We start from the raw sequence: 144179 nt of genomic DNA on the forward strand, positions 1-144179 counted from the left end.
CCTCTTCGATTAGATTGCTCCATTAATTGCACACAAACTAACAAAAAAACTAAATTAGATATAAGGCTTCTTGTAGGCACAGGAGATGTCTCAGCCTCACGTGTCAAAGCTATAAAAAGACTCTGATGAGGATAGAAATTAGAAGAAAACCGATTAAACCGGAAACTGCATAGAGGGTTCTTTACGGTAAGAGCGGTAAGAATATGGAATTCTCTTCCGCAAGCAGTGGTTTCAGCAGGGAGCCTAGATAATTTCAAAAAACTATTAGATAGGCACCTAAACGTCCATACCATACAGTGATATACAATGTAATGTTGACATAACACACAAGTTGGACTTGATGGACTAGTGTCTTTTTTCAAACTTACAAACTGTGTAACCCTTTGCTAATAGGGATCCCATGATCTAGGTTACAAGTGTCTGTTTCTTCTGAAAATCTTGAGAAATCTTGTCTAGAAGCAATAGTGAAATAGGAGCTGCGGTCACCCATTGTGGTCATTCTTTCTTTAAAAAGACATTTTGCACTGCATAGCAGAAAACTACCCACAATCAGGAAAGTAGTAAAAGTTTCAATGCTATAAAAAAAAAAAATTAAATAAAATGGTGGGAAGATAAATATGGAACACACGCAATACTCCACCTGGCACCAGCACTCATTTCCTTTAATTGCTAATGGTTAAAAAGGTGGTGGTGGGAATTTCAAAATGGTGCCCAGGGATATCAATTGTTCTCAGGCTCCTAGTCATTTAATACAGCTGGCCCTACTCACTATGTGAGTCCTGAAGATCACAGTCCAGGCTAGCGCCACAATCTTCAGTCAAGTGGTGGTCTGGGTACAAGATTAAGCCAATCCAGACTGCTGCTGTACAAAGAAGAACTTAAGCAGCATAATTAAAGTCTTGATTGAAGACACCAAGAAATAAAAGTACAGAGTAAGTTAAACATAACATTGCTATAGATTTTTTCTAGAGCTGAGGAAAAGACATCCAAACTCCTAGGACAGTATCAAAAAACTGAGGCATGATGATTGAAGGCAGCAGAACAATTACTGTACTTATCTTCAAATTCCTCTTTTGCAGCAGAGTCTTTTTTGGTTCCCAAAGTTGGCCTTCCCTTTCCCAATTTGGGCATTGCTATGTAGTGTATTACTGGAAACTGATGTCAAATTAGACTAAGGTACCCACACTATTTGCATTTAAAACAAACACTAAAGCCTCATTCACACTTGAGTGTTTTTCACCTTGTTTCCCTACGTCTGACTATGCTCAGCATGCAGAATCCCAATCTATCTGTCCCTGTTCACACTTGTAAGCTCAGTTGCTCTTTGCTCAAAAAAAGGACATGAACTTTTTAGTTTTTGTAATCGGGCATTATTAAGCCTGAAAAACTCTCATTACTTGGAACTGCTCTTTTTCTTTGCCCAGCCTAGGAAACCAACATCTGAAGCTTGATACACGATCAAAAACAACTTGCATAAGCCTCGTAAAGCCCTTATGCACCCTGCTTAAGTTAAGTGTTTGAAATTAATGCATAAGTTCATCCATTGTTGATTTTTTTGTAACACTGCTGAGAGCCAAGCAGCAATGTTTTGTAATATATACTGCAGTACTAATATTCCAAGCCAGGCCAGACGAAGTGTAAACTCTGACTGAATAGTATAGAATTCATCTCTTTTTCAGAGGAAAAATGTCCTTCATTAGGGCTTCTACACATATAAAGCCTGTGGTGTTCCCCAATGGAGGTTATAGATAACCTTATTTTTGTATATAGATTGTAATTATTTTATGTACATGGGGTCAGCTATATATTTTTCTTTTTACACCTCAAAGTCTTTTGCAGGTTCAGTATTTTGCAGTTTACTCCCATTTCCTCTAATCCTAAATCAGAACTATACAAAATATAAAAATAATGCTCCTTCAGAGTAATTGGGGGCTGTACGTGAAGATGATAAATTCTAACAGCTGCCATTAGAATCTGTGTTTATTGCTTCACAAGGGAATGCATGTCCACTAAGCTGACAAAAATATAGACCTCTAGTAAGTCATTCTTATGGCATTAAATTATATGAGTATCAGATACTAACATTGATTTTACATGGAGCTCACCATTTTATGGACAGATGGGGCACTTCTATCTAAAAAAAATGACATCAGGCAAGACTCAGGGTCTTCACATTAGGTGTTGTGTCAAATGCAATATAGTCATGTGCTACTTCTTTATTCACCTTGCATGTGAATATATGAACATACAGCTCTTTACAAACCATTCCCAATGCAACACTAAGGTGCTAAGCTATATATACCTCCTGTGATTCCTCCCAATGTATAAATGTATAACAAAAATCTGCACCGGTCAAATTATTTTCTTATAACAGACAGCTGTCTCATGTCTTTGGATAATAATAATATTATCCAAATAATAAGTCAAAATGTATGTAGGGACAAACATGGACAACTTGAGCCAGTGTTTAGCTGAAAATGGTTGGTTCGATAGGAACTGTCCAATTTTTGGTCAGTTTGTACAGCTGTCTGTTCTATGGCCATGCTGGAAAACTAGCATCTAGTCAGCACTGGCAGCTAATGGCTACCAGCGCTGATTAAGGGGGTTCTGGCAGGGGCTCAGTCCCTGTCAGAAAACAAAGGCACAACAGGGCAGATTACTGCACTAAAAATGCTTGTATTAGTATGGTGATCTCAGGGTTTTTTTCGTTCAGCACGCTGGGTTAAATGAAAAAAAGACTTATAGTGTGTACCCAGCTTAAAGAGGAAGTAAACTCTCCCACTCTAATGCTTATTTTCATTTAGTCCATTATAATAAGTAATTATCAAACTATAGCCACTGTAATCCAGCCCAAATCGCATATTACTTACTGTTTAAAGTAACTTTAAAAAACTTGTTTCCAGGGGTAAGGCAGTGCCATCTTATGTATTGACTGTTGTTGAGTCCACAGTAGAGTGTATTTTTGCCCTTACATTGAGCACTTCCTGTACTGTTAACCAAGCCTCCTTCTCAATCCAACGTTTCTATGGCAACCCTGCTTCCCTGCTCATAGCTGGCTTGTTTTATTTCATAGTATTTACTTGTGCCGATTATCTAGTGTTTGCCTTTGTTAGTCTTATCAGCTTCAGCTGATGAGACTGCAAAAATGCTGTCCCATGCCCAGGACATGGTCACATGGGGTGTAGTAGGAAGCTCTGAGTGATTATGCAGTCTCCTGGGATTTTAGTGTTGTGCTGTAGGAAGTCCTGATAATAGACAGACAGGTACACAGAGTGTGTTGTAAATCAGGGGAGATATGGGCATGCTCAGTGACATCATTAAAAAGAACAAAAAGGATTACAACAATACAAAGCAAGTAAAGAGATATCTACAAGCAATGTTCAGTAGGGTTTTTGTATGCTGATTGACATGGGACAAAATTGTGGGGGAGAGTTTACAACCACTTTAAGGCTTGTTTGTTACTTTATGTATCTCTATTAACAGCCTGTGGAAGAAAGCTTTTTGTTAAAAGGCACTGTAGCTCAATCTGCAATTTACATACATAAGTGGATAACTCATCAGCAACGATTCATCCCAAAACCTAGGGATCATTCTGAATGGAAGGATCAGCCAGACAAATGGAGACAAATGCAAATGGAAATGACCAATGTAACATCCATGGGACTGTTTATTATTAACAACGGCTCTTGATAACCAGGCAATATATCTCAAATATTTTGGAAACTTGCGACACTACTTACATCTATTTACATACATACAAAAATACTTTGGATATTTGGTTGGGAAAAGGGAGGGGCAAAATGAACTTACTGCTACATTCTTATATGTACAGAAACAAAATAACAAAAAAAAAAAAAAGGAATGTCAACATCCAGTCACATTGAATGCAACAACTACATCACAAAAAGGAAAAAAAGTACAAAAATATAGCATCTTGAAACCATTAAAATAAAAGTGTCTGACTAAGTGGCCCCAAAGTACCTTATTATTAATGGTCTGATTGCAAAGAAATGTTGCGTTAGTTTGCCCAAGGGCCAAACCATTCAGTCATCTAACAGCAAGAGGTCAAAGCATTTTTTTTTTTTTTTTAATAATTTTCAAAAAAGGCCAACATTTCAAAAGGTGCAAAAACAGCAAAGATAAAAGCAGTGCAAACAGGGGATGGTGCCTTGTGCACCTTTCTTATAGGGAACTGTATGCTTTCTAATAAAGGGTTAACAATAGAACTCATAAAACCATCTATTTTTTGCCTTTAAGTTTGTTTGATAAAGATCCTTATCTGTAATGATTTAAAAATGTATGAGGGTCTTTATCTTTAGTACCTGCTCTAATCTTAAAAGACTAAAAACAGCAAAGTTATTATTTTGTTAGTACACCACAATAGTGCATTTTTATGCCACTGATGATGAGTCCATGAGCTCACAGCTTAGCATAATAGAAACAGGGCCAGTGTATATGCAACTTCATTTCAGCTATAACATTGGCATTACATCCCACCAGTACTAAAGAAGGCAAATTACCCAAATAAGTTAACTCTAATAACTAAAACATTTGCCAAATCTCTCATAAAGGAATAAGTGCACAAAAAAAACCCTTAATAAGAATATGCAGAAACAAATTTGTATGTAACCAACTCAGTAGGAAGAAATGTGATAAGTATTCCAACCGCTGGATTCCATAGGCGTATTAACTGACAGCTTTTTAGCAGCAGTGCAATGGCTAGCTGATTGGGTAACTGTTACCGCAGCAGGGGCAATCCTGCATTGTGCCTCCTTACCAGCATTTGTAAAGTGTTAAGAATCTGATAGGAACACTTCAACTCTTCATGAAGATTTTCTGAATATAGCTGAAAGTGTGTAAAAGTATTCAGTAGGATTCTGCTTTTGCATTATTTTTGCAATTGCAAGACATCACAACATTGGCATGCTTTCTTATGTTACAAGCAATGTCACATTTTACAGTTCCGAACAACAGTCAGATAATCAGTGAGTTTGAAGCATGGATCTTAGAATTTACATCCGATATTGTCACAGGACATTATGAAAGGCTGACCTTTCATCTGATGTGTTCATACAAAGCCATCTCCATAAAGGAAGAACACATGAAAGTAAGTGATTATAGCAGAGGTCACTGTGTCTTCAGATATCACATTTCCTGCAAGGGATGTTGCTGATAGCTTGTCATTCTGTAACATGTTTGGGCCCCCCTGGCAGTGGCTGTTCTTTCTTCAGACTCAACAGCTACATTGTTTCTCTTCTTCTACCCTCTCTGTGTTGCACAGTGGTAAGTCTGTATATGGAAGAGTGTGTGATGATGGAACATAAGGGGTCCTCAAGCAGCTTGAGGTGACATGAGTTGTCATTTAGCAATCCCTGTGTGCTAGTAGAGGCTGAGTGGATGAGGTGCTGCTCCCTACGGAATTGATCCTCACGGAGTGATCCACCGGAGTGTGATTCGGACATACAGGAGACGTGTTTGAATATGTTTGTTTCTGAGAAAAGAAGAGGAATTGAGATTATTTCTTAGCTCCAAGAATCATATTTAATGCATTCTCTATAATAAACTATGGATTCCAGTGTGTCCTCTAGACATATTTCTTAATTAGAGTTGATGGTGCATGAAGACAAATAACACTAAGAAGGCTTGTTTGATTATAACGTGCGAGATGACAAGTCCAGAATTCAGAAACTATTCAGCTTTCTATAAGTATATCTAAAGGCAATTTTTTTTTTTTTTTAGTTTTATACGTAGTGGAGAAGGATTAGAACACCTGGTAAGGTCCTTTTGCTATCTATGTCCTCAATAGGGAGATTTACCACCTCTGATTGACCTGTTTACCATTATCACAGAGAATTTAAGTGAAACAAAACCCCAAATTCTTGTTTTTCAGAACAGGAACAAATTTCCATGGGAGACACTTGTTCTACTGACACCGGAGACAACCAGGGACTCCCTCACTTTGGAGGGATTTCCTCTTTTGGGACAGGAAGAGAAAAGAAACCTCCCCAATGAAACACAGATCACTATCCAAAAAAATATGAAATAAGTGCTGCTTTTAGTTCTAGTTTACATAAATAATATAGCCAAATTTAGGTGGATTTATTAAGGCAGTATAAACATGAAGGAAGATGTGCAAAAAGCAGTGACCAATAACAGCCTGGTTGCCCCAATTTAGAAAAGTCAGGACAATAAAAAAAGGATTGCTGACTGTTTGCTATGGGTTACTCCAAATTGCTGATAACTGGACAAAAATATGAAAATTTCCATTTGCTGCACTACTTTATATCATTTGTTGGTTTTCAGTTCTCCTTTGTATCACTCTGCTAAAAACAAGTGTGGGCCAAATGATGCTTACAATCCATATAATTATTAAAGGTAAATATACAGTATATACCTGCTTATAAATTACTATAACCTAAAGAGCTTCTCATTTACCTGCAGATTTTCACAATTAAAAAACAAGTGTGGACCAAATTATGCTTAGAATCTATATTGTGGATTGATATAGGCTTGATTTTCTACAGGCAAATAGGCCGGTCACTTTGCAAAGAAAAACAGCCTTAGGTTAGTGAATGTGGTGAAGCCATTCAATTGTGTTTTTATTTTCCTTGCATGTGATTGTTTTTTTTTTTTTTGCCAAGCAAATTTTTACCACATTCACTAACCTAAGTTAAAATTCCCCTTGCAAAGTGAACAATCCTATTTGCTTTTAGTAAATCAACCCCAAACACCTTAAACTGTAGTAAGTTGTTCCTTGACAATTTATTTACTGATACCTGATGCCTTTATTTTATGGGTTGTCACCACAACAGGAACAGAGGGGAAATCTTCCATTGGAGACACTCATTCTGGTGACCCTGGGGAATGTTTGCCTTTATTAATGGGCCATTTAGGGAGCTAAAACAGCCAAATGGAATACAGTAACACAAAAAAGGGTTTTATAAAGTGTTGAGCTTAAAAATTATAATTAAGATACAGCTTTCAACTATTTAAAAATGAATGATCTAATTACAACAATTTTTCTATTATGCAATCTAAAGCAATTTTGAAGAATTTCCTGTAACACTAAGCCTTAAATATGTTCTAGGAGCACTGTGTCTTTTAAAGGTAAATTGAACTTACATGTCCTTTGCTGTCTGACATCTGTTGTTCTACCATCTGTACAATCTGTTTAAAGGTTGGTCTCTTCACTGGGTCTGCATTCCAGCAGCTCTTCATTATTTCATAGCTGGAAAAAAATATATATTTTCAATTGACAATGCAACAGAACCAATTTTTAAATAAAGAACGTTGAACGATTCGAAGCACATTAAAAGAGTTGAAGATCACATTCCCTAAAGTTGACTCAAAGAATATCTCACTGATTCCAACAGCACTAAAAGACCAATTATTGTCCATGCAGTGTAAATACTGTAGATTACAATCAATACACCAGAATGATTCTATACATTGACAGCTTTTCTCGCTATATACACATCTCTGCATGTCACTGTAAAGCTGACTAGTCCTTTGAACATCTACTAATTCTTTCACTTTTAGGTTGGCCATACATGGATTGAAATTCGGCTGGTTCAGCAGGAACTGACTGAATTTCGATCTGTGTGTAGCCCTCTCTCATTAGACCAGCTTGTGTCAAATGGTCCTGCTGGAAAACCAGCACTGGATCACCGAGCACATGCAGCCAATAGGCTGCAGCACTGATCAGTGTATTCTGATAGTGGGGGAGTCCCGCTGTCAGAATACAAAGACACACCAGGAAGGATTTCCCCGTCCACCTCGAATGTGTGGGGAAATCAGCTCAGTTTTTCTTTCAGCCAGCTGACTGAGACTGCCTTCACACCTGAGCGTTTTAAGCTTGCAAAACGCTCATCTCAAAAGTTCAAAAACGCCCAAACAAGCAAAATCCCCATTCATTTAAATGGCCCCTGTTCACATATGAGTGTCACCTGAAGCTCAAAAAAGTACATGAGTTTCTTTTTGGGCAGATTACAGGCGTTTTTCTGCTTTTTACATTGGTGACCTTTTGACCTGTACAAAATTGCGGCAAAAACGCGTGACTTTCTGCCTGAAAATGATACGTTCAGGTGTGAATGCAGCCAAAATGAAAAAAAAAAAAACTGAGCCATGTATGGCCAGCTTTATTCATTAAGAAAGCACAGAATTCAATGCCAGTGTGCATAAATGTGCTATAGCCCATTGCAGGAGCTTAGTGTTACGTGATTTCAAAAGCCCAGCTCTCTCTGAAGGCACAAAGATGTTTCCTTTTTTCATTTTTTGTACCATATACATTTTTTAGTGGACTTTTTAAGCCATGTGTATTTTGGGTATAGGGACTGTGAGTAAAACCAGACTTTTATACATGCCTAATATTTTTGGAGATCTAAAAATGATGGGACTTCTTTTTCCCTGCAGAAGATATCACTTTTGAAATTTGCGTGGCTTTGTCTGCAAAGCTGCAACATTTATTCACAGAGATCTGTAAGTGAATGCACTACAAGTCCCATATTCCACTGCAGCAGACAAACTTGTAGTTCACAAAGGACAGGTAACTGGAGGAAGAGTCTGCAGGAGCCTAAAATTATACTCCATGATCGTGGTTGCACTGCAGGCAGATTTGAAAGCAGTAAGAAAAGAACAGAAATGAACATTTTTTTGCTGTAAATATATGAACTTTTTTTTTTTTCTTTTTTGTAAAGGTGGACTTAGTCTTTAAGTTTTGTCTACATTATGTACATAAAAAAAAAAAAAAAAACAGTTACAAAGTTCACATTTCTTGTTCACATGTTGTAGAAAATAAAATGTTTTCTGTGGTTACTTACAGTTCAGATGGTGCACACTCTGGGCTTAACATGCGGTAACCATCCTTTATCATTTTGTAGAACTTGGAGTCCACCGGCATGTGAGGGTAAGGGCTGCTTCCTGTACATTAATCAAACAGTGAAAAGTTACAACACGGGCAGAGCAAAATGAAAGAAACCAATTACCTATCTGGACAGGAAATATATAAACAGAACACGTTTCAAACAGAGCATTACCTTAAAAACGCATTGATAAAAAAATTGTATAAACTTTAAAAAACTTAAAGTCTAAAGTTTGAATTAAGTGAGTGATAAAGCTAACAAAATGAAAATTAAGTATCTGAAGCAGAAAATTAATATTACTGTAAAATGTATGGTAGTACATTAAAGTAATATAAAAATAAAGTATACAAAATCCCTATTTATAAAAAATGCCATATATATATACATATATATATATATACATATATATATATATACACAACTGTTTAGCTGCTTGGAGTTTAGCTTTAGGGAGATTATATATATATATATACATACATATATATATATATATATATATATATATATATATATATAAAAATAGCATTAAAAACATGGATGTGCAACAAAAAACCGGATGTGCTGACAGTGACCATTATGACAAGAAGAGGAGCAGCAAAGGATGAGCTCATCAGTCCACTGTTGCCCAATCATAGACTGGAGGCAGAGACATGACCTAGCTAACTTATTTAACTGCAGAAGATAAAAGACAGGTCAGTAACTGTCTGCACTGTGTGGCAGAGCTGTGTATTATCTGAACAGCCAGAAGGATACATTTTTTGCATGGTTTACTGCTCCCATTTCAACTGCTTATTTAGCTGTCTGCCTGGCATTCAGCTCTCAGATAAACTTGTTTACACCGATATGATTTATGCTCAAAGGCCTCAGTTAAAATATCTTCTTAAACATTTTGGAATTCATAAACATTTTTTTTTTGAGAAAATATAACTAAGGATGAATGTTATTCAATTTAAAAACCCCACTGGCTAAGGAATCCAACCACATGATATAATTGACCTTCTGGAGGTTCTTCCCAAAATATTATGGAGTCTTCCTCCTACTGTTGCAAAAAGTGGGGTTTCACTCCTCCTGCTTATTTTTCACAATATAAAGAAATGAAAGATCCACCAAGAATGAGACCTCTAGTAATGGCCAAGGCATGTGGGTGTATCTAGGATCTCAAGATCAGAGATCCTGACACTGGAATGCCTGAATGCTATAACAAGCCAACGGGTAATTCAGTTTGCCTGCATCTACCTAAAATGTCAAATCATTTTTGCTGTAGTTACCTCTTTTCCCTGGATTTAATATATAGTACACACAATAACAGTAATGTATAACATACCTAAAGAAAAGATCTCCCAAAGAAGTATTCCATAGGACCAGACGTCACTTTCAAAAGTATACACACAATGAAATATGCTTTCAGGAGCCATCCACTTGACTGGGAGCCGAGCCTGGGAAAATGGTATTGAGAGCTCTAGTTAATCAGTAGTGAAGATGATAATGCCTTTATACTGAGATAAATGACAAAAGGAATGTTGCTTTAAGGTAGCTAGGTAAATATTTTCTGACCTAGAAAACCTCTTATACCACAGTTATACTAACCCAGATAAAAGAGAGGCTAGGCCACAATTGTTGCTCTCCTTATACAAATCGCGTTATAACGGCACTTTCCAATTCTGAAATGTCTGTAGTGACAGATTGTACTTCAGATACTCTGAGCAATTTACTTCAATATTTGCTGATATTACAAGTCAGATCAAACCACTTTGTTGATCACACATAAATAAGCATTTCTGTCACTATTACAATTTCGGTTTCATCTGCTACATCTCTGCTTAACGCCGGCGGCGTTTAATGACATTTTTATACAGTCTCTGCCTGTATTGTGTTTTGCATCTTAACTCAATCTATTTCAGGAGATAAAACAGAGGAATTGTTCTGCTTTTTGTAAATAGACTTGTTCTGGGAAGAAAGTAACATTCAAACAGAGTTAAACTAATATAAATCTGACTTTCTAAGACATGTTGTAAAGTTTCCTTTTAGCAGTTAGGGAACCTTTTTCTACAAAATCCACCTACAGAACCTCCAAGATGATAAGCCAGCAGGTTGAACAAAACAAAAAAAACCTGTCAGTTCTGGAGCCGCTGTACTAATGATCCGATGTTAGTACAGCAATCTCCCTCACTGAGCTGTGTGTTCAGGCAAGGGGATGCCATTGTCTGAGAGAGCTGATCTGGAGCCGGTTGTCTGCTGGTTTTCCAGCATGCACGTCCGACAGAAGCCGGGCAAATGGCTGGCTTCTGTCAGACCAACTGACATACACAAGGGTCGAATGTCGGCCATTTTTTATTGAACTGTGATCCGGCATTCGGCACGTGTGTACAGGGCTTTACACAATATAGTCAATTTAATGATATTTAATCTAACAATATAATAATATACAAATACAGTTGGTTTTGTACATGACAATATCTAGTAAAAGTCAAAAGTCATGATACTTTGCTTCCTGTCTGCACCAAAAATGAAAGCTCTTGTTGCATTTGTCCGGCACCGCTGATCCAGTAAAATTAATTGGGCCGCACCTCAATCGTATGCAACACGGTGCTTTTAAACAACAAGAAAAAATACTTTAATATCACTTTAAGTACAAATCAGATTACATATGTTATCTGAAATTACTAAGTCAAGTACTGACTTAAATTAGGGAGCTGTTGGCTCAAAAGTATCTGTAATTTCTATTTCTAATTTCTCACAACTTTGCTCATTTTACACAGTAAAAGATATTGATGTTAACTTAATTTAAGCTATTAAAGGATCACAGTGGTATAAGACTTGCTTCCATCATACATCTACTAATGAATATTAAGGCTTTCTTTTATCAGTAAGGGATATCAAAGGAAAAGAATATACACTCACCTATATTGCTATAGTTTATGGCAGATGTACTACCTTTTCTGTCAACAATAAATCAGTTTAAGACGATCAATAGATTTTATATTTTTCACTCAAAAGTACATTATGTACAATCCTTCCATTAAGAACATCAAAAATGTGTCTCACAGGTCTACTAAAGTGTCATTTTTACATGAAATGCTAAATTATATCACCAAATCATTAAGCAGTCTACAAGCGAGAGAGTGCCCTGATGCGATTTGCTATCTTCTCTGTGTTTTCTAAGTCAATTTGAGAACGCTGAGTGACGCTAACTGAATTACACCTGCTTTGACTTACATTTCCTTTAACCACATAATTTGAGTCATTCTTGATGTCTCGGGCAAGGCCAAAGTCACAGATTTTCGTTATTCGACCATGAGTGAGGAGAATATTTCTTGCTGCAAGATCTCGGTGAATGCACTGTGGAAAAAAAAAAAAGTTTTTAGAACGCCCACTAGGAAAGACCTACTTTACAGAAGAATAGCAGACGTTAGCAGAGGAGAGAGTTGATTTACTAAAGATGACGAATATCCAGTCATGTTCAGGAGAATTATAGAAACAGAAATCTGGCAATCTGAAGTGAAACCAGACCAGTATAAAATTAGTCTTTACTAAATCGTCCTCTTGTGTGGTTATAATGAAACACCCAAAAACACTTCTCAAAGGAATAGAATAATAATTTTTACCTAAAGGAATTGCTCAGGATCACACACTGAAATATTCCAGTTTGCTGGAAAAAAACACTGTGTGATGGGTGCATTGCTTGCTTTGTCTACAGAGAGAGGGTAAGAAAGATAACTGAATGAGCCAATACATAACATTGGCCAATGAACATCTCCAATCTATAATGTCTGCATTGACCATCTTTTTCTATTACAACAAGCCAAGCTTCAGGCAGATAAAAAAAAAATTAATCCAGTTATATATGTATGCTTTTATAACAGGTTATCAAAATGCATCTGAAAATTTTGGTTATTGGTCAAAAATTTCTTTAATTCATAGACATTTTTATTCAAACCATGTACAGGCAGTCCCTGGGTTATGAACAAGATTTGTAGGTTTGTTCTTAAGTTGAATTTGTATGTAGGTTGGAACAGGTACATTTTTTAAGTGTGACTCCAGCCAAAAAAAAAATATTTTTAAGTTTTATGGATAGCATAGGGAAGGGTTCACACTCCTGTCGTGTTAATTTTGCTGTCTATGCCCCTGCTCAGAAGATTTCACCTCACTTCCTGTGACATTTGGATTTTGATAGGATTGGTGATAAACCTTCAGTGGAGACACCTTTTTCCCAAAATAACTCTTACAGGAGTGAATTTCCCTTCCTAGGGGTAGATTTCCTCTCACCTCCTTTTTTAGGAACTGCCGGTAGAGTTTAATGTAAGAATACTAGGACTAAGACACTTATGGGGTCTATTTAAGGGTCAGTTGTCATGAATGGCCCAGGTAAGTTTTCTACAAAAAAATATGAATGGGGGTGATTCTTAACAGCTGTGCACACGTTCAGACATTCCCACAGAAAATTTTAAATAAGCAGACCCCTATATCTGGTGTGATAATTGGATCAAATGTATGCTTATATAAATGCATAGTTAGAGAAAACATGCTCTGAATAATGAAGGCAGCAATTCCTGACCTAGTTGCCAGGCTTTCACAATGATCTCCTGCTCTAATACTTTATGGTCTCTTCTGGTCTCTTATCTGGGGCCATCATGCAGCAAGTGAAGTTAGAGACAAGTTGGAACACCTGGTGTACATACTTGGTACCAGGACAGTGAACAGAAAGTAGTGAAGTCAAAGAAAAAAATATGACAGCCAGGGCATGAACGGCAGGGCCCATATTTCTATCAGTACCTGTAAAATTGCTCCAACAAAAGGTAATTACCCCACACAGTTTAAATAACTAATTTTGAAGTATGGCAATTTGTATAGGACACAACATGGAGCAAAGCAACTGCATAAACTACTTTCTTTGTGCTAAGTGAAACATTTAGTTCACAGAATGGATTTTTAATGGAATTTTTTGAGAGATTCCCAGTAATAGTCTCTCCAGAAGGGATTGACTGTTCTTAAATGACCATGTATGAGGACCTTTACATGTTATTAAAGAGGGTTTTTCTGGTCCTAGTATTATGGTAATGATATCCCGACGACAAGTACAAATGTGGGCATTGTCTCAGTGTATTAACTCACATTTTTAGACGCCAGGAAGTTCATGCCCTGTGCAACTTGATATGAAAAGCTAATCAGATCATCTGTATCTAGAGCTAAATCATCCTCTTCAGGCATTGCAATATCTTGATCCACATAGGATCCTGTTCAAAATAAACCATAAAAACAGTTATATAAAAATTTCAAACAAAACAACTCTGATCTAAGCAATCATCACTTAATCTACCATACAAGCAAACAAGGACTTTGCTACTGAGAAGTCTGCCTAGTGAAACTATGTGAAACATAAACCAAAAAATGTTCAGTCTGAATACAACATTACTCATAAATGTAATTTTTTTAGCCTTAATGTTGGTATAAATGGTGTTGCTTTCAAACAGTGTTATGTTTAAATGCCAGCCAAAGCTTACTTAAAAGGAAACTGACATTTATTTGGGTAACAAAATAGCTAAAGGGTTAGCACATCCAGTTTGCTGTTTTTGGTTCTTGCTTATGTTGCCCAAGGACACTATCTGCATGGAGTATGTATGATCTCCCAGTACTGAGAAGTCCTATTTCCCCCCAGCAATCCATAAACATACTGTCAATTTACCTTAAAGTATATGTAAATCCAATGGATGTATTTACAAAAATATTGTAAATACATTTAAATATGTAGCATTGACTAAAATAATTGCTGATGACCTGTCATGAAGGTCCTTGTACAGACACTTGTCCCTGTCTCCCAGTTGTACTCCTGCATTGTCACCCTGCCACATGGGCATTCAGCTATAGACTATAAGTGGCCATTTTAACACATATTACTCAGGCATGTTGTCACCATCAAGATACCCGCTTTGAGAAATGCCTCGCAGTCATCACTGGAGTGCATGTAGGCAGGAAGTGGTTGGAAAGAGGTTTCAGGAGACTATCAGAACTGAGATTAACAAAAAAATGGGGAAAAATATGATATGCAATGTTTAAGAAAAATTAAATGCCATTTAGTTAAGCTGGCCATAGATGAATCATTTTTTTTCTTTGATCAGCCAGCAGGAGCCCCCCATCCACACAAAGGTAATCCTCCACTGTCAGAATACACTGATCAAAGCTGCAGCCCACTGGCTGCATACTGTAAGCTGATTGAGTGAAAGATTTCCAATATTCCCATTTGAGAGAAGCCAATCAGTAAATCAACTTCCCTCAAGCAGGAATGGCTCGAAAGTCCTTGCTGAATAGGCCAATTTTCAATGCCTCTAAGGCCGGCATTAGGGTCTACATCTACTTTAAATTCACACTGGATTGCTCCCACGATGGTAGGACTGTAATTGTTTGGAAATATTAATGAAAGGCTGATAATGTTAGATAAATTGATTGGATCTTAAAAAAAAAAAAAAAAAAAGACCATCACACTTAAGTGAATACACATTGCAGGGACAAAGCATAAAGAATGTTGGCCTATACATTATGTAATGAGAAACCATCATTTGATGATAGATGTGTTTGAAGTTAACTGTTGTTTCATTCTATAGGCTACTTGAGGATGGTGACTGTTGTGTTGGTAGAAATTCCAATTTCCACATGGACCGATCGCTTATTTTATTGAACATGACTTATTATTGATCACATGGTCCATTTAGTGTAACACATTCCAGACCTCATTCTTTTAACAGAACAATCAGATATTAGTCTTTTTAGATACTTAAAAAGATCAAAGCTGATTGGGTGTTATCATGATCAATAACTCTCACACATTCTTAGCTATAAAACTTTTGATACATACAGATTCCATTACAGCTGGAATAGGACTCACCTGACTTCCGCTTGTCGGTTTTAGTTGGCACTACATAAGGTACTCCTGGCTTCATGTCCATGTATTCACTCATCCCTTCACTGTAAAACAAGAGGAGGAATATGATTGAAAACAATGTCCTTTTCTACAACTGTGTAAATGAATATTCTAAGAACAAAGACAAGGATATGTGCTGTTTGATTTGGCAGAAGAACAAGCATAACAAAAGCCTTACATCCATATTCTTCAGCTCTAGCAGCACAGGATGAATGTCTAATTACTGATTGCTGAAGCTAAGCGCGATACCAGCACTGCTATCGATAATGAGCCCATGCATGCAGTTATTCTTTCATATGTGACGTCCTATCACACCTGCGCTTTCTACACTCTTATGTACCATATGGTATTTATATAATGTTGTGGCATTAGAGCTGCCGTCTTATAAAGTCTGCAGATGGCAGGAGCAGAAGTTTTAACAATTAGTATCAGGAGGAGAAGACAGCAAGTGATGAACAATAGATCAGTCCCTAGGGAAATGTTACACCAATGTGGCTGACGCGAAACCTGACCTACTACATAAGCCTTCATAGGTCAAAGAGAAGGCAATGCTTTCCTTTTATTCTTCTGACTGTTGATATGGCTGTAAGAGTACAACTATTACTGGATACTGTGCAAAGAGCAAGAGTGTACAATATCCTGGACCACCTTTATTTGCTGTGACCATATTAAATTCCTGAAATCAGACTAACTGCAAATAGAACATTCTTCTTCATAGTTTGTCGTCTTAAGAAAAAAAAAAAAGCATTAAGTTATTTTTTCATCTAAGCTGACCATATATTGTAATATTAAAAGGTTAGTGTGTATGGTTTTTCCATGGTTCAAGCAGTCACTCACAGTCATGCATAGCCAATCTTAGCAGACATTTTCAAGTGTATGTATAGTCAAATGTTTTGGATAGAGTAGGGAATAGTTAAAAACCCCTTGTCAGTTTTTATATTGTTGTCTGTGTCTTTTTGGAAACTTTTCCCTTCCCTCCCTGTCCCAAAGATTCAAGGAAGTAAGAAGAAAAAAACTCCAAAGTTAGGAGAAACCCGCTCCTAGACAGGTTCACCGGAGCAGGAGTCCTCCTTTGGGAGATGTCTCCTCATTTCCTGTTTCCTTGACCATTGTTAAGGACCTAGATCTGGTCTAGAACCTAGACCAGAACATGTATCCCTGGGGCACAATCAGTACAAAAACCCGACATGGGATCCTACCTGTCCCCAATGTACAAATACAGTTTACATTTTTGTCTGTCTGAGAGATTTCTCCTCACTTTCTGCCCCCCCGTAACAGGAAAAATCTCAAGGTACAGACCCGGAAATGGTTGTAAGCCATTCCTTGTCTATTCAAAAGAAAAAAAAAAAACTTTGGGCTGGAGAGTTAAGACTTTGATTTTAATTAAAAATTGTAAGGCTGAACTCCAGGCACATATGTCAGGCAATACAGCTCCCATATATGTGTGTCATCTGTGTATATGTAGCTGTTTGTCAGGAGTTTAGCTTTCAACGCATTTTCTTGCTCACCAGACATTGTTCCGTGAATTGAGAAGATTCTTATACAGTGCTGTTTCAGAATGATCCTCAAATTTCGGGCAAATGAAAGAATCACGCTTTCTTCTCAAGTAATTCAGAAGGTCTCCATAGCAGCAATATTCAGTGATGACAAGAGTTGGGCCTGGTAAATAAATAATGGTGCATACACATTATAAATGTGAACAAATAATGCACACAGAAGTAAGTGTGACACTTTGAACATTGCCATATCGAATCTGGTAACAGAAACACAAATGGATTTTCACAGCTCAGACTCTAGAACTATGAGCAGGCAGGGGATAAACCATGAGAGGGTCACAAGATCTGTGTGGTATATGTTACATATAAAAATACAAGCCTAAGACGAATTAATATTCCCGCTGAATGCTCAGCTCATATGTAGGCCAGTCTTCCTGAATTTCACAGTTTTATAAATGTAAGTTCTACATGCTTACATCATAAACATGCCTTTTATAATGATTTCAAGTAGTTTGAAGGAATGGTCAGTAGGAGCAGCCAATCAAATTCCAGCTCAGTTTTTCAATAGAAGGTTTTACAGTTTCAAACAGGAAGCCAATATATGATTGGTTGCTAGAGACATACAGACTGGTTTACTAAAAGAGCTGAGACTCAGTAAATCGTGTGCAGATAAAAAAAAAAAAAATTGAATTTGGTTCTCACATGATTGGATAACTAAAAGAATCTTCATTGATTGTCTTGAGTAAAGATTCTTACCACTGTAAATCAGCCTCTGTATCTCCAGTTTTCATTTGCCCTTACTTTTACACGCTTGTCACTAAAACCTGGTATACACTAGTAGTTTTTTTTTCGTTTAACCCAGCGGGCTGAACGAAAAGAAAAAAACTGAAGAGCTCAGTTAGTACAGCGGCTCCCTTTGAGCACCTCAAATAACTACTAATGTGTACCAGGCTTTAGATCTCCCCTGCTAAGCTATTGTGTTCTGACTGAGGACAATCCCCCCCCCATCCCAGAACACACCGGTCAGCGTTCTCAGCCAGATCGGCAGACCTTTTTCAGTCATGCCCCTTTAAAGAAGGCGGCCGAATGGCTGCCGTATACAAAGGCAGAATGTTGTCTAGTTTCTATTGAACCACCTGATGCCGCCCGATGTTAGACCCATGTGTATGGCCCTTTAGTATACATTGTGAACCTTACAAGACTTACTTATTAAGTTGCAAACAGCAAGGAGCAAACAGTGATCCATGCCTATAAATTTTAACATCAATTTTAATTAATAATCAAATTTAGCAGTCAATTTCTTTATTCATTTTCTTTGTATCAAATATATAAAAAATAATTGTCAACACAATAACATTTTACATTTGTTTAAATCAACAATCCTCACCCCAATCCTCTCTCTTCCACCTTTTATAACTTACCATCTCCCGTTTCGCCCTGTCTCTCCCCTTCCTCGGCTCCCAACACTTCTGCATATCTCCTTGTCTGCTTGAATTCTATCCAGGCTTTCCACTTATTTTCAAATCCTTCCATCCCTTCTTCTCCACTACATCTTAGATATTCCATATTATATATATATTTTAGTTTTTTACACCAACTTCCCATCGTGGGGCTTTCCAATTCTTGCCACTGTCAAGGTATTAAACTTTTGGCTGTGTTCATCAGATAGGGCACCAATGTTCTTTTATATTGTTTTATTGACATTTTAGCCCCATGAAATAAACACCTCCAAGGTTCTCCTGGTATCTCTATGTTAGTGATCTCCTTTATCACCTGCAACACCTCTTTCCAGTATTTTTTAATTTTTGGGCATGTCCACCATATGTGGGCCATTGTTCCTACAGCATTGCACCCCCCGCCAATAAAACCACGATACCCCACTTTGGTATTTGTGGGCTACATCTGGTGTTATATACCAATGTGATATACATTTGTAGTTCATTTCTATGGTATTGCTGTACTATCAATTAATTTCAACCAATATTAGATCAAGTCAGCCAAATAAGATATATCTGTTTTAGATGTGCTGTTACTGTAACTTCGATTACATTTTTAATGATATTCAAGTACTAAAAAGTCAAGGCAGAACAAATATTTTATTATATTATTTTGTAAAACTTTGTTTGGCTCCCTGACATTTATTCTGTTTCTACATGGTTCACAACCTGAACCAGTCATAGACTTTCAATACAAGTCATTGATGTTAAGTGGTTTGGGTTCAGATGCATTGAGCCTGGAGAATCCAAGATAAAAAGGACACAGAAAGGTCAATAGATAAGACTCTTGGAAAAAAAAACTATTTATACCGGAAAGACATAGGTACTACAGAGGAATCTAATGATTAATGCGTAAAGAATGCAAATGACAGTGTGTTCTGTTCCAGCCCATCAGTAGGAAACCAGAACATGTTCAAGCCGGATTCCTAATAAAAAGTGGCAAAACAGATAAAGACGCTGACAGAACATCGTTATGGCATTACTTTTCTAATTTGCCTGATATGTAACTTTAGGGTTAGAGCTACACAAGCAACTAGTGAATGTGCAACTACAAAACAAATAGCGTGAGAATATGTGACCCACGGTACTGTACGTGTTATCAAGTGGTTGTAAAAAGGGGAAAGAGAAGTGGGGAATGATTAGAACAGAAAACCCCTCAGGTTTATTTGTAGCCTTAGTTCACATTGGGGAGATTACAAATTCATATTCTGAGGAATCAGAGGGACAGGAAATGATGTGAAATCTCTCTAAAAAAGGACAGGCACACCAGAAATAAATAAAAAAATAAACTGCAAAAGTTAGAATATTATGTTTTCCTTTTTTTGTGGCTCTTGTCCTGGTGACTTCTGTTCCCTACATTTCTTGACTGGTGTCAATGAAACACACACAGAGAGGAAATCTCCCCAACAGAGTCACATACAACTAATAAAACCTGTTAGAATGCCTAACCCTTCTGCATGCCATTCAAAAGTAAATAAAGCAAATCTAGCTAGACTTTATTATATTAAAAAACTCATAACATCCATATTTGTATATACAATAAAACCTTGGATTGCAAGCATAATTCATTAAACATGCTTGTAATCCAAAGCACTCTTATATCAATTTCCCCAAAGATATAATGGAATCTCAGATGATTAGTTCCACAACCATTTATTCATAAGTCCTTCAGTTTATAGTCCATATAAAAAGATTATAGCAATGTGATAGGCTGTGTAACCATAAAATGTCCATCCACAAATGGAAGCCTCCACAAGGGGATTAGAAGCAAAATCCAGAAGGAGCTACAGAGTATAAAAGAGAAGAGAGGCGCCTCTAAGTGTAGCAATATTGTTACATTTAATGAAGGTACAACATTTAGCAACTCATATGGTTGATGATTAAAAGAGGCACATCTAAGTATGCAGGCATCCGGGGTAAAGCTGTTCACATAGACTGTCCACTGGCTCTCACCGCTGTCAATCGTGACCGGGAAGACTACCCTGCAGTAGAGCGATCTGAAAGCGAGGCTTGAAGAGCTTGTGGAGCGCAGCGTGGAAGGTATGACATCGATGGCGGTGAGGAGGATGATCTATGTGGACAACTTTACCCCGGATGCCTGCATACTTAGATGTGCCTATTTTAATCATCAACCATGTGAGTTGCTAAATGTTGTACCTTCATTAAATGTAACCATATTGCCACACTTAGAGACACTCTTCCCTTTTATACTGAATTGTGACATGACGCTACTTGTATATCAAGACATTGCTTGTATATTATTATTATTATTTTATTTAGTCAATAAAATGCTAATATGATCATCAAAAGTTTTGCCGTACAAACAAAAAAAAATATCAAAAAAGTAAAATCATTTTTCAATTACTCAAAATAACAGACAGCAACCCGTACAAAATAAAGTCCTGTCCCTTCCCCCGCCTAAACTAATAGTTTCGGCATCAGCTACAATTCTGAGGTAAATAGCATGTGACTGAGACACTTGTCTGGAGAGCAAATAAACAAAGGTGACAGGTAAAGTGCTGAGCGCAGTCAATGCTGTGATCATAACTCTCTTCAGTCACAATACAATGCTAACTGCTTGGCAGAAGCGCACTGACCCTGTATCTACCGCATAAAGAAAAGCACAGAAAGTCCAAGGATGGAGATGTCGTGTTATCTCCCCTGGTGCATGTTTTCTGGCTAAAGATACCAATGAAAGATGATCACTTCTATAGCTTTGCTAAATAGGTCATGTGTCTCCATCTAAATATGAATGAAGACGCATTTATTATGCTCCACACTGAACAGCACAAGCCCACATAACAACGTTTTACTTGCTGCTGGCTCCACGCAGGCTTAGTCACATATTAAGGCTTAAGCCATTCTTGCAATTAAGTGATTATCATTAACCCCTTAGGCATCCAGGTGGCTAATGTACTATATGTTTGCGTAAGTCTGTGACAGCATTGTTTAATCCTATTTACGAGCCCCATAAACGAAACACAACCAACTTATTTAAATATACCGAATATGCAGGCTGGCTTATATAGTAGAGGCAGAAGCAACAACAAAGATTTCTGAATGTTTAGTAAGCTAATTAGATGCTATATGGTGTATGGTGGATAGATAAGATAATTGTAAACCTAAATCTTTGTACACACAGCCCAATTATCGGAAAACAACTGCTGCTGGTTCCAAAAAACCTGGCCAACATTCGGCCCGTGTGTATGTCAGTCGTGCTTCTGTCGGACGTGCATGTTGGAAAATCGGCAGCTGACCGACTCCCGATCAGCGTTCTTAGCCAATCGCTGATCAGAGTGTTCTGGCGGGGGGCTGTCCCCCTGTCAGAACACAATAGCTCAGCAGGGGAGATCCCTGAACTAACCTTGCTTGGTTAGTACAGCGGTTCCGGTCGAAGCTGTCAGTTTTTTTTTTTGTGTGCAACCAGAAAAAAAACTGTTATGCCGCGTACACACGTTTGGATTTTCCAATGTGAAATGTTCGATAGGAGCTTTTTGTCGGAAATTCCGACTGTGTGTAGGCTCCATCGGAATTTCCGACAAACAAAATTTGAGATCTGGATCTCAAATTTTTCCAACAACAATCGTAAATTCCGATCGTGTGTACACAATTTCAACGCACAAAGTTCCACACATGCTCGGAATCAAGCAGAAGAGCTGCACTGGCTATTGAACTTCATTTTTCTCTGATGTTGTACGTCTCCGCGTTCTTGACGTTCGGAATTTCCTACAAGATTTGTGTGACCGTGTGTATGCAAGACAAGTTTGAGCCAACATCAGTCGGAAAAAAAACATGGATTTTGTTGTCGGAATGTGCGATCGTGTGTATGCGGCATTAGTGTGTACCCAGCTTAAGGCCATACATGGCTCTATTTTCAGCCGATTCCCACTAAATGGGCTGAAATTTGAGTCGTGGGGGACCTTGTCGGCACCACATGACTCAAGCTAACATAAATTTGTTAAAAATCTAAGGAGAGGAGCTGAAAATTCCTGGCTGAACAGCGATTGCAGCTAGTCAGATGCTGAATGCTCAGAGACTCTGACAGCCATGGCAGCAGAAGCTGTCAGAATACAATAGGAGGCAGAGAGATTCCTCCAACCATGTTGCTTAGCATTGATGGGTGAATTGAGTGATTTCTCTCGTTCAGCCAGTGGGAATATACTAGAGAAATCTTTTTGTGTATTACTATCCAAAAAGAACCATCTGTACAGTGAATGGTCTTTTCTACTCTTGATGCTCATCAACATACGCATGATTCTTTTCTATAGAAAGGCATGTAATGTGATACAAGTCATTGGCATTTATCAACTGTCAAAATGGCACAGGGCATTTCTTGTCTATGAGTACTCAAAATGTGGAAAGAGATAGCTATCTGGGGTGTAGACAACGTGCAATTCTTGAGCTAGGATTGTTCTTTAAATACTAAAGCAAATAGTAAAACAATGAAAGGCTACCTGTTGACATCAACTAAAAGGCCAACACATTTCCTAAACTTTCACCAGTGTGATGGTCAGGCATTTATGTTTATGGGGAAGGACTGCTGGATAGCCTTGGCATTAATCTTTCAAAACCAACTGGCCAGGTTATATTTTCATCCTAAGAAAGAAGGAATATCTAGAAAGGTTGGGAGTTTGTAGGGACATACATCTCTCATGTCTGCATGCCCCCTAGAGTAATATAATGAAGCAACTTCTTTGTAAGAGTTTAACCTTAGATAGTGTTGTTTGTGTCCAGCTTCCTCCATTGTTACCATGAGGAAAGCCAAGTTTATAGCTGATGTAATATAAATATAATGACACAACGCTTTGCCTCATACAGGAAGTTCGTACAGTGTTTCATGGAACTCAGTAGTGCTGATATCTTTATCTTGTTGTTTACTAAAATAGGGAAGTCCCATCAGCCAATATATGCTGACCACAGCTTCCCACTGAAAAAGTAGCAAGTATGGCTCGAACTCTGATAACATTGGTGTGAAGATAAGTAAACATTTTGCAAGGTATAGCAATGCCTTAGTATCTGATGGAAAATATTATTTGTGTCTATATCACTAGCTTTACTGTGTTCTATTTTAGAATACTATAATATAAAATCTATAAGAAAAAAAAATGATGCAAGGTTAGATAGAAGTTCACTGTAACATACTGTTATTTATTAGATACTGAAAGCATATATTAATTTACCTCCCACAGTGCATGCACCAAGTAGGTTCACAATGTTTTTGTGGTGACCAAGATAGCTCAGAACTTTCAGCTCCGACATGAGAGCTTCCCTCTCTGTGGCATGGGCACTTGCTGCAATGACAGTGAGAGATTTTTATACACCATTAGACATAAAAAAAAAACAACTAAAAAAAAAACAAATCAAATGAATATCAAAAAAACAAAAGACCTACGTTTTAGCATTTTAACAGCAACAGTCAGTGCATTGTCAGTCTTAAGGAGTCCATAGGCAGTTGCTTCAACCACTTTACCAAAAGCACCAGCACCCAGAATCTTCCCTATTAAAAAAGTAAAAAAATAATAAATCTAAATACCTATTAACACTGTAATATTTAATACAATATTAAATAGCATTTTATTACATAAATAAAGTATAGCAAAGGCAAAACAACATAAAACATTGAATACACAATGGGGGGTTATTTACTAAAGTAAAATCCACTTTGCACTGCAAATGCACTTGAAAGTGCACTACTTGAAGGTAAAGTTGCTGTAGATCCGAGGGGGACATGCAAGGAAAATAAAAAACAGCATTTTAGCTTGCATATGATTGGATGATAAAATCAGCAGAGCTTCCACTAATTTCAGATCTAACCCTTAGATTTAGAGCGACTGCACTTCCAAGTGCACTTGCAATGCAAAGTCGATTTGCCTTTCATAAATAACCCCCACTGCACATGGATTATGTCTAGATACTTTTGTAAGTTCACCCAATAGAAATGCTTACATTTAAAAGATAAGGCATAACAGGCACAAGGAAGAAATTTCACCATAGTGAGGTGAAATCCCCCCTTTGTCACTTCAATAGGTGTCCTTCTTGGAAGATTTCTACTCTATCCCTGTCCCAGTGACAACTGTAAAATTTGTAAAATTCTGACACACTGGGGTTGATTTACTAAAGGCAAATAGACTGTGCACTTTGCGAGGGCAGTTGTAGCTGCTAGGGCATTTGCTCCAGTGCTTAGTAAATGAGGGGAAGCTCTGTTGATTGCCATCATCCAATCACGTGCAAGCAAAAATGCAGTTTTTAAATTTTCCTTGCATATGATTGAGTATTCTTTGCAAAGCAAAGCTTCACCTCATTTACTAAGCTCTGGAGCAAATGCTTTTGCAAAGTGCACAGTCTATCTACCTTTAGTAAATCTACCCCTGTCTGTCCAAATGCAAATGGTGATCAGGAGAAAGGTAAACATTTCCAATGGGTACACAGCCTGACAGAAGTTCTAACCTTCCTTCCCTATCCAAAAAAAATTTGACTGGAGAAATGTTTTTCTGGCTTTATCATAAAACTGGATCCATTAATTCTGGTAATGTAAACAGAACAATGGGGATACAGCTGTAGACAATATGGTATTTTTTTCCATGAAATGTTTTTGTCCTGAAATGGAGGAAAATGAAATCTAGTCATAACATACAGTAACTTTGTAGTGTAACACACTTACCAAAGCACAGTCTGTCCCTCGGGAATTCCCATTTGTTGTCATAGGGAAGTTGTGTTGGGTCAATATAAACATAATTATTGCCATTGATTTCTTCCACTACTTTCCACTGTATCTCATACTTTGGTTTCTTTAATAAAGAGGAAGAACAATTGTTGATTTTTTTTCACACTAACAGACAGACATAGGATGATCATGATTAGGAACTTACTAAATATGCTGTACCTGCATGTATTTGTACATGAGAATCACCATCCCGAGGCACATCACTGCCGCAGCCACTATAAAGCCAATCAACAGCGGCGTGAACAATTTGTGGGAAATACGTTCTTCTGAAAAAGGAAATGAAAGCACAATTTAGTATTTTAATGTATATAAAAATATAAACACACTGTTTTAAAATATTGCCCCCTCATCACAAATATATATATATCTAAGTGTTCTAATAATCTTGCAAGCTTTCAGGCACATGCAATCACAAATACTTCAGACTCTAAAACTGAACTCCAGTTGTAATAAAAAAAAAAAATTCCCTGTATATTAAGAATCTAATGCTCACTCAACCTAAAGGGTATGTAATAGAAGGAAATTGACCCTCAAGGCTTCCCCTCCTTTGGTTCCAGGAAGGATGACCAGTCCCATGAAGCTGCTCCTCCTCTCTGGTTGTTTTGCCACCCTTCTCGCCAATGTCATCACCCACAATGCATTTCAACAACCAGCACTGGTCCTGCATTGTATATGATGTGATTTATTGCCTGCCCACACTCCAGGGCTGCAACGAGATCCAGAAAGTGTTCCAGCTGCAACAGGACTGAGGAATAAGGTATTTCTTTGTATCATGGGCTATTAGACTAAAGAAGCATAGATGAACTTGGAGAGAGGACTCTCTTTATTTCTCTCTTTATTTCTCTCAAGACAATGTAAGGCAGTGCGGACAAAAGAACACCAAAAGATCTGAGTAAACCTGGTATAAAACAAGAAATACCATTAATCGCAAAGCTGAAGATGGATGAGATGCTCTCCACATCATTGGATGCGATACACTGGATGGTACCATTCTTCCTGATGGAGCTTACATCTATGATACTTTCTACCACCATACGACCCAGAGTTGAATTTTCCTGGCTGAATTTTACATCATAGGGGGGGATTCTTGGAGAATCTGTACACCTGCAATAACAATTCGTGGTCAAATTTTCCTTCACAGGGTCCTAACGTCACAGACTACATGGAAACATTTCCAGGTATGGAAAATAAAACACCAACCCGGTGACACTGTGCCTTCATTTATATAGTCAGTTAGGTCACAGATGAGACAATACCATTTGAACTGAGAACAGCTTATTGTGTCTCCATCAAGACAGGATGACACATTCGTAATTGTGCTAATGAACACAGTATCTCAATGCAGTACTTAAAAGATCCTTTGTCAATAATGCATGGACACGTAGGCATAGACAAAGCCTGTCTGTCAATCAAAAAGCAGCCAGGACACCTGACTGTCTGCTCCTATAAATATAGCATTTAATTTGATACGTCTGCAGGCATTTAGCCTTAAAATGAAACTCGCTTATACTGTGTATGACAACTTTAGTTTAAAGACTGCACTTTTTTTTTCTACATATTGCTATACTAATTTTGCATCAGCTGTTATATATTCATTATTGCATACCGCTGCTCAGATCCTGGACAGAAAACCCATTCAATGGAGGGCACAGGGAACCCAGCCGCCACACACTGGAGCATACCATTGCTAAGCTTATCAGAAATTAGGATTTCAGGTCTTGCTGTGAAAATAAAGGAAAACCTGAGATTAAAATCTGTCAGTTAAAACTACACCATGAATGGACACTGTGAGAGAGTTAAAAGAAACTTACTTTTGACAAATATGTTGAAACTGACTGAAGCGTTGGCATCGGAATTGGAAGCATAAAAAGTATAAACTCCTTTCTCATTGCCTTTCATTCGAATCAGGTGCAGCTCACTAACATACCTAAAGTGAACAGAGATGGGACATTCACTAATCAGAGATAGAATTAGTGGAACACATCCAGTTAGGGCAACTCTCAGTCAGACAATGGGGTATATTTACTAGAGGAATATAGATTGTTCACCAAATTCAAAATTGGGCAAAATGTGAAATGAGCTGTAGTCAGTTTTTGCAAAAATCCGTAGTCACAATAATAAAAGCTGATATATGATTGTCTACTATGCTTTTCCCCATGATACTGTGGGGGTAGTTTACTAATACTCAACAGTGCAAAATCTGGTGCAACTGTGTATAAAACATTCAGCTTCCAGGTTTTATTGTCAAAGCTTAATTGAAGAAGCTGAAGTTAGAAGCCGATTGGTTACTATGCACAGCTGCACCAGATTCTGAGTGCACCAGTTTTAGTAAATCTCCTCCTGTTTTTTTATGTTATCAAACAAAGTTTTAGCGGGAGGGCCTCCCAGGGGAGCGAGGACACATTTTTCAAGTGTTTGCAAGCATTTGATACAGAATGCAATGATTTTGCAACTTTTTCAAAAAGGTCTGTGTGACAGAGCCAATAAAGTTCTTTTTCTCAATTAGAAAAGTGAAAGGAGTGTTCAACCACTCAAATTACCACTTAAGTGCCAAGATGCAAGCTGCACTGCAATGGTTACCAGTGGGCAGAAGAACATTTAGACATTTCACTAGCCATCTAAGATCACTAGAGGACCTATGTCAGCTTTGGGCTTGTGTCCTTGGACATATGCAGCTTTATTTCAGGCACATTCTCCTTTTATTTAACATCAGTTTGAGAAGCTACAATAAATGTTCAGAGTTAATTGGCTGGTGAATTTGACCTTCAGTTGACTTCTTTCGGATCTGCATCTGACCTGCTTCATGTCCCTATTATATGAGGGAAGAAAAGTTCATCGACAAAAGCCTTAAGGTTCTGCCCTACTCAATATGGATGTCAGACTGGAGGACCTTGGTTCTCCAACCCAGAAACGTACTATGATAGATTATCCTATTGTTCATGCAAGATAAGAATGTTTAATGACTATTATTATTTTACCTGTTATTGCCCTCATCTCGTGGCTGTACAAAGTGGTCTGAGGTGTTCAGAAGGGTTTCGTTCATGTAAGTCCAGTACTCTTCATCAGGGCGGGGGTAGGCATCAATATAAACCTGCAATTTCATGTTCTCTCCATCATTTAAATTAATTGTAGTGTTCTCAGTGATGGTCAAGTTAAGGTAGCCAAATTCTATAAAAGTAACAAAATTAGATATCATTATAATAACAGCTTAGAACAAAGACAGTTCATAAAAAAGCAAGGCAAAATGATATAGAAAAATAGAGGGGCCTTATTCGATACAGAGTTATTTTTTAATGCAGGAAGCCATGACAACAAACAAGAATCCACCATATAGTAATCTGGTGACCTCTGATTTGCTGCTATTTTTTCTGTACAAATACATTTTATTTTAAACCCAAAACCAAACATGTAATATATTGCAGCTTACCAATCATGTAATATATTGCAGCTTACCTTAGATGTGGTGGCTACATACATATTTCTTTTTTTTTTTTCTTTTTTTTCGCCTCTGTTTTCACCTGGTGATCTGACCAGTAACACACCTCCTGTATTAGAGTGCCTCAATTCTGGATGAAGGAGCACAGGGGCCACCTTTGGACATTTGCATGGTCAGACTGGGGGGGGGGGGGAGAGCCTATTTAAATTTAAATGCACTATTAACCTGAAGCAAAGCTCCAGCTAATACTTCATAAGCAGTTACAGCAAACAGTTATTTTGTCCTACTGGGATAGAGGTTTTACATAATTAATAAAAGCTGATCATTGCTGACCATTGTTAAATGGTTTGTCTCATCCTTGTAACTGATTCCTCTGCAAGAGAGCTTGTTCTTTTGAAAAACAGCAGACTTACTGGCCAGATCACCAGATGAAAATAAAGCAAAGAAAGGCCAAAAGAGAAAACAAATGCAGCCAACACATCTAGGAAGGCTCCCCAAAGTCCATCCGCATTAGACCGATATGCTCTTCCTGCCTCCACTAAGAAGCTGTACTGATGTGCACACCTGTATTTGTCTGTTTTGCCAAGTGCACATTAAAGCATCTGTGAAGGAACATATCTCAGCAATACAGGAAAGCATGACCTGGAGGGACACAGCTCACAGTGTTCAATAAACCCTATAAGAAGGCACGAAGGGTCACTTTATTGAAGCTCCACTCTGCCTGATAAAGACTTGATTCAGGCAGCCCCTAAAATGGACATCTGCCCAAACCCTAAGGAGGCACATTGTTGCAGGCTGGTCTTATGACTAACAATGTGTAAAGTAAAAGGTTCTTTCTTAACTAACAAGCTGGAGAACGTAAAGGAATACAATGAATGGTTGCCATGAGCTACAAGATAAAATGCTTCAGACAGCAAAACTGTCCATAAACCGTGAACAGCTATAAGCATACAGCAACCAGACATGTGACTGATGGTCACATCAGGCAATAGAAATCAATACAAAGAGATAAAAAAAAAGTGGAAATCGGTGGTAAACGGAGGTCTTCAATTTAGATACAGATAAATGAAGCTTGGTAAATGACGTCAGTGATTCCACTAATACATTGCAAATATTTAACTGTTACCTACCGAGAACTTCCAATGTGAACGTAACGTTCACCACGTCAATGCTGTTCTTGGCTTCACAGATGTATGTACCAGACTCATTATACTGAACGGCTTGGCTGCTCAGAGTGCGGTTGCGAACAAAATTAGAAGTGGAAATAAACTGGCTCTTTTCAGTGTCTTTCTGCAATGAAATCACAAAATTAGCCATTATAATGAAAAAAAAAAAAAGATTTATTATGTCAAATCAGAAGTCTCGGAAGAAAGGCCTTGACAAGCTGTCTGCTGCAAGTAGCTTTTCATACAATTGGATAATGACAGATGAAACGATAATGACAACAATGCAGGTGCTTGTGTGATCGAGAAGAGTTTATTACTGAGATATGGCTGATTATTAAATCACCTTTGCAGCTTCATTAAAATATGCTAATTACAAATGACTGGGCCACCATATCTTTACATACGGACAAAAGGAAAGGAACAACATAAAAAATAGGAAATGGGGGATGATCGTGCTGCAGGGAATATGGAGAGGGAGGAAGGAAGGAAAAGGGGGGCTAAGAATATTGTGAAGGTTCTCCAAGATGTCAATGCTAATTATGGCAGGGAATGTGAAAAGCACAGTTATAGACAGTATACCATGCAAGGTATGGCAGACGGAAATAAAAATATCCTCGTCATTTAGAGAGTGACAGTCATTGGAGAGGGGGATTTACTAAAACTTTAGCACCCAGAACAGTACAGCTGTGCATAGTAACCAATCAGCTTCTAACTTCAGCTGGTTCAATTAAACTTTGACAATTAGCCCCCGTTCACATCAACGTGATTTGACATGTCAAATCACATGCCAAATCGCAGCCTTTTGACTTTGCAGTGCCACACTGATTTCCAAAAGTAGTTCCTGCACTACTTTTGGCAACTTCGGGGGCGATTTCAATAGACATCAGTGCATGAACCCGCACACGTCTTCCAATACGCCCCGCGAACTCGCACTGAAATGCGGGTTTGAAATTGTGCGAGTTCGGCTGAATTCGCACGATTTCAAACCCGCATTCAGTGTGAACGAGGGCTAAAACCTAGAAGCTGATTGGTTACTATGCACAGCTGCACCAGATTCTGTGTGCTCAAGTAAATCCACTTCCCCCTACTGTCTCAGTATCAGCAATAAAAATTACTATCTGACTGGGAATCAGCTGTTAGCTGTATTATATATATATATATATATATATATATATATATATATATATATATATATATATATATATATATATATTACACATATAAACTGTTAATCCTATTAACCTTTATACACTAACCACAATCTGGATGGTTCTTTCCGTTGAACTTTTCTTTGTTATCAATTTTGAATATATACAATATAAAGGCAGATTGCGGAAGAAAACTGTGAAAACATTTTAGTTGTTTATATTTGCTATTATATTTTGTGTGTTTACTTAATGGGCCTCATGTAAACCAATCAGCTTCTAACCTCAGCTTGTTCAATTAAGCTTTGACAATAAAACCTGGAAGCTGATTGGTTACTATGCAGAAGTGAGACTCTCCAGCTTTAGTAAATAAACCCCTATGAGTATGTATACTGTCTATAGCTAATCTGTTTGCAGATGTTATTTCTCCAGTATCAGTTTAAACAAATTAAACAAAAGATTTGACTGGCTACTATGAATAACAAACATTTAAATCTCTGCTCCATTTTACATATATATATATATATAATATGTTCCAATTACATTTTCAGTCAGCTAAAAGTTTTTTTTGTGTTTAGCATCTGTTGCATGCTTAAGGAAATCCTGTACTTTGCTGGACTAGAAAAACCGTGAGAAGACTCCAAAACTCCTCTACTACTTCAAGGGTTCCTTTTACGTATCTATATCCCTGAAGACAAATTAAGCCCTGAACAGACAAGGGCAAAATACTTGTCAAACTATTTACAAACACATAAGTAGCTGACCTTCAGGCAATATAGGTTAGGGCGGCCATACATGTTGTAATAATTCCTTTGTTATTGAGGGAACAAGTGTAGCAATTTGCATGCACCCGTAACCTCCGTCAGCCAAGACGGAGATATGTTTGTGGCAGGTAGTGCAGCAATGAGATTGAGGGCAGGCAGATGCCCCACCATCCATCATTCTCTGTCTTCAGCCAGTTTTGGATGAATTCTGGACAGATTGGTAGAACAATAGAATCATGAGCTCTGCATTTAAGAGCACAGCCTTTCAACTCTGTTACCATGATGCTGTAAACGGAGATGGCCATAGTAACCGGCATATGAGAACACAAAACATGCTTGCAGGCTTTTCCTGAAATACAGTACCTATGTCACGTGTAACAACAGCAAGTTCCCTAGACAGCTGGGCTTGGGTCACTGTGGTAAAGCCAACTTACAAGAACTTTTTAATTAATCCTGTTGCGTAATTTTTGCATACATTATTTGTTAGCACAAATGTAAAGTATAACTAAAGGCAAAACTTATTTGTTTTGGATAGAGTGGAGAGGGATTGGAGCCCCTGTCAATTTTTATTGCTGTCTGTACCCCCTTTAAAGGAGATTCATCCTCTCTATTTGCCCTTTTTACCATTATCATTGAAAGTGAAAGTAAAAAGAAAACCTCAAATTTTGGGTTGTCCCCAGAAAAGTAACAGATGTTCACTAGTTCTGGTGAGCTGGGGGTCCCCAAGAAATTCCTTGAATTTGCACAGATCTCCTCTAACTTCCTGTTTGGCTAGGGAACAGGAAGTGAAGGGAAATCTCCACAATGAAACAGAAATGGCGGAAAAAAATCTGACAGGGGTTATAATCCTCCCTTACTCTATCCAAAATGAAAAAAAAAAAAAGTTTTGCCCATAGTTCTACTTGAATCCCAAGTGTGTGGTGTGTGAGTATATATCTATATAATATCTATCTTTCTGCAACATTGGTGTTACATAATTGTCTCCCTATTGCTTATTAGGAATAGGTAGCAAACCCCCATAACGGGGCTCCTAAAAAAAAAAAAAATGTAAAAAAAAAAAAAAAAATACATAAAAACTACTGACGTTGTCCACTGCCCTACTGACACCAATCTCTGTCCTAATGACACTGTCCATTGCTCTGCTGACACCGTCAGTATATACACACACACATATGCAAATGTATTTGAGCTTTGGGGTGCACACCCTAATGCAATACACACCTATGAAGCAAACACAGCTTCGCACTTCAGATGAGACTTTAATGTCAATATTAGTAGGCAAAAAACAACCCATTAAGCTTAGCTCAGCAGAGACCAATGTAAAAAAAAAAAAGTCAGTCAACTGCTTTGTAAGTGATTTTAAACATGTAAACATAAAGTCAAACCTCAAAACAAAAATCTAAAAGAACAAAACAACACCCTCAACCCCACAGAAAAGTACCACTGAGTCTTTTTTTCCCCATCACAATTCTTTGCAGATAGTTTCGTAACAACTCATACAGTCTGTATTTAGAGAATTAGTCCAGGTCTAGATTTCTCGCTCAGAATATATTACCCGCGCCTGGATCAATTGCATATTACTGTAAAATGATTTGTGTACATTCTTGTATTTCTTCTGAAAAATCCTTTTCTCCCAAGTTTAGCTGACAATATGCAGACCTGACAAAAATGAGTGTTGTTTTCACATGTAAATACACTCCGGGGCGCCCGGCTCTAAATCTACAGACTTGTGTTTATAGTGCACTGAGAATTTGAGACACCCACCAGCTGTTACCACACTGCCGTCCTTCCCTCCATTACAGGAGCCTTTCAAATCACAAAAGCTTTTATGTGGCCAAAACAGCAAATTAATACGTAAGCGGCACAACCACGTTTTAATAATTTAGCGCTATTTGCAGGCCATTATTCAAAGAAGTGTTTTCATTTGAGACAGAGTACGAGATGTTGTTGAAAATACAATGTGACTGATATGTTGTGTGAAAATGTCATCTTCAATTGGATGCAAGGTGCTGTAGGTTTTAAGCCAAGCTATGACTTACCAAGGATGCTGCATTGATCCAACGGACCTCTACGACGTTAACATCCCTCGCCGTGCAAGTAACCTCAAACGGCTCCCCAGTCTTGACAACTAGCTTGGATTTTGTTAAAGTAAGTCTGGGTAACATTTTTTGAACTGTAAAAAAAAATAATAAAAACATTAGCCATTACCGACATTAGCTGGGTAGGACATTCTATCAAAGTGAAAAAATGTGACTGGAAATGTATATTTCTTTTTTTTTTTTTTTTGGAATGTATATTTCCTACAGATCACAGCTTACCCTTTTCACTCCAAAATCAGCTAAAAAGAATTTTTTTTTGTAGTCTGTACCATTTTCTTCCACAATATAAATAGTAACTACAGGGATTGCCGCTGCTGACCTCCTAAGAAAGCTAGCTGCTTGAGTTACTGACCGGGAACAAAAAACGTAGATTAGAAAGTCAAAACTCTGGCTCCAGGTCAGTAAACGTTTAAACAGCATGACAACTAGAGAATTTACATTTTCAGAAGGAAATGTCAGTGATGCCAGCCTGAACATTCTTTCACTATGGGTCTCCTTTAAAAGTCTCCAACCACAAATACAAGGATGTTCACCCTCCCTGAGAAAGTGGTAATAATCCTTCAATAGAGGAGTGATTAAAGAGTAACTCCACTTTTGTTGAGAAAAAACATTCCCCTCTGGGTGATCTGTGTACGTTGCCGGAAAACTTTGTTGCAGATTCCTACCTTGTGTTATTCTGAAGGAATCCCTGTGTGTTTGTCTGTGTCCATGTGGAAAGTGAATCTGTATTGGAGTGGTTTCATAATTATAAGTCAGCTGCTGCACCTGCAGGGCTCTAATAAAGAAAACTGCAGGGTCTGCATCCCTTTAGATGTTATTTCCTATTGGGAGTATCTCACCAAAAATGATATTTTTGCTGCAGGGGATGCCGAAATCTGACTTGTATCTTAGTGCAGACTTCTGGGAAAATCAGTAAACCAATCACACAAGCAGGAAATTATGTTTCTGGGGGGGCGTTCTATACTGTGTACAGAACACCACCAGGTAGCCAAATGGCATAGCATTTTACAGAAAATTACAGAGCTGCAGATTGAAAAGGAAAGGTAATTTGTATTAACATTCAATTACAATATGATTTGTGTCGCACTTGTATATACTATATAATTTTTTTTTTATATTTTTTTCCCTCTCAAAAGTGGAATTACTCTTTAAAGGGGTTGTAAAGTTCCATTTTTTTTTTTTTTTTTAAATAACAGACATGTTATACTTACCTCCACTGTGCAGTTCGTTTTGCAGAGAGTGGCCCTGATCCTGCTGCTCTGGGGTCCCACGGTGGCTGTCTGTGCTCCTCCCTGCTAAAGCTAACCCCCTCTGGGAAGCTCTTTCCTGAGGGGGTTAGCTTGCGGGCACGCTCCCATGTCATACACTTGGCATCTATAGACACCAAGTGTATAACTCGGTCCCGCCCTCCTGGCGGCCGCATCATTGGATGTGACTGACAGCAGCGTGAGCCAATGGCTGCGTTGCTATCAATCTATCCAATGAACTGCCACTCAGTGGAGAAGAGGACGACAGGAGACACGCACAGCAGGTGAACGGGCTCAGGTTAGTAAAATGGGGGAGCTGGGGTGCCCATAACAGCGAGGTGTTTTTTCACCTTAATGCATAGGATGCATTAAGGTGAAAAAACACGAATCTTTACAACCCCTTTAAGTTCACCCAGACAGCCAAAATGAACTTACAGGACTGATTTAATTGAGACTGAACCATGTACATCAAGGATATGCAATTAGCGGACCTCCAGCTGTTGCAAAACTACAAGTCCCATCATGCCTCTGCCTCTGGATGTCATGCTTGTGGCTGTCAGAGTCTTGCTATGCCTCATGGGACTTGTAGTTCTGCAACAGGTGGAGGTCCGCTAATTGCATATCCCTGTTGTACATGAACCAGCACTGGACTGTGCCAACAAGCTGTGTACAGAAGACCAGCTTAATATTTGAAAACCATTACAATAGTATTATATCTTGGACCTCCTGATGGTATAATGGGAACAAAGTCAATGCAGAGGATTTTATTATTTACATTACATAATACTATATATTAGATATACTGTAGATATAGTAATATATACTTAACATACCATAACTTGAGACTGCCAGCACTCTAGCAAACATTTTGTAAAACCAGACTTTCTAGTACATAGCGTTTTTTCTAAAGCACATGCTTACAGAGTTCAATCAGGTTTGTCCTTATTATTGTCATTGGCGTTTATTTACTAAAAAAGTATAGAATGTTAACTTAGCAAGGTGAATGTTCACTTTAAACACAAAATCATTTGAAAAGGACAAAAAGGAAAAAAAAAAAAAGCACAGGAGATTTTTGTGATTTGATGATTGTACTAAACGCCGCTTCCTACACTTTCCAAGGTGAGCAGTCTCTATCAATCCCATGGCATTTTCAGCGATATTTCTAAGGACAAGCCTGTCCAAAACCTGCATGCTCGTCGGTTACTGCTATCAATAAAGTTGGCTTTTACAGGATCTAGGCAGGTGTGTTGGTGATTTGCTATAATGAAAAAGCATTTGGGTCACACAAGCTGTATATCTCATGCCAGGGTCCTGGGTGTACTCCTTGACTCTGACCTCTCCTTCAGTCCCCATATCCAATCACTGGCTAAATCCTGCCACCTTAACCTCCGCAACATCTCCAGAATTCGACCCTTCCTGACTAATGACACCACAAAGCAACTTATTCACTCCTTGATTATTTCCCGCCCTGACTACTGCAGCTCTCTCCTTAATGACCTACACTTAAGCAGGCTATCCCCCCTTCAGTCTATTATGAATGCTGGTGCTAGACTAATACACCTCACTAATCGATCCGTGACTGCTGCCCCTCTCTGCCAATCCCTTCACTGGCTTCCCCTACCCCACTGTATAAAATTCAAAATGCTAACCATAACATACAAGGCCATTCACAACATCGCCCCCATCTACATCACCAACCTCATCTGCAGATATCGCCCAAATCGTCCCCTCCGCTCCTCCCAGGACGTCCTGCTCTCTAGCTCCCTTGTTACCTCCTCCCATGCTCACCTTCAGGACTTCTCCAGAGCCTCTCCCATCCTCTGGAACTCCCTGCCCCAGTATGTCCGATCAGCCCCTACCTTGTCCACCTTTAGGAGATCCCTGAAAACTCATTTATTCATGGAAGCCTATCCCACACCTCCCTAACAACTGTCCCCGAGCCACCCCCATCAAATCATTCTCTGCAGCTATTACCTTTTGTACCACCACCCCCTCCCTTTAGAATGTAAGCTCTACGAGCAGGGCCCTCCTGTACCTTTTGGTATTGAACTGTATTGTAATTGTGTTGTCCCCCCCTCTACATTGTAAAGCGCTGCGTAAACTGTTGGCAGTATATAAATTGTGTATAATAATAATAATAATAATAATAATCTCCCATTCCATAATCTGTAAAGGAGGATTCAAGGTTTAGCAGTCTGTAATAGGTCAGCACACCTTACAAATGCCTTCAACTATTTACGCCAGAGCTGCCAGCTTCTCCAGTTTGAAGGCTGCCACAGTGAACCAACTTTAATTAACATACCCTGGCTGGATCTGCGTTGGCTGTATATTCAAATCACAAAATTACCAATTGTCAAAATCTTACAGATTACTATTTGCATTCTACCGTATTTCAGATAACTGCTTTAAAACTAAAAGAAAAAGGTAAAAAGAGACATGTTTTTTTCACATGAGTGCCTGGAAAGATAACTTGGTCTCCATATGCCTATTACTAGAGAGAAGAGACTGCGCTATACTCTTGGGAAAAATTTAGGATCATTAGTAGAGGGGGGTCACGTGTTAATGGATAAGACAGTGCTACAGCTCGAGCACAGCATCATGACTTCATTTAGTCAATTGTAAGAAAAGTCATTTTTGCTGGCGGCTTGGGAGTAGAGACAATTATTATATTTAGAAATGTGCACAGATATCTACTGAATAACATTACAATTAAACTGAAAAGAAGCCCAATGAAGTAGGGAAATAATATGTAACATTCACAACATTTCTATTTCTAAGATCTGACTGTGATTTAAAAGTTAAAATTTGCTAACTTTTCTGAAGAGTTGCAGCTTTTCAAGTTAGGGATAACCTCATAGGCTGCTATGAGTGAAATTGACAAATACAACCATAAAATAACTAGCATGGGAGGTCATTCCAGTTTCCAGAGCTTTATGGTACAAATATTGTATTGGAAATATAAAAATATTTCTGTAAAAAAATGAGGCTTTACAGTGCCTTGAAAAAGTATTCATACCCGTTGAAATTTTCCACAATTTGTCATGTTATAACCAAAAATGTACATGTATTTTATTGGGATTTTATGTGATAGACCAACACAACGTGGCACATACTTGTGAAGTGGAAGGAAAATGATAAATGGTTTTCAACATTTTTTACAAATAAATATCTGAAAAGTGTGGAATGCATTTGTATTGAGCCCCCTTTACTCTGATACCCCTAACTAAAATCTCCTGGAACAAATTGCCTTCAGAAGTCACCTAATTAGTAAATAGAGTCCACCTGTGTGTAATTTAATCTCAGTATAAAAGCAGCTGTTCTGTGAAGCCCTCAGAGATTTGTTAGAGAACCTTAGTGAACAAACAGCATCATGAAGGCCAAGGAACACACCAGACAGGTCAGGGATAAAGTTGTGAAGAAGTTTGAAGCAGGGTTAGGTTATAAACAAATATCCCAAGCTTTGAACATCTCAGGGAGCACTGTTCAGTCCACTATCCGGAAATTGAAAGGGTATGGCACAACTGCAACTGCAAACCTACCAAGACATGGCCGTCCACCTAAACTGACAGGGTGGGCAAGGAGAGCATTGATCAGAGAAGCAGCCAAGAGGTCCATGATAACTCTGGAGGAACTGCAGAGATCCACAGCTCAGATGAGAGAATCTGTCCACAGGACAACTATTAGTCGTGCACTCCACAAATCTGGCCTTTATGGAAGAGTAGCAAGAAGAAAGCCATTGTTGAAAAAAAGCCAAAATAAGTCCTGTTTGCAGTTTGTGAGAAGCCATGTGGGGGACACAGCAAAGATCTGGAACAAGGTGCCCTGGTCAGATGAGACCAAAAGTGAACATTTTGTCCTAAAAGCAAAACGCTATGTGTGACGGAAAAACAACAATGCACATCACCCTGAACACACCAACCCCATGGTGAAAATGGTCGTGGCAGGATCATGTTGTGGGGATGCTTTTCTTCTGCAGGGACAGTGAAGCTGGTCAGAGTTGATGGGAAGATGGATGGAGACAAATACAGGGCAATCTTAGAAGAAAAAATGCAAAAGACTTGAGACTGGGGCAGAGTTTCACCTTCCAGCAGGACAACAACCCTAAACATACAGCCAGAGCTACAATGGAATGGTTTAGATCAAAGCATATTCATGTGTTAGAATGGCCCAGTCAAAGTCCAGACCTAAATCCGACTGAGAATCTGTGGCAAGACTTGAAAATTGCTGTTCACAGACGCTCTCCATCCAATCTGACAGAACTTGAGATATTTTGCAAAGAAGAATGAGCAAAAATGTCACTCTCTAGATGTGCAAAGCTGGTACAGACATCCCCAAAAAGACTTGCAGCTGTAATTGCAGTGAAAGGTGGTTCTACAAAGTATTGACTCAGGGGGGCTGAATACAAATGCACGCCACACTTTTCACATATTTATTTGTAAAACATTTTGAAAATCATTTATCATTTTCCTTCCACTTCACAATTATGTGCCACTTTGTGTTGGTCATCACATAAAATCCCAATAAAATACATTTATGTTTTTGGTTGTAGCATGACAAAATGTGGAAAATTTTTCAAGAGGTATACTTTTTCAAGGCACTGTAGCACGACTTGAAGCACAAGTCTTGCAACTGGAAGCAACCAAGTTGCCAAACGCAACCATTAAATGTATCCCTTTCATTTTCTACCCTTCACTAAAATCTAAAAGGGTGAATATGTTTGACTCCTATAGGAAACACAGAAGACTCTTCTTTTAGACACTTTGGGGTTGATTTACTAAAAGTAGAGACTGCAAAATCTGGTGCAGCTCTACATAGAAACCAGTTGCCAGGTTTTATTGTCAAAGCTTAAAGTGATATTAAAGTCTTGTTTTTTATTGTTTAAGAATAACAAATATGTTATACATACCTGCTCCATGCAGTGGTTTTGCACAGAGCAGCCCACATCCTCCTCTTCTCGGGTCCCTCTTCTGTGCTCCTGGCCCCTCTCTCCTGCCGAGTGCCCCCACAGCAAGCAGCTTACTATGGAGACACCCGCCCCCTCTCTCTCCTCATTGGCTCACTGACTTTGATGGACAGCAGCTAAAGCCAATGGCGCCTGCTGATGTGTTTTAGCCAATGAGGCGGGAGAGTCCTGCACAGCCAAGGCTCTTGGGCAACAACGCTAGATCGAGATGGGGCTCGGGTAAGTATTGGGGAGGCTGCTGCACACTAAAGGTTTTTTATCTCAATGCAATGAATAAAAATCTTCTACATTTAGAACCACTTTAACTGAACAAGCTGAAGTTAGAAGTTGATTGGCTACCATTCACAGCTGCACCAGATCTCGCACTCTCCAGTTTTAGTAAATAAACCCCTGAGTCTTAATTTGATATAGGCCTGATGTACCATCTTTCATCCTTATTGTTGGCTATATCAGGAGATAGCTTTTTTCTCAAGAGGCTGACATATTTTTGCGAAGGTCTAAATACATTAATTATCTGCAGATTAATCTAATCTGCATATGTATGGATAACCTTAACAAACATAACAGATCTTTTCTACTCACCAGGCCTGACCATCAGTTTCTTGCTTTTAGAATGCTTCAACGCTCCATTATGCATTACCGTGCAGACATAGCAATCATCAAATTTAGTCTGCACATTTTTTATGGTGATGCCATTCCTAATATCCTTCTCATAGACAAAACCTTCAGGTAGGTTAGAATCATCACACTTCTTAATACCATAGTTGGTGACATCCGAATCAACCAGGGGACATATGCCAGGTACATCCTGGCCTTCTGTTGCATCAACAAAAGGTGCACTTTCATAGAATGGGTTGTCCATAACTAAAAAACAAACACATTATATTTCTTATAGTACAGTCTATATTCTTTATAGCAGATTCAGATTCAGTAGTTTCTTTTTCAAGTGGAATGGTAGGTACATTTATAAATGCTTACTTTGTTGATAAACAATTAGGATAGTCCAGATGACATCCTATGATGTCCTTATTCATTTCTCCATCTGTTCATAAAATGACTACAGATGGAACATGTAGGTTGAACATACATAAAAGACCCACCATTTGGGCAGTACAAGATATCTGATAGCACATCAGCAACAGCACATATCTGTGGAAGTTCAGCACGGGTACCAAACAACTGCATTTGGCCATAGGCCTGTATAGACATGTCTGTTTAAGGATATCTTAGCTTACTTAGCTTACGAGCAAAAATGTAATATCTTGCACCTTACCAGAACTTAGATGCACAGGCTGCATTCGTTTTCATTTTTCAAGAACATTTTTGGCTCAATCAATGTTATCTTCCTTCTGTAAACTACTACTTGCCCCCACCCAGTGCAACTGAGATGAAGAGAAGAAGATATACATTTGAAGTGCAGCCCAAGGTGACAACCATGGCTCCCTCCATAGATACAGTAGAGTGAGTAAGCGTAGCCAACCAGGGAGAAACTGCTATTTGCAGGAAGGTAAAAATACAGTATAAAATCCTGAAAAAAAGAAAATGAATGCAGCCACCTCACCAAGGACTGTTAGTTTCCAATGCATTACATTTTTTTGTTTTAGATATGCTTTAGGATTTTTTTGTATAAAATATTGTTTTTAGTTCAGGGAATGCTGGTATTGACTCACTGTTAACTAAAGATGGCTATACACTGCTTGAAATTTGGCCAATTCCCGTTGGCTCTGCTATAATTTGATCAGTGTTTGGTCCTGCCAGCATTGCCCAATTTGACAAAAGTTGATTGTTCAAATGGCTTTTGTCAAAGGAGCCTGTTAGAATTGTCAGCCCAACAGCACCTGCATCCAATCAGATGTAGGCACTCTTTGGGTATTCTGATATACAGCGGTGCTGGTTGCCAGAATACAATAGCTTGACAAGAGGGATGTGGCAATCCCACTATTAGAGTAGAAGGATGAATCCACCAGATTTCTTTTGTTCAGCTTGCAGACTCAATGAAAGCAATCTGTAAGTGTATGGCCAGCTTAAGGAGGAACTAAACTGCCGAATGAACCCTTCTTCCATGTCACCATCCTAAAAACCTATAGCACGTGCGCATATGGGCTGCTGGTGTCTTCCAGGTATGTAGGACCTGGCAGAGACTGGCCATGCATATACACACTTGGGACGGGATTTCTGCTTGTGTGCACAAATGCCACCAGGTTCTGGCAGACTACCACTATGTGTAAGGGAAGGGGAGGAATAAAATAAAAAAGAGTTTGTTGCAGTGAGTTTAGCTCATCTTTAAATCTAAGGCTGTATTGACACCTGAGTGTTTTCAGCTCGTAAAACGCCCGAAAAAAGACCCAACAAGCAAAATCCCATTCATTTAAATGGTCCCTGTTCACATCTGAGCGTTTTGTAGCCTGAAGCAAAACATCTGAAGCTCAAAAAGGTACATGAGTTTCTTTTTGGTCAGATTACAGGTGTTTTTCTGCTTTTTACATTGGTGACCTTTTGACCTGTGCAAAATCATGGCAAAAAAGTGTCAAAAAGCGCAGCAAAATCGCGGTAAAAACATGCGACTTCACAGGTGTTTTTTCGGGCATTTTTTGCAGAGTTTTTGCAGCGTTTTTGTACAAGCGTTTTGCAGTTCAAACGCTCACCAATGTAAAAGAATTAAAATGTCTGTAATCTGCCAAAAAAGAAGCTCATGTACTTTTTTGGGCTATGGACGTTTTGCTTTAGGTGATAGAACGCTCAGGTGTGAACAAGGGCCATTGAAATGAATGGGATTTGTCTTGTTTGGGGTTTTTAGAGCTGAGGCTTAGAGCAGAAAAATGCCCAAAAACGCCTAGGTGGGAACGGAGCCTAAAATTCTATATGGATCTTTGTGCGTTAGCAGAGCGAGAGAGAGGGGTAGCGTCTCCTTACTCTGACTCCAAGTGCAGATGATCACATTTCATAGGTTAACAATAGCTTAGTTGAGTATTGCCACTGAAAGCCATGAGTCAGCAGCCATGACAAATAAAGAAAATATGTACAAAAACACACTTCTCTACATAATGCCCCACAACATATTGCAAAGGTTTGCCACAGTCACTGCATCTAATCAAAGTAATTAGCCTTCTAAGCCTAGTAAAATGGCAAGATGTGACATTCTGATTGATTGTTGGTAGGGTTGTCCCGATACCACTTTTTTAGGACCGAGTACAAGTACCGATACTTTTTTTCAAGTACTCGCCGATACCGATTACCGATACTTTTTTTTTAATGTCACGTGACAGGTTTTTTTTTGCTATTTTTTTTGGGGGGGGGGGGGGTGAACGTTGTATGTGTGTGTGTTTTGTTTTTTTTTACAATTTTTATTTTTTACAATAATATTTTTTTATTCTTTATTGTTTTTTTTTTTTTTTTTTTTTAATCAGCCCTTTTGGGGGGCTTTGGTGAGATATCAGGGGTCTTAACAGACCTCTGATATCTCCCCCTTGAGACAGAGAAAGAGAGAGAGGATAGAGATTCCCCAGTCCCTTTCTCTGCAGCCTCAGCTGCACTGAGAATGAATGGAGAGAAGACAGCGGCTTCTCTCCAGTCATAAACTGACACATAGTAATCACAGGAGATTACAATGTTTCAGTTATGTGAATGGACAGAGTCAGCTGACTCTCTCCATACACAAAGGAAGGAGGGGGAGGACGGAGGAACGGAGGGGGAGAACGGAGGGGACAGATAAGGAGAGAAGAACAAAGGGGGAGTACGGAGGGGGACAGATAAGGAGAGAAGAATGCAGGGGACAGCAGAGAGGCACAGAGGAACGGAGGGGGCATGGAGGAGGATGCAGTGACATACAGCGGTGAGCGATCACTGCTGTATGTCACTAAAGCTGGTGAAAGCCGCTGGGGGAGAAGCTTGTAACTCCCCCACACGCCGATCACAGCTGACAGTCCAGGTATCGGCGGAAGCATCGGGAGCATTTGCCCGAGTACAAGTACTTGGGCAAATGCTCGGTATCGGTGCCGATACCGATACTAGTATCGGTATCGGGACAACCCTAATTGTTGGTATTCTTTTTTGCTTGTACCCAATATTTTTAAAATCCACAGCAAAGCCACAGGATCATCATACTTTGACAAAAATTAAGACAAACAAAACAGGGGTATATCTTGCACGTTTGTTTGGATTTTGTACGAATATTATCTATAATGTCTTAGTTTACAAGCCCTGCCTATCTGGTGGTTACAGTACCTACATAAATAGAAATGATAAGTAGCTTACCTTTAATGAACAGGTAAAAAGAAGAGTAGATGTTGCCCGTCTCTTTGTCCGCACATGTGTACAGTCCAACATGTTTCATTTCCACATTGTTAAGAGTGAGAACCAACTGATTGTTCTTCCCTTGAACCGGACTACGGCTCACCGTTTTTGACCTTTTACTTAGTGGTCTTTGGTGATTCCACACCATCTGTGTAGAACCGGTGCAAGTTTCCTCATAGGATTCTCCCGGTCTCAGCAATATGTTTGTCCCATCACCAGATATAATTGGAAATGAAGCCACTGCAAAAGTAAAAAAGGAAATCAGTACCTTTCCTTTAAGACTGAAACTTAGATACTGGCACATCACCTAACAATCTATTTATATAACACCTTAAAACCACTTGTTATTTTCACAATGCACAGCCAAGGCACCAAGACTATCGCTACAAGGTCACTTCCAAGGCACTATTCATTAAGTTCTGAACACCTAACAAACCTTTTTGTAAGTGTTAAAATTGACTATTCTGTAAGTTTTTCTTCACAGCTAAGTCCCTTGAAAAGTTTTAATTTATGCAAAAAGCCATATGACTTTTTAGGTTACAACAGTTCATATTCAGTCGTTGGTCCTACTTCAACAGTTCCCTGAAGGAGAGCGGTGGCTGGAGCAAAACTTGCCTGAAAACAGCCCAGTTTGTGTGATGTTTCCAACTGACTACTTCATACTTGTGGTTTTGTAAAAAAAATGATTTTTTTTTATCATCTTTTTGGTTATCAAAATAAAAAAAAGACTACATGGCAGATAGCAATAAAATCTAGAGAAGCTTGTAAAATCTTAAATTACAATATATGTACTATATTTATGTGTAACTGTTATGTAGACTGGCCTGTTAGTCTGAATAAAAATGCAATAATGTCTGAAAACTAGAGTTTCAGTATCAGGCAGTGGCGGCTGTTCCATAAGGGGCGCCACCCCCCCTAATCTCCATGCAGGGCACTGGATGCATGGATTTCAATGGGGTTTGTTTATTTATATTTATTCATTACTTTTTAAAGCACATGATTAGAGCCAGAGGCTCTAAAAATGGGTAGGCTCGGGGTGTAAAGCACTCCACCCTGAGCCCACCTACTTGTGTGACATTAGCGAATTAATATTCCTATTGTTACATAGTTACATGGTTAGTAAGGTTGAATAAAGACACCAGCTCAACCTCAGTGAGTGTCTACAGTTGTCCCTATCCCTGTACATTGTGTCTCATTAAGATGCTCATCTATTATATATTATTTATTTAAGGTACCCATATAGTGCCGTCAAGTTATGCAGCACTCCACACATACATCGCACACTCACATTGGTTCCTACCCTCAAGGAGCCCACAATCCAAGGTCCCCAACTCACATTCATATACTAGGGGTGGCACAGTGGTGTAGTGGTAGCACTCTCACCTAGCAGTAAGAAGGGTCACTGGTTCAAATCCCAACCACAACACTACCTGCTTGTAGTTTGCATGTTCTCCCTGTGCCTGCGTGGGTTTCCTCCGGGTACTCTGGTTTCCTTCCACACTCCAAAGACATGCTGGTAGGTTAATTGGATCCTGTCTAAATTGTCCCTAGTATGTATGAATGTGAGTTAGGGACCTTAGATTGTAAGCCCCTTGAGGGTAGGGACTGATGTGAATGTACAATGTAAAGCGCTGCGTAAATTGACGGCGCTATACAAGTACCTGAAATAAATAAAAATAAATTAAATACTAGGGCCAATTTTGGACAGAAGCCAAATAACCTACCAGCATGTCTTTGCAGTGTGGGAGGAAACCGGAGTACCCGGAGGAAACCCACGCAGGCACAGGGAGAACATACAAACTCCAGGCAGGTAGTGTCGTGGTTGGGATTTGAACCAACTACCCTTTTTACTGCTAGGCAAGAGTGCTACCCACTACACCACTGTGCCACCCTATTGTCTTCCTGCTTCTCCTCCCGACCAATCAGGAAGCGGGTTTTAAGACCTGATTGGCCGAGAGGAGAAGCGACCATATTGGCCGGTAGGAGAAGCAGGGTGGAAGCCGCCATGGAGAAGCAGGGTGGAAGCCACCGAGGAGGAGAAGCGGGGGGAAGCCAGCCGCGGGCCAGATGGGGTACGTAGTGCAGGATGATCGACCGAGTTGCAGGGGGGGTTGTTGCAGATGGGGGGGTAAGGGCGCGGCTGGGAGGTTTGTTTGCCGCCCCACCCCCAAAAAAAATGGAGCACCAGCCACACTTGGTATCAGATCTGTAATAAACAGACGCTTAGCAATGAACTAGACAATACATTGTGTAAAAATGCCTTAAACTATATATTTTTTCCAAATTCTCATACACCTCAACAAAGGCCATACCTAGACAATTTTGAGTATCAGCATTTAAAATGGCTTTCTAAACAATAGAAAAAATGACAAAGTAAAACAAAGAAAACAGCTATAACTTGCTGATTAAATTGTTTGGATCAGTCCAAAATACTTATATATTCATCACACCATTTCATAATGGCATTAACACATTACTAACAAGAAACATGGCTGAACAAGAAGAAAAGGCAGACCATTTACCAAAACAGCTCCATACAATGAACTATCACATAACAATCATATCTCAGTTTACATGACAGTACTATACCTGCACTACTAAACTGCCCTTTGTGCGGTTACTTAAAAAAGGAATTTTCAGTCTGAAAACTAAATAAAATAAGATCTATTGGCAAAAAGGACCCCATTGTCTGTGGTTGTAAACTTAATCTGCAATTCATTTGACTTCCCCATATATTCGTCATGAAATATGATGCACTAAATGATATGAAATAAAGAAGAGGCCCAGCCCCGCACTAACATGCGTTCAATTCAGTAGCAATAAACGTATACTGTTAAGTACCCTAAACAGTTCTCTCTAGGTGAGAAATGTGAGTCTCAGAATTGTAGAAGTAATTCTCTCTTACAATAAACACAATAAACTTCTTATCAAAGGCAGACATCTCTAGTGATTTACGTATAACAAAACAAATGAGCAAATTTTTTTATCCCTATATTACCCTAATTAAAACATAAACAATATGTTTATAGCACTAACAATATAATAAATCCATATATTGGCCTAACTGTTGGAAAGGAAGAAGCCCTTTTCAATTTACTGTATATCCGATTACTACAGCGAACCCCACTGATGGACCTGGATGATGAAGGTCTATGTAAGAAGACTGAGAACTAGTTTAAGCGGAAAGTTTAATTTGGCTTTTGCTTGTTTGTAATTAGTATGTAAAAACAGGTTCTGATCCAGAGTACTCTAATATATACATTCAAATACCATTACATTCCAAAGCAAGAGGTATTTCATCCCTATCTGCAAAGAACAAGGAAACAACGTTATTCTTTGCATACAATGACTAAGATTAATGTAAAAACTCTTCTACCTGTCACTTGCTTGGTTTTTAAGTGTGAATTCTCATTCAGGATTGTTCACAATGGCCTTAAAAACCTGGAAAGACCTGAAAAGCCCAAAACGTTGATCTGGCATTCAGCCCGCTCATCAAACATTCAAACAATGGAACAAGGATGGGTAGAAAGCCAGCAAGCGAGAGGGTTGTTGCTAAAATTACAACAGGAACTGTATTTGCCTTTTAAATGAATATATTTTCAGTTCCGGGACGTTATAATGGTACCAGGCGTCTGAAACAACCATTTATAACTGTAAGCAAACAAATGATATTGCAAGTTAAATAAATTAATATTGTACATGTACCTAATTCCTGAATGTAAAAGACACAAATAATATATTTTTAAAAAAAAGTAACAAATATATAGAATTGCTAAGTGCTAGGAACTATGAGCCACTTTAACTTACAAATTGCACCCACCTAACTTGCTCCACCTTCCATGGATTCCTAAAGCCGGTCATAGATGGTTTGAATCTTGGCTGATTCAGAGATTAGAACCATCCATGGGCAGGCTGACCCTACCCAAGTCAATCCATTGATCGACTTGGTTACAACCTGCCTGGAGCACCACGTTCCCATGGTTGCTGGAAAGAAAATTGCATCATCTGTGGCCTGCATAAGCTGAAAGTCCAGGTCTGAGTAACTATAAGATTATGCTAATGCTGTCTGTACACGGCTCAATTTTGTCTGATTCTTGCTGAACTGGAGCTGTGAGGGCTTTGTTGGCAATACCCAGCTTAAAAAACTGTGGTTTGAAAGCCCAAGGAGCCAGGTGGAAAATTCTCAGCCAAACGTTGACTGCAACCAATCAGAAGCAGTCGCTGTTCTGCAGTCTGACAGAAATGGAAGCATCAGCTAACAGAATAAAATAGCCAGTAGTGGCAACGGAAGAAGAGCATCGATGGAGGAATTGGGTGATTTCTCTTGTCCAGCCGCTGGACTGAATGAGAGAAATCTATGTGTGTATGGCTAGCCTATCTGCATCTTCCATTACAAGGTGTCAAGTCCATAGAAATCAATGAGAAATACTCTGGCAGATGGGAAAATGAAAAGATACGAGAGAGGTTGAAACATAGTTGATGGGCTTTTCTTTGCTTCAGATGGATTTTGCATTCCAATGCAAGTCTGTGGGAATGCAAATTGATGTTGAACTGATGCCATCAACACAAGTCTAAAGCCTGTCAATACAGGCCCTTACTCTGTCTGCTACCAGGTATAAAGTTTAGGCACCTAGAACTGTCTACAGATATATGCAGCAGATACTCCTGCCCCTGATATCCGAATGAGAAGTTCTGAATTGACAAAGCTTCGACACGCCACAACATATCTTTTGGATAATAGGGCAGCCTTCACATAGTGATGGGGGGGTTGGCAGGAGGCAGTGGACAAGTGGACAAGCTTTGACACTATCCAGAAGTGTCAGAGCTTTGCCTATTCAAAATGGGCTGATATTCTGGCATATCAGAAACAAGAGGAGATCCTGGTGTATAGGCATACCTACAGTTTATACCTGCTAGAAGCTTTTTTTTTTTAAGACAGTTAAGCCTAGTACACGTGGGCAGAATGTTTCTATTGAACCGGAAATTCGGCCCATGTGTATGGCTGCCCGTCCGACAGAAGTTCACCTGTCTTCTGTCGAAGGCTCATGAGCAAAAAAGGTGTGCAGACTGGCTACGGATCAGCGCTCTCAGCCAACGGCTGAGAGCGCTGACCGGAGTGTTCTGGCAGGGGGGGGCACCCCCGTCAGAACACAAAAGCACAGCAGGGGAGATCGGTCTACTAACATCGGATTGTTAGTACAGCGGCTCCGACCTGAGCTGTCGGGGGTTTTTTTGTTCAACCTGCAGGGTGAACGAGAAAAACTAGTGGTGTGTACTAGGCTTTACTTTATTCAGCAAATAATAACTCCAAGGATACCATTGTTTAATTAAACGTACAAACTAAGCTATGGTAATTATCTTGATAGGAAACAACACTACAGGTATTAATTTCTAACTTTGCCGACTATAAATCATATTTTGGAAACACGCAGACAAGAACAAGAAAATGAAAACGTACACACATTTAGACAGTGTAAAATTGCAGATTATTAAAAATGTCACACTCAACAGGTGTTCTAAGCCAGCAATAAATTTACAGCCTTACATAGAATAAACTCTTGGTATTCTTATTGTGTAATTCTATCCCAAATGACAAAGCCCTTCAAACTCACATCTAAAATCGGTGTTCTATGAGAGAATGACCTGCACATGTGCAAAAATACTTTAGTTTAGGATTTTTTTTCCTTTGTATTTCAAAGTGGGAGGTCAGTTGAACTTGTGTTTTTCTCAGCGCAGTCTATTTATTTATATACACTGGAACTCAGAAGTGGTATTTTTAGGAAAAAGAGCCATAAGGGCTCATGCACACTGCATCTCAAAGAAGCGCCTCCAACAGGCTTTTGAGCTTTTTTAAACTCCCATTTTTTCTGCCTGGAAACTCCCCTCCATGTTAGCCAAAGTGTCCATGCACACTATGGCTTATTTAGGCTTTTACAGGCATATTCTCTTACAGGCAGAACCCCCCCCCCTCAACAAACTTGCATTTTAAATAGGAGCTTTAAACATGCGAAAATGAGAAAAAGCATGAAAAAGCTCAAAGAAGCTTGGGAACACAAACAACAAAATAGGAAAAATTAGCTGAGGGGAGGGTTTGTGGGAAAAAAAACGCTAATGCTCAAAAGGAGCTTAAAGGAGCTCAAAGAAACTCAATAAAAAAACATTCAAAGGAGCCCAAAAAGTACAAGCTTCTTCAATCTGAAATAAAAGCTCAAATGCCAGTTTTTTTTTTTTTTGAGCTGCAGTGTGCATGAGCCCTAGGTGAAGGTGATTGGTGTTGTGTGGTTTAAACTGTATTTCTGTTTACTCAGCATAAAGTTCTGTTGTAGTCAAATTTCTGGACATACAATAGGTTCTAAAATAAAACTTGAACCTCTGTCATCTTTTTTTTTTTTTTTGGTGTGTGTCTGTTTGCAATTTTGTCACAGGGACAAGAGGTTAGGAAGACCCCAAAATCTTCAAAGAAGCTTCAACCTATCCGACACTGAAAAATAATAATTCGCTAACCCCCTTGCAAAACATGTATAGGACCAAGGGGTGGGAGCGTTAACAGTTAATGAGGCTTTCCACCCAAAATAGATGTTTACCTTTTTAGTAGATGCTGGAAAATTAAACCACCTGGCAGTTTCTTACATCTTACGGGGACACTGCAGGTGAAATTTCTGTACTTAAATGCCTAGGTGTGTATAGTACACCTGTGCCCACTATGAGGGTTCTCACTGTCTTGGAAACAAGAGGTGCTGGAATGCACAAAACTATCAAATGGATACAATTATAGCTAGGAGGTCTCATTGCTGCATCTAATACATAAAAGAAGCCCAAAGCTGATGCAGCCCAGCAGTTTTCCTTCTACAGCTAAAACATAACCTATGGGTGGACTCAACGGACTCATTAATCAAAGATGTTTCACTTAATGTCCTTCCTTTCAAATATAATGAACAGGAACAAATAATGTACAGTACATGCAATGCTTTTACTGTCCGCTCCACCACGATACTTCATGCTATCTAAATCATTTACTATTAACCCTATCTAACTGAGAATTCCTGATGCATTCAAAGTTAAGGTATCATGATGGGGTGCATAGTTCTACAATGCATATCCATTTCACTGAAGTGTCAACAGATCATTTCTGTTATTGATTATGACTTTCCATCATTTTGAACTCCTGAGTGGCGGTTCACACTACAACGACTTGGGATCCGACTTGTCAGGCCTCAAGTTGCCCCAAGTTGCTGGACATAAGAAATTCCATTGAAGTGAATGAGAGCTGTCTTAATGTATACTACTGAAGTTGCTCTGACTTCAAAAAAGGTTCCTGTATTACTTCAAGGCGACTTCTAGGCAACTTGTACCCATAGATTTTAATGGAAGTTGCCTCCAAGTCGGATCTCCATCTATATTGAAGCAACTTTTCAGGAAAAAGAAAATAATTTACACAGCTACTTCCCACGTTTACCCAGGCAACCCCTTCCCTCCCACAGAGCTGATTATTCTGTGATTGGCCACAGCCAAATTCGCCTGCCTGGAGGCAACTTTAAGTTGCGTTGTAAGTTGCGTCTTCCCAGAGCAGATGATATTTATCTGACAAACTCACATGTAAATATGCTAGCCCTCATAAGTACCCCAGTCAACCCAGCTGTCCACTGATGGGCAAAGCTGCCTTCTAAAGTACCACCTATATTTCAATAGGTATATAAGCACAAAGCCCAAACTTAAGGAGACTAGACTTATCCCAATTTCTACTCTCCAATGTAAATGATTTTTATATGATTGAGTTATAGTATTCTGACAATGTTGTCTCAGTATACATAGGATACACATCGCCAAACAATCCTATGAAAAGCACACATCAGACATGAGTAAACTGCTGCTAGGGATATGCCATGTTTAATTTGGGAACACAAATCAGTGCTCAAAATTGCACCTTTCCTATGGAACATTCAATAAATTACTGGAACGTTAATAATGCCCCAAATTATGTTGACTTCAAAAGTGAACAAAATTATTTTCAGTCCATGGAAATTTTGAAAGGAAGTTAGTCTGACAAGAGATCAGCAAGAAAGCACGAAGGCTTTCTGTGATTGGACAAGGGTATATTGTTATGTTTATATTACCCTTGTCCAGTCACAGAAAGCCTTGTGCTCTCCTAGAGATATATTCCTGTGCCCAGGCAGATTTTGTTTATTGATGAGTACAGAGTGATGTTGTCTGTCAATAGGAACCACCATGTACTCCCACTTGGGAAAATATGCTAAAATACCTATGGATAAACCACCCTAACTCAAAAAACATTCCCTTCTCTGGGCCAGATGAGTTGTTAATAGAAGTCTATGACTCAGTGCAGCTAACCCGCAGGATCAGTGTGAACGTAGCACCTTTTTTTAAGTGCTAATATGCCCATTGCAAAAGTGCATAGCATGTGATGTTTAATACACTGACCTTTTCCTCTTCCAGCTTCTGCTGGAATCACTCTACAGGCTGCTAGAAAGGTCCCAGGCAACGTGCACTTGGTATCACTTTCCTGGGACAGGAGCCGGAGCTACAGAGGAAGCATCAGCTTATGGAGCACCTTCTCCCACCGCGGTAGCCTGTCTCCTCCCTGCCAGCGCCATGCACTCATGATGCTCTGGGATGGCGGAGCGGCAACCCATAGATCGCAATTTGGACTTGCCAGCCTGCCATCCCAGAGCATCGGCAAGCGCTTCCCTGGTTTGGTGTCATGGGCCACATCAGAGGGTCCTGGGTTGAGCACCCCTAGTTTAAGCTGCCGGTAAACTCTTAGAATTATGCCCCCTAACTGGAGGCTCAAGGATTAGGTAAACATTCAGACAATCTTGTAATTGCAATATGTGAATCCAGTGAAATACCACCATATGTCTTTTAACCATCACTTGGGTGTGAACATTTTCTGGGCAAAGTCCTAGAAGAGAAGAAGTTTTTACAACTGTGCAGTCATTTTCTAACCATCAAATAAAGAACACTGTAATAGAATGAACTTTTTTCAGCCAAGGGTTAACGTGACCACTGACATATCCATATGAAGTACACAAAAGTAAATATGAGGTCACTTTACTTTGCATTATAAGTCAAATAAAAGCATAACTGTTTACATAAAACTGACACCATATCACAAGCTTCCTTGCCGGAGATGAGCAACAGCAACAGTTAATCTGGCTTTATGAAGATGCTTTTTGTTCTTCTCTTGACTGTCTCTTTCATGAACCTTCATACAGAATTCCATTTCAATCAATTTCCAGGATGAGCTGCAGTTAAGTTACCATGTAAGTAACACAAGCTCCGTTTTGTAAACTTCTTTGGACAAGGCTGAAAATTGTTTCCTTTGCGTGATAATCAGACAGCGCAATATGAACATGTCATGAGATGAAGGTATATACTAGTGAATGGGGCTAAAAACTAGGACAAAGCACGTCTTCATTTAATCTTAGCTAAATGCCACCTTGTATGATGTTTCTACTAGACACAGCCCAGAATTCTTTATTTTTTTTATTTTTTTTTTTGCTGGTTGCACATTGCCAGTGTGGCTGATCCGTAAAACCATAATGAGCTTTGTACGGTTTTACACCTGAACATCTTGTTCTCAGATTCTTCCACCTTTCAAGTTAACAAACCCTGACTGCTGCGTCCTACACATACCCCACCTCTTGTTTATTTTCTGCAAGTTGTCTATGAAGTTCTTCCTAGCCTTACATAGTTATGCATTGTTGTCCTACACAAGGATTATCTAGTGTCTTAAGTATCATCAAGATGTAGAATAATGCTTAACGAAAAGGGTGTGTGAAGCTGATCTTTAAAAAACTGCTCATGAGTTAACTGTTTTTTTTTTTTTTTTACTTTTTCTGTAATTATAATAAAGGTCACTGTGTTTATGTAAATCACAACTCATTCTTTAAGGGACATTTATCGTATTCTCATTGTTTGATTTTGCACTACAACGTTTTATATATTTCTCCTATTTGAACTTTAAAATTGCCAGAGTTTAGGAACTTGAAGATGTTTTGATTGCATCAAACAGGTTCAGTGGGCACTATTTTGTATGTATCATAAAATAAAATGGATTAAAATTCTTTGGCATGGTGCCTGTTGTTATACAGAAGCTATTACTGTACTTTGGTTTTATAGGGTATCAAGAGGTGCAGCAAGAGGTTTTTAGCTGAGCATGGGTCCATAAAGCCTCTTGCAGAGTCAACCTCTACCCAACTTTGCTATTAAAGAGTATATCACACTTACTTGAAGAGTAATGCCCCGTACACACAGTCGGATTTTCTGATGGAAAATGTCCGATCGGAGCGTGTTGTCGGAAATTCCGACCGTGTGTGGGCTCCATCGGACATTTTCTATCGGATTTTCCCACACACAAAGTTGGCGAGCAGGAGATAAAATTTTCCGACAACAAAATCCGTTGTCGGAAATTCCGATCGTGTGTACACAAATCCGACGGACAAAGTGCCACGCATGCTCAGAATAAATAAAGAGATGAAAGCTATTGGCCACTGCCCCGTTTATAGTCCCAACATACGTGTTTTACGTCACCGCGTTCAGAACGATCGGATTTTCCGACAACTTTGTGTGGCCGTGTGTATGCAAGACAAGTTTGAGCCAACATCCGTCGGAAAAAATCCTAGGATTTTGTTGTCGGAATGTCCGAACAAAGTCCGACCGTGTGTACGCCCTATAAGTCTTCAAACTTTCCAAAGTGCTACTTTACGGTCCTGCAGACTTTAAAGGGGCCAGGCTGTAACCAGTGTGAGTAGAAAATGCCCTGGCATCAATGGGGGTAATAATGTCCCATCATTGGTACTGGGGAAGGAATAGTGTCCCATCATTCACGTCAGTATGGAGGATTGGTGCCCTATCATTGGTGTCAGTGGGATGAATAGTTCCACATTGTTGGTGTCTTTGGAAGAATAGTACCCCATTGTTGGTGTCAGTGGGAGTAATAGTGCTTTGTATCAGTGGAATGAATACTGCAATAAGGCCGAACAGAGACAAGCAAAGGGCCGCATCTTGCCTCGGGCCACAGTTTGGAAACCGCTGATTTAAAGCATAGACTAGGATCTGAACAGGTAAATTATGCATTATTGGCCTTGTGTGTGGTGTGTGTCTCCTCTACCTACATACATTGTGCTACATCTCTTCCCAGAAAGTGTGTGTACTGATGTGTGTGTGTGTTTTGGAAGATATGCATAATATCACATTCTATTCCATAAGGCCCCGTTCTTACCTGAGCGTTTTGGAATTGCGAGCAGAATCGAACGATTCTGCCTACGATTTCTTAATGGCACCCCAAACGCAGTGTGATTTTCTCACGATTATCGTACTACAAAATGCATAAAAATCGTAGCAAAAACATGCCTAAGGCGCCTGGCTCAGTGCCAAAATTTGGTACAGGAGATTCTTTGGTGCGTTTTTGGAGCACAGGTAGGCCCATTCAAAATGATTGGTGCGGCTCCAAAAACGCAAAAAAAGAAAAAAAAGGCAGCACTGCAGCATTGCACCGTGTCGTGTCAGGTGTGAACAGGGCCTAAACAAAAAGTAGTATGTATGTCATTCATGTAAGTTTCAGGAGCCAGTGAGGGTGTGCCTCTACATTATGGGTGGAAAGCCCATGACAGTATATCTCTGCAAATCACACTTTTGATGCAAACCACTCTATATATTAGCATTTGGGAGTCTTTTGGTGTTACTTCAATATATACAGAGTACAATGAACATGTACCCTGGTACAATTTGGTTATACTTATGCCTGTTACCATGCGATCCCACATATTCTTAATACACTCTTCTCCCTTGCCAACCATGTTTGCTACATCCTCCGCCATTGATTAGAGCTTGTTAAGCAATACGGCAGTGTATACATTATTGGTAATTTTTGATACTCCTTGCCTGCTCTACGTATACCATATTGGCTGGCTCTTGTTGGTGATAGTAGTGGGGACTCTCTCCTTTCCCCTCCCCACTTCCTTCCTCCTGGGGTAGTCCCCCTTCTCTGCGTCCACCTTTCTCTGTGATGTCCCCTGTATCCGCCCTGGTCGTACGCCATTCTCTCCTCTGCATCCAAAGTTGATCAGCCCCCACCCAATCAGTCCTGAAGAAGCAAGTGTAGTTTGCGAAACGCATTGACGTTTAAAGTATGGAGCAACAAGTGGCCTGATTCCTGTGATCCACATCAACCCTGGATTTAAATATTGGACTTCTACATACTCTCTGATACAATGTGGCTCTGTTTCTCCATACATTAGGATTGGGTATCTGTTAACTTTCTGTAGACGGAGGGTGTTTTTAATCTCCCCTTTTTTTTTATGTGTTCTGTATTGTCTTTTTTAATGTATATATTAGGACTGGGAAAAAAAAAAAAAGAAAAAAATCTGCGATTTAAAAAAAAAACAACTCGATTCACGATTCAAATTTTTTTTTTTTTTGGACACCATGCCGGTCCTGAGGAGCTGAGGGCAGGAGTTTTTAGGCGAGGCCGCAGCTTTGGCCTAGTTCGTGGCGTCCGGCCTTGCGGACTAGGCAGAGGCCGCTGCCTTGCCTAAAAACTCCTGCCCGCAGCTCCTCAGGACCGGCGCAGTGAAAAGAAAAATCTAAAAAAATCTATTTGCTTAAATTTTGAATCGATTTGACCTCTCAACTCGATTCAAGATTTAAATCGATTTTTTCCCCAGCCCTAGTATATATAATAAAATGTTGTTAAACTTTGTATACAAACCGCCTCATGCTGTGCCTACAAAGTCCGCTTTTTTGAGATACTATTGGTTTCTTTCCCTTTTTGCTATACTTTGGATGTTGGCAAGGTGGGGTTCCTCCCTCCTAGCATGTAAGTCAGTTCTGTACAACTCTTTTTGTCCGGGTGTGTGGGTATCTTTAACTATCTAGACCCCAATTTCAAGATAGACCTCTTGAAAAATAAATTGAATAATACTACTTGCCACTACTAAAATCTGTCCATTTCAGAAATAACAATGTGATTGTAATACTAATTAGTGTCTTTTCACAATCAGTTAAAATCTATATACAGAGCTGACTGCACATAGGACAGGATGCTAAAAGAACATAGCATTTTACAACTAAAACGCAATTTATTTATCTGTCCTGAATCATTTAAAGGTCATGCACAATCAGACATATTATTGCAATAAAAGATTAACAATTACTTTTTTTCTGTCTCCCAAAATGATCTTGGTAAATAAGCACATATAGAACTGACTTATAATGAAACAAACTGAAAGACATTTCCCTGCTAATGCGTACCAGTACCACACAGCAAAAGCAAGGAACGAGCATCCAGGATGTTATGAATGCTGTTTCCTAATGTCTTTTCTATAAAATAAAGTTTAAGGAAATGAGTCACATTCCTGAAAATTGTCATGTGTCCAAAAGGAACGATGCAAGGTGTAAAAATAAAGGGACAAATAAATGTGCCTGATGAGGTTTGTGGCACTGCTGAGTTTCTGTGCAGATGGGTAATGTTGACAGTAACTGCAATCAATGATGTTTGCCACTCAAAAGGCAATAATACTGCGGTTTTGCCACACATCTCTGATATTTCCTAACATCAAAATGAGGCAATCTGTGCCATCTCTGATCCCTAGGCAACTTACATCTTAGCTGTTGATAACACCAACACGAGAATCCTGTTTTGAGTGATACAGTCTGCAAAACAAAGTCTGCTCCGTCAATGATAAATGCAGCACATAAGGCGGACATAAGCAGTGGAAGGATACCCAGAGTTCCCAAAGGTACAGAAATTGGAGAAGCCTCAAAAAAATGTGCTATGACTATTATATCCATTGTAAGCAAGAAGGTTTCTTTGAGAAAGGACTGTACCTAGCACAAAACATGTCAGATTAGAGTTTGCTCCTGCTGGCTATTTTAATAAAGGAAGATTATTTTTTATCTTGGTGTGCAGCATCCCTGTTCAAACAAATGATTGCTTCGATGGAGCCGAGCCAGCACTTGAGATGATTGTGGAGTGTAGAGTCTTGATGTTGCCTGGAGCGACACGTGAAATAATTGCAAGATGTTTACATTGCTGGAACACACAGGTGAAGGTTAGAGAACCTGTGCTTTGCAAAAACATGGAGGAAAAACATTTCAAGTGGAAGAAAAGGCTAACTCTAACTACTCTTAAAAATGTTGCCTCCCCTCCTTCTACCTATCTTGCACACCCTGTATGAAAAAGATCTGTGAACTGTGGTCCACAGACCACTGATGGTCTACGAGAAAATGTTGGTGGTCCCCAGGGGTTCTGCCACAAATCAGCATTGTAGTTGTCAATATTGTCAACACGCATTGATACCTGATACCTCCTCTGTAGTTCCGGCTCTTGTGAACTCAGAGGGAGGCGCTGGGAGTAGTGCAGAAAGCAGGAGGTGAAGAAGGAGGGTCTTCCAATGGCAGCGCTGATCACAGACTGTGGGAGGGAGCATGGAGCTCGAGCACTTGGCTGGATAGGAAGGTGAGATCCAATGATGAATCTGTGTAAGGCAGAGGTGTAATGCAGAGTGTGGGGGAGGGGTGGTTGGGGATGCAGAGAGCCGGAGCATTGTGTATGTAGCATTTAAAATTCATGTTAGTGGTCTGCGGGGTTCAAAATTGTGAATTTATCGGTCTGTGAGGTCTCAAAGGTTGGCGACCACTGCACTAAATGATTGAAAATAACTGATCTATGTATGGCCAGCCTAAGCTTCAACTAGGATTGAACTTAGGGTTGCCACCTGTCCAGGATTCACCTGGACAGTTTGGGTTTTGAATCATGTGTCCAGGTTTCAGACGGACACTTGTTCAGACTGGGCTGTGGCTCCTCAAGTAACCGAGCTAGTTAGCAAAGGACAAAGAGAAGCACACCGCTCCAGGCAAAATCAGGTGCAAGATGGATCACAGGTGCAGACCTCGGCTCACCACCGTGGAAGAAGAACAAGACAAGGAATTGGTCGCACACTGGAACTCCAAATTATCCCAATGTCATCTTTATTGTCAAAAGGGTCAGACAGATACAGGCAATGGTAGACATTTCACAAGCGATAGTTCGCAACTGAGCTAGTTACACACAAATCTGTTGCCATCCGGGAGCTGCTGGCAGCTGTCTGGGGGTAGGTTTGGCATCATTGGGGGGCAGGGTGATGATGTCAATAGCAAATTGGCCAAAATTGCTGTTCACTGCGGCACGCTATGCGCACCACATTACTACTCTCCTTGGGGCACCCAAAGGTGTCCCAGGCTGCTAAAGTGTTCGGGTTTGGCTTGAAGGAAAGGTGGCAACCCTAATTAAACTGCAGCTTGCACAGAGCTTTCTCTACTTCAGATTTAGAATACTTTATGAATCCCAAAGGGTATAGTTTCTTTCTGTATAGTTGGGTAGCTGGTACACTTCTGCTCTCTGGGTTTCTCCTTGCATGTATGCTGCACACACTGCATTCATACTTACTATACCTTAACCCATGTAGATATTTTAAACCTCTTTTTTGCAAGCTGATGCACCAAACCATCAATACCATGCCATCTTTTATTTTAAAGCTGGCATGTTAGCAGCCTTAGTGAAGTTTTTCCTGTGTAGGTAAAAATCTTTTCACACAATAACGATTTTATGTCATAGCATCCAATTTTTCATAAATCTTTGACATGTTATGCCCTTGTACATTTATATCATTTAGAGCTTTCCTATATGTTCCAAGTATGTTCATTAATTAACATCCATAGCCTACATGTACAGCCTTCTAGCTTCCAATTATAATACCTCATTACCTTCCCCTGGATAAATTCCATATTGCACACATTGTTGGAACACAGACAAGGCACACACATAAAATGTTAGTACAGGTATATGGTCAGTACATGCTCTTCTAATAACTAAGAGATTTCAAGGACCAATTACATTTACTGTCCACTTAAACCTCTCTTGATTGCACAAAAGAGATGCTTAGTGGTTTCAGGCTGAGGCCAGCTCCCCTAAAGTCAAATTATACCATTAAACCGATACTCAATTACTACTCAATTACCACCCATAATAGCATCCGAGAGATTGAACTGCACAACTCACTTGTGGTATTAAACATAAAAGAGACGTTTTTGACCCAAAGATCATGATTCGTGCACTTAACAAGGGTCGTGATTCCAGAAATACCAATGAAGTAGAAGTAACCGTCTACACCAGCACTGCCTGTGATTACAAGAAAACTATAAATCAAGTCACTTGTCTTACTTGCTGTCAAAATACTTCCATAAATACACACCTGCAATCTGCATTAGACAACAGAAATCATGCAATCAGCTTCTATACAAAAATAACAGGGATATGCAAATAATCAGTTCCTGCTGAGACGGGAGGGAAGGAGTGTCTGGAAAGCAGCAGGTCTTTTTCACCGTTGTCTGGGAAGGCAGCACTACCCATAAAGGTGTGAACACAGAAGAATTATTTAGTCCATTATAATAGAATACAATTTAAATTGCCTTAGGTACAACAGTCATGGGCATTTTATCAAGGTACAGTTAAAGCTGAACAGATATGAAAAAAACCAAACATTTTAATATTATTAAGTACAGAAAGTAATACTGCCTAAACAGTAGTCAGGGCTCTATTACTCTATACAGTGCTACCAGATCAGCCTACAACCATAAACAGGAAGGATGAGCACAAGGATTTAGAAGGAGCCACCTTCAAATAGACCATAACCAAAACCATACTCAAATGCAGACGTATTTGGTGAGGAGCTGTCTGACTCCAGGGAGGGGAGGTGTCACCTTGTAAATGATACTGCTACTACATGCTAGAGGACCGGTAAGAAACCATTAGCTTCATGTTTTCTTATACTACTTGGTGGTAAAGGACCAGTAAGACATCATTAGCCTCATGTTCTCTTATGCTACTTGGTGGTAGAGGACCAGTAAGAAACCATTAGTCTCATGTTTTCTTATACTACTTGGTGGTAGAGGACTAGTAGGAAACCATTAGCCCCATGTTTTCTTATACTATTTGGTGGTAGAGGACCAGTAAGAAACCATTAGCCCCATGTTTTTTTTATACTACTTGGTTGTAGAGGACCAGTAGGAAACCATTAGTCCCATGTTTTCTTATACTACTTGGTGGTAGAGTACCAGTAAGAAACCATTAATCCCATGTTTTCTTATACTACTTGGTGGTAGAGGACTAGTAGGAAACCATTAGTACCATGTTTTCTTATACTACTTGTTGGACCAGAATCCAACAATAGAGTACAGTTGTTCCCATAGACAGCCACTAAGTGCTGCTGAAATTAAAATATCATTCCAGTACTCTACGTCAAGAAAACCTAGAAACTGAATGAGGAGGACCTTTCCCTTTTATTACATAAGGGGTATGATTTCCACATAGGGGAAATACACTTCAACAGCATTCAACACTTAATTGGTATTTCAAAGAGCTGTTCAAGAAGAATACTTGGCATAGTATATTTTACATAGTTATTTTTTTCCACCTTGGACTATGTATATATCATATCTGGCCAATGCCCCTGGAAGCTGGAAATCACTAAAGTGGACACTGCTACTCTATTGATCTCCACTTGTTTCTGGGTCCTGTGCTGAGCGGTCGGACTGATGGATTCTGAACACAGAAGGTTGGCTGCTCAGCATGGGCGCTATTCAGATAATGAATAAACGCAAAGCTTTCCCTGACTGAATGAGGCGGAGAGGAGGGACAGTGATGCCACTTTATCTACCTCGTCCAATCAGAGAACACTTTGCCTTCATTCAGATAATGCAAAGCGTTCTTTAAATAACGCCCGTGCTGAGTGACCAACCTCCTGGCTGGCAATTCAGCACAGGACCCGAAAACAAGTGGAGACTACTGGTGTGTGATTTCTAGCTTCTGGGGACATTGGTTAGGTATGGTATATACATAGTTTACATTGGTATAAGCCAGATCAATGTAGCTATGTACAAATATCCCATGCCTGGAATTCTTTAATAAAAAAAGTTGGTGAATCATTGTAGAGAAGTAGCTTAAAAAAATGACACAAAAGAATGGATATTAGTAATGAAAAAAAAGACTAAATAGGGAAGGTATACTGTGGCTTTCTAACTGTTAAAGACAGAAGTAGCCCATAGCTATAATAAAACTTGACAGAAGTACACCTGTTTCATTATTAGACATTATGGAACATTTTTTACCTTCTATTTGCTTACAAACAGGTCATTAGTGAGCTATGAAGATTTCCAATGAAGGTATTTATAACAGTTAAGGCACCAGAATTTAAAAGGCAGTCAGGCGTCAGATAAAAAAAAAACACTGAATGCAGTTGTGTAAATCTCAAAAAAAAAAAAAAAAAAAAGTATCTGGATATCCTTCATCTAGAAACCAGTGAGGTAGATTTACTGATGGCAAATAAACTGTGCACTCTGCAAGAGCTTTAGTTCCAGAGCTTAGTAAAAGAGATGAATCTTCACTTTGCAAAGAATAACCAATCATATGCAAGCAAAATATATAGAACAAAATGCATTTTGCTTGTACATGATTGGATGATAGAAGTCTGCAGAGCTTCCCTCATATACCAAGCTCTGGAGCAAATGGCCTTGTAGAGTGCAACTGCACTTGCAAAGTGAGCAGTCTATTTTCCTTTAGTAAATCAACCCCAATAAGACTCTACTACGTGCTCAGAGGAGCAAAAAGTAAAGCTGGACATACAGTTTGAATTTCGACATGAATCATCCAAAGTTCAAACCTTGAGTAGCCCTGTCGGCACCACCCAGCTTTGGAGTTAGTGGTCTGTTTGTGGTCTGTTTGTCATAACAAGCAAGCTAAGCATCAGTACTCTTTATTACTCAGTGAAATCTTTCAAAAAGCTACAAATCATTGTAACCAATGCGTCCTTTCACTGTATCTGGGCTCAACCTTGATTGAAGCTTGGCCAAAAGTGATAGCCTGGTACATCGATATTGCAGGTAGATCTTCCCATCTATGGGCAGACTCTGTCTAAACCATCACAACCAACTACACCACCGCAATATACGTTTAATAAACCACATTATTAAACATCTGTATTTGAGCAATTGCTGACTTGTCATGTGGTTCCTGTTTACCATTACTACCTTCATTACGCACAGGAAGGAAAAAAAAAAATCTGAAGTCCTAAAGACAAGCCATCTTGGTACGTATTTAATCCATGTGTGCAACAAATAAACATTACCTGAATGAGCACCAGGTATGTGGATTTTCGGTCTAGACTTTGAAAAATGTGCAGAGGTTGCTTGTAAATTCCTATCCATATTTGCTTTCCAAAGATTATAACAAGCAAACGGCAGCTCAGCAGCCATTATAACTCTTTGAAGCCTCCATTAGCTGGTCATCTACACAGGATTTAACTTGTGTTTTACATCTTTATTAACTTGGGCACCACAAAGGAAATGGGAAATGGTAAAGACACCTTCTAACATTGCGTAAACTCTCTTGTGGTGACAGGCTCTATAGAAGGCATTGTTATCAAAGTCACACATATAGGGGGATGGAGGGCAGTTTAACTCTTTCATGACCTTATTTTACATTTTAGATTATGAGCCAAAAGGACAGAAAGAGGTCAGGATCAATTAAGTGTATGTCAGTGCAATATAAAAAAAAACATATGCAGTACATCTCTGCAATACATGCACATTTCTCAATGTGTTATCCTTTTAAAGATTGTGCATGAACAGAAGAATACCGGTTGATCTGCCAGAAATGTGCTGTGGATTGAGCCTTGTCTGGTTCGCTCTTGTCAAACGTCTTAAACCCACTTAAAGGAGAAGTACGGCCAATGCTCGTTTGGCTGTACTTCTCCAGCGGATAACAGGATTGCAGTTCATTCTGCATTCCTGTGACCCGTTTTCAGCAGACAGCAGGCTGAAGCCTGCTGTTGGCTGATGTCACAGAGCGGGTCCAGGCTCGGGCAAGATCACGACATTGGAGTCAGGATCTGCTCACATGCCTGGACCGACACCCGGCGAGCCACCGAGAGCCTGAGCTGGCTGTTCCCACCCCCTCTACAGCCCACCACTCCAGTGAGGAGGGGGGGGGGGGTTAGAGCAGAGAGCTGCTGACAGTCCCCAGCTCTCTGCTCAGGGAGCTGTGAGAAATGAGGGATCAGCAGTGTTTGATCGCTCAATTCTCAGTGTTAGAGATGCTGGGGGAAAGATGCAGCATCAGACCGATGCTGCACCCACCGAGGTAAGTATGATCCAAAAAAAACAAAAAACCCATACATCTCTTTTAAGCTTAAGCTGACCATACATTACTCAAATATCGGCCAACTCTTGCAGAACTGGCCAAAATAGGAACTGTGGGTGACTCTGTGGGTGCAAAATTGTCATCCGAACAGTGAATACATCCTATCAGATGCAGTCACTGTTCGGGTATTCAGGTAGCCGATGGTTCTTGCGATTGAATACAATAACTGGCTTCTGAGATGTCTCCATCAATTCTGCCATGGGGGAATCAAAATTGAGCCATGTGTAGTTAGCATGACTCTCCCATCTTCACAACATAAAAGCTAATCATTCTATAGTATCAAGGTAAGAACTGGGAAGGATAGTTACTCTCCTTGAGACAGCAATACAAAAATTGTGCACAAGACAAAGGACAGCTCTAAATTTCTGACATGATCAACAGGCAATTTTGAACAGATATAACAAAATGCTTTCAATTGAATTTTTAACAGAGCAAAATGGAGCAAATGAGAAGTTCTTTGTTAGGGTTTACACTTTATATAGAATGCATGTAAACTATAGATAGTCATAACACGCGTATGTACATGGACTGATAGCATTTAAGAAGAAGATCGGCACATTAATGCTTGGTGGAACTGTAGGAGCTCACAAGTGGAAGCATGGAGCTGAGAAGACGCCCTGGTGCTGCTTGTAGCCCAGCTCCGAAAAATCCATCTATCTGAGAACGTTTATTCTCTTATGATGATTGGCAGGTGATGTCATATAATGGTTGTAGTCTTTTGCAGTCACAATCAAAACCACAAAAATCTTAAATGTACTAGTAGGAGATATACTAAGAAATTAGCGTTCCCTGAATATAGGGATGCAGGATGAGCAGGCACAATTTGGTCATCTTCAAGGCATCACAGTTTACAGAGTTCTGAAGCTTGCACGTGTAAGTTATAACAAGGGAGTGGTGCTGGTGCCTCATATACCATAGTGACCTGGATAGTTTTCAAAGTCTGTGTGATTGATGTCACCGCTGAGACCTGTATGTCTGCCATCATGGATAAGATGTTGTTACTCTTTCATTTTTTGAGCTGCTTATACCTTAAGTCAAAAACTGAAAATAAAACATACTTCCAAATACTACACTAATACAATTTAGTTTTTCATCACAACAGATCCACTGGCAACAAACACCTGCTTACTTCTTGCATCTGGCACGTACTCCCTGCACAGCCTGAAAAGCTCTGTTATATCTCTTCGGTGTGCCAAATACCTACACATTCCGAACATTGACATGGGCACCACACTTGCACTTTATCCCTGTTATGTGTGGATCAGTTGGTTGAAATGCATTGGACTAATAACGAAGTCAACAAACCAACAACAGTCACTATTGGTAATTCTAATTCTTGGTGGATAATTTTCCTCTTCAAAACACAATAACCTTTGTCAGTATTAAGTCAGAAAAACTATACTAAATGCTCTCAGCCTCAGCAAAATTGGCTGAAGGGTACATCAGCCATTATCAACCAGCGTTCCATGGAACCCTGAAGTTCCTTCAGAGATTGCAAGGGGTTCCAGTGGCTGATTGGTCTCCAACCTGGTGGTGCTTGTATAGCCCAATGCTATTCGGCAGAGCCAGAATCATGATACAAGTGATCTTTTTAGCGGGCTGTAGGGTTGGCATTCAGACCACCACCAAGGGGAGGGCATTCTTCCCACTGATCACTAATGAATTCATTTTTTACGGGGGTCCTTGAGACCTAAAAATGGTTTTAAGGGTTCCTCTGTGGTATAAAATTTGGGAAAGCCTAGGGTACGTCAACTTCCTAAGGAAAGGGAAAAACGTTATTGCCTCTGGATTTGACAACAGAATAACACTAGCATTGACACCAAACAGCAGTCAAGCATTAAAAAGTTATCCAAAGTTTGTGCCTGGGATGGGTGGATTCCACTGCGCTATTCAGTCCTTGGTGGACTTGTCACTACCTATCATTGTTAGTGGAAAACCTGCCATTGTGTGGCAGCCCTAATATAAAGAATTGTAGCACTTTTCCAATTTGTCACTGAAGAACTTTCCTAAACATATTCACACCCTCTGCTAGTGTCTGTTCTTGAAGGTCAACTCCTGGGGATAGTAGAGGCAATCTGTGTTGTCTCAGGCTCTCTTATCTCTAGTCTTGTAACCGTAACAACAACTTAAGGCACTCATTTTCTACTATCCTCTACAAAGACATGTCTAAGGTTTCAGCAAAGTTTTCATTCAGTGCCACGGCAACCGTTCAAAGGCACAAAACTGACACAGCAAGAAAAAAAAATAAAAGAACTAGATTGTCCACTGACCTGTTAGCTAGCTACTAGAGGCATTCTGTCAGATGAAAGCCATAATCACTACTAAAATAAGTTAAGTTAAGACTGCATCAGTTCAAAGATTCACAGCGACACTATATGAAAAACACACACACCAACACACAAGCTAACAATTGTTGCAAACATCAAACGTAATCATGAGCATCCTATAAATATCACATTCATTGATCAAAGCAAACAAACAAAAATGAGCTTTGCTGAAACGTATACTTCAGACTCTATTCAAGCTATTCTCAACCAGGGTTCAGTGGAAGCCTAGGGTTGCTCCAGAGGTTTTCTAGGAGTTCTTTTGGCAGTGGCTGATTGACTTCCAATCTGATGGTGCCTGCTTAGTTTTGGAGCCAAAACCACTTGGCAAAGCTTGACATGCCACCAATGGTCGCTGTCTGAAAGGGAATTCTGCCCCACACTGAAAGGAGGACATTCTTCTAACTGACCACCAGTGTAAGCTGCATTTCTCCCACTGATCACCAATGACTTGGTTTTCTAAGGGGTTCCCCAAAACCTAAAAATTTGAAGGGTTCCTCTGGGGTAAAAAGGTTAAGAAAGGCAACTCTAGTTCAATATTTCTCAACTGTATTGAGACAATCAAGAAGTACTTACTCCCTAAGTCAGTGTTTACTGAGCGCCCCTTGATAGGTATCATTTATGATGGAACCACACTTGTGCATTTTGGCAAAATGTGATTTTTATTGAAATAAAAAGGAAAACGCATCTTGCCAAAACACAACACATGCGATGCATGGCTCAACTCTATTCTAAAGTCACCCTAGACGCAAGTTATAATTTACATTCTTATTTTCTAAGCAATCCACTGGTTTTTAAAATAACTAAAAGAATGATCTCTGTGTTACAATTGATTTTTATTCATCTGCATTCTTATGAATTTATTTCTAAGAATCAGAAGTAACCCCCCACCAATACATCCTCTTCATACCAATTAAGAAGATGAAGTGATCCCACCACTATTACCCCCTCTTCTTATCAATTAATTTCTAAGGGAAGTGATCCCACCACAAGTGCCCCCTCTTCATAACAATATATTTCTAAACAGGAGAAGTGATCCCACCACTGGTACCCCCTCTTCTTATCAATTTATTTCTAAGAAGGAGAATCGATCCCGCCACTAGTACCATCTCTTCTTATCAAGTCCTTTCTAAGAGAAGTGATCCCAACACTAGTACCCCCTCTTTATAACAATATATTTATAAACAGGAGAAGTGATCCCACCACTGGTACCCCCTCTTCAGAACAATATATTTTTAAGCAGGAGAAGTGATCCCACCACTGGTACCCCCTCTTCAGAACAATATATTTTTAAGCAGGAGAAGTGATCCCACCACTGGTACCCCCTCTTCAGAACAATATATTTCTAAACAGGAGAAGCGATCCCACCACTGGTACCCCCTCTTCAGAACAATATATTTCTAAACAGGAGAAGCGATCCCACCACTGGTACCCCCTCTTCAGAACAATATATTTCTAAACAGGAGAAGCGATCCCACCACTGGTACCCCCTCTTCAGAACAATATATTTCTTAACAGGAGAAGTGATCCCACCACTGGTACCCCCTCTTCAGAACAATATATTTCTAAGCAAAAAAAGTGATCCCACCACCAGTACCCCCTCTTCTTATCAATTTATTTCTAAGAAGGAGAATCGATCCCATCACTAGTACCATCTCTTCTTATCAAGTCCTTTCTAAGAGTAGTGATCCCAACACTAGTACCCCCTCTTCTTATCAACACATTTCTAAGAAGCAGAGGTGATCCCATCACTAAGCCCCCCTTGGCCGAAGAACAAGGCTCTAGTCATGTCAGTTCTCTGCAGGCACCGATGCTGAGATAGTGAATTCAGAGCTTTCCCTGGCACATAATGTGAAATCGTTATAACATGCAAATGACATAGACCCAGGTCTGAGCCCCTGGCAGCACCCTGGCACAGAGAAGCTGTCTGCCCTGGCATCGGTTAGCCACGTGTACCATCCGCTCCTCTGATTGGTCACCTGCCAGTACAATGTATCCAAACCTGACCATGACCCCTGTGCAAGTGTCCATGTCAGACCATAACGCATGACCCTTGTATAATGTGACCATAGCATGACCCTTGTACGAGAATACTGGTAGTAGTACTGCATTCATCACATGCACTACAAGACCTTTCTTGGGAACTACAAGTCCCAGCACCTCCAGTCTGAGTGGTAAAGACACGCTGTGACTTGTAGTGCCACAAGCGGTGGCCTGATGTGAAACAACCTCTCCCCCAGCACCTGCACCATGCTAATCATTACAGAGATGTGTACACAAGCAGTGTCCGCCCAGACAGTGCGATCCGTGCAATGTCACAACCCCACTACAATCATCACAATATTTCCCTGGACTGTTATCAAACACGTGTGCCGAGACAATTGTATGATAATAGAAGACGTGGCCGGACGTCCCTCTGGATCACCCGGACAATGTATAGGACGTCCTACAACACACACATATACTGCTACATCGCAGCAGCCTGGAAAACTTCTCCGCACAGAGAAGCAAACATCGGATCACACAATATAGAAGGAGGATGCTCAGTAATAAGAAGGATAAAGGAAGATCCAAGCTGACCTGCAAGAAGCAGCAAGCACACAAAATCCCAGCCCATGGTACAAGCAACAGGAGGCGGAGGGCGGGCGGCTGCGAGCACCCCGGACAGTCCCGACAATTCTCTAAGTCCCCAATCCACAGGCTGCACTTCTTCCAACTGACCTCCTGAACAGGAGCAGCCAAGGTATAGAGCAGGCACTACTGTCCCGGACACGCCCCCGACTCCGCCCCTTATACACAGCGCTGTGCATGGTGCTGCTACACAGTGCGGGGAGAGATCAGATCACAGCTCAGTCCATAGACAGCCCAGCACCAGATCACAGCTAAGCAGGGTCAGTCCATAGAGAGCTCAGCATCAGATCACAGCTCAGTCCATAGACAGCCCAGCACCAGATCACAGCTAAGCAGGGTCAGTCCATAGAGAGCTCAGCATCAGATCACAGCTCAGTCCATAGAGAGCCCAGCATCAGATCACAGCTCAGCAGGGTCAGTCCATAGAGAGCTCAGCATCAGATCACAGCTCAGTCCATAGACAGCCCAGCACCAGATCACAGCTAAGCAGGGTCAGTCCATAGAGAGCTCAGCTCAGCAGGGTCAGTCCATAGAGAGCTCAGCAGGGTCAGTCCATAGAGAGCTCAGCAGGGTCAGTCCATAGAGAGCTCAGCAGGGTCAGTCCATAGAGAGCTCAGCAGGGTCAGTCCATAGAGAGCTCAGTTCAGCAGGGTCAGTCCATAGAGAGCTCAGCAGGGTCAGTCCATACACAGCTCAGCAGGGTCAGTCCATGCACAGCTCAGCAGGGTCAGTCCATAGAGAGCTCAGCAGGGTCAGTCCATACACAGCTCAGCAGGGTCAGTCCATAGACAGCTCAGCAGGGTCAGTCCATACACAGCTCAGCAGGGTCAGTCCATAGACAGCTCAGCAGGGTCAGTCCATGCACAGCTCAGCAGGGTCAGTCCATGCACAGCTCAGCAGGGTCAGTCCATGCACAGCTCAGCAGGGTCAGTCCATAGAGAGCTCAGCAGGGTCAGTCCATAGAGAGCTCAGCAGGCTCAGTCCATAGAGAGCTCAGCAGGCTCAGTCCATAGAGAGCTCAGCTCAGCAGGTTCAGTCCATGCACAGCTCAGCAGGGTCAGTCCATAGAGAGCTCAGCAGGGTCAGTCCATAGAGAGCTCAGCTCAGCAGGGTCAGTCCATGCACAGCTCAGCAGGGTCAGTCCATGTACAGCTCAGCAGGGTCAGTCCATAGACAGCTCAGCAGGGTCAGTCCATGCACAGCTCAGCAGGGTCAGTCCATGCACAGCTCAGCAGGGTCAGTCCATGCACAGCTCAGCAGGGTCAGTCCATAGACAGCTCAGCAGGGTCAGTCCATGCACAGCTCAGCAGGGTCAGTCCATGCACAGCTCAGCAGGGTCAGTCCATGCACAGCTCAGCAGGGTCAGTCCATGCACAGCTCAGCAGGGTCAGTCCATGCACAGCTCAGCAGGGTCAGTCCATGCACAGCTCAACTGGGTCAGTCCATAGACAGCTCAGCATCAGATCACAGCTCAGCAGGGTCATTCCATGCACAGCATACACTTCACAGGCAGATGAAGAGTGCTGAGCTGAGTCCTTCACCTGCGGGCTTCAGATCCCAGTATAGTTTTTTGGGTGCTCCTGACACTTTTGGGGAACCCCACTTCTCATTTGAGTCCCCTGAGTCTGGTATATGAAAGAGGGAAAGCTATTAGCACATTATACTACAAAGAACCCACACTTGGTACCTCTGCTGGTTATGTGGATCAGGATTTAGGGCTCATTCCCAGTGCAGTTTGCTTATGTCCTTCTGTTTCAGTCCATACTAAAAGCCCTGCATTGGTGTGCACTGAAAAAAGTAGGACGGGATGCATTTTTATGCAGCTGGTTGAGACACGCTCCTCTGTATTGCAATGCACGGATGTGCATAGATTTGATTGAAAGGTCATTTTGTGACAATTTTATAAAGTTTAAAAAAAGAAGCAAACAGTGTGATGCTTTGTGGCAATGCAACGCATGGCCCCTACACAACGCATGCCAGGGGCATACACTGTACAGAACATAACTCACTTCCACTGTGAATGGGCCAACAAGGGTCACTTAAAGTGGAACTAAAAGCCCTGTACTTACCTCCTTTCTAATGGTCTGAGTCCCCAGCTGGTGTTGGCATCTTCTTCCCAGGTGCTGGTCTTCAGGAATTATCATTGGCCATTGGGGATGACATAACTCCTGCGCAGTAATCTTGGAATGCAGGGACCATGCCAGAGATGTAAGCTGAGCTGTGCATGAAGACTGCGAGCAGACAGGCAGATCAGTGTATTTTATTGTAGAGACATTGCATGCTGCTCACAATCTTTTATAAAATGCCTTCTGTTCTGTTTTGAAGACCGGTTCACACCACAATTTCTGCATTCCAAATGCATTTCTGCATGCATGTTTTTTTTATGCGTTTTTTTTATGATACGTTACATTGTGTTTTTTCCTCTCTTTTTTTTCTTGATCTCAGTTGGGGACAAGTGCATTCCGGTGCATTTTTTATGTGTTTTGCTGCATTCCAGATGCATTCCACACAGAAAAAATGCAACAGGTTCTACTTTTGCTGACTGCACGGAAACGCAATGCACTGGTGTGAACTATGGCCATTGGAATCCTTGTTAACTGCTGCCCATACGTTTTTGATGCAGAATAAAAACGTACTGGACTGCATTTGGTGTGAACCAACCCTAATGCCACTGGGGTTTTTCTCACCAATACATTATCTGCCCCATACTTTTTGTAATTTTTTAAAGAAAAGCACCCTATAATAGCAGATTAAACCCTAATTACGGGCTGCTTTTTAAATGTATCCATGCAGTGCCCTCCCCCCTCTCTGACATCATGGGTTAAAGAGGAACTGCAGTCTGCTCACATAATTTGTAATAAAAACATCTTGGCCATTCCGGAGCTTCCCTCCAACCACTTTGCATATTATTTTATATATACTGTGATTCTGTACTTGCCAAATATGCTGCAGAAATCTCCCTCCACTAAGTCTGGCTGCAGCCATTTTAACTGTGGGCAGCTGAAGCTGTTGCCTGTTCACTTCTAGATTTACACAGACACGCAGAGGCACACCTCCAGCTCTGCAGCCCTGCAGCTTTCCTTGGTCCTCTTATGACTCATCCCCCCTCCCTTCCTTGCAAACTCTCAAAAGAGTGAAAAAGAGAGAGCTGTGCATGATGTGATAAGCCTAGGCTAATGACCAGACAAGAAACAGGAAGTGGACTGTATAAGGTATTTACTGGCAGAAAAAGAAAATTTTACTATCCAAAGTTAAAATAACAAGGGCAGAAGATTTAATAGATGGAAAGATGAAAAAATGACAGAAGAGCCGCTTTAACCTCTCTTTGGCGAGGATGAGGGGAGGAATAAGCGCAAATAACTTATTATTTGCCCCCCTGGCAGTTGGCATTCTTCTCAGCTGTCTAATATAGTGGGTTGTGGACGGGTCCTCACCATCCTTCTCTACAATGCAGGATTGCTGGCCTTGCATTGTACATGATATTGTCAGAAAGCTGCAACCAGCCTGGGTGGGGGCTTCCTGGGAAAGAAGAGGAAGTCTGGTTCATAGCTCCCAACTGTCCCTGATTTCGAGGGACTGTCCCTGATTTGGAGCAATGTCCCTCTGACCCTCTTTCCCCCTCATTTGTCCCTCATTTTGGTCTGATCCATATAGCTGTATATAAAATGCACTTTTTATCTTTCAAAAAGTGTTTCCCAGTGCTAAACCTTTCATCCAAATTCTAAATTGCTGCATTTGTACATTTTAGAAGCCAATATAAAGGAACAGTATGGATAAAAAAAGCCCTTCTGGATTTAATTAAGCTTTTTCTTGGATTAATTCACCTTTAAGGGGGTGTGGCAGGGGGCGTGTCCCATGCCTACATACGTTTGCTGGTAGGTGTCCCTCATTCCCATCTCATAATATTGGGAGGTATGCTGGTTGACCAAGGAATAAGGTAGATATTTGTACTTATTCGTACCCCTCCCTTACCAAATGGCCATTTAACCCATGCAGTGCACAGAAGATTCCACTGCATTGGATCCTACACACACATTTACTTATCCCCACCTCAGCCAAATGAGCAGACAAATGCTTGTAAGGTTGGGGTGATAAGTGTCAATACTTACTTCGTTCCTCCTTCTCCCAGCAGCCAACGCTGTTCTCTGCTGTCCAATGTCCGGGGCCCTAGGTTTTGGGCTGGCCCCCACTTTCCTCCTGTGTGGTGGGGACCCCACTGCATAGATACATATATACCTCATTGGCAGGTGCTGACTCAGCTCTTTTGAAGAACTACAGGTCATGACATATCTTCTGCATCTGACAACTTTCCAGGAATGACGTATATCTGGTCCGCGGACAACTGATGTGGTTCTATCGGCTGGCCCCTGAGTCACTAGTGTGTCCATTTATTTCCATGGGAAGCCCAATTATCAGTCTGCCAGACTCCAATGTCACACATACACCCCGTCACTTTTTATCATCGTTTTTTTCAGAATTGCATTTTATTGCATTAGCAGAACTTTAGAAATACAGAGAAATTGCTACATCAAAATAATAATAAAAAAAAATTAACCTATTTTCGAGCACACCATTCACATTACAATTAAGTTGAAACAAAAAGTCTTCCACCGTATCCTGATCTAACTGGAAACTTCCATGGCATCTGAATCAAAGTGGCACTATATACAATGCAATTATTATTATTATACAGGATTTATAGCGCCGGCAGTTTACACAGCGCTTTACAACATAAGGGCTGATAGTACAGTTACCATACAATTCAATACAGGAGGAATCAGAGGGCCCTGCTCCTTGGAGCTTACAATCTAAGGGGGAGGGCCAAGAGATAAGAGAGGTAATAACTGTGGGGGATGGGCTGATGAAGACAATAAATGTGCAGTTGTTAGGTGGGGGCTGGATAGACTTCTCAGAAGAGAAACGTTTTGAGGGATCGTCTGAAAGTTGACAAAGTAAAGCCTCGTACACACGATCGGATTTTCGTCCAGGAATTGTGTGATGACAGACTGTTTGCCTAAAATCTGACCGTTAGTACGCTCCAACAGACAATTGTTGTCCAACTTTCCGCCAACAAATGTTGGATGGCAGGCCAGTAAATTTCCGGCAGACAACGGTCTGTTGTCAGATTTTCCTATCGTCTGTACACCAGTCCATCACACAAAAGTCAAAAGTACAAACATGCATGTGCAGAATTAATGCACGACATTAGCAGAAGGTGCCCAAAGGGTGGCGCTCAAGAGCTGAAATTCCTTGTAGTACGTCATTACGTTCGTGTTTGTTGGCCGACAATTGTGTGCCGTTTGTATGCAAGACAAGTTCCTGGCACATGCCCTTCGGAAAAAAATCTGACACTTTGTTGGCCAACAATCCGATCGTGTGTACGCGGCTTAAGAGATAGTCTGACTGACTGGGGTAGAGAGTTCCAGAGGATTGGAGAGGCTCTGGATCATCGAACACATACTGTATGGTGGCCACACACACTTTGATTTTATTATCTGATCGATGTGCAATTCAGTTAAAACAATCAAATCCACAAACAACTGAAAAGCCAGATCTTCCCTTTCAATCTATGTTGACCTGATTTAGATCAGATTCGATCAAATGGAGTCCTTTGGCCAGGGTGGAAAATGATTGTTTTGAATCGATTGGCAGCTCTGAAATACTTTGCTTATGATCACATTATGAGATTGCATGGGCAGGAAGAGAGAGGCGATCGCTAACTTATGATTACAAGTTACAATCATATCCTAATTATTTAAATCCACTTCTCTGTGTAGGGCATATAGATTGAATGGGTTGTCAACTATGGATCGATTATTCCTATCAGGAGAGGATCAGAAAATAAATCAATCATTTTCTGAAGCATGTATGGCCACCATTAGCGTAAAAATCAATAAAAATAGGGAAGCTTACAATCATATAGATTTCCAGGCTTAGAAAGCTCTATGACTTTATGACGTACTTCCCATGCCTGCAAATACTCATGTTAGTTATTTCTCACGTGTTAAAGGGATTCTAAACTTTTTTTTTTAATAACCATGATATACCTACTGTACCTGTTCTGTGCAATGATTTTGCACAGAACAGCCCTGATCCTCTCCTTCTGGAATCCCCCCCCAGCACTCCTGACTCGTGCCCCCATTTGAAGCCACCAAATTTGGACACTCATTCAGGCTTTACAACCCCTTTAATATTGAGCTGTGCTGCCTGTGTCCAAAGACACACACAGTGTGGCTTGGCCCCGCCCCCTTGTCACCGAATTTGATTGACAGAAGCAGGGACCAGTGCTTCCTGCCTCTCTGTTCTGTGGGGAGGGAAAGAGCGGAAAGAGCTGCTGATCTTGGGCATCGTGCGATTGAGATTGGGCTCAGGTAAGTATTTAAAAGGGGCTTGGGGAGGGGGGGGCACAACATTCTATGCCCTCCTGACTCCTCCTCTTCTTGAGTGCCCCATTGGAGAGCCACTCTCTCTTGGGGCACTCATGCGGGCACTCTCCCGTGTCCTGCTGGAGCCAATGGCAGCACTGCTATCAATCTATCCAATCAAGACCAGAGAAACTGGCTGGAGCTGGTGTGATCATCCCCAGCGCTGGAAAGACCGGGTTCAGGTAAGTAAAAGGGGGGTTCTGGGGGGGCAGCTGCATCACAGGAGGTTTTTCACAATGCATAGAATGCAAACCTCCAGGGTTTACAACCCAGAATGTTGCATGTTTTTTTCTACCCTTGAAACACCCAAAAACGCATTGTGAAACTCCGACCATACAATGGATTGCCAGAGGGGTTGCACATGAAAAAAATGACAAGAAAAGAATAATCTAGAAATGTTGATTGAAAAAATATATCAGTTTATAAAAGTAAATGATCCAATAAAATGATCCTTTAATCGATCGGCTTTACAACTAGTTCTCTGACTCACAGATATTTGTTTGATCAATCTGAAGCCATCAACAAAATCCTGCCACAGCCGATGGAATTTGACCGAGTGCTCATTAAATCTTTTGAATGGAGGCGCTTTTGGTTTTTGATTCAATTAGATCAGTTTATTCCCATTGAATGATTGTTTGATCACATTGAATGATTGTTTGATCACGTGTGTGGACGTTGTAAAACAGAACTTTCCTCGCCGTATTTCTAGCACTGCCGCGTCCCATTGGTCGGGCCCAGGTGATCAATACATGGCAGTTCATTCATCTCAGCATTGCTGAAATAGTATACTGAGCTGTACATTGTTTTTATTTTATTTATTTTTTTAAAGTTCAACTTTAAGATTTATTACTTCCTACAAAAGGTTGGAAGGTGTGTGGGCAACTTTGCCATCTGCTTGGATATGACCAAATCTTGTCCAATCACATGCAACCTCATTAACAAAAAAATGTGCAGTATATATTTATTTTTTTATTTATTTGTTTACTATTTTTAATTCTATTTCCAATCAAAGAGACAGTGTATAAATTGTGATTACATGTGTGCAGGGTGTAGGGTGTTCCCCTTACAAGGGGTTGTATGTATATAGAATGAGCACTTCTCCTATACTCCCCCCACTATTCATGAAGTCCAGTACATCGCTTTACATTTGTATGGAGAAGTTTTCCCTCTCATCTCCCTCATCTCCCTCCTGTGCAGTCTATGAGGAGGACTCCATTGTATCCGTGTGTAGATCTTATCCCTGGAGAGTCTCCCCTCAGGGCTCTCATCTGGTGCCGCTCTCCGGCTCTATTTACCACCAGTGAGGACTGCAGTGTGATGAGAGCCCGGACACCCGAGAGGGGGCGGTCCTACCTCTATTCACACAGACCTTCTCCTCCCCATACACACTGCGACATCCTATCCCCGACTTATCACTTGTCATAGAGAGAGAGCAGTCACACTGCACTCCCCTCACCTCATATTGGTACATAAAGTTATATACTAAAGTCTATACCATTCCGGAGATGTACTGAATATGTAATATTATTTATATGGTGTATGCTAGCAATTTACTCTTCATATTTCAAGAAATCTCCCTCTTTCCCCCCCTCTATCTCTCTTCACTCTATGTCATTACTCTTTCTTTCTCTCTCTCTCCCCTATCCCCCCTCTCAATTTCTTTCTCTCTCTCATCTGCCCCCTCTCTCTCTACCCCCCCTTCTCTCTTTTCTCTCTCTCTCTCCCCACTGTGCCACCTCTCTCTCTTTCTCCCCTCACTGTTTCTCTCTTTCTTTCTCTCTCCCCTCTGCCCCCTCTCACTTTTTCCCCTCACTGTCCCTCTCTCCCCCTCTCTCTTTCTCATCTCACTGCCTCTCACTCCCCCCTCTGCCCCCTCTCTCTCTTTCTCCCCTCAATGTCTCTCTCTCGCCCCCCTCTACCCCCTCGCCCTTTCTCCCCTCACTGTCTCTCTCTCCCCTCTGCCCCTTTCTCTTTCTCCCCTCACTGTATCTCTCTCTCTTTCCCCCTCTCTCTTATTCCTCTCACTGTCTCTCTCTCTTTGCTCTACTCCCTCTCTCTTTCTCCCCTCACTCTCTCTCTCTCCCCTCTGCCCCCCTCTCTTTCTCCCCTCATTGTCTCTCTCTCTCCCCTCTACCCCCTCTCTCTTTCTCCCCTCATTGTCTCTCTCTCCTCTCTCTCCCCTCCCTCTTTCTCCCCTCACTCTCTCTCTCTCCCCTATCCCCCCTCTCAATTTCTTTCTCTCTCTCATCTGCCCCCTCTCTCTCTATCTCCCCCCCTCTTTCTCTCTCTCTCTCCCCACTGTGCCCCCTCTCTCTGTTTCTCCCCTCACTGTTTCTCTCTCTCTTTCTCTCTCCCCTCTGCCCCCTCTTACTTTTCCCCTCACTGTCTCTCTCTCCCCCTCTCTCTTTCTCGTCTCACTGTCTCTCTCTCCCCTCTGCCCCCTCTCTTTCTCCCCTCATTGTCTTTCTCTCTCCCCTCTACCCCCCTCTCTTTCTCCCCTCACTCTCTCTCTCCCCCCTCTGCCCCCTCTCTCTCTATCTCTCCCCCTCTTTCTTCTTCTCTCTCTCTCTCTCTCCCCCTGTGCCCCCTCCCTCTCTTTTCTCCCCTCACTGCCTCTCTCTCTCGTCCCCCTCTACCCCCTCTCCCTTTCTCCCCTCACTGTCTCTCTCTCCCCTCTGCCCCTTTCTCTTTCTCCCCTCACTGTATCTCTCTCTCTCTCTCTTTCACCCTATCTCTTTTTCCTCACGCTGTCTCTCTCTTTTCCCTCTACCCCCCCTCTCTTTCTCCCCTCACTCTCTCTCCCCTCTGCCCCCTCTCTTTCTCCCCTCATTGTCTCTCTCTCTCCCCTCTACCCACTCTCTCTTTCTCCCCTCACTCTCTCTCTCTCCCCTCTGCCCCCCTCTCTTTCTCCCCTCATTGTCTCTCTCTCTCCCCTCTACCCCCTCTCTCTTTCTCCCCTCATTGTCTCTCTCTCCTCTCTCCCCCCTCCCTCTTTCTCCCCTCACTCTCTCTCTCTCCCCTATCCCCCCTCTCAATTTTTTTCTCTCTCTCATCTGCCCCCTCTCTCTCTATCTCCCCCCCTCTTTCTCTCTCTCTCTCCCCACTGTGCCCCCTCTCTCTGTTTCTCCCCTCACTATTTCTCTCTCTCTTTCTCTCTCCCCTCTGCCCCCTCTTACTTTTTCCCCTCACTGTCTCTCTCTCCCCCTCTCTCTTTCTCGTCTCACTGTCTCTCTCTCCCCTCTGCCCCCTCTCTTTCTCCCCTCATTGTCTTTCTCTCTCCCCTCTACCCCCCTCTCTTTCTCCCCTCACTCTCTCTCTCCCCCCTCTGCCCCCTCTCTCTCTATCTCTCCCCCTCTTTCTTCTCTCTCTCTCTCTCCCCCTGTGCCCCCTCCCTCTCTTTTCTCCCCTCACTGCCTCTCTCTCTCGTCCCCCTCTACCCCCTCTCCCTTTCTCCCCTCACTGTCTCTCTCTCCCCTCTGCCCCTTTCTCTTTCTCCCCTCACTGTATCTCTCTCTCTCTCTCTCTCTTTCACCTTATCTCTTTTTCCTCACGCTGTCTCTCTCTTTTCCCTCTACCCCCTCTCTCTTTCTCCCCTCACTCTCTCTCCCCTCTGCCCCCTCTCTTTCTCCCCTCATTGTCTCTCTCTCTCCCCTCTACCCACTCTCTCTTTCTCCCCTCACTCTCTCTCTCTCCCCTCTGCCCCCCCTCTCTCTCTCTCTCTCCCTCTCTCTCCTCTGCCCCCTCTCACTTTTTCCCCTCACTGTTTCTCTCTCTCTCTCTCCCCCTCTGTCTTTCTCATCTCACTGCCTCTCTCCCCCCTCTGCCCCCTTTCTCTCTTTCTCCCATCACTGTCTCTCTCTGCCCCTTTCTCTTTCTCCCCTCACTGTATCTCTCTCTCTCTCTCTTTCACCCTCTCTCTTTTTCCTCACGCTGTCTCTCTATCTTCCCTCTACCCCCTCTCTCTTTCTCCCCTCACTCTCTCTCCCCTCTGCCCCCTCTCTTTCTCTCCTCATTGTCTCTCTATCCCCTCTACCCCCTCTCTCTTTCTCCCCTCACTCTCTCTCCCCTCTGCCCCCCCCTCTCTCTCTCTTTCTCTCTCCCCTCTGCCCCCTCTCACTTTTTCCCCTCACTGTCCCTCTCTCCCCCTCTCTCTTTCTCGTCTCACTGCCTCTCACTCCCCCCTCTGCCCCCTCTCTCTCTTTCTCCCCTCAATGTCTCTCTCTCGCCCCCCTCTACCCCCTCTCCCTTTCTCCCCTCACTGTCTCTCTCTCCCCTCTGCCCTTTCTCTTTCTCCCCTCACTGTATCTCTCTCTCTTTCCCCCTCTCTCTTTTTCCTCCCGCTGTCTCTCTCTCTTCGCTCTACCCCCTCTCTCTTTCTCCCCTCACTCTCTCTCTCTCCCCTATGCCCCCCTCTCTTTCTCCCCTCATTGTCTCTCTCTCCTCTCTCCCCCCTCCCTCTTTCTCCCCTCACTCTCTCTCTCTCCCATATCCCCCCTCTCAATTTCTTTCTCTCTCTCATCTGCCTCCCTCTCTCTCTATCTCCCCCCCTCTTTCTCTCTCTCTCCCCACTGTGCCCCCTCTCTCTGTTTCTCCCCTCACTGTTTCTCTCTCTCTTTCTCTCTCCCCTCTGCCCCCTCTTACTTTTTCCCCTCACTGTCTCTCTCTCCCCCTCTCTCTTTCTCGTCTCACTGTCTCTCTCTCCCCTCTGCCCCCTTTCTTTCTCCCCTCATTGTCTCTCTCTCTCCCCTCTACCCACTCTCTCTTTCTCCCCTCACTCTCTCTCTCCCCCCTCTGCCCCCTCTCTCTATCTCTCCCCCTCTTTCTTCTCTCTCTCTCGCTCTCTCTCTCTCCCCCTGTGCCCCCTCCCTCTCTTTTCTCCCCTCACTGCCTCTCTCTCTCGCCCCCCTCTACCCCCTCTCCCTTTCTCCCCTCACTGTCTCTCTCTCCCCTCTGCCTCTTTCTCTTTCTCCCCTCACTGTATCTCTCTCTCTCTTTCACCCTATCTCTTTTTCCTCACACTGTCTCTCTCTCTTCCCTCTACCCCCTCTCTCTTTCTCCCCTCACTCTCTCTCCCCTCTGCCCCCTCTCTTTCTCCCCTCATTGTCTCTCTCTCTCCCCTCTACCCACTCTCTCTTTCTCCCCTCACTCTCTCTCTCTCCCCTCTGCCCCCCTCTCTCTCTCTCTCTCTCTCTCTCTCTCTCCCTCTTTCTCCTCTGCCCCCTCTCACTTTTTCCCCTCACTGTTTCTCTCTCTCTCCCCCTCTGTCTTTCTCATCTCACTGCCTCTCTCCCCCCTCTGCCCCCTTTCTCTCTTTCTCCCCTCACTGTCTCTCTCTCCCCTCTGCCCCTTTCTATTTCTCCCCTCACTGTATCTCTCTCTCTCTTTCACCCTCTCTCTTTTTCCTCACGCTGTCTCTCTCTCTTCCCTCTACCCCCTCTCTTTCTCCCCTCATTGTCTCTCTCTCTCCCCTCTACCCACTCTCTCTTTCTCCCCTCACTCTCTCTCTCTCCCCTCTGCCCCCCCTCTCTCTCTCTCTCTCTCTCTCCCTCTTTCTCCTCTGCCCCCTCTCACTTTTTCCCCTCACTGTTTCTCTCTCTCTCCCCCTCTGTCTTTCTCATCTCACTGCCTCTCTCCCCCCTCTGCCCCCTTTCTCTCTTTCTCCCCTCACTGTCTCTCTCTCCCCTCTGCCCCTTTCTATTTCTCCCCTCACTGTATCTCTCTCTCTCTTTCACCCTCTCTCTTTTTCCTCACGCTGTCTCTCTCTCTTCCCTCTACCCCCTCTCTCTTTCTCCCCTCACTCTCTCTCCCCTCTGCCCCCTCTCTTTCTCTCCTCATGGTCTCTCTCTCTCCCCTCTACCCCCTTCTCTCTTTCTCCCCTCACTCTCTCTCTCTCCCCTCTGCCCCCCCCTCTCTCTCTCTCTCTCTCTCTCTCTTTCTCCCTCTTTCTCCTCTGCCCCCTCTCACTTTTTCCCCTCACTGTTTCTCTCTCTCTCCCCCTCTGTCTTTCTCATCTCACTGCCTCTCTCCCCCCTCTGCCCCCTTTCTCTCTTTCTCCCCTCACTGTCTCTCTCTCCCCTCTGCCCCTTTCTATTTCTCCCCTCACTGTATCTCTCTCTCTCTTTCACCCTCTCTCTTTTTCCTCACGCTGTCTCTCTCTCTTCCCTCTACCCCCTCTCTCTTTCTCCCCTCACTCTCTCTCCCCTCTGCCCCCTCTCTTTCTCTCCTCATGGTCTCTCTCTCTCCCCTCTACCCCCTTCTCTCTTTCTCCCCTCACTCTCTCTCTCTCCCCTCTGCCCCCCCCCCTCTCTCTCTCTCTCTCCCTCTCTCTCCTCTGCCCCCTCTCACTTTTTCCCCTCACTGTTTCTCTCTCTCTCTCCCCCTCTGTCTTTCTCATCTCACTGCCTCTCTCCCCCCTCTGCCCCCTTTCTCTCTTTCTCCCCTCACTGTCTCTCTCTCTCCCCTCTGCTCCTTTCTCTTTCTCCCCTCATTGTATCTCTCTCGCTCTTTCACCCTCTCTCTTTTTTCTCTCGCTGTCTCTCTCTCTTCCCTCTACCCCCTCTCTCTTTCTCCCCTCACTCTCTCTCTCTCCCCTCTGCCCCCTCTCTTTCTCCCCTCATTGTCTCTCTCTCCTCTACCCCCTCTCTTTCTCCCCTCACTCTCTCTCTCCTCTGCCCCTCTCTTTTTCCCTCATTGTCTCTCTCTCCCCTCTACCCCTCTCTCTTCTCTCTCCCCTCTCTCTTTCTCCTCTTGCTGTATCTCTCTCTTCCCTCTACCCTCTCTCTTTCTCCCCTCACTCTCTCTCTCCCCTCTGCCCCCTTTCTTTCTCCCCTCATTGTCTCTCTCTCCCCTCTACCCCCTCTCCTTTTCTCCCCTCTCTCTTTCTCCTCTTGTTGTCTCTCTCTCTTCCCTCTACCCTCTTTCTTTCTTCCCTCATTCTCTCTCTCCGCTCTGCCCACTCTCTTTCTCCCCTCATTGTCTCTCTCTTCCCTCTACCTTCTCTCTTTCTCCCCTCATTGTCTCTCTCTTCCCTCTACTCTCTCTCTTTCTCCTCTCACTCTCTCTCTCCCCTTTGCCCCTCTCTCTTTCTCCCCTCACTGTCTCTTTCTCTCTCCCCTCTACCCTCTCTCTTTCTCCCCTCACTCTCTCTCTCCCCCTGTGCCCCCTCTCTCTTTCTTCCCTCACTGCCTCTTTCTCTCTCCCCTCTACCCCCTCCCTCTCTTTCTCCCCCACACACTCTCTCTATCTCCCCCTGTGCCCCCTCTCACTTTTTTCCCTCACTGTCTCTATCTCTCTCCCCCTCTCATTCTCATCTCACTGCCTCTCTCTCCCCCCTCTGCCCCCCCTCTCTCTTTCTCCCCTCACTGTCTCTCTCTGCCTCCTCTCTCTTTCTCCCCTCACTGTCTCTTTCTCTCTACCCCCTCTCCCTCTTTCTCCCCTCACACTCTCTCTCTCCCCTCTGTGCCCCCTCTATCTTTCTCCCCTCACTGTCTCTCTCTCTCTCTCCCCTCTGCCCCCTCTCACTTTTTCCCCTCACGGTCTCTCTCTCTCTTCCCCTCTCTTTCTCGTCCCACTGCCTCTCTCTCCCCCCTCTGTCCCCTCTCTCTCTTTCTCCCCTCACTGTCTCTCTCTCCCCTTTACCCCCTCTATCTTTCTTGTCTCACTGTCTCTCTCTCGCCCCTTCTCTCCTCACTGTCTCCCTCTCCCCTCTGCCCCTTTCTCTTTCTCCCCTTACTGTATCTCTCTCTCTCTTTCCCCCTCTCTCTTTTTCCTCTCACTGTCTCTCCCTCTTCCCTCTACCCCCCTCTCTCTCTCCCCTCTGCCCCTCTCTTCCTCCCCTCATTGTCTCTCTCCCCTCTACCCCCTCACCCTTTCTCCCCTCTCTCTTTCTCCTCTCGCTGTCTCTCTCTCTTCCCTCTACCCTCTCTCATTCTCCCCTCACTCTCTCTCCCCCCTCTGCCCCCCTCTCTTTCTCCCCTCATTGTCTCTCTCTCCCCTCTACCCCCTCCCTCTTTCTCCCCTCACTCTCTCTCCCCTATCCCCCCTCTCAATTTCTCTCTCTCTCCTCTTTCCCCTCTCTCTCTATCTCTCCTCCCTCTTTCTCTCTTCTCTCCCCCCTGTGTCCCCTCTCTCTCTTTCTCCCCTCACCTTTTCTCTCTCTCTTTCTCTCTCCTCTCTGCCCCCTCTCACTTTTCCCCCTCACTGTCTCTCTCTCCCCCTCTGTCTTTCTCATCGCACTGCCTCTCACTCCCCTCTCTGCCCCCTCTCTCTCTTTCTCCCCTCACTGTCTCTCTCCTGCCCCCCTCTACCCCCTCTCCCTTTCTCCCCTCACTGTCTCTCTCTCCCCTCTGCCCCTTTCTCCCCTCACTGTATCTCTCTCTCTTTCACCCTCTCTCATTTTCCTCCCGCTGTCTCTCTCTCTTCCCTCTACCCCCTCTCTCTTTCTCCCCTTTCTCTACCCTCCTCTCTTTCTCCCCATACTGTCTCTCTCTCTCTCTCTCCCCTCACTGTCTCTCCAAACCTCTCTTCCCCCCCTCTCTCTCCCTTTCTCCCCTCTATCCCCCTCACTCTTTCTCCCCTCACTGTATCTCTCTCTTTCCCTCTCTCCCCCTCTCTCTTTCTCATCTCACTGTGTCTCTCTCCCCCCTCTGTCCCTCTTCTTTCTCCCCTCACTGGCTCTCTCTCTGCCCCCTCTCTCTCTTTCTCCCCCTTTTCTCTCTCCCCTCTACTCCCTCCCTCTTTCTCCCCTCTACCCCCTCTATCTTTCTTGTCTCACTGTCTCTACCCCCTCTGCCCCTCTTTCTTCCCTCACTCTCTTGCTCTCTCCCCTCTGCCTCTCTCTTTTTCTCCCCTCACTGTATCTCTCTCTTTCCCCCTCTCTCTTTCTCCTCTCGCTGTCTCTCTCTCTTCCCCCTCTCTCTTTCTCCCCTCACTCTCTCTCTCCCCTCTGCCACCTCTCTTTCTCCCCTCATTGTCTCTCTCTCTCTCCTGTACCCCCTCTCTCTTTCTCTCCTCACTCTCTCTCTCTCCCCTCTGCCCCCTCTCTTTCTCCCCTCATTGTCTCTCTCTCTCCCCTGTACCCCCTCTCCCTTTCTCCTCTCGCTGTCTCTCTCTCTCCCCTCTGCCCCCTCTCTTTCTCCCCTCATTGTCTCTCTCTCTCTCTCTCTCTCTCTCCTATGCCCCCTCTCAATTTCTCTCTCACTGTCTCTTCTCTTCTCTTCTCTTTCCTTTTCTTCCCTCACTCTCTCTCTCTCTCTACCCCCTCTTCTCCCTCTCTCTTTCTCCCCTCACTGTCTTTCTCTCTCCCCTCTTTCCCCCATCTCTCTTTCTCCCCTCACTGTCTCTCTCTCTATCCCCCCTCTGCCCCCTCTCTCTTTCTCCCCTCACTGTCTCTCCAAACCTCTCTTCCCCCTCTCTCTCTCCCTTTCTCCCCGCTATCCCCCTCACTCTTTCTCCCCTCACTGTATCTCTCTCTCTCCCTCTCTCCCCCTCTCTCTTTCTCATCTCACTGTCTCTCTCTCCCCCCTCTGTCCCTCTTCTTTCTCCCCTCACTGGCTCTCTCTCTGCCCCCTCTCTCTCTTTCTCCCCCTTTTCTCTCTCCCCTCTACTCCCTCCCTCTTTCTCCCCTCTACCCCCTCTATCTTTCTTGTCTCACTGTCTCTACCCCCTCTGCCCCTCTTTCTTCCCTCACTCTCTTGCTCTCTCCCCTCTGCCTCTCTCTTTTTCTCCCCTCACTGTATCTCTCTCTTTCCCCCTCTCTCTTTCTCCTCTCGCTGTCTCTCTCTCTTCCCCCTCTCTCTTTCTCCCCTCACTCTCTCTCTCTCCCCTCTGCCACCTCTCTTTCTCCCCTCATTGTCTCTCTCTCTCCCCTGTACCCCCTCTCTCTTTCTCTCCTCACTCTCTCTCTCTCCCCTCTGCCCCCTCTCTTTCTCCCCTCATTGTCTCTCTCTCTCCCCTGTACCCCCTCTCCCTTTCTCCTCTCGCTGTCTCTCTCTCTCCCCTCTACCCCTCTCTCTTTCTCTCCTTACACTCTCTCTCCCCTCTGCCCCCTCTCTTTCTCCCCTCATTGTCTCTCTCTCTCTCCTATGCCCCCTCTCAATTTCTCTCTCACTGTCTCTTCTCTTCTCTTCTCTTCTCTTCTCTTCTCTTCTCTTCTCTTCTCTTCTCTTCTCTTCTCTTCTCTTTTCTTCCCTCACTCTCTCTCTCTCTACCCCCTCTTCTCCCTCTCTCTTTCTCCCCTCACTGTCTTTCTCTCTCCCCTCTTTCCCCCACCTCTCTTTCTCCCCTCACTGTCTCTCTCTCTATCCCCCCTCTGCCCCCTCTCTCTTTCTCCCCTCCTGTCTCTCTCTCTGTCCCCCCTCTGCCCCCTCTCTCTTTCTCCCCTCACTGTCTCTCTCTCTGTCCCCCTCTGCCCCCTCTCTCTTTCTCCCCTCACTGTCTCTCTCTGTCCCCCCTCTGCCCCCTCTCTCTTTCTCCACTCACTTTCTCTCTCTCTCCTCCCTCTTCCCCCTCTGTCTTTCTCCCCCCACTGTATCACTCTGTCTCCCCCTCTGCCCCCTCTCTCTCTTTCTCCCCTCACTGAATCTCACTCTCTCCTCTGCCCCCCTTTCTTTCTCCCCTCACTCTCCCCCTCTCTCCCCCCTCTCTTTCTTTCCTCACTGTATCTCTCTCTCTCCCCCCTCCGCCCTCTCTCTCTTTCTCCCCCCCAATGTATCACCCTCTCTCCCCCTCTGCCCCCTCTCTCTTTCTTTCCTCACTGTTTCTCTCTCTCTCCCCCCTCTGCCCCCTCTCTTTCTCCCCTGACTGTATCTCTCTCTCTCTCTCTCTCTCTCTCCTCTGCCCCTCTCTCATTCTCCCCTCACTATCTCTCTCTCCCCCTCTATCTTTCTCCCCTCTCTGTTTTTCTCTTCCCCCCTCTCTCTTTCTCCTCTCACTATCTCTCTCTCTCCCCTCTACTCCCCTCTCTTTTTTTCCCCTCTCTCTCTTTCTCTCTCTCTCTCTCACCCCCTCTGCCCCCCTCTCTCTTTCTCCTTTGTGCTGGTTTTGTGCTAGGAAGATCTAGGGGAAGAAAGGATTACTGCTGGGTGGGGGGATTTAAGGGATGAAGAGGATTTTTGCTGAGGAGAAGAATTTGCAAGGGGGTGGTTGTGCTGGGGATGGGTGAGAGAGGATTAGTGCTGGGAGGGGGATTTGGAGAGAGGGCTTATGGTGGGGAGGTGGAATATAGGGGGGGCAGATTTGTGCTAGGAGGGGAAGTTTGGAGGAGTTTGTGCTAGGAGTGTGAGGATGATTTGTGCTGGGAGGGGAGATTGAGGGAGGGTTTTTGATAATAGGAGAGATTGATTTGTGCTTGGAGGGGGAAATGGGGGGAAGATGTATGCTAAAAGGGGGGACTGAGGGGTGATTTGTGCTGGGCAAGGGGATTTGGGAGGGATAATTAGTGCTGTGGGAATTTAAGGGAAGGGCAGGATTTGTGCTGGGGGAAACAAATTTAAACTTGGGAGGGGGGATTAGGGGAGAGGATTTGTCCTAGGGAGAATATTTTGTGCTTAGGAGAGGGGATTTGGGGTGGGGACGTGGGTGGTAGAGGAATAGTGCTTAGAGGGGGATTGATGGGAGAGGAATTATGCTAAGGAGGTGGAATCTGGGAGGGAGAGGATTTGTGCTAGGAGGTGAAATTTGGGGGAGGACAGATTCATGCTAGATTGGAATTTTGGGGGGAGGTTTCTGCTAAGCAGAGGGATTGGGGGGGGGGGGGGATTTATGCTGGAGGGGGATTGGGGGGAGTATCTGTACTAATAGGGGGATTGATTTGTGCTGGGAGGGGGGGAATGAGGGGGCAAATTTGTGATAAGGAGCGGGAGTGAATTGTGCTAGGAGGGTGGATTTGGGGGGGTTATTAGTGGATTTGTGTTGGGGGCAAACTTTGGGGAGGTTTGTGCTAAGTGGAGTGATTTAAAGGGAGGAGATGATTTGTGCTAGTAGCAGGGATTGGGGGGGGGGGTTGTGCTAATTGGAGGGATTGATTTGTGCTGGGAGGGGGGAATGAGGGGGCAAATTTATGGTGGGAGTGGTTGGGGGTGGTTTCTGCTTAGAGGAGGGATTTGGGGGGATGATTAGCACTGGGAAAATTTAAGGAAGAACAAGATTTGTGCTAGCTCAAAAGAATTTGAACTTGGGAGGGGGGTTGGGGGAGAGAATTTGTGCTGTTGGGGTTGTGGTTGGGGGGGAGGGGGAGGGTGCTAGGAGGGGGATGGGGGGGTAGGATTTATGCTTGGAGAGGGAGAACTTGGGGGGGGAATTGTGCTAAGAGGAGGAATTTGGAGGGAAGATGATTTGTGCTAAGTGGGGAAATATAGGTTGGGAGAGAGGATTTGGGTTATGAGGCGGATTTTGTGGGGCGAAATATGATTTGTGCTGGAGGTGGACTTTTTGTGGTGTGGAGAATTAGTGCCTGGGGGGGAGAGATTTGTGTTAGGGGGAAGGATTTGTGCTGGAGAGGGGGGAAATGGGAGGCAGAAGATTTGTGTTGGGGGAGGGAAGATTACACAACCTGGACCCCTGGATGCACTCTTTATTTGTACTCCTGACTAGACATGTGCAATTCGTTTAGTTCTGAATGAGTTTAACAAATTTCGACAAATTCGTTAACGCGGAAATATCCGAATTAACGAAAACCTGTTTAACGAATTTTTACGAATATTCATAAATTCAAGTTTTCGGAAATTCGAAAATCCAAAAAAAAACGAAAAATTGGAAAATCTGAAACAATAACTAACTAATAATAACTTAACTATTACTAACTATTAAATTATAGGTATTGGAATTTCCTTTCAAATTTGTCTGTGTCAACGTAACGAATACGAATTTATCCGAAGTTACAAATTATCCGAAATAACAAATCTCCGTTTTCAGTTATCTAAATGAATGGAATTAATTATAATAAATACAACAACAATAATAATAAAAACGTTTTATTCTTCTTATTAATATTATTAATTATTATTATAGTGATTAGGAACACTGATATGTCTCCTCCTCCAGTCAGTCCCATCCCCCCACAGTTAGAAACACACATGAGGGAACACATTTAACCCCTTGATCGCCCCCTTGTGTTAACCCCTTCCCTGCCAGTGACATTTATACAGTAATCAGTGCATTTTTATAGCACTGGACACTGTATAAATGTCAATGGTCCCAAAGAAGTGTCAAAAGTGTCTGTCTGCCGCAATGTTGCAGTCCCGCTAAAAATCGCAGATCGCCGCCATTACTAGTAAAAAAATTATAAAAATGCCATAAATCTATCCCCTTTTTTGTAGACGCTATAACTTTTATGCAAACCAATCAATATATACACTTATTGCGATTTTTTTACCAAAACTTTTTTACCAAAAATATGTAGAAGAATACATATCGACCTAAACTGATTAAGAACTTTTTTTTTTACATTTTTTTGGGGATATTTATTATAGCAAAAAGTAAAAAATATTGTTTTTTTTTTTTTCAAAATTGATGCTCTTTTTTTGTTTATAGCGCAAAAAATTAAAACCGCAGAGGTGATCAAATACCACCAAAAGAAAGCTCTGTTTGTGGGAAAAAAAGGACGTCAAGTTTGTTTGGGTACAGTGTCGAACGACCGCCCAATTGTCAGTTAAAGTGTCGCACTGCCGTATCTCAAAAAATGACCTGGTGATTAAGGGGGTAAATTTTCCTGTCTGTAAGTGGTTAATTCATTCCATTCCATTTGTTTAGATGCGGAATTCGTTATTCTGGATAATTCGTTAACTTCGGATAAATTCATATTAACAGCCAAATTTGAAAGGAAATTCCAATACCTATCATTTAATAGTTAGTTATTATTAGTTAGTTATTTTTTTCGAATTTTCAGATTATTTTTGGATTTTCTAATTTACGAAGTTTCGAATTTACGAATTTTCGAATATACAAATTGCGATCATAACGAATGACCTGAAAAACAAAAGAAAAAACCAACAACAAATGAAACAAAAACAAATTAATTTTTTGGCAGTGCACATGTCTACTCTTGCACTCTGCAAATTTCACACACTTAATTCAAGAATTTTGTGCATTACATACCCCTGACCTCCTGCATTCTGTGTGCTATACACTCCTTATCCCTGCACTATACTTCTGACCCCTGCACTGAGTGTGTTACAGATTCCTGCACTATAGACACCATATTGTACATTACATACTTCTGACCAAAATGTTTAGTTACTGGTTGTAATGGAAGAGTTTCAATTTTAAAAAATGAGTGTGCTTAGGTTTATAAATGTCTTCGAAACTCTTGCTTGAAGCACAGCAAGCAAAGCATATTTTATCCGTACAAGGAGACTTTTATTTTATTTAACCATGCCTCCCACTGTTAACACAATATAGCCACAATCACTGTTTGCTGCAGTTATACAGTATATGTGGGGGTCTATATATAGGTAGCATCTCCAGGTATGGGGACAGTTGATGGTCTCTCTGCAGGTAGAAACAACCCCTTGGACCTTATTAGAGGTAAATGATAATATATAGATATAGGAGTCTAGGAATGTCTGCAAGGTAAGGGATAATATAAAAAGAATAAGAGGTGAATCCAGGCAGTGTCCACAGTTTTCCATGCCTCGCTCCGTCTATGACATGCTGTAATATAATGTGCAACTATTTTCACCACTGGCTTCACTTCTTCAGGTAGAATGTGGAGTTTCCTCTTTTGTTCTAAAGAAGTGAAGTCTGGAATTAGAGGAGAGAATCTCAAGAAGTGAGGGACCCGCAATGCTGAGTTCTTTCACCATAGACACCATAGTGGGCCTCATCCTCCAGGACCCGTGGTCACACCACTGGCACAGTCTACTTTTATTGGGCTTGTAGGTATGTTTCTGCCACCCTTATTCAATTTCCTAGCTGTGGATGCTTAATCTGCACAGGCTCAAAGTCTATCTACCTGGCTTTGGGGCCTCATAAAATCTTCAGGTATGGGACCAGTTTGTAGTTTCTCTTCAGTGTCTGGTAAGTAGTTAGTATCTGGGAGTTTCATTTCATTTCTCCATGCTTAGACATAGTTTTCTTTATGTCTTTTATTTGAGACTTTGTCAGACTGCACTGCTGGGAGTTTTGGATAAATAAGGTACTGTTGTTGTGGGTCTCATGTTTGGACTGGTCCCTGTTGGTTAATAAGGCTTTATGGTGGTATGATTTGGGGTTGCTGTTTTATAGGTGCTCCCCGTATGATGGTTGCCTCTTCTGATCTTTAAGCTTTAAGGAAAATCTGTCAAGTTCAGCCGAGCATCATTTCTGCTGGTGGCAGAAGGCACTTACAGAATTCCAAATAGCACTGGGACAAATAGTCGCTGTGCCTGTGACTTTTTCAAATGACACAATGGTGAATATCCAATGCCTTTTCAATTTACCAAATGTTATTGTAAAACATTCTGTAGTTGACTTGAACTAAATGCAAATAAGTGCAAATAAGTCTAAAAAAAAATGAGATTTCACTTCACACATATTGGAAATGGAAAGTGACCATTAATGGAGTTTCCATATCTGTTTTAAAAAAAAGAAACCCTAAGATCCCTTTAATGGTATTAGTGGATGACACTTCAATTCTATTTCAGCTTTTTACTTTTTTTTACAAATAAACTTGCAGCCCTGCTATTGGTGAAAACTGGTGTAGCAATAACTCTCGGCGGAGCTGCTGGTTTAAAGCGGGCTTGTTACCTTCACTCTCCTTCCCTCTGTTTCACCGGCACCGGGTCTAGGGTTCCACTGAGTTTACCTCCGGATGATACAGGCACCAACACTTGAGTACGTTTTCAATGCTTTATTGAACAATTAACGAAGGAAGTAGCAGGAAAGAGGCAAAAGGGAAACTGCAGGGAAAGCTCAAATACCTTTCTGTAGGATTCTTGACAAATGGACCATTCCTCGGCCGCTGTGGTAGGCCCCAGACAAGCTTCTGGGCCCACCCATGTGCCGCAGCGACGTGGGCCTCCGGAACGGAGGACCACGAGATAGCACTCTAACGCATACCTGTCAGCCAGGAGGGCCAGCAGGTGGCTGTAAAACGACCCTAAAACATGGCGTCTGTCCCATAAATACCCTCTCCCAGAATCCCACTCAGAGGACCACCTCCACCGAGTTGTCTCCGGGACAGAAGAGCATCCATACGCTTTGACACGTTGCTTTTCCAACACTAGCCAATAGTAACAACGACACCCAACCGGCCCAGTATGGAAACACATGCAACGTCAGCCAAGCTGGAACAGAGGCAAATCTAACTTCCCCTACTAAACTACTTACTAAATTTACCTATCAGATGGTAGATCGCAAATCTACCAGCACTACTTTATCCCCCCACTACAGTAGACGTTGTGCTCAACGTCTGTCCAAAAATAATGACAGTAAATCCCAAGCCTGGGATTAGGTATCTGATCTTTTAAAATAACTTGGATAGTCAGAGAAGAAAGAAAGACAGTGGAAAGATATTATAAGACTTACATCTACAAAACATTATGTTCACGTCTGTAAACAAAACCATCCTATAACTGCACACAACCTCACTATCTATCTAGCTGAAAAGCCTCCCAGCTTGATAGGAGATCCAATAGTTCCTGAAAAGGAAAGCATATTAAACACACACATATACTGTACAATATCAGGAGCAAAGCCTCATCTCTTTTCTTTTTTTTTTTTTTTTTTAAAAAAGAATATGAGCCTCTCTTCCTTTTTACCTATATCAAAATAATCTTAAGGAGTCCATCCCTGTATAATAATTTCTTTAAATGGAAGAAATCCGGCTAGCAAAAAAGAAGTCCTTGGATTTGAAACACTGAACAGAATATGCAGATCTTGACCACGAAGATCCCCTGATACTGACACTAACTAACTATTTAACTTCAAAGTTCTTTTGTCCATAATCACCAATAAAACCGGGGATCTGGCAAGGTCAGTGTCTTTCCCGTTTTATCCACTGTAGTAATGAAATAGACAACGTCATCCTTTCCGGGCCTGCAGATGACCACTTTGTCAGCATAGATGTGCCGACCAAAGTTCCAGTGCATAAAACATCCACTAAAACGTTCATCCATTTTAACAGAACATCCAGTCTTTCGGAAAGGCTTAGGCACAGACAAATAGTCCCAAACAGCTTCACTGTACCAAAGTTCCCGGTTAAGTTCAATCACTTGCATTATGTCCTGGGGCACATAGGGGAACTCCAAACCATACTCGGCAGTGACACGCTTGTTTAACATTCTCTGCAAATGTGCAAGTTTGGGCAAAGATCTGTCCTTCCCTATACCAGGAGGCACACATAAATCCAACGATTTGCTCACCATAGACCCAGCCGGTGTCTGTAGTGAACTAGCAACTTTCGGTAAAGTCTCAGTGACAGTACTGTGCGGCTCCACACAGGGTGACGTCTTCCCAGAACTCAGGGCTGTCCATTCAGGGAAAGACATAGCAGAGGCGACGTCTTTGCCTTGTGACCACAACAGCTCTTGTGACATAGTTTCGAATAAGTCATCATCACCGGAAAGATCCGACATGGATTCTATTTCCGAATCTCCCAACTCTTCCGCTGGCAGATACTTATTTACAGTCCCAGATACATTCCCCATCAGTGGATTACCCGTTCCTGACGTAGACTTTGGTAGCTCCGGTTCAGGTAACCTCTGAGGTAGGCCTCGACCACGGCCGCGGGAAGCCTTCACATACTCCACCTTCCTCTGAACAGGCACAACAGGAGTAGGTGTAGTGGACGCAGAAATCACAGAAATAGGAGGTGACCAACTTGAACATCTCTATGATCTTGTAGGGAATATGGCAGTGGTGTAGAAAATGGAGTAGCGGAGGTTGTGGTTGCAACCTGTGCTACTTTCCTACATGCAAATGTATTCTAGATCACAATAACTTTGAGCAAGTGTGCAGCTAGATCACTTCCTCAGGAGAACAGGGGATATACTGTGCAAAGCAGAGATGGGAGTAAGTTGCAGAGGACAAGTTACAGTGTTGTGTGTTTTATGGTGAAGTGAGGTGTGTATGTTCGCAGGAGATTTAAAGCGGTAGTAAAGTTAACCAAAAAAAAAGAAAAAAAGAAAAAAGTTACCCCTCTGCAGGTTTAAGCCATAATGTGCTAGTATGCACTGCATATTAGCACATTATGTTAGACATAGCTTTAGAACGGATCCCTCCAGTGGCGCCCTGTCACCGCTAACAGGGGTTCCATCTCCACCAAGTCTTCCTTCCTGGTTCGCGAGCTCTGGCCGACTGAATGGCCACGATGACATCACTCCGTGCATGCGTGCGGGAGCCCCGAGCACGGCACAGACCTCTGAAGGAATGACACGGGTATGCCCTTCCTTCAGAGTGCATGCGCCTAAACAGAACACATTTCGGAAATATTAATTTTACCTACAGGTAAGATTTATTATAAGCTTACCTGTAGGTAAAAATGGCACAAAAGGGTTTACTACCACTTCAAGTATTTTTGATGGCAAATCTGCTTTGAGAATAGCACTGGTGAAAGGGATTTTTTTTTTTTGCGTGCAGTAAACTTTTTTTTTTTTTAACTAAGATTAAATCGTTTTGAGCAGATACAATGAACACAGTATTGCAATGAGCTGGGAGCCATGGTGCCCAGAAGTACTGGAATACAGTGATTATCTCAAGGATTGGCAAATCTTCATTCCCTGTTTTAAAATGTTATTTCTGTTTAACCAGTTTCCACCCAGACCAATTCTGACATTTATCTTCTACATATAAAAATAAGTTTTTCTTTTTGTTTTTTTTTAAATGAACTTTATTGTTTTCACAATGGATGCAGAGCCCTGGAAAGGCGGCAGTGGTGGGGGGAACCCCCTTCCACTACCTGCATTTGTGATCGAGTGGCTGTTCAGCTACTCAAATCATGTCTGGTAAAAAAGGAATTTCCGACTGAAAATTTTCATACCTGCGCAGGTGATGCAGGTGCAGGCATCATCACGGTATAACCACTTTAACTTGAGGATGTCATATGATGTGATAAAGGCGGAAAGTGCTTAAAAATGCAAAAGGCTTTGTTTATACAGGTAACATGAACTATATTTTCCTCCCAATTAGATACTTTTTCCATTTAATCCAGTTTCAATTAAGAAAAAAAGGGAGAATCATATTTGCAACACAGACTACTGGAAGGTCAGGTTATTTGATAAATGAGGTCCTTGCCATGTTTTCTGATAGCATGGCATAAATGCTGTGCAAATAATAATATAACATGAATCTTATTTATTGTGCAGCCATATAAAGTTACTAGAAGGCATTCTGTATCTACAAGTCATACAACAAAAAATTAATTAAAAAATATGATTGCATGTACTCACTGTCCATCTATGCATTAAGCCCCTAGGTAATTGCATAACCCATTGCTTCTCCTGGATAGGTCGTATTAGAAATTGGTGATGGTAACCTGAATATTGCCTTAGGGTGATTGAAATGCCACTCAAAAATACACACTGTATTGCCTTTTTTTCCTTCCTAAAATGGTGATCTCATTAAAACTCTATTACTTGGCTTGACATAATCTTTATTTCAAAGCAAGTCATTTATGCAAAGGTCAAAAAATGGCTTATACAGTACAAAATAGTTTCTCTTAGCATTAATTTTCAGCATTTATTTTCTAGCAAAGATTTTGCCTGGCAGAAGTTTTATTTTACTTCCCCATATTTTCTAGTTACCCTTTGATTTTCCTATAATCACCCTTTAACTGCTTACTGACCAGCCGCCGCCATTATACTGCGGCAAGTGATTGTAAACCCACAAAAAAAAACAAACGTGCAAGACAAAGGCATAATGAGCTAGTTCATTTTCATTATTTATTATGAAATACTCACCTTAGATCGAAGCCCCCGCAGCGGTCCCAGTACACAGCTCCGGCCGGCGACACTGCTCCCGGAGTTTCCCCGGGTATCGCGGGCTCTGGTGCTGTGATTGGCCGGAGCCGCGATGACGTCACTCCCACGCGCGCGGTCACTCACTCCCACGGTAACGGCACACTAGCTGAAGCAACGGCACGAACGAGCCATTGCTTCAGTGCGCATGTGCCGATAACGTTGGCACATGCTGATACAGGGGATATCTCCTAAACCGTGCAGGTTTAGTAGATATCCACGGTAGCTACAGGTAAGCCTTATTATAGACTTACCTGTAGGAAAAAGTGGATTGTAATGCCCCGTACACACGGTCGGATTTTCCGCCAACAAGCTCACATACATTATTTGTTGTCGGAAAATCCGATCATATGTACGGGGAATTAGGGTTTACAACCACTTTAAGAGTGATAGGGGGCCCGCGCGCCCGCGGCATGATGCAGGAGCCCATGAGCGTGGCCGGCAGCCGCGTTGTCCGCTGGCCACCTGCGATCACTCCTCAGAGAGCCAGAACGGGGATCTGTCAATCTAAACAGACAGATTCCCATTCTGACAGGGAAGTAAAGAGAGATCTGCTGTTCCTAGTGATCAGGAACAGCGATCTCTCTCTTCCTCTAGTCAGTACACTGCCCCCACAGTTAGAAACACCTCCCTAGGGAACACTTAGCCCCGTGATGGCACCCTAGTGTTAACCCCTTCTCTGCCAGTGATATTCATACAGTAATCAGTGGCTATTTTTAGCACTGATCACTGTATAAATTTCACTGGTCCCAAAAAAGTGCCAAAAGTGTCCGATTTGTCTGCCGCAATGTCGCGGTCCTGCTAAAAATCGCAGATCACTGCCATTACTAGTAATAAATAAATAAGTAATCAAAAATGTCATAAATCTATCGCCTATTTTGTAGACATGATAACTTTTGCGCAAACCAATCAATATATGTTTATTGCGATTTTTTTCCCCAAACATATGTAGAAGAATACTTATTGGCCTAAACTAATGAAAAATTTTTTTTTTCAATTTTTTGGGGGGATATTTATTATAGCAAAAACTAAAAAATATTGTTTTTTTTTTTCAAAATTGTCGCTCTTTTTTTGTTTATAGCGCAGAGGCTATCAAATACCACCAAAAGAAAACTCTATTTGTGGGGAAAAAGGACATCAATTTTGTTTGAGTACAGCGTCACACGACCACGCAATTGTCAGTTAAAACGACGCAGTGCCGTATCGCAAAAAAACAGCCTAGTCATTAAGGGGGTAAATTATTCCGGTCCTTAAGTGGTTAAAGTGGACATTTCATTTTGTTTTAAAAATGTAAAGCTTTTGCCTATAGACCTTTACAGGCATACGCTTGTAAAACAACTCTATGCTTTATGAAAGATGTGAAAACGTTTGTTAAAACCCACACCAGCCCTCTGCACCGAAATTCTACTGAAATATAAGCATTAGCTAAAATCAGGAAATTTAAACATCAAACTCCCAGAAACAAATTACTTCCAAGTGACTAAAGAGAAACTACTAACTGGTCCCTTACCTGCAGATGCTACAAGAAACCCAAGACAGACATACCCTGAGTCAGTACCGATTGATGGGAACATTTATCAAACAAACTAGCTGCACAGTTAGTCCATAATCAGGCTGCATCTTGTTCAGCAAAGTATCTGCAACAGATTTAGAAAGCTGTATATCTGTATTCTGGGCAGCCAACTGGGACAGTTTGAAAAGTTCAAATTTGCACTCTAAACAGACACATCATTAAAATCTCACTCCGGGATAATCCTTACCTCCGCTCAGTGCCGGGACAAGGCCATCCAGCGTCCAGGGCAAAGATGCTAAACTGCGCCCCCCTTCCCCTATGCTTAGGGTCAGGGCACCCACATCCCTGCAATAAACCTTTGTGCCCAGGGCAGTTGTCCCTTCTGCCCACCCCTTGTCCTGGCCCTGCCTCTGCTCACCCCTCCCTCGCACCCCCTCTACCTGATCACTGGATTAAAAAAAATCCCCATCTGATTGCCTTTTTTTCACTTACCTTGATATAGTTGTAAACCTCTGACATAAAATATAAACAAAGCATATCCTTCTATAGTGTGTGTACCTGTTTCAATTCAGAGCACTAAGCGTAATTTTTGTCTGCTGCCTTGTTCCTCTGCTTTCAGCATGAGTCACTTCTGACAAGTTTTTTCAACACCAAGAGAAAAATGGTGATGGGGAGGGAGCTCCAGGATACAGCCTGTAATTGACACTACAAAAACAAAAAAGGGAAGGCGCAAACCCTTTGTGCATTTCCCGAGTGAAAAAGGTGTTTATTAAAATGAAAGACAACCAATAAAATGTATACTCACAAAAGTGCAGAGGTATACAGCATGTACATGGAAGGATACCATGAGGTAGAAAGTGCAAGTGCTTCCACAACCTCACATAAAGCACGCTGATGCGTTTCGGGGGCGCACCCATTCTTTAGAGCTGTCCTAATCAGCACCACCAAATGCCTCATGTTTAAATACAGCGATGCACACCAAAGTCTGCCCCCAAGTGGGAAGGTATTACCTGCTCCAATATGTTGCTGGCTGGACCCTGCAGAAAGCATGAACACTAGGGACTCGTCTGTACTGGGTCTCCATGCATCACCAGTGCAAGCATCGGTGGGCCATCTGATGGCTGTGGACTGCAAGCTGCTGGAATCCCGCAAACTGGAAGTGAAACCGCAAGTGCACCAATACTTCCCCAATTAATTGCAATCGTTTCTGTCCATACACACAAAAAAATGTAAATAAACAAAAACACCAAGCGCAATAATGTTCTAGCGAGACATATACAATCAAATAAGTGTAAATCAAATGTATGTGAATGCACGTGCAATTAATTAAATAAAAATTGTTAGATTGAGAATGATATCAAGCTGCTATCAATTATATAGTGGTCAGAATCCCCTGAAAATTAAAACATATAACATAGATTGATGCGCTCTGATACAAAGTTCAATCAATGTGAGAAAATAATTTTTTGTGCTAAAAAACCAATGTGAAAAAAATTGCTACCAAATCGATAAAAAATCGCATATATATAAAATCGCAAATATATGAAAAAATCGCTAATATTTAAAAACTGTGTTCCTCCAGTTATACAAATCCACTGGAAGTGGTGCGATATCTCCAAAGTAAACTAAGCAACAATTGTGTATAGATATACTAAAAATGCGTTTGCAAATAGTAATCAATCCAAATTAGTGCCAATAAATAAACAAATTAGATATATTCCCTGTGATACGTGTTGAATCCTCCATAATAAAAAATAAATAAATGAAATGCTTATAAAGGTGCAATATATATACAATTGATGAGTATAAATAGATAAATAGTGCCAATAGAATCTGATTAAATATAGATGATTAAATTCATGAGATAGGATAAGTAACAGGCGACAGTTCAATCCTCAGTAATCTGGGATATCTGGATTCCTGCAGTGCTTATTTGTTCACCCTCTGAGCTATTTCTTCCACAGCCACAATGAATGGTGATTTTCTCAGTATCAAGTGGTTTTATGTAAAATAAACAAAGAGAGAAAACATTGCGCAATATTGTTACAATAAAAGTTCACAGGCAAAACAGCACAGTGATACACTCACGTGTTCCTGACTTGTTTTAGGCATGCAGATAAGCAGATAGGCAGATCTCAGCTGGCTTGTAAGGACAAGGCTTGCTACGCAAGCTGCTGCTGCTTGATACAATGTATTCAGCAGACTGTGTCCTAGGCTCCTCCCACACGCTGCATCACTGACACGTATTATCTTATTGTAACAATATTGCGCAATGTTTTCTCTCTGAGCCCAGCCCTGACAGTACCCCCTCCTTAATGACTTCTCCCCCTTGGAGGACCACCAGGTTTGAGGGGAAAACATCTATGGAAATCACGGAGGAGGACAGTGGCATGTACGTCCAAGGATGAGACCCAAGAGCGTTCCTCTGGACCGTACCCTTTCCAATGCATCAGGTACTATATGCGCACACGGAACCTATGGGAGTCAACAATGGACTGTACTTCATACTCCTCATGGTTCTCAACCTGTACAGGATAAGCATGAGGCACCGAGGTGGTAAAGCGGTTGCAGACCAAAGATTTTAATAAGGAGACATGAAATACATTTGAGATAAGCATATTAGAAGGAAGGTCTAATGCGTAAGCCACTGGGTTAATCTTGTGAAGAATACGGAAAGGCCCAATAAACTGAGGTGCGAATTTCAGAAAGGTAACACGAAGTCGGAGGTTGCGAGATGACAGTCAGACCCTGACCCCAACCTCTGCAGTCAGCATTGAGTCTGTACCTATCATTAGCATGTGGCAAAGCCTCCTAGACTTGTGCCCAAGTGGAACGAAGACCACGGAGATGCTCCTCTAATGCAGGAATACTCTGCGGAACAAATGAGTCAGGCAACATGGAAGGTTGGAAACCATAGTTTGCCATAAACGGGGACAATCGGGAAGCAGAATTCAAGGCACTATTCTGGGCAAACTCCACCCTTAGTAAGAGGTCTGACCAGTTGTTATGATGGTCAGAAATATAGCAACGTAGGAATTTCTCCAAGGACTGATTGGCTCGTTTTGCAGCCCCATTAGACTGAGGATGATACGCAGAGGAGAAAGCAAGCTGAATTCCCAACTGTGCACAAAAGGCTCGCCAGAACCGAGACACAAACTGACTACCCCTGTCCGAGACAATCACCTTGGGTAGCCCATGTAAGCAAAAGATCTCCCAAGCAAAAATGGAAGCCAGTTCCTTAGAAGTGGGCAACTTCTTAAGTGGAATACAAGGGGACATTTATGAGAACTAGTCAACCACCATAAGGATAACTGTGTTGCCCTGGGAGTTGGGTAACTCCACAATGAAATCCATAGACAGGTGGGTCCAGGGCCTTTCGCCATTGGGTATGGGTTGTAGGAGGCCCAGTGGAAGGTGTCGTGGAGTCTTACTCTGAGTACACACGGAACAGGCAGCTACGAAGGCGGTTACATCAGCACGTAGACTAGGCCACCAGAATTGTTGGGAAATGACCCAAAAGAGTTGATTCTTCCCAGGGTGGCCAGCAGCCTTGGAAGAATGGTAAGTCTGGATCACGGCAGTATGAAGACTCTCTGGGACAAAGCAGCGGTCACAAGGTTTCTCAGGAGAAGCATGGACCTGAGCAGCAAGAATTTTGTCACCCAAAGGAGAAGTGAGACAGGTGCGAACCGTAGCCAGAATATGATCAGGAGGAATCACAGGAACCGACTCCATCTTAAAAGTGGAGGAAAATTGTCGTGACAAAGCTCCAACCCTTACAATCTTAGTACCGGTTAAGAATGAGACAATGTAGTTGAAACTAGACAAGAAAAGAGCCCATCGCGCCCTTCTGGAAGAGAGGTGTTTAGCCTCAGACAAGAATATGAGATTCTTATGGTCAGTAAGAATGAGAACCGGCACAGTGGTAGCTTCGAGGAGATGTCTCCATTCCTTCAGGGCTAAAATAATCGCTAACAGTTCTCTGTCACCAATCTCATAATTGCACTCCGCAGGTGACAATTTCTTGGAAAAATAGCCACAAGGATGCATAGCACTCTCAGAGGTAGGACGTTGACACAGAAGGGTGGCAACTCCAGTCTCAGAAGCATCAACCTCAAGGATAAAAGGTAATGTAGGATCAGGATGTGCCAACACAGGAGCAGAAACAAAGGCGGCCTTGAGACTCTCAAAGGCTTTAATGGACTCCGGAGACCAACTCTGTGGGTTACCGTCCTTTCTGGTTATATCAGTCAGGGGCTTGACCAGAGATAAGAAGTTACAAATAAACTTCCGATAATAGTTGTCAAAGCCAAGAAAATGCTGCAGAGGACGTAAACTCACGGGTCGGGGCCATTGTAGGACTGCTGAAAGTTTCTCTGGGTCCATTGAAAAACCAGCAGTGGAAATGACATAACCCAGGAATTTAACCTGTTCGCGATGGAATTTGCACTTCTCCAATTTACAATAGAGGATGTTCTCTCTTTCTGAAGCACACAACAGACATCTGTGTGGTGGCTCTCTAGGGACTTGGAAAATATGACGATATCATCGAGATAAACCACCACACATAACTGCAACAAATCTCGGAGGGCATCGTTAATAAATTCCTGGAAAACTGCCGGGGCGTTACAAAGGCCAAAAGGCATTACGAGGTACTCATAATGGCCTGTTCTGGTATTAAACACAGTTTTCCACTCATCGTCCTCCTTAGTCCTCACAAGATTGTATGCCCCTCTTAAATCAAGCTTCGTGAAAACCGTTGCTCCCTTGAGGCAGTCAAATAACTCCGTAATCAACGGAATCGGATAGGCATTCTTAATTGTGAAATGACTCCATCTCACCCCTATAATCAATACAAGGTCTCAGTTCACGACTCTTCTTCGTCACAAAGAAGAAACCAGCACCAGCAGGAGACAAGGATTTGTGGATGAAACCTTGAGAAAGTGCGTCTGCAACATACTCCTCCATGGCCTTATCCTCCAAGACCGACAAAGGGTAAACCTGGCCACGAGGGGGTATGGCACCAAGTTGAAGGTCAATTGCGCAATCATACGACCAGTGTGGAGGCAAACTACCGGTTTGACCTTTGTCAAAGACATCGCTAAAATCGCGGTACTCCTCCGGCAGGGAGGAGAGTGAAGAGGTGCACAGGACATTGGCTACCTTCTGGAAGCATGCCTTATTGCATTGTGGTGACCAGGAGAGAGCCTCAGCACGGAGCCAATCAAAAGAGGGGTTGTGCCTCTGTAACCAAGGATAACCAATAACCAGAGGAAACTTAGGTGAGGAAATAACTTGGAATTGGATTATCTCATGGTGAAGAGCCCCTATGGCCAACGGAACAGTCTCATGAGTCACATGGGCAGGCTGTAGAGGTCTCCCATCAAGAGCCTCAATGGCAAGTGGAGTGTCATGCAGCTGCAGCGGAATAGAGCGATTCGATACAAAGGCAGCATCAGTGAACAGGCCTGCTGCCCCAGAGTCGATTAAAGCCTGTATCTCGACGAACGACTCAGCCCAAGAAAGGGTAACTGAAACCAGGGGCTTATCCTTCTGGATAAATGGGGATGAAACAACGCCCCTAATGTCTGTCCGTGACAGAACCTCAAGGTTCGGGCGTTCCCTAGACGGGTAGGACAAGACTTCAAAAAGTGACCTGCCTGGCCACAATAAAGGCACAATCTCTCCCTCCTCCTAAGGGTTCTCTCATCTGCAGAAAGACGCATGAAGCCCAAGTGCATGGATTCATCTTCACAGACCGACTCTGTACCAGGAGGCATGGGAGGTGAAGGAGGGGTGGGACTGCAAAGTTCGGAGACAAATGTACAGGAGGCTTCCGAAAGTGCTCCTTAAAAGGAAGTCTCTCTCTGAGTCTGGAGATTGCATAATGGGGACACTGCTATTGGATGTCCAGTCGCAGGGTCCTATTAGGATTGGATTGGAATATAGGGGAACAGCATGGTACCGGCATGGGATGAGCGATATTAGGAGGCATTTTAGTGCTGGATCGGTGGTCCCCACACTTAAAACCAGCAGCCGCAAAGGACACGGAGGGGGACTTGGGTTAGTATATCTGGCTTCACGAGGTAAGAATAAAAAAAATGTCTAGTAGTATGGGTTAGAGGAGGGTGGAAGGGATGGTAAAAAATTATGTCAGCCTGGAAGTGATCAGGTTCAGGTCCAACTCAGTTGCAAGTGTGGACTTTAGAGCAGCTGAAAAAGGCTGTAACCTTGTAATAACAATGCTGCTCACTGCTCCTGTTTGGCATAGCTTTGCCTTGGGACAGAATTCATAAATGTGCTTCTGAGCCTGGAAATTAAATCAGGGCAGCACAAACAGACTCTGCCAGCAATGTGACCAGTGAGGCCTAGAGGATGTGGCCCACTTCCTGCTACGATGCTCCAAATACCCAGCAATGAGATACACTCACTTCCAGAGGCTCTCAGCTCTCTTCCTAGGCTTCACTTCTATACAAGAGAAGAGAAAACTCCACATTCTATTGGGAGAAGGTGAAAATAAAATTTCTCGTAAACGCTGTTTATCCTGTCAGGAGAAAATCAGCGTTATAAACTCACCTAAGCTGCATTTTTTCAAAACAGTCTAGGTGAGTTTATCTGAGTTTTGATTAAGTTGAAAATAGGGCAAGGCCACAGCTTCATTGAACTTTCCAAAAGTAACAACTTTCCAAATGTACCAAACAACAATGCCAGTCACAGTTATACTGTGAGCACCCATAAAACATAAACTCACATAGTCTAAGAGGCCTGTCCTTACCATCAGTGCCAGACAGGCATTAGACTGACTCCAGAATTTAACTTGAGGGCATAGCCCATAAAGCAACATCAATTGCTGGCAAGGTTAAAACCGCCATTAAAGCCGCGACAAAAACATCACAACGGGCGGGAGGGTGGGCAACTCTTGTGACAGCTGAATCTCCTTAGAGCAGTTGGACCTGCCCCAGCGGAGCCTTTTCCTAGAGTTCAGGCTCCACCCAGTCACCCCAGATCTTTGTAGCCAATCCTAATGGAGCTAATTAACTTCTCTTTTTAGGTTCACACCACTTCCAGCAGTCAAGGCTCCCTTTCCCTAAAGGCGGTTCAAGGGGTCTTCATTATTTGATGTACAATCATGTACGACTTCTATCTAAATGTCTGCTGAGACATCCAGCTTCTTGTACACAGAAATGGGAACAAGAGTTATGTCCTACTCTCGAGGATGATTGGGGAGGGGGTGAGTTTGCAAGGGATTCTTCTTGCTTCTCTTTCTTCCTCGTATTAGCCTACACGATTATTTATAATACTTATCATACTCCACACTGTGTGTACAATATGGGTTTACGTCAATACTCTTATTATAGTAAGTGCACTCAACTTCATGGAGACTTGATACATTTACTGTGGTGTTGTCCCAAACTTGAACAATACTGAATATTGTGGGAATTGATATTCTTAATGCTGTGACAGGTTCCTCAATAAGTGTTGATTCCCTTATGTATCCTGGGACACTTTGACTTATCTTCATTAGAAGAGCATAAATCGCTAGTGGTTTCCAGGTCACCCTTTGCTGCTCTTAGAATGCTTGTCGTTAAATGGATCTCAACTTCTCCCCCTACGATATCAAAATGGCTGCCAGAACTGAACAAATGTATCGCACTTGCAATCATATTTCTTTTGTAATGCTATAATTAAATGTGACCACATATGGAAATGCTGGTAAGATACTACTGTACATATTTAGATATTCTGTCATTTCTATTTCAATGATTTTTATTGAAAATTACAAGGCATTTCTGACATTTTGGTGTAAACTGTTTGCCATACCTTAATATAATTATACAATGTGATCTTAACAGAAAAGTAAATCATTTTCTTCCAGCCTGCACATCCAGTGTTGTATAATTACAATTTCGAAAAGAACAAAACGCTAATACAACCAGTCAACATTACTGTAGTCTAGATGGTAAATACGAACAGTCCCGGTCCCCCGAAGGGGGGGGGGGCAGGAAGACCACAGTCAATTTCCAGAGGAAAAAAAGAAAGGAATAGAAGTAGTTAGAAAGGAATAACAGAGATAAAAGTGCATTCCCTAATATTAGGTTGCTCCCTGAAGTCTCACAGGGGGTCGGACAAGTATTTAACCCACGGTTCCCAAATCTTGTCAAATAGGGTCCGTTTGTCCTGTAAGATCGCTGAGAGGCGTTCATTCACCATGACCAATGTTAATTTATTTTTCACCAGTTCGAATGGGATCGTGGGTGTCTTCCAGAATAGCAATTGCTATTCTGGCTGCTGTGAAAATAAAGGCTACAAGTTTCCCTGCCTGTTTAGGTGTACCCTCTACTGGGCGTCCCAGGAGAGCTTGTTGCGGTGATTTAATTAAGTTCACCTGTGTTAGTGAGAAGATAAAATTATAAAGGCGGATCCAAAAACGTTTGACCTTGGGACAGGACCACCATACATGGATCATCGTTCCTTCCATTCCGCACGCTCGAAAGTAGTTTGCTTCGATTAATGAGGTATTTATGTATGATTTTGACGCACACTGTGACAACGTGGACCATTCGGTAAGTATGAGTGTCTCCCTTATATATTGTTCCCACTTCATCATATACAACAATTTTTTCTGGGGTAGAAGTCAATATACTATAGATTTTGGAAATGAAGCCAGTGTGCTTGTCAAAGGTTCTACACAAGTACTCTGTGGAGGTGGATGAGGTTAAATCAGCTGTGTGTTGTAGGGTGTGCAAAAAACGCATTATTTGCACATAATGAAAAATTTCTGAATTTGGGAGAAGATACTTCTCTTGAAGGAATCTTTGTGTTAAAATCCCCCTATGATCGCAGAAATTGGCTATGCGTATCAATCCCTTATTTTTCCACCAGGCGAGGGACTGGGAATTGAGACCTGGTGTGAAGTCTGGATTGCCCACAAGGGGGGCCATAGGAGTATGTGGAGATTTGAAATTATGGGATTATGTCAGTCTATCCCATAGGTTCAATGAAAATGATAGTGTAGCACACATCATGGCTGGTCTATCTTTTGGTCTCAGCCACATCAAGTGGCTAATTGGATTAGTGGGATGCAAGGTGGATTCGATTTTCATTCAGATGGGCGGGGGTGTTGAGGAGTGAAAGCAGGTTAGCCAATTGTGCTGCATAAAAATATCTAGCTAAGTCCGGGACTCCCAGGCCACCCCTTATCTTTGGTGTATGTAGGGTCCGCTTATTCACCCGAGGTCTCTTATTCCCCCATATAAATTTCAAAACCTTGTTTTGGAATGAATGTAAGTCTGGTATACGAATTGAGATAGGCAATGTTCTAAATAAATACAGTAACCTTGGTAAGAGATTCATCTTGAACGCGTGCAGTCTACCGAAGCACGACGGAGGATTATTATCCCATCGTTGGAGATCATCCACCATCTTGTTATGTAAGGGGGGATAATTTGCCTGATACAGCTTATCTAGAGTGAGGGTTAGGAAGATTCCTAAGTATGGGAGGGCTTTAGTCTGCCATTTAAATGGAAAGGATATGTGTAATTGTGCTACTGTGTCCGCGTCCAGTGAGAGGTTGAGGGCTACCGATTTCGAATGGTTGATAAAGAGGCCTGAGATCATGGAGAAGTGGCGCAATGTTCGGTATAGGTTTGGCAGCGACGTGACCCGGGACGAAAGGAGCATGAGCAAATCATCAGCAAACATAGCACACTTGTGCTCGAGCTCCCCACAATGTATGCCCTTTGTGTCTGGATGACTCCTAATTTTGTTAGCCAATGGTTCCAGGGCCCATAAAAATAGAATGGGAGATAGAGGGCACCCTTGTTGAGTTCCTCTATGGATATCTATTTGAGGTGAAGTGTATCCCTTGACCTGGATTTTTGCCGTGGGTAAATTATAAAGAGTCTGCAACACCCCCAAAAATTTAGGGCCAAACCCGTAGCCTTTTAGTATACTCTGTCATTTCTATGTATCACCTGTATTCTGTGTTTTCTTTTATATATTTGTAATAATTAATTAGGCTGAGTAGGCTGTTAGGTACAACCTATAATTAGGTTTATTGTCTAGCATCTTGTTGGCGGTACCAAAGCTCTATTTGATTAAATCTAGGGGCTTTTTATCTTTAATTTTTTGGTGGATATTTTATGTTTAAGTGTATGGTTGTGCTCAAAAGTTTGCATACCCTGGCAGAAATCGTGGAATTTTGGCATTGATATTGAAAATATGACTGATTGTGCCAAAAAAGCTGTCTTTTATTAAGAATAGTGATCATATGAAGCCTTTTGTTATCACATACAGGCGGTCCAACTTACAAACGACTCCTACTTACAAATGGCGGGAGACAACAGGAAGTGTGAGGAAATCTACCCCTAGGAAGGGAAATTCACTCGTGTAAGCTATATCATGGGAAAAAAGGTCTCTCCACTGATGCTTTATCACCAAGGCTTGTTTCCACAAAAACCCAAAATGTTCAAAATCCAATTGTCACAGGGACAGAAAGTGAGGTGAAATCTTCTGAACAGGGGCACAGACAGCGAAACAAGCGTTATAAATGTGTTAACTAGGGATGAGCACGATGTTCGAATCGAACGTAAGTTCGACTCGAACATCGGGTGTTCGCCGAACAGCGAACAATATGCGGTCTTCACGTCAAATTTGAAAGCCGCGGAGCACCGTTAAAGGCTATGGGACACTAACATGAAAAATCAAAAGTGCTAATTTTAAAGGCTTATATGCAAGTTATTGTCATAAAAAGTGTTTGGGGACCTGCGTCCTGCCCCGGGGGACATGTATCAATGCAAATTTTTTTTTTTAAAACGGATGTTTTCTCGGGAGCAGTGATTTTTTTAATGCTTAAAGTGAAACAATAAAAATGAAATATCCCTTTAATATTGTGCCTGGGGGGTGTCTATAGTATGCCTGCAAAGTGGCGCATTTTTCCCGTGTTTAGAACAGTACCACAGCAAAATGACATTTCTAAAGGAAAAACTGTCATTTAAAACTGATCGCGGCTATAATGAATTGTTGGGTCTTGGCAATATAGATAAAACTCATTGAAAAAAAGAGCATGGGACAGCCCCCCAGTACATTACCAGGCCCTTTGGTTCTGGTATGAATATTAAGGGGAACCCCGAACCAAAATTAAAAAAAAAAAGGCGTAGGGGTCCCCCCCAAAATCCATACCAGACCCTTCACATCTGGTATGGATTTTAAGGGGAACCCTGTGCCAAAATTTAAAAAAAAATGGGGTGGGGTCCCCCCAAAATCCATGCCAGACCCTTATCTGACCCCCTCCTGAACCGTACCAGGCCACATGCCCTCAACATGAGCAGAGTGCTTTGGGGTCTGACCCCAAAGCACCTTGTCCCCATGTTGATGGGGACAAGGGCCTCATGCCCACAACCCGTTCTGCCAGGTGACACACAGGGAACACACTTAGCCCCTTGATCGCCCCTAGTGTTAACCCCTTCCCTACCAGTGTCATTTATACATTGATCAGTGCATTTTTATAGCACTGATCAATGTAATAATGTCACTGGTCCCCAAAAAGTGTCATTTGGGGTCAGATTTGTCGCAGTCCTGCTAAAAATCACAGATCGCCGCCATTACCAGTAAAAACAATAAAAAAAAAAAAGAAAAGTGCCTAAATATATTCAATCGTTTGTAGATGCGATAATAGCAGAAATTAAAAAAAATATTTTTTTTTTTTTCAAAATTGTTGTTCTTTTTTGTTTATAGCGCAAAAAATAAAACCCACAGATGTGATCCCATACCACCAAAAGAAAACTCTATTTGTGGGAAAAAAGCACCTTAAACTCTGTTTGGGTACAGCGTTTCGCAATTGTCAGTTAAAGCGATGCAGTGCCGAATTGCAAAAAATGGCCTGGTTATTAAGGGGCAAATCCTTCAGGGGCTGAAGTGGTTAAAGTGCATGACTTTCCTAAAAGGCTTAAAAAAAGTTAATGCATTCTGTATTCTATGTTCTTTATAGATATACTGTATATACATGTGTGATTGACAAATCAAATCAGTTTGATTTGTTAGCTGAGAAAGAGGCTTTTTTTTAATGTTTACATTTACATTTGATGCTGCTTTAATAATATTACATTTGTAACACTTTATAAATAATAAATGTTAATTTGTTTTGAAAGCCTATTTCACGAGACAATTCCTTTTTTAGAAACCATATTATTGTATTATTTTTTATATATAAACCTTCAAACAAATATCAAATACATTTGGAAGATAAGTTTTACCAACTTAAAGAATTACAAGTTAATATCACTTAAAACAAAGTAATTAAGTAAGTAACTAAGTAATAGGGCAGCACAGTGGTGTAGTGGTTAACACTTTCGCCTAGCAGCAAAAGGGTCGCTAGTTCGCATCCGGATCATGACACTACCTGCCTGGAGTTTGCATGTTCTACCCTGTGCTTGTGTAGGTTTCCTTCCACCCTCCAAAGACATGCTGGTAGGGTAGTTGGCTCCTGTGTAAATTGGACCTAGTATGTGTATGCATGAATGTGAGTTAGGGATCTTAGCTCGAAAGCTCCTTGAGGGCAGGGACAGATCTGAATGTACAATGTATATGTAAATTGATGGTGCTATATAAATACTTGAAATAAATAAGTTAATGTATGTGTTCCTAACTTAAACTTTTTTATAAACTTGAAAAATTGAGTTGGCTTTACTTAAACCTATGGTCTATAAACTGGAAAAATTGAGTTGGATTTACTTAAACCTATGGTCTATAAACTGGAAAAATTTAGTTGGCTTTACTTAAAACTATAGTTCCAGACAAGTTAAGGTATGTATTCCTAACTTAAAACACTATGGTCTATAAACTGAAAAAAATTTACTTGGCTTTACTTAACCACTTGCTTACAGGGCACTTAAACCCCCCTCCTATCCAGACCAATTTTCAGCTTTCAGCGCTGACGCACTTTGAATGACAATTGCGCGGTCATACAACACTGTACCCAAATGAAATTTTTATCATTTTTTCACCACAAATAGAGCTTTCTTTTGGTGGTATTTGATCACCTCTGCGGTTTTTACTTTTTGTTAAAAAAAATTTAAAAATCTAAATTAAAAAAAAAAAAAAATTATTTTTTTATATTTTGTTATAAAAAATTTAAAACGGGTAATTTTTCTCCTTCATTGATGTACGCTGATGAGGCAGCAGTGATGGGCACTGATAGGTGGCAGTGATGGGCACTGATGGGTGGCAGTGATGGGCACTGATGGGTGGCAGTGATGGGCATTGATGGGTGGCAGTGATGGGCAGCACTGGCAGGTGGCACTGATTGGCACTACAGGTGGGCATTGATAGGTGGCACTTGTGGGCATTGATAGGTGGCACTTGTTGGCATTGATAGGTGGCACTTGTGGGCACTGTTTGGTGGCACTGTGGGCACTGTTAGGTGGCACTGTGGGCAGTGTTAGGTGGCACTTTTAGGTGGCACTGATGAGGCAGATGTGCCTCTTCCACTTCGGGACCGATGTCCCTGACATCTGAGCCGGTGATCGGCTTTTTTTTCTACTCGCGCTGTCAGCGTGAGTAAAAAAAAAAAAAATGATTACCGATCTTTTGTTTACATCATGTGATCAGCTGTCATTGGCTGACAGCTGATCACATGGTAAGGGACCGGGACCGGCCCCTTACTCGGATTGGTGATCAGCCGAGTCTCAGTGACTCGGTGATTACAGCGTGCCCTGCGCGCCCTGCAGCACGCGCGCAGGGAGCGTGCACAGGGGAGGCCGTCATATGACGGCCTCCCGGCAATGCAGGTCCGCGCTGTGGCCGTCATTCGGCCATAGCGCGTATGTCTAGTGGTTAAAACAACAAAGTTGAAAACATGAAAAGTCTAATGAGTCAGACAAAAATAAGTTTAGTTGACAGTAGGGATGGGCAAAGGGGCCGAACTTTCGCTGTTCAGGCGTTCGGCGAACATCTGAACAAACGGGTCGCTCGACCGCTTGTTCGCCACCCCCTAACCGACCACAATGCATTGCGGCGCTGAACAGTGCATTGCAAGCCGTGATTGGCTGAAACAGTGAAAGCTTTCGCCAATAGAGCTTCTGCCAATAGACCCGTGATTGGCTGAAACACTGAAAGCTTCCACCAATAGAGCACTGTCAGAATCATGATTGGACACTGTCATCATGACTTTATCCAATCATGGCTCATTCCCATCCCACAGCATAAAAGTATTCTTTCAATGGCAGCCATTTTCAGTGTGATTTCGGCGTGGAGAGAGATAGAACAGGGCTCTGTTCAGTGCTATTAGTTAGTGTGCTATACTGTGCTATTTTGCTTCAATTGCCAGTGTAGAATATTAGTTTAGTGTCAGCCTAGGGATAGTGTGAGTGTATTAAAGAGGAGGACCATCATTTAGCTTTGCATAGTGTGCAGCTAGAGTAGGGACAGCTCAGGTAGTTTCACTGTAGTGTAGTGAGACCGTGTCATTCATACATACATTAGTGTAGCGTAGGGACAGCTCATATAGTTTCAGTGTAGTGTAGTGAGACCTTGTCAGTAGTCTTATGCCCTGTACACACGGTCGGACATTGATCGGACATTCCGACAACAAAATCCATGGATTTTTTCCGATGGATGTTGGCTCGAACTTGTCTTGCATACACACGGTCACACAAAGTTGTCGGAAAATCCGATCGTTCTGAACGCGGTGACGTAAAACACGTACGCTGGGACTATAAACGGGGCAGTAGCCAATAGCTTTTGTTTCTTAATTTATTCTGAGCATGCGTGGCACTTTGTGCGTCGGATTTCTGTACACACGATCGGAATTTCCGACAACGGATTTTGTTGTCGGAAAATTTTATAGCAAGCTCTCAAACTTTGTGTGTCAGAATTTCCTATGGAAAATGTGTGATGGAGCCTACACACGGTCGGAATTTCCGACAACAAGGTCCTATCACACATTTTTCATCGGAAAATCCTATTGTGTGTACAGGGCATTAGTGTACAGCTAGAGTAGGGACAGTTCAGATAGCGTCAGTGTAGTGACAGTTGAACACCATCTATTTGATTGCGTTACTTCCAGTTTAACACCATTTACTTTTGTGTGAGTTACTGCCAGTTTAACGCCATATAGTTTTGTGTGCGTTATTGCTAACTGAACGCCATATAGTTCTGTGTGCCTTACTGCCAGTTTACCGCCATATAGTTTTTTGTGCATTACTGCCTGTTTAAAGCCATATAGTTCTGTGTGCGTTACTGCCAGTTTAACGCCATATAGTTCTGTGTGTGTTACTGCCAGTTTAACACCATATCGTTTTTTGTGCGTTACTGCCAGTTTAACGCTATATAGTTCTGTTTGTTACTGCCAGTTTAACGCCATTTACTTCTGTCTGTGTTACTGCCAGTTTAACGCCATATTGTTGTGTGCGTTATTGCAGGTTTAACGCCATTTACTTCTGTGTGCGTTACTGCCAGTTTAACGCCATATAGTTCTGTGTGCGTTACTGCCAGTTTAATGCCATATAGTTCTGTACATTACTGCCAGTTTAACGCCATATAGTTCTGTGTGTTACTGTCAGTTTAACGCCATATAGTTATGTGCGTCACTGTACGTTTGGCACATTATATTGCAGTATATTATAGTGTATCCATGGAGTGTGTCTGTGCAGTGTGAGAATAATGTAGATATTTGCCAGCACACCAGGGATCAGCACAAGGTGGCGTCCAAACGGTTTAGTTTATTGCATGATCACAACACAAAGAGGTGCAATGTTTCGGAGTCATGCAGGACCCCTTCGTCAGGCATGTCACATTAACTCTATAGTGTTACGGTGGGAAGGCGCCACCGACACCAAAAGACCAATTTTTACGCCCCCGTTACTTCTATCTAAAGTCAAAGTGAAACCAGAATGTTTAAAAACGGGAGAGGGAGAGGTGGGACTTTAAATGAAGCACACAGCGAGTAAAAGAGTTGGTCAAGTGACTAGGACATAAAATTTATTGTAGTTAGGTAGTCTATAATCTACTATAAAACATTTTGGGCATCAAGCCTCTAAAAAACATTTTGGGCATCAAGCCTCAACATAGTAAACCTTAGATTAACTAGACATAAAGTATATGATAAACCACAATTGACTTGATGGACTTGTGTCTTTTTTCAAACTCACTTACTATGTAACTATGTAACATAGACATGTACATGTAGTAGAGGCAAAAAATGACAATTAATACATATAGTACATGGGTCATAATAGTTGGAACTTAGGTAGTCTGAATGGCTTCCTTAAATAAGTAAAATGACAAATTTGCTGTAATAAATAGCTCTGAATAGAGGAATGATCATATGTTATCTTGATATTCCATGATTGAAGTGGAGGTAAAAAAATTGATAAACAGCTCGACGCATTTCGCGACTCCCGCTGTGCGATCCCACTGGTCCCTGCTGTCTTCTGGGACCTGTGTGTCTGCCAGAAGACAGCGGGAGGGACAGGAAGGCGCCGGAAGTGGCGTAGATACCCACGGGTGGCTCGGCTATCTATGCCTGGAAGTGGGAGAAAAATACCTGTATTAGACAGGTATCTGGTCCCCCCTCCCCCCTGAAAGGTGCCAAATGTGACACAGGAGGGGGGGGGATTCCAAAAAGTGGAAGTTCCATTTTGGGTGGAACTCCGCTTTAATGGGGTTCGTTATTCGGGTCCGAACTTTCACGGTGTTCAAAAGCTCTGGTGCGAACCGAACAGGGGTCCGTTCGGCCGATCCCTAGTTGACAGTACTTAAAAAGCTGATGCAAATAGCTGCCTCAATTTTTTCAAATAGACCCAGCACAATATTTTATACAGTGTACCCTGGAATGTTTGGCCTTGGTACAGACATATGCAGGTTAAATTTGCAATTAAAGGTTAATTTCCCACATCTGTGGCTTTTTAAATTGCAATTAGTGTCTGTGTATAAATAGTTAATCAGTTTGTTAGCTCTCATGTGAATGCACTGAGCAGGCTAGATATTAAGCCATGGTGAGGAGAAAAGAACAGTCAAAAGACATGTGTTACAAGGTAATGGAACTTTCTAAAGATGTAAAAGGATACAAAAAGATATCCAAAGCCTTGAATATGCCAGTTGAACAGTCAGTACTGTTCAATCAATTATTAGGAAGTGGAAGATTCGGGGATCTCTTGATACCAAGCCAAGGTCAGCAAGACCAAGAAAGATTGCAGTCACAACTGCCAGAAGAATTGTTCGTGATACAAAGAATAACCCACAGGTAACCTCAAGAGAAATAGAGGCTGCTTTGGAAAAGGATGGTGTGGTTGTTTCAAGGAGCACAATACAACAATACTTGAACAATATTGAGCTGCACAGTCGAGCTGCCAGAAAGAAGCCTTTACTGTGCCAATGCCACAAAAAATCCTGGTTACAATATGCCTGACAACACCTTGACAAGCCTCCCAGCATCTGGCACACTGTTATCTGGAGTGAAGAGACAACTATAAGCGCTATGTTTGGAGAGGGGTCAACAGTGACAAGAATACCATCCCCATTGTGAACCTTTTGTGACGGCTCACTGATGTTTTGGGGGGGGGGGCTCTAAAGACATGGGAAACCTTGTGAACAATGATGGCAAGATGAATACAGCATGCTATCAGGAAAAACTGACAGACAATTTGCATTCTTCTGCACTAAAGATGCACAAAGGACGCTCTTGGACTTATCAGCATGACAATGACCCTAAGCCCAAGGACAAGTTGACCGTCCAGTGGTACAGAAGAAAAAGGTGAAGGTTCTGGAGTTGCCATCACAATCTCCTGACTTTACTATCATCGAGCCACTCTGGGGAGATCTCAAATGTGCGGTTCATGCACGACGACCTAAGACTTTGCATGACCTGGAGGCATTTTGCCAAGGCGATTGGGCAACTATACCACCTGCAAGAGATTGGGGCCTTATAGACAACTATTACAAAGGATCACACACTGTCATTGATGCTAAAGGGGGCAATACACAGTATTAAGAACTAAGGGTATGCAGATGTTTGAACAGGGGTCATTTCATTTGTTTACTTGTGGGCATGTTTTGTTTTATGATTGTGCCATTTTGTTTGATGTTTTGATAGGGCAGTGCTGTGATCAGTGTTGCCAACCGCCCGTAGATTTACGGGCAGCCCGTAACTTTAACCCCTTTTTCGGGCTGCGCGTTAAAGTCCGTTATGGGCATCAGTGCCCATAAAAAAGATGGCCGCGAGCCGACCATGAAACTGCGCATGCGCCGTTCCAAAGCCAGCCGGGCTCGGGAAAGCTTGTACGCGCTCGGTGCATGCGCAGTAATGTAATGACACCGCCCGGTGCCATTTTCAAATAGACGATCAGGACGCTATGGCCATCGGTGGCTCGTGCAGTACACTCGCCATAGGCAGAGGTCCAGAGGAGCTGAGCAGGGGAGAGGAGGAGGAGAGTAAAACTGTGGGGGTATATCAGAGTGAGAGGAGGACATCGCTGGGAGCCCAGAGGGTGAATCCGTGGCATGCAGGAAAGGCTGGGGCAGAGACTGATGTGCTCTGTCCAGTGTCCACCATCATATTACTTCTCCACATCACAGTGCTGCCCTGACCTGCAGAGAGGTGAAGAGGCACAGGAGGAGGACACAGCACACTGATGATTTGGAAAAGTAATATGATGGTGGACAGAGGTGGAGGCTACTGTGAGGGGGTGAGGAGGAGACTATAATATTCGCAGCCTCTGTCCACCTCCTGCAGTATGTCCACAACCTCTGTCCACCTCCTGCAGTATGTCCGCAACCTCTGTCCACCCCTTGCAGTATGTCCGCAGCCTCTGTCCACCTCCTGCAGTATGTCCGCAGCCTCTGTCCACCTCCTGCAGTATGTCCGCAACCTCTGCCCACCTCCTGCAGTATGTCCGCAGCCTCTGTCCACCTCCTGCAGTATGTCCGCAGCCTCTGTCCACCTCCTGTGGTGTGTCCGCAACCTCTGTCCACCTCCTGCAGTATGTCCGCAGCCTCTGTCCACCTCCTGCAGTATGTTCGCAACCTCTGTCCACCTCCTGTATCATATCCACAGCCTCTATCCACCTCCTGTATGATGTCCGCAGCCTTTGTCCACCTCCTGTATCATGTCCGCAGCCTCTGTCCACCTCCTGTATCATGTCCGCAGCCTCGGTCAACCTCCTGTATCATGTCCGCAGCCTCTGTCAACCTCCTGTATCATGTCCGCAGCCTCTGTCCACCTCCTGTATCATGTCCGCAGCCTTTGTCCACCTCCTGTATCATGTCCGCAGCCTCTGTCCACCTCCTGTATCATGTCCGCAGCCTCTGAACATCTCTTGTCTTTTATCATGTCTGCAGTCTCTGAGGAGGATCCTAGAAAGGAGTCAAGAGTGGGAGCGCTGCCAGGATGGGGGTTACGGGAAGAGACAGACGTGTGTGGACTGTGGAGAGGAGACTATAGAATAAAACGCCAAGAGATGTCAAGCTGGAGCTGTCTGACTGAGCCCTGCATGGTGCACCTAAGAGGTGAGTGACAGCGCTGCCAGGCGAGTCTGGGGGGGGTCACTGATGTAAGGAGGGGAGTGAATACAATAATGTAAGGGGGCACTGATATAAAGGTTCCCACCTATATTAGTAACCTTAGTGTATTCACTAGAGCCCCCCTCCACGTCAAAGTTCCCCTTACATCATGATCTGCAGCGTTCCCCTTTACATAAGAGTTCCCTTGCACTATAAGGGGGAATCCTGCAGACTCTGATGTTAGGGGGAACTCTGTGCTGGCTAGGTTATAGTAACCTAACCTTCATGTAAATTGAGAAATATGTTTTTTGACTTTTGTTTAACTTAAACACGTTGCTAATAGCATTAGCTATGTGTTTATAGATCAAATATTGATATTTGCACTGTTTAGCACTAAAAACAGTTATTTTAGGTACTTTTTTGCAGTGCCAGTAAATTTTGTCGTTCTGCCAGTAAATTTCACTTCAGGGGGGGGGGAGGGGGGTTGGCAACACTGGCTGTGATGGCTAGTAAAAATGAATAGCGTTGAGCTTTAAAGAGACATCTCTCAAAGTGACAATGTCTCGCTAAAGAGAAGAATAATTCAAGTGATGCTTGAAAAAAGAACAACCACTTTTTACACTCACAATTTACAAGCAGCCTTAATTTACAGAGACTGCAATTGGCATATTAGCATGCCCAAGATTTGGGGGTTTAAGTGGTGCTCAGAGTGATGCTAAGATACACACCTGTGGGGGCCTATAGTATGCTACCACTCAAAATGTTATCAGTTGATGTTAATGACAGGTTTATCTTTATTTATTCTGTGACTCACAATAAAATCACCCAACTGTCACTGTTCAGTATATGGGTGTGCCATTCAAAAGAAAATTCATGTGAACTTGTGATCAGCATATAAAGAATCATCATTTCCCTTGTGCATGGACATGCTTAGGTCTGTACTTAATGATATGGTGCAAAGAACAGTGGGGCAAAGTAACCGCTAACAAACAGAACTCCTTTCATTTACTTTATCTAATGCTGAATACAATTGCTCTTTATACCTTTGGTGTTCTTTCTGTTAGATAAAACTGTGGTGTGTGAAAGTAGAAAGTAGATTTTTTTTCCTAGAAAGAGTGAACATCTGCTTTCCATATTTTGCTCCATCAGACAAAGAAGTATGCTCCAAGTACTATGGCCTTTTTCCAATAGGAAGGAATAGTGCATGATGTATATACTGTATTTAAAAAAGAAACTTTGGCCTGGGAAAAAACATCACAGTGGTGTCTTCTTACGCTTGACTAAAGAGTGCTGCGCTCATGAGCAGTGCCACATGGGCACCGGGTATGTGAACAGATGCAAAAGAATGCAATATGACTGCTGCCCATGCTACTGCTGCAAGCCTACCATGTTGCCCTGTGGGGTACTGAGTTCCTAGGGTTCATGATGTTGTTAGTGTAGCCTGATGAGAAGGGCAAAGGGGGTTTCTTTTGCAAATACCAACCGCTCATCTTTTAAAAACACTTTTTAAAAATAGAAAATCTATTTTAACCCATATTATGTACTCTCTCAACAACACTCTTGCCCTTCCCTTCTTGTACTCTTATCTGGGCATAGATGAGGGGCCACCACCAAACCTCGTATACCTAAATCTACGCTTTACCTTAATAAATTGAGTGGTGGTTTGGGATTGCCCAACTTTTCCTCCTATTTCTACGCTGCACAGCTAGCACTTATACCCAAGTATCATACTTCTGTAGAAGCTCCCCTATGGGTAGCTATTGAATCAGTGGAAAGTGACCCTATCTCAGTGGCAAATATGTTTTGGCTCTGTCCTGCTGATAGAATACATCTTTCTAATTCTATCACGAAACAGACCCTAGCAGTATGGGATAAATGTAAATTTGCACATAATCTTCAATCAACACATAATCCCTTGCTTTAATTTCTTAATAATCCAGCCTTTTATCCTGCCTGGACATTCCCAAAATCATTCTCTGCATTGACCTCTACGAACCTGACTCATTTATACAATCTTTCCTCGACTAAAGCTATTTATACATTTCCTGTACTATGTGAAACCTTTGGGTTACCTAAAACTGAAATATTTCGATATTTACAAATTAAAAATTTTTATGAACCACTTCTTAGTACGGGCTCAACTCTTAATCAAATGACTCAATTTGAGCGGATTTGTATAAGTGATCCACACATTAGAGGACTTATCTCAATATTATATTTCCAACTTAATATGATATCTAGTGAGTTTCTACCCTCATACACAACTAAATGGGCACAAGATATGAATCGAGTGTTTAATAAACAAGATTGGTCGAATATATGGTCAGCCACCAAAACTTCCTCCAAATTGTTTTGCTGTAGAAACTAATTACAAGGTTCTAGCACGCTGGTACCTTGTACCAGCTAGAATAGCTAAATTTGTCCCCACATATGCACTCCTAAACCTTAAACCCACAATACTCACCCATACTCAATTCCAATTGTTTATCCAACTTAGCACTGCAGCTAAACAAACGATTGCCAAGGCGTGGAAGTCCCAAAATCTAATTCTTGCTGAAGCTAAACACAGAATGAACAGAGCACTTTTATACGCCAAGATGACAGCTATTGAAGAAAATAAAAGAAATAAATTTCGCAAAATTTGGCAACCATGGGTTAAAAACTACCTCCCTACAGATTTTGACCAATCTCTGTTGTTACCACACTAAGATATATATCATATTATTACTGAAATATATATTATATTTGTATACCTAATGAGAGCTGGATCATCATACCGAGAAACTCTTTTTTTTTTCTCTTCTTTCCTTCTTTCCATCTTTATCTCTCCTCCCTCTCCTTTTCTTTTATTATTTCCTAAAATATTCCTATGGATACTTAGTCTAATAACTTGATTTATTTCTCTAATCTTACATCTAGAATCCCAACTAGTGTATAGTAAATATGGTTGTAAGATATCTCTAAAATTACTTTATTTTATTAACTTATTTATTTATCTTTTTTTATCATACTGCAAAGATCTTCTGATGATTGATATGTATCCATGTATTGTATCATTTTATTTCTTCTTCTGTGAAAACTCAATAAATATATTTAACAAGCTGAGGGGCCATGTGTAGAATTTATAAACTGCCCCTATGAATGGGCAGAATAACCTTTCGCAATTTAACTAGTAGCTATTTGTCACAGTAAAAGACAGGCTTTCTTAAAACGCTGGATGGACGGAGACACCACCAGAGCCTAGAGCTCATGGGAATTGTGACTAGAAATTCACAATGGGACTTGTGAATAGAAATAGTTATGTAAATATCAGCTAATATGCCAAATCCAATGCACCAAATATTATTTTTTTTTTTTAAATATGAAACAAAACAATTTTGGCTCTCTGCTGCATGTTTGGAAAAGATCCATCACCTTTCTACAGACACTAAAAAACATTTGAAGGCATTGTGAAATAGGTAGGCAGTAAGTTACTGACACTAGGGAACCCTCAGGATTTCTGGGCCAAGGTAGTTTTCAAGCCCACACCCTCCACTCTCCAAACACCAGGAAAGATGCACGTATAAGTGGTGAGTCCAAATTTCTAATTGGACCTGGCTCTGGGCCCAAGTTTAGCATTTGCTGAACATATGATACAGCAACTTTCAAATCCTGGTATTTAACTGTAAACTATAGTCACCAAAACAAAAAGTCAAAAGAGATTCAAAACTTTATAGTTGGCCCCAGAACAAGAGGTTAGGAGAAAGTCTCCCAATGAGGACACTTGTACTGGGAATAATTGCCTAAAGGCAAAACCTTGCATTGAAGATTTTAACTAACTTCCTGTCGCATCTGTTGGACAGGCATTTTGCCGCTTGTACACAGACAGCAAAATAATAATCTGGCAGGGATTTTCCCCCGCAAGTGGTTTATCCAAATATGAAAAAATTGTTGGCTGTACTTAAACTTTCAAGAAAACAAGCAGTTTGCAGTCATAATTTCTTCATATATGCACCTTGGTGATTAACATAGTAGAGTTGCACCAATACCACTTATTTAAGACCGAGTACAAGTACCGATACTTGTTTTCAAGTACTCGCCGATACCGATTACCATTACTTTTTTTAATGTCATGTGACAGCGACACTAAAATGCAGCACTGATGACGCGTGGACTGTGTCAGTAGTTTTTTATTTTTATTTTATTTTTTTTTACAATTTTTTTAATGTATTTTTTTCCATGTTTTTTTTTTTGACTGGGGGGGGGGTGGACAGTGTCAGTGTGTTTTTTATTTTGTTTTTTTATTATTTTTACAATTTAACCTTTTAAATATTTATTTATTACAATTCTTTATTTTTCTTTATTTTTTATTATTTTTTATCAGCCCTGTTTGGGGGGGGGGGGCTTTGGTGAGATATCGGGCCCCATGACATGTCCCTTTTAAGACACAGAAAGGGACTGAGGATAGAGATTCCTCATGTGTAGGATATAACAGTGGGCACTATGTACAGGAGAGAAGTGTGGATGATATCACAGTGAGCAGTATGTACAGAAGAGGAGTGTGGGGGCTATGAGAGTGGGCAGTATGCACAGCAGAGGAGTGTGAAGGGTTGACAGTGGGCATTATGTACAGGAGAGGAGTGTGGAGGGTATGATTGGGGCAGTATGTACATGAGAGGAGTGTGGAGGGTATGATAGGGGCAGTATGTACAGGAGTGGAGTGTGGAAGGTATTACGGAAGGAGTATGTACAGGAGAGAGGAGTGTGGAGAGAAAGACAGTTGGCAGTATCTACAGGAGAGGATTTTGGAGGATATGATGGGAGCATTATGTACAGGAGAGAAGTGTGGAGGGTATGACAGTGGGCGGTATGTACAGGAGAGGAGTGTGGATGGTATGAAAGTGGGCAGTATGCACAGGAGAGGAGTGTGGAGGGTATGACAGTGGGCAGTATGTACAGGAGATGAGTGTGGACGGTATGATACTGAGCAGTATGTACAGGAGAGGAGTGTGGAGGGTAAGACATTGAGCAGTATGTATAGGAGACGAGTGTGGAGGGTAAGACAGTGGGCAGTATGTACAGGGGAAGTGTGTGGAGGATATGACAGTGGGCAGTATGTACAGGAGAGTGAAGGGTATGACAGTGGGCAGCATGTACAGGAGAGGAGTGTGGAGGGTATGACAGTGCGCAGTATGTACAGGAGAGGAGTGTGGAGGGTATGACAGTGGGCAGTATGTGCAGGAGAGGAATGTGGAGGTTATGACAGTGAACAGTAGGTACAGGAGAGGAGTGTGGAGGGTATGACAGTGAGCAGTATGTACAGGAAAGGAATGTGGAGGATATGACAGTGGGCACTATGTACAAGAGAGAAGTGTATGACAGTGGACAGTATATACAACAGAGGATTGTGGGGGGTATGACAGCAGGCAATATGTACAGGAGAGAAGTGTATGACAGTGGGCAGTATGTACAGGAGAGGAGTGTGGAGGATATGACAGTGAGCAGTATGTACAGGAGAGGAATGTGGAGAGTATGACAGTGGGCAGTATGTACAGGAGAGGAGCGTGGGGGGTATGACAGTTAGTAGTATGTACAGGAGAGGAGTGTGGAGGGTATGACAGTGAGCAGTATGTACAGGAGATGTGTGTGGAGGGTATAGCAGTGAGCAGTATGTACAGGAGAGGAGTGTGGAGGGTAGACAGTGGGTGGTATGTACAGGAGAGGAGCGCGGGGGGTATGACAGTGAGCAGTATGTATAGGAGAGAAGTGTGGAGGGTATGACAGTGGGCACTATGTATAGGAGAGGAGTGTGGAGGGTATGACAGTGGGCACTATGTATAGGAGAGGAGTGTGGAGGATATGTGTCAAGGACTATACTCACCGAGGCCGAGATGCCGAGAGCGGCTCGCCCTTACGACCACGCGCACCCGACCCCTGGAGGTGATACAGGGAGTTGGGGGCACGCGGAGGCACGGGCTTCCGGAGGGGACTGGATTCCTGAAGGAAGTCCGTGTAGCCGTGGACACAGAAGAAGCTGCAAACAAATGATTAGCTGAAACTGGGGTACCAAGGCGGGCAAGTCCGTATTCAGGCAGAGATCAGGAGTGGGGTATCTGGCAAGAGCAAGTCCGTGTAACAGGCTGAGATCAGGGGTATCAGGCAGACAAGGGGTAATCCGTTAAACAAGCAGAGGTCAGAGGTATCCGGCAGGCAGAGAGAATAGTCCGTAAAACTAGCAGAGGTCAGGGGTATCCGGCAGGCAGGGAGAGTAGTCCGTTAAACTTAGCAGAGGTCAGGGGTATCTGGCAGGCAGAGAGAGTAGTCCGTTTACTTAGCAGAGGTCAGGGGTATCCGGCAGGCAGAGAGAGTAGTCCGTTAAACTTAGCAGAGGTCAGGGGTATCTGGCAGGCAGAGAGAGTAGTCCGTTTACTTAGCAGAGTAGCACAGGGAACACACTAGGGAAACTCAGGGACAGAGGACAGGGCACAGCTGACGACTAACCAGCAACCCGACTGGGCGCTGGAGCCGTCAGAAGTAGCCCACCGGCGAGCGCGTCAGCGTGACGCGCCGCCGGGCACCCGCACCATTGGGCCGCGAACGAGTGTACGGCGCAGCGTGAGTCCTCCGCGCATGCGCCGTGGAGCCCGGCGGACGGAGGCGGCTTGTGCCTCCTGACAGTGCCCCCCTCCTAAGGGCGGACACTGAACGCCCAGACTGGACATCACTTCCGGGTGGTCTCGGTGGAAAGCTTGAATTAAGCGTGGTGCATGTAGGTTCCTTGCAGGTTCCCAAGAGTTGTCCTCAGGTGGATAACCCTTCCACTGGATCAGATACTGCAGTTGTCTGCCCTTCTTCCTACAGTTAAGGATGGACTCCACCTCAAATTCATTCTCTCCATCCACCCTAACTGGTGGCGGAGGAAGCTCCCCTCTTTCCGGAAAAGTGTTGTCCACCACAGGCTTCAGTAAGGACACGTGGAAGACAGGGTGGATCCTATAAGTCTTTGGTAATGCTAGCTCCATAGCCACAGGGTTGATAATCCTTTTGATGGGGAAGGGACCAATAAACTTGGGTCCCAATTTCCGTGAAGGCACGGATAGTTTAAGGTTGGTAGTGGATAACCAGACTTCTTCTCCAAGTTTAAAGGTTGGATTTTTCCCCCTGCCCCGGTCATATTGCTCTTTGTAATCCGTTTGAGCCCTCTGCAACATGTCCTGAATCCTTCGGAAATTTGCCTGTAAGGAGGCCACTCTGTCATGCACGGCAGGGACTGCTATTTCGGGAACATCGTTGGACAGGAAGGTGGGATGGAATCCACAATTTGCCCAGAAAGGCGTTTGGTTAGTAGCGGTGTGAACAGAATTGTTATACGCAAATTCTGCGTATGGGAGAAGGCTTGCCCAGTCATCTTGAGATCCCGAGCAGAAGCACCGCAGGTATTGCTCTAGGGTCTGGTTCGTCCTCTCCGTTTGGCCGTTACTCTGAGGATGGTAGGCTGATGAGAGGCAGACTTTGATATTTAAGGCTTTGCAGAGCTCCCTCCAAAACTTGGACGTAAATTGTACACCCCTGTCCGATACGATGTTCTTTGGTACGCCATGGAGCCTGATGATTTCCTTGAGAAAAATATTGGCAGTCTCTAAGGCCGAGGGGGTGCCCTTCATGGGCAAAAAATGGGCCATCTTGGAGAGACGGTCAACCACGACAAAAATAGTGGTAAAGCCCCCCGAGGCTGGCAGGTCTACTATGAAATCCATGGAGACGTCAGACCATGGTCGTTCAGGGATCGGTAGAGGTCTTAGTAAACCCCAGGACTTGGTGTTTCGCCCCTTGTTCCGCTGACACGGAGGGCAGGATGCCACATACTCCTTGCAATCCCGTCTCCACCCAGGCCACCAAAAGGAACGGGAAACCAGCTCAGACGTTTTTCTGACTCCAAAATGCCCTGCGAGTCTATGGTCGTGGCACATCTGAAGGGTTAGTGACCGTGTCTCCCGAGGTACAAAAATTTTTCCACGAATCCAGAAGAAATTACCATTTCTCTTCAAGGACTGCACCTCTGGTTCCGTGCAAGAGTTGGATGATGATTTGATGGATGACATCAAATCCACTTGTGCCACCCCAAGGAAGTTTTGGGAAGAAAGGATAGTACCAGGTTCTGACGTCTGGGACTCTGCCGAGAACATCCGTGAGAGTGCGTCTGCCTTTCCATTCTTTGAGCCAGGTCTATAGGATATGTGGAAGTTGAAGCGGGAGAAAAAGAGAGCCCAGCGGGCTTGTCTAGGTCTTAATCGCTTTGCTGTCCGTAAGTACTCAAGGTTCTTATGATCTGTAAATATCATTACCGGATGTAATGCACCTTCGAGCAGATACCTCCATTCTTCAAGAGCAAATTTTATGGCCAGCAACTCCCTGTCACCTACGTCATAGTTTAACTCGGGCGGGCTGAGTTTCCGAGAAGCGAATGCAACGGGGTGAAGGATAGCCTTGGGCCCTTGCCTTTGAGAGAGAATTGCTCCTGTGGCAATTTCCGAAGCGTCCACCTCCAAAACATATGGTTGGGAAGGATCGGGGTGGCAAAGAATTGGAGCCGAACTAAACAGATCCTTTAATTTCAAAAAAGCCTCTTGTGCGGCCTCACTCCACTGGAAAGAGTTGTGCTGACGGGTTAGCTGGGTGATGGGTGCTACAATGGTCGAGAATCCGACAATGAATTTCCGATAAAAGTTAGCAAAACCTATGAAACGTTGAACCCCCTTTTTATCAGATGGAGCTGGCCAATCTTGGATGGCCTGTATCTTTTGGGGATCCATTGCGATCCCGCCGGCCGATATGATGAACTCCAGGAATTGTACCACTGATCTCTCGAATTCACACTTTTCCATCTTCAGATAAAGCTTGTGCTGTCTTAATATAGTAAGGACCTTTTTGACATGCCCCCTGTGTAACTCAATCGTGGGAGAGAAAATGAGTATGTCATCCAGGTAAACGACAAGGAAGTCATCCAGGTATTCTCGGAATATGTCGTTTACTAGGTGCTGGAACGTGGCTGGAGCATTGCATAGCCCGAATGGCATCACCAGATACTCGAAGTGTCCAAACCTGGATCTGAACGCTGTCTTCCATTCATCCCCGGCTCTGATTCTAACAAGGTTATAGGCACCCCGCAGGTCTAATTTGGAAAAGACCCTGGCAGATCGGAATCGTTGGAATAGCTCCGGGATGAGTGGTAATGGGTATCTATTCTTAATGGTGATATTGTTAAGCTGCCGGTAGTCCACACAAGGTCTAAGGGACCCATCTTTCTTCCCGACGAAGAATATTCCTGCTCCAGCAGGTGAGGATGAAGGACGGATAAACCCCTTTTCCAGATTCTCATCGATGTACTGTCTGAGCGCCTCCAGTTCAGTCTCGGAGAGAGGGAATATACGACCGAACGGAATCACGGATCCCGGCAACAGGTCGATCGGACAGTCATAAGGCCGATGAGGTGGTAGGCGGTCAGCCATTTGTTTATTAAAGACCTCCTGGAACTCCAGATATTCAGAGGGAATCTGTTGAAGGTTGTCTGACGAGGTAGTAACCGTAGCACAAACCTTCGGAGTTAAAGGGAGGCAATGCTCCAAGCAGTATGGAGAGGAGAAGGACACCATCTTGGAGCTCCATTGGATCTGCGGGTCATGAGCTTGTAACCAGGGCAGGCCAAGGATGACTGGGAAGATGGGAGAGTGGATGAGGTCGATCCGTAGGAGTTCCCGATGCCCGGAGTCGGTGGTTACTAGGATAGGCTGGGTCTCCTGGGTGATGGGACCTGAACTAGGAAGAGAGCCATCGGCTAGATGCACTTGTAAACCTTGGGCCTTTGTTTGCAAGGGGATACGGAGGCTGCGGGCCAAGGCTGCATCCATGAAGCAGCTACAGGCCCCCGAATCAATGATGGCGGGTAGGCGAGACTCCCCTTCCGGCAGCTGCAAGGAAACAGACAACATCACATAAGATTTTGGAGCATCATTATCAAGATGATTCATTAATCTAGGCTGAAGGAACTTACTGGGCCTTATTGGACAACTGCGCAGGAAGTGTCCCGCTCCCCCGCAGTACAAACACAAATTGGACTGCCGTCTGCGTTGCCTCTCTTCCGAAGTTAGCGGGGCCCGGACCAGGCCTAGCTGCATGGGCTCAGCTTCAGGAGGTGTTGTGGAAGACGGTGATGGCGTGGATGGGGCTCTAAACGACGTCCACGTAGGGCGTGGACCCTGAAACCGCTCCGAGCGACGTTCTCGCAAGCGCCTGTCCAGTTTCGTGGCTGCCTGAATGAGCTCCTCTAAGGTCTCCGGAGTCTCCATCCTGGCTAGCTCATCCTTGAGGAGTTCAGACAAGCCTTGACGGTACTGGTAGCGGAGAGCCGGCTCGTTCCAATTCGTGTCGGCCGCCCACTTACGGAACTCCACCGTATAATCTTCGATGGGTCTCCTTCCTTGGGACAAGTGGTGGAGAGTGGCTTCAGCGGTAGCCTTCCGTTGTGGATCATCGTAGAGTTGGGACATACCCTCGAAGAAGGTATCTATGGAATTTAACACAGGACTTCCCTGTTCCATTAAGCCATGGGCCCAGGCCTGAGGTTCCTCTGACAGCAGCGAGATAGCGAAACCCACTTTAACGATCTCTGATGCAAATGTCCGGGGCTGAAGGGCAAAGTAAAGCGAACATGCGTTTTTAAAAGCTCTGAATCTTTTACGGTCCCCGGAGAACCGTTCGGGCGTAGGGACCCTGGGTTCAGGAAGTGCCATGACAACGGTAGGGCTGGCGGTGGCCTGGGGGAGCGACCCTTCATTGCTGGGTGCCGGAACTGCAGTGGCGGAGGGAAGTACTCCAGCAATCTGTTGGAGACGGCTGTCAATTTGAGTATACCCCTCCTGTAACTTCTGGACTGAGTCGGCCAGGGTGGAGACCTGTTGGCACAGGATCTCCAAAGGAGAGCGCGCTCTGTCGGCCTCGGACATCTGGCTGGTTAGTACTGTCAAGGACTATACTCACCGAGGCCGAGATGCCGAGAGCGGCTCGCCCTTACGACCACGCGCACCCGACCCCTGGAGGTGATACAGGGAGTTGGGGGCACGCGGAGGCACGGGCTTCCGGAGGGGACTGGATTCCTGAAGGAAGTCCGTGTAGCCGTGGACACAGAAGAAGCTGCAAACAAATGATTAGCTGAAACTGGGGTACCAAGGCGGGCAAGTCCGTATTCAGGCAGAGATCAGGAGTGGGGTATCTGGCAAGAGCAAGTCCGTGTAACAGGCTGAGATCAGGGGTATCAGGCAGACAAGGGGTAATCCGTTAAACAAGCAGAGGTCAGAGGTATCCGGCAGGCAGAGAGAGTAGTCCGTAAAACTAGCAGAGGTCAGGGGTATCCGGCAGGCAGAGAGAGTAGTCCGTTAAACTTAGCAGAGGTCAGGGGTATCTGGCAGGCAGAGAGAGTAGTCCGTTTACTTAGCAGAGGTCAGGGGTATCCGGCAGGCAGAGAGAGTAGTCCGTTAAACTTAGCAGAGGTCAGGGGTATCTGGCAGGCAGAGAGAGTAGTCCGTTTACTTAGCAGAGTAGCACAGGGAACACACTAGGGAAACTCAGGGACAGAGGACAGGGCACAGCTGACGACTAACCAGCAACCCGACTGGGCGCTGGAGCCGTCAGAAGTAGCCCACCGGCGAGCGCGTCAGCGTGACGCGCCGCCGGGCACCCGCACGGCCACGGCGCGCACACGGGGACCGCCGTGCACCCGCGCGCGCCGCACCATTGGGCCGCGAACGAGTGTACGGCGCAGCGTGAGTCCTCCGCGCATGCGCCGTGGAGCCCGGCGGACGGAGGCGGCTTGTGCCTCCTGACAATATGACAGTGAGCAGTATGTACAGGAGAGGAATGTGGAGAGTATGACAGTGGGCAGTATGTACAGGAGAGGAGCGTGGGGGGTATGACAGTGAGTAGTATGTACAGGAGAGGAGTGTGGAGGGTATGACAGTGAGCAGTATGTACAGGAGATGTGTGTGGAGGGTATGGCAGTGAGTAGTATGTATAGGAGACGAGTGTGGAGGGTAAGACAGTGGGCAGTATGTACAGGGGAAGTGTGTGGAGGATATGACAGTGGGCAGTATGTACAGGAGAGTGAAGGGTATGACAGTGGGCAGCATGTACAGGAGAGGAGTGTGGAGGGTATGACAGTGCGTAGTATGTACAGGAGAGGAGTATGGAGGGTATGACAGTGGGCAGTATGTGCAGGAGAGGAATGTGGAGGTTATGACAGTGAACAGTAGGTACAGGAGAGGAGTGTGGAGGGTATGACAGTGAGCAGTATGTACAGGAAAGGAATGTGGAGGATATGACAGTGGGCACTATGTACAAGAGAGAAGTGTATGACAGTGGACAGTATATACAACAGAGGATTGTGGGGGGTATGACAGCAGGCAATATGTACAGGAGAGAAGTGTATGACAGTGGGCAGTATGTACAGGAGAGGAGTGTGGAGGATATGACAGTGAGCAGTATGTACAGGAGAGGAATGTGGAGAGTATGACAGTGGGCAGTATGTACAGGAGAGGAGCGTGGGGGGTGTGACAGTTAGTAGTATGTACAGGAGAGGAGTGTGGAGGGTATGACAGTGAGCAGTATGTACAGGAGATTTGTGTGGAGGGTATAGCAGTGAGCAGTATGTACAGGAGAGGAGTGTGGAGGGTAGACAGTGGGTGGTATGTACAGGAGAGGAGCGCGGGGGGAATGACAGTGAGCAGTATGTATAGGAGAGAAGTGTGGAGGGTATGACAGTGGGCACTATGTATAGGAAAGGAGTGTGGAGGATATGACAGTGAGCAGTATGTACAGGAGAGGAATGTGGAGAGTATGACAGTGGGCAGTATGTACAGGAGAGGAGCGTGGGGGGTATGACAGTGAGTAGTATGTACAGGAGAGGAGTGTGGAGGGTATGACAGTGAGCAGTATGTACAGGAGATGTGTGTGGAGGGTATGGCAGTGAGTAGTATGTACAGGAGAGGAGTGTGGAGGGTAGACAGTGGGTGGTATGTACAGGAGAGGAGCGCGGGGGGAATGACAGTGAGCAGTATGTATAGGAGAGAAGTGTGGAGGGTATGACAGTGGGCACTATGTATAGGAAAGGAGTGTGGAGGATATGACAGTGAGCAGTATGTACAGGAGAGGAATGTGGAGAGTATGACAGTGGGCAGTATGTACAGGAGAGGAGCGTGGGGGGTATGACAGTGAGTAGTATGTACAGGAGAGGAGTGTGGAGGGTATGACAGTGAGCAGTATGTACAGGAGATGTGTGTGGAGGGTATGACAGTGGGCACTATGTATAGGAGAGGAGTGTGGAGGGTATGACAGTAGGCACTATGTATAGGAGAGGAATGTGGAGGGTATGACAGTTAGCAGTATGCATAGGAAAGGAGTGTGGAGGGTATGACAGCAGGCACTATATACAGGTGAGGAGGATGAAGGAATCTGGAAAGGAAAAATTTAAAGGTTTGTGGAAGGATGTTTAGGGACTGCGTAGTGGTTAAGCAGGCCATACATGGATTGAAATTAAGCCAATTAAGCAGAGACCAGCCATAGTTGATCTATGTATGGGTTGGTTGGTTGTACACAAGTCAATCTATTAATTGACTTGAGTACAACCAGCCTGTCAGGTTTTTCCCAAAACAATCAGTGCTGCCAGCTATAGTTAGCAACACTGATCATTGTATTCTGTGGGTATGGAAGACTCCTCACTGACAGAACACAATAATACTGCAGGAGTGATTCCCCCATCCACAGGTCAGCAGGTGAGAGGGTGTTTGGGGACAGGCTGGGGAGAGATGTCTGTCAGCAGGGGGGTGTGAGGAGGAGGGATATCAATCAGCGGGCGGGGGGGGGTGAGTAATTGGGAATGATATCTTTTGGAGTAGGGTCTGTCATCTGCAGGTTGGGAAATGGTCACCTGTGACATAAGTTTAAGGGAGATGGCTAACATGGAAAGTGGCTGGGGAGTGACCTGGTTGGTGGGAAGTGTGAAATGGATGATGTGTTTCAAGTTTCTTTCACATTTGCGGTAATGCTTACTGACCTCTGAAAAGTGATCTGTGGTGGATTGCTTTTCAATGAGTGGTATAGCAGCAGCTGACAGGCATTCATGAGGTGCTACTTGTTTTCTTTTTACATTGCTGAGTGGTAGTTTTACATTGTTGGACTATGCTGCTACTGTGAGCGAGTTTGGCTTGCAGTTGCAGAGTGGCCCCATTGAAATCAATATGCGAGTTTGACAAGTGGTGCTGCCTGTCAAACTCTGCAGGCTGAGTTAAAGATGCTTCAGCTAAAGAAATTACAAAAAAAAAAAGCCGCAGCTGTGAAGTAAAGCATTCGTACAGCCCTGTCCAAATGTATTTTTAAGATTTGAGTCAGGGACCTGCGGTGAGGTCAGTGGCTGGTGAGGCACTGGCTAGTATCAAAGCCAGATACACACAGGTTATATACACCACAATCGTTAGAGTGAGAGCAATAATTCTAGCACTAGACCTCCTCTGTAACTCTAAACATGTAACCTGTAAACATTTTTAAAGCGTCGCCTATGGGGATTTTTAAGTACCGACGCTTGGAGCCATTCCACAAGTGTGCGCAATTTTAAAGCATGACATGTTAGGTACCTATTTACTCGGCCTAACAGAATCTTTTATAGTATACAAAAAAATCAGGCTAACTTTAGTGTTTTTTTTTTTTATTCATGAAACAGTTTCTTTTAAAAAAAAAAACACGTTTGAAAAACTGCACAAATATAATGTAACATAAAAAGATGCAACAACCACTATTTTATTCTCTAGGGTGTCTGCTAAAAAAAATTTATATTTGGGGGTTCTGAGTAATTTTCTAGCAAAAAAATTATGATTTTTACATGTAGGAGAGAAGTGTCAGAATTGGCCTGGGTGGCAAGGGGTTAACTACCATAAGTAAGTAATATACAAATAACTATTATATATTATTTTGAAGGTAATTTATTATATTTTCAAAAACGGTACTCAAGCAGGTGGCTTAACGGACAAATTACTGAGGATTGAAGCTATAACTTTCCGGTAATTTCACAGTAAATAGATAAATAATAAACTATATTATCTTATAACATATAGCATAATAATATATGATTTAGCTTGATTATAACAGTACCTTTTCAGCAGGAGAAGATTCTCATTCTCCCTCTTAACTGTGTGAGAAAAACATGGGATTATGGGTCAATCTTATACCCATAAACGCATGTTTTTTCCTTCTAATTAAAGGGGTTTAAACCCTTGTGTTTTTTCACCTTAATGCATCCTATGCATTAAGGTGAAAAAACACCTTGCAGTCACTGGACCCCAGCCCCCCATTTTACTTACCTGAGCCCCTTCATATCCTCGGCGGGGACGCACTGCCCCTCTCTCCAGGGGGTCCCAGCTCTTTATTGGATAGAGTTATAGCAGCACAGCCATTGACTCCCGCTGCTGTCAATCAAATCCAATGACGCGGGCACCAGGGGGCGTGGCTGAGTCCGGCTTAATGTCTATGGACGCAAATGCTGGACTTGGGAGCACGCCAGCAAGGTAACCCCCTCGGGAGAGCGCTTCTCCTAGGGGGTTATTTGATGTGGGGAGGAGCCACGAGAGCTGGCAGGGGGACCCCAGAAGAGGGTGTTCGGGGCCATTCTGTGCAAAACGAACTGCACAGTGGAGGTAAGCATGATATGTTTGTGTTTTAAAAAAAATAAAAAACGATCCTTTACAATCACTTTAAGAGGGCTAGGCTGGAAGGAAGCATTTGTCTTTTAGACACGCCCCCTCTGCAGAGACAATGCCTCCACTGCAGCATTTTTAATGGACAGCTGGGTCCAATGGTACTTTACCATTGGTCCAAGGCTCCAAGCTGTCCATTGAGCTCAGTGCTTCTAACAAGAAGTGAGGAGAGGCACTGTGAGCTCAACCTCTCAGTCTGCTGCAAACAGAGTGTGCCAGCTTGTATTTAAACTGGCTGCTCTGTATGTAGCTTCTGACAGGCTGCGCAAGGAGCCCCGTATCTCTGGAACCATAGATGATAGGAGCCCCAAATTTTGACCAGTGGTGGGGTAGGCCTTCAGCTACATACCCACCCCCCGGTCACCGAGCTACGACCCTCGAAGTCGATCAATGTTTTTTTGTGATATTTTTTTTTGGGCAAATGGGCCTATCTTAGGGTAAGGGGCCTGCAGCTCCAATAGCCCCTATGTTAATCCGGCCCTGCCAAGCTGTTCGGTAAAATTTGCAGTTAGAGGGTTGAGACCATTTAAAGTGGAACTAAAGTGTAAAATAAAAAAACTGAAAGCAAGCAGAATTTTTCTGCAGAAGAGACATGCAATCACAGCACTATGTGTAGATCCACCAAAGGAGCAAATATGGGTTTCAGATCACAAATAAGTAGCAAAAAGCTAATATTTTTTCAGTATACCTGTGGCCAGACTATGGACATTAGCACAATCACACATTCTCCTCCCTGACCACTCTAGCTGCATGTACTGTGAAGTAATTTGTTCTCTAAGGGCTCTTTCACACAGGCGTTGAAAACAGGCGGTTGTGTTTTTAACGCTTCCCGAACGCCTATCAATGGCACTCAAAATTTTTACAATAGGGAACGAATGGAGGTGTTCATGCTGCAGCATTTGTGTTGCTTTGGGCTGCTGCGAGGCAAAAATAATTCTGCTGCAGAGTTTGGTAGGCATTGACGCTTTGCAACTGCCTCCATGCACTGCTATTGAAACGCACCACAACCGCATCTTAAATGCACTGTAAATTCGCCTATGGTGTTCACAGCACGTTTACGGCATGGTTGAAAAGCATTATAACTGATTCTTTCCCATTTTAGCCTTGTAGAAAAAAAAAAAAAACAACACACAGGGTATTTGAGAAGTGTTGCCTGACGCAACTTGAACGCCTGTACAACACATCCTAAATGCTCATTAATGCTATAGGGGAGTTAATGGGCTTTTAGGATGCTTTACATTTTAATGCAAGTGTGAAAGAACCCTAAGATCCTCAAAGTTCCCAACAAAGCCTCTAAATTTGGATTTAGTCCGTTTCTAACAGCTTAGAAATACCTGCTGTTTGCTTACATTAAAGGGCTGGCAGACTACCAGTATTTTGCTTCCATAGAAAGTAAAGGGAAATGGAGGTCAGATTTGGATGGAGTGCATCTGAAAGGCATTATGCAGCAGTGGCTATAGGGATACGGCCGCACGTAACAGGCGTGTGTTCAGGGCCACGCTATTGCACCTGCATGTCTTTCAAATTAGTGAATGCGGCTGTGTCCGTACAGCTGCTGGGTCCTTATTCAGTGACATAAACAAACTGCTTATTAATGCTGTATGGGTCTCAGTGCCTGTGTGAATGAAGCCTAATAAACTTTGAAGATCAATATCTCCACAAGGTCTATAGCTGCAGAGATGTTTGAGGGCTTGTGTAACTCTTGGAACAAAAAATAAGTTGATGTCCTTCCCTGTGAAAAAATGCTTAGAAAAACCACACTGCAAATACATGTAAACACATGTCACATATAAATGCTCATGTGAAAAAGTATGAAAAATGTACAGTTTTTGGTGTAAATGGGCCCTTAAAGTGCTTGGTAAGAATATAGAAATAGTTTGCTATGCATAGTCCGAGCCTCAGTTCACTTAAAGTGCTGACTTCAGAAGATTGCATTTTGGTTGGTTGCTATTGGTTACTGTACTTAAGAATTGGCATCTAATAAACAGAAGACTTTATTGGTCAATAAACTCTCAGTATTGCACAAGTTCTTCCAGCCCCACTGGAATTGGTATAATCCTTTTTACTTTTTCCTCTCCCTGCTCTCTTTCCAGATCCTCCTCATATTTTGGACCCCAGCTTGCTGCTGGTCTGTGAATCGGATTCCAGTGGGGCTGTTGGATGCGAGGAAGGGATTTTTACTTTTTTCTTTTCCCTTCCTCTATGCCAATCTTTTCATCTCATTTCATACTGACCATTGTCCGGTGGATGTGGTCTGTGGGGGACCCCTCGCCTCAGTTATTCCTCACCTTTTAAAGTTTGTTTGGATGCGTCTATGTACTGTTTTGCTATTATGATGTAAGTATTGCTATATACGTTTGATTAATATGTATTATATGTTAGGACCTATTGATTGATCATTGTGTATTTAAATTTCATAGACAAAGTACTTCCTTGAAAATCCCTGATGAAGGAGACTACGGTTCATCTCTGAAACGTCGTTGGGTTTAGGATTTTGTATCATGTCTTTTCCGCCAAACATTTGCACATCATAATGCATCCATTTGTATTTGTTTATTCTTTATTTATTATGTGTTTGTTTATATATAATAAACTTTATACATTTTTACATAATTTTTGGTATGGTAGTGCCTTCAAAGTCCCACCCCTAGGGGGTTTCTCTATTTCCATGTTTATTTGGGATGTGGTACACCTTTATTGTTAGCAGCCTGGTTTGGATATTCCTGTTTTAAGTTCTTAAAGTTAGGCCCCTTTTACATAGGCTTTGTCATGTGACAAAACCATGCAGTTGAGGTGCGTTTTTAATGCATCCTACCTGTCTATCAAAATCCGGCAATGGCTGCGAGACAGCCCCATACATATTGTCACAGCTGCAAGGCTTCATGGCATGGCAAAAAGTAGACCACCCCGTATTCAGCATGCCCTACTTTTTCCACGTCCCATTAAAGTCAGTAGGACCAAAATGCAACCACGCTGCAACTGCGTCTAATGGACATTGTTGCGGTGTGATGAAAAGGGATTTCAGTGTAATATTCTTCTTTAAACTGATGCATGAGTGGTATCATATATCTCCTACATGCCAGTCACTTCTGACAAAGTAATCCACTGCAGATCTTGAGTCCGCAGCATTGCCCATGTGAAAAGGGCAGTAAATCTAGGGTGCTCTTGTTTCATAAACTGGAGCAATTATTTTAAAAACATATTTTTGTATTTTGTTACATGTAATAAAATTATATCATTTGCATTATTTGCATAAATAGATACATTTTTCATGATAGTTTGAACACTAGCAGCCTGTGTCCTGTACAACAAAATTGTTGAAGCTATGGTGATTTGTTTAGTTTACTAAATTACAATGTGTTGTAATACTTTGATGTATGTGACTGTTTATGTGCTATATAACATACTGTACTTGTTAGTGGAGGGAATACATTTCCCTTTTTAAACAGACAAACCTCACTCAATCAAATTTTGAGTGTTCTTTTTTTGTTGGCACACCCTATATTCCTTTTGTCTATTGACATACAAAGTACAAACAGCACATCATGGTAAAACAATACTCATTTGTGCGGCCTAGTTATGGCAAGTATAAAACTGTGCCTTTGTATTATCATATTGCAGATTGCCAGCTTGGTCTTGTTTGCTGGCATACGTCTGTTTGCTTTAAGAGATCGGCACATGCACTGTTATGCAAAGCAGTTCCTTTTGGATCCAAATATGTAAAAACCATTTTTAATCATGTCATCTGACTAATATGTAGCCTGTTACAAAGAACTGGAAAAGGGAACCACTAGAGAAATGTTATCTAGAATAATAATTTTGAAAAGGGCTAATGCTATTGTCAAAAGTAAAGCCAGCTAAACATGCATTGAAATTTAGCAGGGATCGGCCAAATATCGATTGATATGTATGGGCAGGCTGATTATAGCCAAGTTGATCGATCGATCGTTCAACATGGGTACAACCAGCATGTTGTATTCTTCTACATGTGGTTACTGTCAGTGGCTATAGCCACTGGCAATAACCATTGTATTCTGTTCGCTGGGAATGCTCCCTGTGCCCCCCCTCCCCGGCAGAATTCAATAGCGCAGCGGGAGGCATTACTCCATCAACACCCACTGTGTTGATGGAGGAATTGAGCAACTTTCTTTCCTTACCCCCGTGGTGAAAGGAAAGAAAATCATATCATCTATGGCTTGCCTAACCCAAAGACCTCAGAGGTTGGCAGGACTTGCATCATTGACTATGACTGAGCAACTCTAGATCTTAGAGTGGCAGCCTAGAAGAATATAATGAGCACTCAAAGAGACATCCATTCATCTACTGCCAGCCTACGTATATCAGTGTTCAAAGCATGTGTGTCCATATTGAAACAAGCAATGTAACAAATGTGGACATTACATCGTCCAAATAAGGGGCCACTCACCAACGACATTGAACTCCAGCCAAGGTTTATTACAATGTTAGCAAACCACTCACTTCCAACCAAAGCCCACAGATCGACCATGATTAGGCCCTGCTGTGAGTGAAACATGTTGGGGGCTTGTTTGGCTTTGGGTGAGCAGTGAGCAGTATGCTGTCATTGCAATAAGGCTTGGCTGGAGTTGAGCAGATCCTGTCTGGGGCCTGTTATTTGGATGGTGGATTGCAGTGGAGAAAGAGCAGACACCAGGGCCTTGGCACCCTTGACACTCAGCTGATTCTAGGGAATTGAGAAGGATAGAGGCTGGCCTGTGAGTGGTGAAAAGGGTTGGGTTAATCTAGTAAAAAATGAGTGTGTTTCATACTGTATGTATGAAACTAAGATTTGAAAGGAATAACTAGAGAGCAGCCATAAATTCAGTAAGGAACAAGCCAGTGTGTTCCTCTGTTAGTAGACATAAATATTTCAACACTTCACTGAGTGTATGCTTTTCTATAGAAGAAACTCTTATACTGTACCCCCCCTAATGATCTTAACATGAGAACGGATGGACGAATCTCCCCCTACCTATTATTCTTGGTAAGCAAACTTCCATTCATGGACAACATACCGTATGTATTCTTTACACAAAAGGCACTGGAATACTATAATATTAGAACGTCTGATCCTTATTATTATATTTAAAAACAGGGGTCCATTGACAGCTGTTGCGAATAATCCCAATAATGTGTCTAATGTGTGTATTTCCTGTATTTGTCAGCTTCATCTATTGGTCATAATGCAGTATTTTTTTGAAATACCACAATAAGAAAAAAATCACATTATAGCCACTAGATAGAACCGAGAATCATATTAAATACATACTGTATATTCAAAACATTATGGGTATTACAAATAACAAGTATACAGTTCTGTAGCCTCCAAACTCACATACCCCTTGTGCATATAAATAATCAAAATCACTTAAAACATGTAAATAAATGCAATAAAGTTAATGCTACTTTTAAGGGTGCAATGACTCCATAGTTCCGCATACCATGTCAGTGCTGGTAAAATGGTCAAATTGCTTACTTAAAAAGCAAAGCCATGTGATGTTTTTTATTTTCAAATCAGATTTTGCCTAAGTAGTCTGCATAGCAAAATTTTTGGCTTATTTCAACATAATTTTGACAAAAGGCAAATTGGTAATTTTGTGTCAAAATCAATTACAACTGAATCGCCCCACTTATTATTAGTAAATAGAAACAGTGTCAGTGTAAATATATGGATTTTCAAATAAATCCTCAAAAGCCTTAAAACAAAAGAACATGATGATTTTTTTGGTGTCTCCTGTTATTTGCTCTCTATTAAATGCTCACGTGAACACTGGTGCCATTCATATACATGTCAACTTGACAATAAAGCCATTAGCACATTTCTGCATTAGCCAACACCACAGCTTCATACGCTTTTGCACTTTCTAATGCAGCACCAGTATGTACATTTGCACCCACTGACACAGCACTGACATGCCCTTTTGCACTCACCAATATCATAATGGTGAACACTTTTGTGCTTGCCAGCCCCACAATGGTGCATAACTTTGTCCTTGCCAATACCCCAATGATGTGCATATATGTACTTGGCAACACTGCAATTAGGTGCACTATGGCACTCACTGACACTGCATTTACAAACATTTTTGCACTCGCTAAAATGCACTTCCACATTCATCCCGATCAATGAATGGGCACACTTCTGCTAGTGTATTTTTTCTAGAACAGGAGACTCCAAACTTTCTAAACAAAAGGCCAGTTTACTGTCCTTCAGACTTTAGAGGCACAGAACTGTGGCCAGTGGGAGAAGAAAATGTCCCAGCATCAGTGGGAATAGATAATGTCTCAGGTTTGGTGGTCAGTGGGATTAAACAATTAGATGGCGGAATAGTGCCCTATCACTGGTATTAGTTGGAGGAATAGGGCTCCGGTGTTGGTGTCAGTGGGAAGAATTTTGCCCAATTGTTTATTTCAGTGGGAGGAATAGTGCCCTATTGTTGACGTGGGTAGAAGGAATAGTGCCCCATTGTTGGTGTCAGTGGGAGGAATAGTTTCCCATGTTTAGGGTCAGTGGGAGGAATGGTGCCTCATCAGTGGTGTCATTGGGAGATTGGGAGGACAAGTGCCCCATCAGTGGTGTCAGTGGGAGGAATTGCGCCCCACTGTTGGTTTTGGTGTAAGGAATGGTGCCTTATCAATGGTGTCAGTAGGAGAAATAGTGACTCATATCAATGAGAAGAACAGTGCTCCAAGGGCCGGATAAAGGCAAGCAAAGGGCCACATTTGGCCTGCAGGACACAGTTTGGAGATCACTGATTTAGAATAAAGCTTTGAAATATTGGGATTAATGCAGTCCGTTAAACACTACTTTTAGAACCAAAATATAAGCACAGATGTTTTGTTTTCAGTGTTCTGTTAACAGAACAATACAATGTAGTAATCATATGACACATAAAATCATATAATTTCTAGATCCAAAAACATGGCAAATAGTTGTTGGCAAACAAAAGGATTTTACACGCAAAATTTAACAGTGTAGTTAAGGATCAAGAAAATTAAGCACTTTCATTAGGCAAGTTGCATCTGTTTATCTTGTCTAACTGCCTATTCCTTATGTCAATAGGAGTGACTTTCCAAGTCCTCATATATATTTACACATGCTAAACATGTACATTTGCAGGCTTGATTGGGTAATGCAAGACAAATAAATAAAAACAATAGTATATATATATATATATATATATATATATATATATATATATATACTGTAAGGTATATATTACATGTTAAATTGTTTGAGAAAGGCAATGCAAGCCCAGTGTGGCATATTTAGTAAGATAGAAGCCTGTAAGGTAGTTGTCATCTGAGGCTTTCAGTAATACATGCAACAAACCAATAACTAACAATAAAGCAGATCCTAACACTTAAAGTTATTGTAAAGGATAATTAAAAAAAAATAAAAGAAGCAGGTTTAGATTTACCTGCTCTATGCAATACTTTTGCACAGAGCAGCAGCAATCCCCCTCCTCTTCAGGCGCTCCTGGCTCCTCCTCTTCTTGGTGTGCCACTATAGGAAGCCGCTTCTGATGACTCTCACTGCTACAGCGGAGAGCCGGATCGCCCGCCTCTGAGGGATCTCGGAGTACAGCCTTGCCATCCTATCAAGCGGACCGGCCTGCGCTTCAGAGCAACTGGAAGTCCCCTGCACTTCAGCCCATCGGGAGTTGCAGCCCGGTGCAGCGGTGCCATCTTCACCAGATGGAGACACTAGGAGGGGATTCTGGACGGAGCCGCACAGCCATTGAAGTCCATTGTGGTGAGAGGGCACCTGCCCATTCCAGTAAAGAGTACAGTATTGCTGAGTGAGTTCTTTCTACAGACTGCTGGTGAGACTTGTAGTTCCACAGGGTGAATCTACTTCTTCACAGGCATCATACAGCTGAACTTTGGGGCCTTGCCTTTCCCCCCCCGGCACTGTAAGGTCAGTACTGTATTGCACTCACATCTAGGGAGGAATCCACAAGTGGTGATATTTCTTCAGTTAAGCAGTTATCAGCATATATTTTGTTCTACAGTCATTTCTTGTCCTTTGTCTTTGTGGATTACAAATACTGCAGTTTAAACATCAGGCTAGCTGAAGATATCCAGAGTTAAAAAGAACTTTCATCATCTTCCTCTTTTACCAAGCATTGCTGCTCTACTTATAAGTTGAACTCTGAATTATAGCCTAGGAGGAGCCTTTGAGCATATGCTAGACTTTACACTGTGTTTTTGAATGTAAAGAATATGGTATATACTGCATTGTGGTCTGTGTGTTGAGGCCTCAGTGGGAAGGTATTTAATATATGTTTTGAAGATATTGAGACTTATCCCTCTGTACACCTGTTCACATATACTCCTTAAAGCGATCATAGTAAACTTTTCTGAGTGGTTCAGTGATATTGTGTGAGTTTCTCATTGCTAACGTCACATTGCAGGATGGAACCCAGGGTGTCAGAGGTAAGAGGATCTGCAGAGTCGGGGGTAGCCAGTGGGGTATAGAGTCATTTAGCAGCCCTCACAGGGGTACCGCTGCACGTACATAGGCCTTTTTTTTTTACTTTAATGCAGAGAATGCAATGTAAAAAACCTTCTGCCTTTAGATTCACTTTAATAGGTCTGTTTATTAAAAAAAAAAAATAGCATAATCATTTGTCTAGCAAATCTGCATGTAAATTCATTCTGTGTGAATTGGACTATTTTCTCTTCTAAGCATAGGAAATGCATACATCTTGGTGACAAGAGATACAGTGTAAAACATCTAGGGAAAACGCTAAAGAGAATTACCATTACGGAACACCCACTTTCCCGCTTCTCCGTATAGTGGTGGGGCAGGCATGTACTGGCCATCGGGACTACCGAGAGTTTCCCAGTGGGCCAATGGCTCAGTGTGCCGGTTTCAGTGACAGCCTGTCAAAGTAATAGCTTTGCGGCTCGCGCAGCCATTAATTTGAGCACCGCCAGGGATCGGCAAGGTGTCCGTACACGGATACTGGTGTCCGTGAGCAGTTCTTGCAGTGTCTGCGGCAAATCCAAGTGCAGACTGCAGAGTCCTCCCTGAGTCCCGTCCCTCCTCCTCCTCTTGTGTATGACACAGACATGTCATGGAGCTTGTGTTTGAATTCTTCGGCGGCGCTCTAACAGAGTCCTGCTTCCTACACCTGGTCCTCCTGTGATAGACGGAAGTTCCGTCTATCACAGGAGGAGCCAGTGTAGGAGGTGGGACCCTATTACAGCGCCACTGAAGAATTCTGATGCAAGCTCTGTGACACAGTGGGAGATACCCGCTGTGTGAACCAGGCACTGGTGAGTCTGCATTGGGCACAGACTGAGGGGCTCAGAGTCAGCATTGATGGGCACAGACTGAGGGGCTCAGGATTGATGGGCACAGACTGAGGAGCTCAGAGTCAGCATTGATGGGCACAGACTGAGGAGCTCAGAGTCAGCAATGATGGGCACAGACTGAGGGGTTCAGAGTCAGCATTGATGGGCACAGTCTGAGGGACTCAAGATTGATGGACACAGACTAAGGGGCTCAGAGTCAGCATTGATGGGCACAGACTGAGGGGCTCAGGTTTGATGGGCACAGACTGAGGGGCTCAAGATTGATGAGCACAGACTGAGGGATTCTGAGTCAGCACTGATGGGTACAGACTGAGGGGCTCAGGATTGATGGGCACAGACTGAGGGACTCAGAGTCAGCATTGATGGGCACAGGCTGAGGGGCTCAGGATTGATGGGCACAGACTGAGGTGTTCAGGATTGATGGGCACAGACTGAGGGGCTCAGGTTCAGCATTGATGGGCACAGAGTGAGGGGCTGGATTGATGGGCACAGACTGAGGAGCTGCATTGATGGGTACAGAGACTGAGGGGCTCAGCATTGATGGGCACAGACTGAGGATGTAATAAGTAGAGGGATGTAATCAGTAGACTTGGGTGGCCACCAGGGTTAGCTGGCCGGCCTGGGAGAGACCTGTCATCTGCACTGCCCATCACCTCACTTCAACCCAGGTCAGCCTCGGCGCTGCTGCATTGCCGAAAGGCAGCCAATGGCTGTGCAGCAATGCCGGTTTCTGAAATTCCAGCCAATGAGGCTCTAGCAATGTTCCTGCATGACGTTAGCCCTCCCACTTCACGCAGGAGAAAAATACAGAGGAGAATAAGTGAAATAATAAAAGAGGTGAGTGAGGACAGAATTAGAGTAAATTTTCAGTAAACACATTTTCATACAGAAAAATAAATGTTGTAAAACTTGGAGGACAGATATATGTTCTGTACTATGCCCAATACCTTTTATACAACTTACACATGTCATTCTAAAGGCGTCTGTAATGTTGGAATGCATCTTTTTCTCTAAATAAAGAGTTTTAAAAAAAACCATTTATACTTACAGTGGAATGTTTTTACTTATTTTTTTTTGTGCAATTGCGTATAGTTTATATACTGTTTTTATGCGTGTTTGCAAAATTAAAGTGGGCCGGTCTGGATGAAGTCCAGGGCCACATTTTTGTCCCAGTCCAGCCCTGGATGGGGGGGAATTAAGTCTACAAAGAGAATTGTAAACAATACTTCTAAAGCTTTTGACATTTTTTGACAACTTTCTAGGGAGGAGGTGAATACTTACATGGCCCCAAATGGGGGCACGTAGATAGGACATAAACCCCTCCTTGCCAGCACACCATCTGAGTACTAGAGGTGCTTCAGGGCTCAGTAAACTATGCATCAGCATCAGGGCATCTGTGTTTGAGGTGAGGTAGCCCCGTTTACTGGGGAAGGGGAATCCCTCTTAAAGCATGTCCCAATGCTGAAGATTATAAATAGGAGAATAACAAAGCATCCACCCTAAAACTAGACAGGGACAGACAACAAAAACTTTCTGTCTTGTACAGGATCTAATTTACAGCTGTATTAATCCCAAAACCAATAATGTATTGTATTGCAGCTTACCAATTATTAGATGTGGTGGCTGCATTAGTATTCTTTTTTAGGCTTCTTTCTCAGTTTTCACCTGGTGATCAGACCAGTAACACACCTCTTGTATCAGAGTGCCCCCACTCTGGATGAAAGAGCACAGGGGGCACCTTTGGACAGCTGCATTGTCAGTCTGTAAGGAGGGGAGTGTTAGATGAACTAGCAGAGTTCAATACATTAACACATTAAAGCAGAACACCAGCTAACACTTTATAAGCAGTTACAGCAAAAGTTTTTTTTCCCATTTGG

The 144179-nt window shown here is 42.6% G+C and overlaps 1 protein-coding gene across 1 annotated transcript; it reads right to left on the reverse strand.

Moving 5' to 3' along the window:
• Positions 1–3649: 3649 nt before the first annotated feature.
• Positions 3650–69931, reverse strand: KIT (KIT proto-oncogene, receptor tyrosine kinase). Its single transcript, XM_073608436.1, has 21 exons — positions 69768–69931; positions 44568–44846; positions 40896–41177; positions 34044–34177; positions 30060–30219; positions 28472–28661; positions 27305–27420; positions 27100–27214; positions 26413–26597; positions 25653–25759; positions 25431–25557; positions 24162–24266; positions 23950–24060; positions 17286–17436; positions 15742–15821; positions 13974–14095; positions 12078–12200; positions 10186–10297; positions 8820–8919; positions 7123–7228; positions 3650–5491 (listed from the first exon to the last, which is right to left on the reverse strand). Exons 1-21 carry the CDS (start codon positions 69802–69804, stop codon positions 5363–5365), a joined length of 2871 nt encoding a protein of 956 aa, XP_073464537.1. The 5' UTR covers positions 69805–69931; the 3' UTR covers positions 3650–5362.
• Between the last annotated feature and the right edge of the window lie 74248 nt (positions 69932–144179).

Source organism: Aquarana catesbeiana, linkage group LG01, assembly GCF_042186555.1.
Source record: "Aquarana catesbeiana isolate 2022-GZ linkage group LG01, ASM4218655v1, whole genome shotgun sequence".
Taxonomy (NCBI): domain Eukaryota; kingdom Metazoa; phylum Chordata; class Amphibia; order Anura; family Ranidae; genus Aquarana; species Aquarana catesbeiana.

Bases quoted from the DNA above. Each gene is read 5' to 3' on its own strand.
- KIT (XM_073608436.1), bottom strand. From the start codon at position 69,804: ATGGGCTGGGATTTTGTGTGCTTGCTGCTTCTTGCAG. The intron at 12,201-13,973 runs GTGAGTTAATAC...TTTTTTCCACAG, and splicing joins ACTTCCTGGCGTCTAAAAAT to TGCATTCACCGAGATCTTGC. The intron at 5,492-7,122 runs GTAAGTTCAATT...TTCTTTTCTCAG, and splicing joins TGTCAGACAGCAAAGGACAT to AAACAAACATATTCAAACAC.